The following is a 144,179-nucleotide window of genomic DNA, read 5'->3' on the forward strand; positions in this document are numbered from 1 at the left end:
CGTGAGATGTGAACATGGTTGCCAAAAAGCCTACCTTCACGTCTCTAGATATGGCTCAAGTCCTTTGTTCAATATAAGTGTATTTGATGTTTTTCAGCAGTTTTATCGTCCACCAGGCAAAAATAGTACTCATGTTAGCTTTGAAAAATAATACTACATCACCTCAAAAAAAACAAAAAAATGAATTGTCTTATAATTCATATCTGTGGCACAAATTTGCAAGTAAAGTTACTTGCCTACATTTAACACTTATAGTTAAGGGTTTGTTCAAATTTCTTATCTCAAGTATTAGAAATAATAATAGGCTTCAGAAGCACCTCTAATAATATACTGTAATTCAATTTTATTTTATTTATTTATTTTTGATAAAGGATTACAGAATCCCTCAAAACATTGAACTGGTGGGGTTTTGCATTCAAACAGAGCGACAACCTTTCTGGCTAATTTGAGTGCCCCCTGATGTCTCAAAAATGATGCTTTTCTAATGATTATGACTTCTTTTTTTTCTTCTTTTTTTTCTAAGAAATGCACCAGGTTCACAACGATAAGCTATAGGCTGATTACTACAGAAACAATTTAATTTCAGTTTGTAAAACAGAGCAAAAATTGTGCTTAATGTACAACACTTGTAATGGTAGTCAATGGGGAAAGACACTCCTGATGGTTTACAAGCAGAAATGTGCAGCTTTTATTTTTGTTAAACTGCTTTTATTAATTCTTTTGTACAAAAATGTGTTATTTGAGCTGCAAAGTTAGAAAAAAATCATCCAGTGGGATTACTTAGAAATTGAAGGTCTAAAACATGTAGTGGGACTACTTTTCTAGGCAGATGAAATTCTGATTATGCATTTCCAACATAGTTCCTGTGGGTGGATTTTTCTCTATGTAAACAAAACCTTACTAAGTGCATTATCAATAATTTACCAGGTTAAACGGCACTACATGGTCATGACAGGAATTCCATTGTGTTTTACTGTGAATAAAAATTTTGTTTGTTTTTTCAAACTGTGAAATTATTTTCTGTGGTAATCAACAGCATCTGTCCACATTTCTAACCAATTAAGACCATTCAAGTATATAAAATGAAAGAGTTTGTACAGTATAAAGGCCCAGTTTTTGGTTATAACATCCTCATTAATAAGTTGATTTCGACAAAGGTTTTTGGACAAAGAAAAATTCCTAAAGTGCTCAGTCAGATTGAACGGATATAATGAAACAGAAATACACAAGAGAACTCCTGTGGTCATTCCTCAAGAAGTGCTTTTACTGTATGGGTTGACGAGTCTGACAAAAACACTTACATTCACACACACCAATTTCCCTCCAACACATTGAGAGTACAACTTAAAAAAAACAAAAAAAATAACAAAAAAAAAACAAAACCACTGAAAACATTGAGAGGTACAGTGAAAGAGCCAAGGTATTTCTCCTATAAATATTGACGTTCCAACAGAAAGACATTTATATACAAGAATATTCTATAGATATAGAAAAGGAGAGTGCGAAACCATTTTGATGAGTCCTTAACACTCTCAACACGCATAAGAACAAATGTGTGTGTGTTTGTGGGAAGCTGACTAAACAGTGCAGAAAGTCAGAGAAGGTGAGGCAGTGAGAGAGAGAGAGAGAGAGAGAGAGAGAGAGAGAGAGAGAGAGAGAGGAAGAGGATGTGGCTAATCATCTGAGTGCTGTTTCCTGACTGGCATCTCTAGGTAATGCCATGTCAGAGTGCAGGCTCTTATAGGCCTGTATCATTGTAGGTTAGCGTGGCAACTTTCAGGATGCTCTGTGCATTTTCCTCCACCAGGGGGCGCCATTTGACTTCTCCTGTTAAAAGAAGGTCTTCTCCATCCAGAGCGTCAATGAACTGCATCTGTGTTGGGGAAAAGAAAATCTCTGTATAATTTGCAGGGGAGACTGAGGCAAATTGTCACAGGGGCATGTTGTCACAATGGCTACTGTATATCTCAGTAAGTATAAGGTTTTGATTTAAAAGTCCAACTGCATAAATGCTAGCAGTGGGTTTATATGATGGTTTCAAATACGTAGTTTAAAACTGTATTTAATTAGGATGTTTAATCCTATTATTGAGTTATTTCCCTTAAACTAAAATTCCAATTTCATACCATCATATTTTCATATAAACTGTTGGGTAAACAAGTGAACAAAACAAAAACACCACTCTTGATATTTTTAGATGGGGTAAACTATATAATGAAGGTTGCTTTTAAGTACGTCAGAAGTTTACAAACACCTTAGCCAAATACATTTAAACTCAGTTGTTCACAATTCCTGACATTTAATCGTAGAAAACATTCCCTGTCTTAGGTCAGTTAGGATAACTACTTTACTTTAAGAATGTGAAATGTCAGAATAATAGCAGAGAGAATGATTTATTTCAGCTTTTATATCTTTCATCACATTCCCAGGGGTCAGAAGTTTACATACACTTTGTTAGTATTTGGCAGCATTGCCTTTAAATTGTTTAAGTTGGGTCAAATGTTTTGGGTAGCCTTCCACAAGTTGCTGGAATTTTGGTCCATTCCTCCAGACAGAACCGATGTAACTGAGTCAGATTTGTAGGCCTCCTTGCTCGCACAAGCCTTTTCAGTTCTGTCCACAAATTCAGATTGAGGTCAGGGCTTTGTGATGGCCACTCCAATACCTTGACTTTGTTGTCCTTCAGCCATTTTGCCACAACTTTGGAGGTATGCTCGGGGTCATTGTCCATTTGGAAGACCCATTTGCGATCGAGCTTTAACTTTCTGGCTGATGTCTTGAGATGTTGCTTCAATATATCCAAATAATTTTCCTTCCTCATGATGCCATCTATTTGTGAAGTGCACCAGTCCCTCCTGCAGCAAAGCACCCCCACAACATGATGCTGCCACTCCCATGCTTCACGGTTGAGATGGTGTTCTTCAGCTTACAAGCCTCACCCTTTTTCCTCCAAACATAATGATGGTCATTATGGCCAAGCAGTTCATATTTTTGTTTCATTAGACCAGAGGACATTTCTCCAAAAACATCTTTGTCCCCATGTGCACTTGCAAACTGTAGTCTGGCTTTTTTATGGTGGTTTTGGAGCAGTGGCTTCTTTCTTGCTGAGCAGCCTTTCAGGTTATGTCGATATAGGACTCGTTTTACTGTGGATATAGATACTTGTCTACCTGTTTCCTCCAGCATCTTCACAAGGTCCTTTGCTGTTGTTCTGGGATTGATTTGCACTTTTCGCACCAAATTTCATGCATCTCTAGGAGACAGAATGTGTCTCCTCCCTGCGCGGTATGATGGCTGTGTAATCCCATGGTATATATACTTGCGTACTATTGTTTGTACAGATGAACATGGTACCTTCAGGTGTTTGAAAATTGCTTCCAAGGATGAACCAGACTTGTGGAGATCCACAAAAAAGTTTTCTTAGGCCTTGGCTGATTTCTTTTGATTTTCCCATGATGTCAAGCAAAGAGGCACTGAGTTTGAAGGTAGGCATTAAAATACATCCACAGGTACACCTCCAATTCAGTAAACCTCCTATTAGAAGCTAATTGGCTAATTGTCTAAAGGCTTGACATAATTTTCTGGAATTTTCCAAGCTGCTTAAAGGCACATTTAACTTAGTGTATGTAAACTTATGACCCACTGGAATTGTGATATAGTCAATTAAAAGTGAAACAATCTGTCTGTAAACAATTGTTGGAAAAATTACTCTTGTCATGCACAAAGTAGATGTCCTAAACGACTTGCCAAAACTATAGTTTGCTAATATTAAATCTGTGGAGTGGTTAAAAAAAATGTGTTTTAATGACTTCAACCTAAGCGTATGTACATCCCTTGTTGCAAAAATGAGTCCAACATTTTTGTGTTGTTTTTCCAAAGTTGGAGAGCCTATAACTCCAGAAACAATAAAGATATTTTAATAACCTTATAGATTTTGGTTAAGAACAAACTTTCCTTTCTTTATGTGAATTTTTAAGGCCATATCTGGTTAAATCCCAGAGATAATGGGCTCTCAATGTGGCTTCATGCACAAATTGTAAAATTTTACACATTTTTAATGGGTGAAAACTAAATGTGCATCACACAGTATGAAGCTAGTATGTCTTATCCAACAAAACAAAGGTTTTAACCACAAATGTAGCTTTCAAAGGTAATTTTTACTTGTAGTTTCGTTCCAAATCACAGATGAAAATTCTAATTTTGACCCCCTTAAAAATGTTGATCCAAGGCATTAAATATTTTGGAGTTTACATTATTTATGTGTGTCTGTCTCCAGTAAAAAAAGAAAATTAAAAAAACCCTGGGACCTCTGACTGAGTTCACATGGAATGAACCAGTCAATAAAAAGCAGGTTCCCATTATGACAACTTACCCCACAGAGCGTGACGAAATCCTCTGCTAAACGAGTGTGTTAAATGAACTGTATCTTTTTTCCTGAGCAATACCAGTGGAAATGCTTAATAGCTTTTTTTTTTTTTTTTTTTTTGCAAAGACTTCAATGTACAATACACAGAAACTGGCCTTCAAAAACATTGAAAAACATTCAATAAAGTAAAAAAGTGTGACAACTAGCCCCGGTCTTCCCAATAACAACGAATGTATCAAATACAAGAGTGATTACAAACTGAACCTCACGAGTTTGATCAAATCCAGCCTCCATTTACATAATTTCTATAACAGCGCAGTAAAAAAGACAGACCTCAATGAATTCACCTACTAGTGTTTAAAACATGCAAACTAATTAAAACTACACTACAGTGAAGACAGCTGTGCAAAAGGGTGCAGGACAACAGCAGTGTCTTGGGAACTGATGAAAGTTTAATGTCGACATTGAACAAGGAGCATGGCTGGGCGATATAGCTTAAAAAAATGATATCTAGATCTATGTATTTGCCCTGAAATTGGTCAAAAGATTAATCTTTTTTTCTTTTCTTTTCAATCACAGGAGCCATAATGGACACTTTTTACCTTTCTGTGTTTGGAATGTGTAAGTAAACTACACTGTAAACCCTAATATTGTCATTACTGGAAAAATCAAGTTGTCTTAATTTAACATTACTTGAAATGTCAAGTTTTGGGCTCATAAATCAAATATCTATGTTCCTTGCTGCCTGATCTCACAGTGAAATCGGAAAGAGTAGACCGACTCACTTTCGTCAAAATCGGCATATGTTGACTGAAATTTCGAAACACTGCCCCCAGTGGCCAGAGCGGTAAGTGTTCTAGGGCATATGGGCATGTGTGAGCTCCATTTATGTCCAGGTGAGGTCACCAAAAACTAGTAGTGAAGTAAGATATTTTCAGCTTTACAGGACGTTATACAATGAAGAGAAAAGCATACAGTGGTGTGAAAAAGTGTTTGCCCCCTTCCTGATTTCTTATTTTTTTGCATGTTTGTCACACTTAAATGTTTCAGATCATCAAACAAGTTTAAATATTAGTCAAAGATAACACAAGTAAACACAAAATGCAGTTTTTAAATGAAGGTTGTTATTATTAAGGGAAAACCTAATCCAAACCTACATGGCCCTGTGTGAAAAAGTGATTGCCCCCTAAACCTAATAACTGGTTGGGCCACCCTTAGCAGCAACAACTGCAATCAAGTGTTTGCGATAACTTGCAATGAGTCTTTTACAGCGCTGTGGAGGAATTTTGGCCCACTCATCTATGCAGAATTGTTGTAATTCAGCCACATTGGAGGGTTTTCGAGCATGAACTGCCTTTTTAAGGTCATGCCACAGCATCTCAATAGGATTCAGGTCAGGACTTTGACTAGGCCACTCCAAAGTCTTCATTTTGTTTTTCTTCAGCCATTCAGAGGTGGACTTGCTGGTGTGTTTTGGATCATTGTCCTGCTGCAGAACCCAAGTTCGCTTCAGCTTGAGGTCACGAACAGATGGCCGGACATTCTCCTTCAGGATTTTTTGGTAGACAGCAGAATTCATGGTTCCATTTATCACAGCAAGTCTTCCAGGTCCTGAAGCAGCAAAACAGCCCCAGACCATCACACTACCACCACCATATTTTACTGTTGGTATGATGTTCTTTTTCTGAAATGCGGTGTTACTTTTACACCAGATGTAATGGGACACACACCTTCCAAAAAGTTCATTTTTTGTCTCGTCAGTCCACAGAGTATTTTCCCAAAAGTCTTGGGGATCATCAAGATGTTTTCTGGCAAAAATGAGACGAGCCTTAATGTTCTTTTTGCTCAGCAGTGGTTTTCGTCTAGGAACTCTGCCATGCAGGCCGTTTTTGCCCAGTCTCTTTCTTATGGTGGAGTCATGAACACTGACCTTAACTGAGGCAAGTGAGGCCTGCAGTTCTTTGGATGTTGTTGTGGGGTCTTTTGTGACCTCTTGGATGAGTCGTCGCTGCGCTCTTGGGGAAATTTTGGTCGGCCGGCCACTCCTGGGAAGGTTCACCACTGTTCCATGTTTTCGCCATTTGTGGATAATGGCTCTCACTGTGGTTCTCTGGAGTCCCAAAGCTTTAGAAATGGCTTTATAACCTTTTCCAGACTGATAGATCTCAATTACTTTCTCATTTGTTCCTGAATTTCTTTGGATCTCGGCATGATGTCTAGCTTTTGAAGATCTTTTGGTCTACTTCACTTTGTCAGGCAGGTCCTATTTAAGTGATTTCTTGATTGAGAACAGGTGTGGCAGTAATCAGGCCTGGGTGTAGCTAGAGAAATTGAACTCAGGTGTGATAAACCACAGTTAAGTTATGTTTTAACAGGTGGGGCAAACACTTTTTCACACAGGGCCATGTAGGTTTGGATTTAGTTTTCCCTTAATAATAACAACCTTCATTTAAAAACTGCATTTTGTGTTTACTTGTGTTATCTTTGACTAATATTTAAACTTGTTTGATGATCTGAAACATTTAAGTGTGACAAACATGCAAAAAAATAAGAAATCAGGAAGGGGGCAAACACTTTTTCAGACCACTGTATATTTATAGATTCTATCCCCCAACCCTTACCTTAACCATTAGTGGAGTAAAAAAGTAATGTTAGCGAGAAAAGTGAAACCTCCTAATCATGCTTTTCATTGATTATTCAAATGTGGTTACTGCCTGGCTTTGAACCCTAGTCTCCCACGCAGCTGATGCGATGCGCTGCCAATCACGCCAGGTGGAAAGGTAAATACACTGAAACCACTGCAAACATGTCTGATGAGAATGCTGCATGTCAGGGCGTCAGCATATAGTCGCCGAACCTAGGGTACTGAAACTATCGGAAACATCATGCTGACTTCACGTGTGATCATGTTGGTTCCTTGAACTTGCTCTATAGACTTAAGATTTTAAGTATTAATAACTCAAACGATTCAGTAAAAAATTGAGGCTATGGGGAAAACCCATAATCCCATGAGTTTGAATTATTTCATTATGTTTCCTTGGTCAAAGGGAACATATGAGGGCATTTAATTCATAGAGGTTTTAGCTCTTTAGTATTATTTATGTTGTTTTGTTGCAAATAGTTGTTTCGTGTGATGACATCATTAGGGTGATCTGTGTCCCCTTTGGTCAAGTTGTACCCAGTTAACACTATCTTAATTCCCCTTGTGCATGCACAAATGAAGTGCAGGAATGTATGCATTTAAGTGGAGAATTAAGTTTATTTACTGATTGACCTAGAATCAGTTCTAATCTTCTTTATTTGAGCTTTGTTACTGTATGATCTTAATTTGAGTCAGTTCAACTAAAATGGTTAAGTAGAAACAACATTTAAACAGCAAATCTGAGTTTAGCCTACTTGCATCAAGTTACCTTAACTTAAATAGTTATTCATTCTATATGAACACCAAGTTAAATGAACCTACTTACACAAGTTTTGGAGATGCCATTACTCAAATAACTATATTACTTTCACACTATAAATCAATAAAAAAATAAAATAAAAAAAAACTATCGGTCGATTAATCGGTTATCAGTCTTAAGTTCAGTATCTGCAAAATCCACTATCGGTCAACCTCTATAAAACAGTAAAAATCAAGTGGAATATAATTAAGGCATGCATTCCACTGACTGTTTTCCACTAAATGAACACATTATAATTCATACTAAATACAAATACTTGTTTTTCAGAACACAACAACACATTCACGTGTGGAACACGTTAAGGGACGAACACGTTAAGGGACAAACCCATATGACTTTCTTCCATGGAACACAAAAGGAGATGTCACCATTCACTTTCATTGTATAGAAAAAGATGCAATGGAAATGAATGGCTAACATTCTGCCAAACATCTCCTTTTGTGTTTCATGGTAAATAATGTTTGTGTGAACTATCCCTGTAATTTAACACTTTTTGTCTCAAGCCGTATCCATATCTCAAGTTGCCACACTAATTTGGCTTGCCGATCATTCTTAATGTCAAGTCCATACTCAGTCACTAACTTAAACACATGATGATGTCAGAGCTCGCGGGTGTTTGTCGATAGTAATTAGCGTTGAATAACGATGCGGTCAGGCACCAGCGCACATAAGTGAACGAGCACACACGCCAGCATGTGACTTCATCAAAAGAGTCCCCCTGCGCTCTGCCATGGCTCATGTGCTGCACCTGTGACTGTTTTCTTTTCTTTTTAACTTTGCACTCACTCACTCCACCTCTCCTTCTCTTTCTCCCTCCATCCCGAACTAAGCAGGCCCCTGATACTTATGGCTTACGATGATGCTTATTTGTTTTTTTTTCTTTCTTTTACACAAAATGCCTACAGGCACCGACGCAGTCGCATATGACACACACCTTGCACAAACACTCTGCTTTGCAATAAATTCCTGCCAGCACCTGTAATGAGGTCATGGGCTCGGCACTGATGCAGAATGCTTATTGTGTACGTTGGGTCGGCTGTGTTTTGTTGGTTTCATGTCTCTGGTAGGTTAAATGATGACAGGTAGATGGGGTGAGAATCTGAAGCTGTAGCCCTCTGTTACAGATTTTCATGCATTAATGCACTAAAAAAGTATTTTAACATTTTTTTTTTTCATTTACGTATTTCAATTACATAAAACATTTCCATCAAATATCATTGTGGAATTTTTAACAAAATGAAATTAATAAAATTTTAAATATTTGTATTTTATTTTATTTTGATAACAATTACACATTTTTTTATGAAATTGAAATTATTAAATCTTAAAATATTTTTTTTCCGAGTGTACATAAACATGTCGGAAAAAGTTGAAAATGAATTAACGCCTTGATTAATTAAAGATGTGTAACATTCCGGTGACCATATTGGTATAGAGTGCAACAGAGCCTGCTCAATCAGTCATATTTTTCCCATTCATTTTTCAATAGGGATTTCTTAAATCCTTCATAAAAGAGTTCTACGCTACACTACAACATGACAACCTTTGATTTGAAGGAAAAAAGTGTTTGAAAATCAGATAAAAAGACAAAGGTACAAGACTGTGTTCTTAACGTATTTGTACGCAATCTATTTAGACATGTAATAAATGTGAGAATGAGCTACGATCCCACAAAGCATTGTGAATGACGTAATCGGATATAAAATGATAGAAATATAAAAAAAATATATATTGATTTTAAGTAGTGGTTGACCGATATATCGCAGAGGCCAATAAATTGGCCGATGCCGATTATTAAAAAATTCAGAATATCGCCGATATATCGGTCGACCACTACTTAAAATCAGTAGTATAGTCATTTTCCCATTTGGCCGATTTGTTTCTTGAGGGTGCTGAGAATTGCCTGCTTGCTTGTGAAGTGACTGAGACATGTAAACGACCAGTCACAGTTCGTTTTGTTGTTACGTGCCATTGTGTTACTACAATAAAGACCAGTGTGTCTCATTGAAACGGTCCATATATCAGAGCCGCGGTAGATGTGTTTGAGCTCATAATGTTAAAGTGCTTGCCTGTTTCCTTCTCCCTCTCTCTCCTCAACAGTTCCCTGTAACTTTTAACTGTCTTGTCTAATGATAAAAAGGCAAATATCAATAAAACTAATATCATATACCGTCTGCAAATATGTGCATATCTTGTTTAAACAGATGTAATAAACCAACCTCACACAACTTCAGCAGATCCAGATCGTTTATAAAATCTTCCTCTAAAGCACGTATTCTAACAGTCTCTCCTGAACAGTTCCCTGTTACTTTGAACTTTCTTTTCTAATGATAAAAGGCAAATTCCAATAAAACTTCTATTATACAGCATCTGCAAATATGCATATATCTTGTTTAAACAGATGTATTTCACAAACCTCATGAAAATCCAGCGTTTTCTTCCTGTCAAGCGCTCATCTACAGTAATATCTTCCTCTGAAGCGTGCATTCTATGTGCCAGAATCAAAACTTCAGTATCAGGATCAAAATTTCCCCTGATTCACAAATAATGACGGTCACTCCGTGACAATCCAAGCAGGTTATCCAGGCCGTTTAAACTGTCAGGAGATTGCTGCTCGTGCTGGATCCACACGAGCGCGTGTGTGCAACTTCAAAGTAAAAGCGCTTCACGTGTGCTATAAGTAAATGTCATATTCACTATGCACTGTATGTGCAATTTGTTTGATTCGGTATTTTTTGAGAAAATGCAATTGCTAATGTGGACATGCCATTCATGGTTTCTGGACTACTATGTGTACTGTTATTTCCTTCTTCCTAATATATTAACAATTTCTTCATGGGCAAATAAATTACTTAATACAATTTAAAATACAATACAATTTTTTTAGATTCTTTTTTACATAGTTAAAGTCTTGTGTGAATTTGAGTAAATATAGTGCTAAATAAGAGTTAAATAATTTTTTTGCAATTTTATGTTTATGTTATTTACTATATTAAATTGTGTGATATAATTGGCATTGTATCGGCCTATCAGCCACCCTGCACTCTGGATATCGGCACTAGCCATTAAAAAACCCAAAACGTTCGATCACTAATTTTAAGTTGTTGATTTTAAGTATACAGTCAATGAGAGGTAGACCGATATATCGGTTTAACCCATTAATCGGTGCCGATAGTTGCTTTTTGGAACTCTGTTATCGGCAAAAATCTATGCTATCTAAAAATCTAGTTGCCGATACTGTACTTAAATATAGAGCATTCTAGTCTCCACCATTGCATAATAAGAGTCCCAGGTGTGTTTCTGGCTTGTTAATAAGTAGAAGTCCTGCATTATGCACAAAGTCTTCATTTTTTATCTATTTATTATTGGGATTTTGGTTGACTTATAAACTGCATCAGAGATTTTATTCATTTAGGATTCTAGTAGCCTCTATTTCTGTACCCGTCACAGTATGGAAAAACTATCTGCCAATTAATCGGTTATTGACCATTTCCACCACCTTAGTTATCGGCATTGGCAAAATTTACTATCGGTTGACCTCTAGAATCAATATATTTTACACTTATTGCAAAATTTTCCGATGTATACAAATTTATAACTAGTATGAGAGTGTATGGAGACGGACTTGGCTGGAAGTGCACCATGGAAGTGGGCGGTCACTGCTGGGCTCTTGATGTGATTCTCTGATCGGAGAAACTTTCTCTGTTGGATCATAGGTGTAGTTTTTCACCAAAATTTTAAAAAGGAAGTTGAAATAATGCAGACTGAAGGCTTCAACAGAAGCATATAGCATCTATTAACAACCCTGGAGCACATGGTAGGTCATCTTTAAAAGTTTCTAAGCTATTTTTAAAAATGAATTTGTCTATGAAGAAAATGAATGGGATTTTTACTTATGAAACCCGACTGTTGTGCTATTAATAAATTAGTGTTTAAATGATCTGCATTGAACTGGAGTTGGCTGATATTAAAAGCAGATCAGTGCCTATTTTGTCCAATTCAAACTGTAAACTCTTTGACTGTGGTTTAAAAAGTTCTAAACTATTATAAAAATTTTAAGACTGACTTGAGGGATGTAAAAGTCCTGTGCTCCATTTCGTTTCAAAAGCTCGAGACTCAATGGAAAAGCTTGTTTTTACCGCAGCTCAAACTATTGACACATTGGCATGACAACACTGGTGGGTCAACACAGTTCCTGTTTGTGTTTACATCCGTGTTGTCATGCCACTCTTGCTGGAAGGTGAGGTGTGCACTCGTAGAAATGACCAAAGATTCACAGCAATGATTAAGCTTGGTTGATAATGTTACATAAAACTGGAAAACTTAATAAACCTTCGCAAATGACTGAACTATGAAAACGTAGTTTAAAGGAACTGGAACAGTATTTATGAGTTGTTTAGGGTGTGTGTTTCTAAATATTTAGCTCTGCTGCCAATGACAGAGTTCTTGAGTGCTCTTTAACAGAACCAAAATTTTAAAGAAATCTCAAAATCTCTTGGAGTTGACCCGAATATGACAAAGAACCCAGTTCTCTTTGCATTCACATTGTACCTCAACTCAAAAGCGGATCAAATTTAGTTGTGATCGGGTCTTAGTACTTTTAAGGGGGTGAAAAAATAATGAACATTTTTCATTTTTGTGTGAACTGTTCCTTTAAAACAGGCAAGCAGCTCATATTGGTTAGTTTGTGTGTGTGTGTGTGTGTGTTATTGGGGTGGAAGCCAATCTGAAAAGGGGCTCGAGCAGGGGTGACAGGGAGGGAAATCTCTCCGCTAACACAGTATATGGTGATTTCCGACCCAATGATTGTCGCATTATAGGGTGGAGGAAGGTGCCAGATGATGTGAGTGACGCGCAGCACTTGAATGTGTTTATGTGTGAGGAAGTGTAGGCTGCATGTGCACATTTCAATGTCTGCACAGGAGTACAAACCTGGACACTTTCCTTTGCTTAACCATACACACATTCACCTGTTTGCGGACGTATTCGACCATGAGCTCAAGTTGTCTGGGATCCTCACACTGTCTGTTGAACAGATTCCTCCAGAGAGCTGCAGCAAGAACGCAATCATCCGATAGAATTCCCTAAAACATACAGACACACAAACACACATAAGACTCCACAGCAAACTTTGTAAATTGTATGACAAGATGGAAAGAGCTTGTTAAACTAGCTACTGATACATTCAGAAACTGGTTTGTACTTCCACATATTTTCCTAAACAATGTTGGTAGGGTAGCCTCATCACTGAGTTTATAATAATTTTTGTGTTTATTCATTTTTCTTACCTCATCATATCCAAAAATAGCAGCGTAGAACGTTTCTGTCATCACCTTCATACTCTCTTTTCTCTGAATGGCATCAATCTGTGAAGGTAAAGCGCATCAATTCAGTTTTCAGTCCAAATTGACTTCGTGGTAGATCGACATACATCGGCCAGGATAATGAATTGGTCAATACATGTTTTCGTAATAAACTTTTTTGAATTTTCAGTATATATTGTGTAAAATTAGGGCTGTATATAGCTATATATTATGTATATGTATGTATATATGTGTGTGTGTGTCTGTGTGTGTGTATATATATGTACACTGATCATTCTGAGATGCTGTTATTCTCACCATAATTATACAGAGCAGTTATCTGAGTTACCGTAGACTTTGTCAGTTCGAACCAGTCTGGCCATTCTCTGTTGACCTCTCTCATCAACAAGGCGTTTCCGTCCACAGAACTGCCCCTAACTGGATGTTTTTTGTTTTTGGCACCATTCTGAGTAAATTCTAGAGACTGACATTTTTGCATCAATTCAGGTGTGAATATATTTCCTTCTAGTGCTACTGATTCTAGAGACTGTTATGCGTGAAAATCCCAGGAGATCAGCAGTTACAGAAATACTCAAACCAGCCCGTCTGGCACCAACAATCATGCCACAGTCCAAATCACTGAGATCACATTTTTTCCCCATTCTGATGGTTGATGTGAACATTAATTGAAGCTCCTGACCCGTATCCGCATGATTTTATGCACTGCACTACTGCCACACGATTGGCTGATTAGATAATCACATGGATGATTGTTGGTGCCAGATGGGCTGATCTGAGTATTTCTGTAACTGCTGATCTCCTGGGATTTTCATGCACAACAGTCTCCAAATAGTGCCAAAAAAACAAAAACAAATAGTGAGCGGCAGGTCTGCGGACAGAAACACCTTGTTGATGAGAGAGGTCAACAGAAAATGGCCGGACTGGTTCAAACTGACAAAGTCTACGGTAACTCAGATAACCAATGATAAACACAATACTAGACAGGTGGTTTTAATGTTGTGGCTGATTGGTGTGTATACGTGTGTGTGTGTGTGTGTGTGTATAATATATATATATATATATATATACACACACACACACACACACACACACACACGGTCAAAAGTTTTGAAACACTCATTCTTTATTATAATTTTTTCACATTTTAGAATAATAGTAAAGTCACTAAAACCATGGAATAACATAAATGGAACTATGGGATTTATGTTGTGACTAAACAAAATCCAAAATAAATCAAAACTGTGTTATATTTTAGCATCTTCAAAGTAGTCACTCTTTGCCTAGAATTTGCAGACATGTACTCTTGACATTTTCTCAACCAACTTCTTGAGGTATCACCCTGGGATGCTTTTTAAACAGTATTGAAGGAGTTCCCATCTATGTTGGGCACTTATTGGCTGCTTTTCTTTATTATTTGGTCCAAGTCATCAATTAAATTTTTTTATTTTTTAATTAAATTTTAGTTTTATAATAAAATAAATTAATATGGTGACACAATTATATTTTTGTCTACAAAACTAATTTCAAACATTTAAGCATACGCCTTCTGATCAAAAGATTTTTAAGATCATGAGAAACATTTCAGTCAAGTGTTTCAAAACTTTTGACCAGTAGTGTAGATACACACACACACTGGCGGCTAAAAGTTTGGAATAATGTACAGATTTTACTGTTTCGGAAGGAAATTGGTACTTTAATTCACCAAAGTGGCATTCAACTGATCAAAGTATAGTCAGGACATTACTGATGTAAAAAACAGCATCATCACTATTTGAAAAAAGTCATTTTTGATCAAATCTAGACAGGCCCCATTTCCAGCAGCCATCACTCCAACACCTTATCCTTGAGTAATCATGCTAAATTGCTAATTTGGTACTAGAAAATCACTTGCCATTATATCAAACACAGTTGAAAGCTATTTGATTCATTAAATGAAGCTTAACATTGTCTTTGTGTTTGTTTTTTTTGTTGCCACAGTATGCAATAGACTGGCATGTCTTAAGGTCAATATTAGGTCAAAAATGGCAAAAAAGAAACAGCTTTCTCTAGAAACTCGTCAGTCAATCATTGTTTTGAGGAATGAAGGCTATACAATGCTTGAAATTGCCAAAAAACTGAAGATTTCATACAAAGGTGTACACTACAGTCTTCAAAGACAAAGGACAACTGGCTCTAATAAGGACAGAAAGAGATGTGGAAGGCCAGATGTACAACTAAACAAGAGGATAAGTACATCAGAGTCTCTAGTTTGAGAAATAGACACCTCACATGTCCTCAGCTGACAGCTTCATTGAATTCTACCCGCTCAACACCAGTTTCATCTACAACAGTAAAGAGAAGACTCAGGGGTGCAGGCCTTATGGGAAGAATTGCAAAGAAAAAGCCACTTTTGAAACAGAAAATCAAAAAGAAAAGGTTTGAGTGGGCAAAGAAACACAGACATTGGACAACAGATAATTGGAAAAAGAGTGTTATGGATCTTAACCCCATTGAGCTTTTGTGGGATCAGCTAGACTGTAAGGTGTGTGAGAAGTGCCCGACAAGACAGTCACATCTATGGCAAGTGCTACAGGAAGTGTGGGGTGAAATGTCACCTGAGTATCTGGACAAACTGACAGCTAGAATGCCAAGGATCTGCAAAGCTGTCATTGCTGCACATGGAGGATTTTTTGATGAGAACTCTTTGAAGTAGTTTAAGAAGTTCTGAATTTTTTTTTTTTTTTCAAATTGTAAATGTAATTTTTCATGTTATTAGTGTCCTGACTACAGGATCTGTGATGATCTGGGGGTGCTTCAGCAAGGCTGGAATCAGGCAGATTCATCTTTGTGAAGGACACATGAATCAAGCCACATACTAGGTTATCCTGGAAGAAAACTTGCTTCCTTCTGCTCTCACAATGTTCCCCAACTCCGCGGATTGGTTTTTCCAGCAGGACAATGCTCCATGCCACACAGCCATGTCAATCAAGGTGTGGATGGTGGACCACCGGATCAAGACCCTGTCATGGCCAGCCCAATCTCCAGAGCTGAACCCCATTGGAAACCTCTGGAATGTGATCAAGAGGAAGATGGATGGCCACAAGCCATCAAACAAAGCCGAGCTGCTTGAATTTTTGCACCAGGAGTGGCATAAAGTCACCCAACAGCAATGTAACAGCATGAAAACTATGATTGAAAATCAGGGTTATTCCACCAAATATTGATTTCTAAGTTAAAACATTATTCGAGGTCTGAAAACACTGCATCTTTTTTGTAATTTGGACCAGTTGTCATTTTCTGCAAATAAATGCTCCAAATGACTATTTTTATTTGGAATTTGGGAGAAATGTTGTAAGTATGGAGTGGTGGTGACGTAGTGGACTACAACACTGAACTGGTAAGCAAAAGGTTGTTGGTTCAATTCCCACAGCCACCACCATTGTGTCCTTGAGCAAGGCACTTAACTCCAGGTTGCTCCAGGGGGATTGTCCCTGTAATAAGGGCACTGTAATTCACTTTGGATAAAAGCATCTGCCAAAATGCATAAAAAAAAAAAAAAAAAGAACTTTATAGAATCAAATCCAGAGAAACTGATAATTTTGTCCAGAGCTGTAAATAAACACACACACACACACACACATATATAAGCAATATCACAGGAGCAAGAGTGCGATATGGCCCTACATCAGCATTTGCAGTGCTGATTTAGGGCCATATAGCACAATTTCGAGTGTAATATTGCTAATATACAACAATTCAATGAACAAGTAAATTTTAAAAAAGTAGGAAAAACTGAGTACGGTCACAAAAAATGCATTTGTGCATGGAAATACTTTCTTACGTGATGGATCAGAATCTGCCATTGCTGGTTCAAACCAAATGATGTGTCAAAGCCTCTCAAAAACATAACTTAAGAACTACTAGTATCACAGCTTGGGCTGTTTCTAACATGTTATTGGAGAAACAAGGATGTGTGTGCGAGAGAGAGAGTGAGTGTGTGCGATCACCTATTGATGATGCTGTAGTCTGTTAGTCAGCTTTCTGAAGATAATGTCATTTTGGTGAAATGCATCCTATTTTCTGTGGAAAACAGCCGTCCAAGCAGGGGTATTCCTCTCTATTTCGCAGTAGCCGATGCGCAAGAGTCATTCACTATTTAAACCGCTATGTCCTCCACCATTTTGTCCTCTCCAATGTGGAAAGTCCAGCAAGAGGTAAGCATCTTGAGTTTGTGTAATTTATCAGTCTGTTGTGTCTCTCAGCTGTGATGAGCCTTAATGCTGAAGTTGTTAGTTTAAAGCCGTTTAAAGCAATTTCCTAGCTTTAGTAGTGTAGTAGTAATCTGAGCAATCACGTAGTGCTGATGAATGAAAATACTGACTGATGCTGACTCACTTCACGTCACCTAACTGGCTCATATTACACACAAAAATGGTCTTTTGCCTCCACCAGCTGGCTAAAATATGTAATGTCACAAAATTAAATGTAAAGAGACACATATAGCTCTTAACACATATGCACTGCTCTTACACTTTAGTTTAGAATGGCAAGAACACAAGCGGAGTGATTCAAACAGTGAAGCGTCAGAGTGCTGATGGTGTGAGACCATCAGAACTCATGGAACGTCTCTCGTTCAATCAGATTCGAGGACCGGAACTAACTGTTGTATATCTATATCTATATATCTATATCTATATCTATATACAGGTGCATCTCAATAAATTAGAATGTCATGGAAAAGTTCATTTATTTCAGTAATTCAACTCAAATTGTGAAACTCGTGTATTAAATAAATTCAGTGCACACAGACTGAAGTAGTTTAAGTCTTTGGTTCTTTTAATTGTGATGATTTTGGCTCACATTTAACAAAAACCCACCAATTCAATATCACAAAAAATTAGAATACATCATAAGACCAATAAAAAAAAACATTTTTAGTGGATTGTTGGCCTTCTGGAAAGTATGTTCATTTACTGTATATGTACTCAATACTTGGTAGGGGCTCCTTTTGCTTTAATTACTGCCTCAATTTGGCGTGGCATGGAGGTGATCAGTTTGTGGCACTGCCGAGGTGGTATGGAAGCCCAGGTTTCTTTGACAGTGGCCTTCAGCTCATCTGCATTTGTTGGTCTCTTGTTTCTCATTTTCCTCTTGACAATACCCCATAGATTCTCTATGGGGTTCAGGTCTGGTGAGTTTGCTGGCCAGTCAAGCACACCAACACCATGGTCATTTAACCAACTTTTGGTGCTTTTGTCAGTGTGGGCAGGTGCCAAATCCTGCTGGAAAATGAAATCAGCATCTTTAAAAAGCTGGTCAGCAGAAGGAAGCATGAAGTGCTCCAAAATTTCTTGGTAAACGGGTGCAGTGACTTTGGTTTTCAAAAAACACAATGGACCAACACCAGCAGATGACACTGCACCCCAAATCATCACAGACTGTGGAAACTTAACACTGGACTTCAAGCAACTTGGGCTATGAACTTCTCCACCCTTCCTCCAGACTCTAGGACCTTGGTTTCCAAATGAAATACAAAACTTGCTCTCATCTGAAAAGAGGATTTTGGACCACTGGGCAACAGGTAAGATGCCTCTGACGTTATCTGTGGTTCAGGAGTGGCTTAACAAGAGGAATACGACAACTGTAGCCAAATTCCTTGACACGTCTGTGTGTGGTGGCTCTTGATGCCTTGACCCCAGCCTCAGTCCATTCCTTGTGAAGTTCACCCAAATTCTTGAATCGATTTTGCTCGACAATCCTCATAAGGCTGCGGTTCTCTCGGATGGTTGTGCATCTTTTTCTTCCACACTTTTTCCTTCCACTCAACTTTCTGTTAACATGCTTGGATACAGCACTCTGTGAACAGCCAGCTTCTTTGGCAATGAATGTTTGTGGCTTACCCTCCTTGTGAAGGGTGTCAATGATTGTCTTCTGGACAACTGTCAGATCAGCAGTCTTCCCCATGATTGTGTAGCCTAGTGAACCAAACTGAGAGACCATTTTGAAGGCTCAGGAAACCTTTGCAGGTGTTTTGAGTTGATTAGCTGATTGGCATGTCACCATATTCTAATTTTTTGAGATAGTGAATTGGTGGGTTTTTGTTAAATGTGAGCCAAAATCATCACAATTAAAAGAACCAAAGACTTAAACTACTTCAGTCTGTGTGCATTGAATTTATTTAATACACGAGTTTCACAATTTGAGTTGAATTACTGAAATAAATGAACTTTTCCACGACATTCTAATTTATTGAGATGCACCTGTATATATATATATATATATATATATCTATATCTATATATCTATATCTATATATATATATATAGAACTACATTTAACTTGATACAGCGTCATAAAAACAAAGCACTTATGACTAGAGGCACTGAAACCTAGTGAGACACGATGCAACCAATGTGAGACACTCCAAAAGCATCTGTCTGATGCATGAGTACATAGACCAGATATAAAAATAGAGCAGATCTGAATTCTCAATTCTAATATTTATATGCCTAAATAATATGTTTATAACTATTTTAATCATTTAAAATTACCTATATTTGGGGGCCTTTCTCAGTAAATATTGGTATGCGATTCCTTTGATTAATTAATCACCACATCATGGAATTAATTAAATAAATAAAAATTAATCGATTGACAGCCCTAGTTTAAATTAGAGACGCTATTAAAACAGCTGTCTTAATGCTCTCATACTTGCAAGCCGTGAAACAAGGATCGAGGATCTAGTCTAATGACCTTTTAAAAACTTAATGGCCAAATAAAAGCGCATTAAAATCATTGTGATATTCTCCAAAAGGATCATGTTTGGTCACAGTACATCACACCTTTAATATTAATGAAATATGAGTGAAGTTTCTTCCCCATGAACTTTTATTTAATTTGAGAAGCATCATTTAGACCAGTAGTTCCCAACCCTGTTCCTGTAGGCCCTCCAACACTACACATTTTGTATATCTCCCTTTTCTGACACACCCAGTTCAGGTCTTGGAGTCTCCACTAACGAGCTGAAGAATTGAATCATGTGTGTTTGATTAGGGAGATATCCAAAATGTGTAGTGTTGGGGGGCCTCCAGGAACAGGGTAGGGAACCACTGATTTAGACGCTTACAGGTGATAAAGCAATTTGAAATTTGAATCTCTGCTTGACACAAATCATCAGTTATACAGTACGTTCAGTCAGAGCTGGAATTGTCTTCAGTGGTAAATATGCAACATGTGGACAATAATGCAATAATAATTAACCCAGAAAACAAAAGCAAGAGTCCAGGTGCTTCCTTCCATATGAATCTAAACACACATATGCACATAACGGCCACAGACACCAGCCCTTAGGAGGTTTTGGGTGGGGAGATTTTCAAACAAATGTGTTTATTCTGAAGTCTTGTATGTTGGATGTGTGTTCGTGTATGCACGGGGCTATAAAGCACCTGTGCATAATTACACAGACCTGCAAATAATCAATGTCATCTGGCTGTGTTTTAACTCTTCTACCATCCTCGTCTTCTCTGTACGCTCTCTCTACTTTTGTGTTGTTCCTTGCGGACCACAACATATTTTATGCAAGTACATGAATGCAAATACTAGGGCACCAACAGTCCAGAGCAGTGATTCTCAACTGGGACCCAGATTTTACATTGGACATCAAGTGGCGACCCACCATAGTAAAAACGTAACCTGTATTTAATGTATCCTGGGTCGTATTTTCTTTTATCTTGAATAGTTTTGTTCATGGTTTTCAAGTATAAGGGCATGAATCAAGTGACATTATTTTTGTTGTTGATGTCACCAACAAAAGATACAGGAAGTTTTCTCTTCCCCCTTTTAAAAATTGAAGAGCCTATTAATGTATATGAGCTCATTATATTTACTATACCGTTTATTTCCATTTCAAATATTCAAACAGAAAATATATTACTACACAGGAGGAAATCTTAATAATTTTCCCCAAGATTTGGAGGTCCAGACTTTAAAGCCCTTTATGTACTTGCCCTTATATTTACAGTGCAGTGATTTGTAAGCACAGGTAAGACCATGGATGAACCCTCATTACCATGGTTAGGTCAGTGTAGCTAGTCTTAAATAATAATAATAATAATAAATTATAGTATTTATGAAAAAATTGTAGCCGAAACACATTTAGACATTTTAACTACAACTGCCATTGTTAAACAAATGAGGTCTAATAGATTCTACCTAAAAGATTATTTAATATGAAACTATAACATTTTTATCAAAATATCACAGTTCATTTTACTACTGTAAAAAGTGAAACAATTTTGTAAAGTTGATGTGTAATGAAAAAAAAAAAAAAACTTTGCCGCATATCAGAGTGTTGCTCTTTTCCTCCTCAGTGCTGTTTGGCATGTCGGGGCTGCCCTGCGGAGGTATCATTTAAGCCTTTTCAAAAAAATCCCCTAGACTACATTACATTAACAGAAAGTTCAAATGAGTTAAGAGTCTGTTTTTGTTCGTGATTTCAAACTTCAGCTGTCAAAACTTACACACAAGCCCTTTAATCTGCTTTAAGATGCTCTCTTCTTTCTTTCATTCATTCTTTTCTTTCTTTCTTTCTTACTGTAAAACCTGTAAAAATTTCCAACTTAAAGCATTTCAAACTATTTTAAACTTTCAGACAATGTTTTGTCAGATCAACATTATAGTTTGTCTCAACAAACTTTACATATCTAGTTTAATCAGTACTTTTGAACCACATAAATAAAATATTAATATTTTCTTTTTTCCAACCACCTAGGGCAAGCATGCAGTTATAGCAATGAATAGTATATTAAACGTTTTAACCATATAAAGCCTAACATATGAAATAATAGTCAAAACATTATATATTTTTTAAACCTGTTTAAACCAGTTTTTCTTCAAAGTAATGAAATTTGAAGAACATGTTGCTTGAAATCAATAAATAATCATTTTGAAATATCAGAAACAAAATAAACGTTATTGCTAATTTTACTTTATCAAAATCGGCAAAGATTCGTTCATTTGTTTTACGTTTTTAAATAAAAAAAAACTACAAATTAATTATGCTTTGAATTTTGTTTTTTCATTTCAAAAGAAATAGAAAAAAAAACATTGTTTTTGGATTATTCGTTTTGTTAAAAAAATTAAAAAGCAATAAATTAGCTTATTGCTAATAGCTTATTGCTTAATTTAGTTTATTGCTCATGGATATAATATGAATGTACAGCTTGAATATTTGATTTGCACATGTGGGTGGGTCTGAAATGTGACTGGTCAACTGTCCTGCCTCAATCAAACCCCAGGGAAATTTGGGGATCTCTTGATACCAAGCCAAGGTCAGGTAGACCAAGAAAGATTTCAGCCACAACTGCCAGAAGAATTGTTCGGGATACAAAGAAAAACCCACAGGTAACCTCAGGAGAAATACAGGCTGCTCTGGAAAAAGACGGTGTGGTTGTTTCAAGGAGCACAATACGATGATACCTGAACAAAAATGAGCTGCATGGTCGAGTTGCCAGAAAGAAGCCTTTACTGTGCCAATGCCACAAAAAAGCCTGGTTACAATATGCCTGACAACACCTTGACACGCCTCACAGCTTCTGGCACACTGTAATTTGGAGTGACAAGACCAAAATAGAGCTTTATAGTCACAACCATAAACGCTATGTTTGGAGAGGGGTCAACAAGGCCTATAGTGAAAAGAATGCCATCCCCACTGTGAAGCATGGTGGTGGCTCACTGATGTTTTGGGGGTGTGTGAGCTCTAAAGGAGTGGTGGTGGCGTAGTGGGCTAAAGCACATAACTGGTAATCAGAAGGTTGCTGGTCCAATCCCCACAGCCATCACCATTGTGTCCTTGAGCAAGGCACTTAACTCCAGGTTGCTCCAGGTGGATTGTCCCTGTAATAAGTGCACTGTAAGTCGCTTTGGATAAAACGTCTGCCAAATGCATAAATGTAAATGTAAAGGCACAGGGAATCTTGTGAAAATTGATGGCAAGATGAATGCAGTATGTTATCAGAAAATACTGGCAGACAATCTGCATCCTTCTGCACAAAAGCTGCGCATGGGACGCACTTGGACTTTCCAGCACGACAATGACCCTAAGCACAAGACCAAGTTGACCCTCCAGTGGTTACAGCAGAAAAAGGTGAAGGTTCTGGAGTGGCCATCACAGTCTCCTGACCTTAATATCATCGAGCCACTCTGGGGAGATCTCAAACGTGCGGTTCATGCAAGACGACCAAAGACTTTGCATGACCTGGAGTCATTTTGCCAAGACGAATGGGCAGCTATACCACCTGCAAGAATTTGGGGCCTCATAGACAACTATTACAAAAGACTGCACACTGTCATTGATGCTGAAGGGGGCAATACACAGTATTAAGAACTAAGGGTATGCAGACTTTCGAACAGGGGTCATTTAATTTTTTTCATTGTTGCCATGTTTTGTTTTATGATTGTGCCATTCTGTTATAACCTACAGTTGAATATGAATCCCATAAGAAATAAATGTGTTTTGCCTGCTCACTCATGTTTTCTTTAAAAATGGTACATATTTTACCAATTCTCCAAGGATATACAAACTTTTGAGCACAACTGTAATCATCTTAAAACAAATGTTTTTGTGAAACATCTTATGTGCCTAAGACTTTTGCACAGTACCTTTATGTATATATTACACACACACATTGTACACCAAAATTATGAAAAACAAATGATACAATAAAATTGGTAAAATTTATATTTCAAAGTAGTACCAAATTAAATCACGTCCCCTGTAAAATTAATAGCATTAGTCTGTTCTAATCATGATCTTCACGACTCGTTTGACTCGGGTTTTGTTTTTGTTGTTGTTTGTGAATAAACGTCAAAACCGACAACTTCATCTTTTTTTATTTTGTACATTAGGAATATTACAAAATTAACTAAAATATTAAATGATATTTAGCCTTTGGTACACATTTTTGGTTTTATGTCAATGAAGTAGTACTTGAGCCTTACCGATGGTGCTCTGGTTATATATGGCAAAACATTAACATTCAGCAAGATTCTGAAGTGTGCATCCACTAGGCACTTCACTATCCCATAATGCCACGGGAGTGGAGGAGACATCTTTTTCAAAATGGTGAATTTAAGAGAACGTTCCGAATCCATTGTTGAAGGTGGAGATGGTGCATTGTAGGACAACGACGAAAAACATGAGAGTTTGCATAAGTAATGCCTATCGTCTTCTCATTCAAGTCAACTGTTGTCATGGTGGAGTAACAAAGAGAATCTCACTGAGCACGTTAGTTAAAGTTTGTTAAACTGCCCAACTTATCCCAGTTTAACTTGCAAAGACAACTACAAGTAAACCATTCATATGTTGATTCCCCCCAAGATTGTAAACACCATAACCTGTGGCGCTATCAAAACTTTGAGCATCCCGAACAACCTAACACGACAAGATTGGCTAAACCAATGGCATGCATTTGGGGTGGTGCAATCTGGTTTCTGACTAATGGAGGACGATGGGAGTATTCTGGAAACCTGTTTGAAAACAGCCATTATTTTGTACTAATATTAACTGTTAAATATGAACAACGGTCGCATTGCATCGGCCAAACATTTGTGACTTGCATAGCATATGTTTCTGGCCTAACTCTCCCTTTCTTCACCTGCTCCTCTTATGTTTTCTTCCCAACATCCACCCTGATCTTTCTCACTCATCCATCTTCATTATTCCATCGTCCTTTGCCGTGTTCTGCCGCAGGTCGGTAAAACCAGGCATGGATATTTAATCTCTGCACTAATCAGGCCAAGGGACCAAAACTGCTGGAGAGGCAAAATCTTGCCCCTTCCCCACAAAATTAGTGTCATATCTCACTTTACTGTTATTACTAAGGCTTAGAAAAACTACCAGAATCACACACACGCCCCGGCACAATTAAGAGTGTGAGTGTATAAGAAATTCCAAGGGGGGCTGGTCTAACATGACACAAATGACAAGTATTTTAGCACAATTAGGCAAAGTAACCTAATCCTGGCAAGGATTGAGCGAGCGGGGGTCCGCCCATTTCCAGTGCTGTAACAGTATCCCGATCCAACAGGACGGACCTGTTATGAACCTGCCAGATGCACTGATTACACTCAGTTTACACACAATATTTCACAGCTTAAAAAATAACGGCGAAGGGGGAAATACCTCCACAGTTCTGACCTGTGAAAACAGACTTCCACATCAGGTCAGTGTGTATGCATACAGAGTTGATGTTCTCAGTTTAATTTGCGAATACAAGCTGTTAACGTTTAGGGTTATTCCATTATCACTTTGTTATATAGTATTGGTGCTGTGACATAAATGTAAAGGGGTAATAATATTGTCACAAATCGAATGTATCTGAAGTGTCCAATTACGTTTTGGGACCACTATAAAATTAAAGAATCCGGGGCCTACGCTGTCTTTTTGCTAATGTACACAATGTTAGTGATTCTACTCTGCAGAAGAGAACGTGGGAAAGCGAGCCAATGAGAAAGAGCAGAGTGACAGTGATGGAAAATTATGCCACTTTTTTGCGGTACCACTCGGTGGCTGCTGCCAGGGCCGAGGGGTCAGATGAATTCAGTCCCAAACCTTCTCCGATCCAAAACGCATGCCACACCCTGACCCCACTTACATCTCATTCAAACTTACATCTCTCCAACATAGGTGCTCCTTAAGAATGGGGGCAACTTCATACACGTGACGGAAGAGAGTTGCTGGGCGCAGTGACAAGTCGAAAGTCAGACATCTTTTCCATTTTCACGCATGTTTAATTTCATATAATATGCAAACGAGTTCTGATTAGAAGAGTTAGACATGGCTGAGCATGTTTATTTAAGTACTTAAAAGTTTGTTTATGAGCCATTTACATCTTAGGCATATTACGGCATATTAAATGGTCACAAAAACATTTGTCTTAATATGGTTATTTTTAATCTTGTGCGTTAGTGTCAATAGGAAATATCAACTTCAGATTTCCAAACATTCCTTTTGCAAATACAGTAGAAAAGAATACACTGTAAACCCTAAAGCTCAAAGTAATTTATTGTATTCAGTAGGGACAAATGTAATCAAATTAGTTTAAATAAATTAACCTTGATGAGTATTTAGAACTTTCTTTTGAGTTCACGAAACTGACACCTTTTAAGTCAAATCAAGTTACCTTGAATTGTTTTATTGTTTTGAGTTTAATGAACCAGTCTCTTCAAATGTACAGAAAGTTAAACTGTCCAAAACTTAAAGATGTCCAGTAGCCTTAATCTACGCTACTATTGTTGCAATGAAAATGTAGATGCAGAGACTATACACACTACCGGTCAAAAGTTTTGAAACACTTGACTGAAATGTTTCTCATGATCTTAAAAATCTTTTGATCTGAAGGCGTATGCTTAAATGTTTGAAATTAGTTTTGTAGACAAAAATATAATTGTGCCAACATATTACTTTATTTCATTATAAATCTAAAATTTAATAATAATAATAAAAAAAAAGTTTCTGAAATGGATGACTTGGACCAAATAATAAAGAAAATCAGCCAATAAGTGCCCAACATAGATGGGAACTCCTTCAATACTGTTTAAAAAGCATCCCAGGGTGATACCTCAAGAAGTTGGTTGAGAAAATGTCAAGAGTACATGTCTGCAAATTCTAGGCAAAGGGTGACTACTTTGAAGATGCTAAAATATAACACAGTTATGATTTATTTTGGATTTTGTTTAGTCACAACACAATTCCCATAGTTCCATTTATGTTATTCCATAGTTTTGATGACTTTACTATTATTCTAAAATGTGAAAAAAAATTATAATAAAGAACGAGTAAGTGTTTCAAAACTTTTGACCGGTAGTGTATATGAACAGAGTTGGAGAAACGAAAAATTACTCTAAAAAGCTTTGGTTTGCCTTTAAAATGTTGTAGGCTATTGGCCATTCCTTGTTCATCTTTTCTTTTCTTTTCTTTTTTAAAGCTTACTTAATCTATTTGTGTTGGGACAACATGAATATTTTTAGTTTGGTTAGCTGAAACTAGGCAGGGAATAACTCATTCACAGCTTGCATTGCACGGAACTCGACAGGGAGAGTATACTGTATGTAAAAATTAAGTGTTATATAATGTGTCTTTGTGCAAGATAAATGAACGGAGGAGACTTGCTTGTGTTTAATTGTTGTGTTATTTAGAAGAGTTTCTGTTATGTTGGAGTTTTGGGGGTCACCATTATGGTGAATAGTGGAGCTTGAGCTTAGGTTGAGGACAGGTACAAGTTTAAGGAATATTCTGGGTTCAATACAAGTGAAGCTTAATCGACAGCATTTGTGGCATGTTGATTACCACAAAAATGTATTTTGACTCATCCCTCATTTTCTTAAAAAAAAAAAAAAATCTAGATTATAGTGATGTGGAAGTGACAATGGAAGTGAATGGGGCCCATTTTTTGGAGGGTTTAAAGGCAGAAATGTGAAGCTTATAATTTTATAAAAGCTCTTATATTAATACTTCTGTTAAAACTCATGTATTATTTGAGCTGCAAAGTTGTTTAAATCGTCATTTTTTTTTTTAAAAAAACCCAATATGGAATGCCCCACTGAGAGCGAGAACCACTAATTGCGACCACGGGGAGGTTACCCCATGTGACTCTACCCTCCCTAGCAACTGGGCCAATTTTGGTTGCTTAGCAGACCTGGCTGGATCACTCAGCACGCCCTGGATTCGAACTCGCGACTCCAGGGGTGGTAGTCAGCATCAAAACTTGCTGAGCTACCTAGGCCCCCATTATAACAGTCACTTTTGGGTTTGTTGACATTACATCGTCATGGCAACGAAGTTGTAAAATTGGCTTTAACTTTACACAAAAAAGTTCAGAACGTGATTTTATCACACTAAAATCATGTTTACGTGTACATTGTTTATGTCTTGAGGCTATATTTTTGAAAAAGTATTTTAACGTTCAGAAATTGGCCCCCGTTGCAAGCGACTCACTGTAACCCAGATTTTTGCTTTTTTTTTTTTTTTTTTTTTTTTTTAAAGAAAAGCAGGGGCAAGTCAAATAAATTTTCATGGTAATCAATACATTATGCCACAAATGATGCCGACTGAGCTTAACTTGCATTGAACCTGGAATGTTAATTTAACATGTCTAATTTAGTTCGGTTTACTTAATTCAACCAGGCTTACTTAATTCTACGTATTTAAATTGAGATTCCATGTTTATTTTATATTCAACCAAGGAGTTACATTTAGAATGTATAAGTTAGATTAATCAATATTTCAAGTTATAAGCAATTATCATCCATGTGTATTACAAAATCTAAAAGTTCTACTAACTAAAACTTCGAGTTTATTAACTTAAAAAAATATGATGTAACTATAGGGCTGTCGATTTCACGTGTTAATTAAGTGCGATTATTTATATAAAAAATGGATTGGCCCTGTTCACTTCCTTTCTAAGTGCCTTAATGTAATCGCAATTTTAACTTTTTTTTAATAAACAAGTGTTAAGTCCAATTATTATTTTGTGATAATCAGTATTATGCCAGAAATGCTGTCAATTTAGTTTTGAACCCAGAACATTCCTTTAAAAAGTGATCAACATTTGAACCCTTACACGTGCTCTCACGTTAAGCCATGGTGCTAATGCGGGACAATGGAGTTTGAATCTGGCTTTAAGACTTAAAAAACAGTTTAACAGAGCGACTACTTTAGGGGCCCAAATTTCATCTGACCTTATATTTTAGGCATTTTATTAATATAATGACTGCAATTCCAATCTTAAATTCCTATGCTTGTCAATTCTGACTGGCTGAGAAAAGACCTGAAAAATGAGAGGATTATGTTAAGAGCCCTCGTGAGAAAATTGAGATTTTTGATTTATGGGCTGTGAGAGAGGGGGAAAAGTGACATTATGGAAAAAGCCATGGCACAACGTGGCATAAGAGAGGTGCTGATTTCATTAAATGCACACACAAACTTTAGACATTAAAAGTTTAGTACTGTAGCACTTATTTTACCCAAATGCTTACCGTTCCATCAAAATGTAAAAAAATTGTTTGGCTACCTTAAAATATTCTGAATAGAAAATCTTTTCCTGACTGGTTCATGGATAAGTTCCACAGAGGCTTCCTGACAATACCACAGGGAGAAAAGTCATATTAAAAAGGTATTTTAAAATACACTTAACCCTAAGTTAAAGGTGCAGAGTGTAATTTCTAGCATTACCATCAATTAAACTGTAACAACAGTGACCGTTTTCAATCAGGTTTCCCAAACACTCCCCATATCTGCCACTGGTTGGTCAAACACAATCACAATGCCATCGGTTGATGCCAATGTTGCTATGACATGTAGGTAGGAATATGTTTGGTGATACTAGTGGCACAAGAATTACACACTTCTTCAAACTTTGTTGCTGTGTACTTGACAAATCTATGTTTTTTATGTTTAGATATTTTTCAGAACAAAGCTTACTCTATCCTCGAGTCTAACTCGTAAAACCCAAGAGCTGTTCCCTCGGATAAATAAACTACTCTACAACTCAAAACGGCTAACACACTAAGTGACTGTCAAATGAAATCTGTCAACGCTTGGCTCGGCTCCAGCTCTCTCATGCACTGGCATATCCATGAGCCCGCAGTGACTGATTAACTGTTGCTGGTTCGATCTGGTTCACGTGAACCAGTTCACAGGGTTATGGAATACAAGACCCAGGCCTCTTTATTAGGTCTTATATGTGAATATTGTACATGCATAACTTTGGATCAAGTTGAATTTTAAGGTCAAACTAATTCATTCCGGGGCTCGTCAATATTGTCAAACAAATTATATATCTCCATATTTTTCAACCTTGAGAAAATTCCATATATATTTAGATATATTAAAGTCTTTGCTCTGAAATGCCTCAAAAAGGTGATGATTTTCAATCAGAGAAGCCATCATTTCAACAAACAACCTTTAACAAGTAGACTCAAAATGTTTAATTTAAGCACTAATACATAGTAAAAATAATCAAGGCACATTTTCCACACTGTTTTACACTAAATACTGAAATATTTACCAACATATATTTCACTAAAACCTTTTAATACATGGAAACTGTCACATGGAGACTTCCATGAACATTAAGGGATGACGCCAAATTAATAATTTCGTTTTGAATCGATTTACTGGAATGGAATCAGTGTGAAATGACTCACAGAAATCAATCAAACTTAGACTAGATGCCATGTTTGCTACTTAAAGTCAGAGAAGTCATAACGCTCTCAGGTCTAATGATAATATTTTTCAGCCTTTTGACAAAATTGAATATATCTCTAAATATTAATGTATGTGCTCTGAAATGACATAAAAGGGTGATAATTGTCAACCAGAGGAACCATCCTTTCACCAAACAGCCATTGCTGCCAAGTAGATTCAAAATGTGTAATATAAGAACTAAAAAACCTAGTTAAAAACAATCAAGGCATATTTTCCCACACTGTTTTTCACTAAATACTAAAATAGCTGCCTACATGTACTTTACTATGTTTTACAAAAAAAATTTAATATGAGAAAAATGCCTTATGGTGACTTCTGTGAAAATGTTTAAGTTTTGAATCAATTTACTGAAATGGACAGTCTGAACCGATTCATGGAAATGAATTGAATTTAACGACTCAGATGCCGTTTTTGCTACTTAAGTAAAAGTCAGAGATGCTTGTAATACAGTTGAAGTCAGAAGCTTACATACACTTAGGTTGAAGTCATTAAAACTAATTTTTTAACCACTCCACAGACTTCATATTAGCATAGTTTTGGCAAAGTCGTTTAGGACATCTACTTTGTGCATGACACGAGTAATTTTTCCAACAATTGTTTACAGACAGATTGTTTCACTTTTAATTGACTATATCACAATTCCAGTGGGCAGTAGCGGATCCTGGCATAGGCGACATAGGCAGGCACCTAGGGTGGCAATGCTCTCTGGGGTGGCACGACAGTATACATGCCCAGCTGCCCCTGCACAGAGCTTGCAAGACTGCAATGGGAGAAAGGTGCCCCGAATTATGCCACCCCTGGCTCGCAAGATCGTGATGAGGGAAATGTGCTCTGACAGGATGCTCAGCCTTAAAGGTTCTATATGGTTAGGCTTACAGATGTTCATAATGTATTCTTACAACAAACATAAGATAACCATGATCAACAGTATAGGTAGGCTACACCATGACACAGGATCGCCTCAGTGGTCTTGCAATAAATTGTATCTCAACCATGTCATTGCTGGACAGAAATGACGAAGTCATGATGATTTTGCATCAATGAAAACTAGGAGGGGAGGGTTAAATTTTTAATTAGGGATTAGGTGTAATAGCACAGAGTAGCAGCAATCTGTAAGAATTCTGCTATTTTCTTTATTTATTGACTCTATTATATATATATATATATATATATATATATATATATATATATATATATATATATAAATTATTTCTATATTCTATTTCTATATTCACTGTCTTGATATTTTTATTTAAAGGGATAGTTCACCCAAAAATGAATATTCTCTCATCATTTACTCCCCCTCATGCCATCTCAGATGTGTATGACTTTCTTTCTTCTGCAGAACACAAATTAAGATTTTTAGAAGAATATTTCTGCTCTGTAGGTTCATACAATGCAAGTGAATGGTGGCCAGAACTTTGAATCTCCAAAAATCTTATGAGCAGAGTAAAAGTAATCCATACGACTCCAGTGGTTAAACTATGTCTTCAGAAGCGACATGATAGGTGTGGGTAAGAAACAGATCAATATTTAAGTCCATTTTGAAGACTTATGTATTACTTTTATGCTGCCTTTGTGTTTTTTGGAGTTTCAACATTCCGTCAGAAGTTTACATACACTAAGTTAACTGTGCATTTAAGCAGCTTGGAAAATTCCAGAAAATGATGTCAAGCCATTAGAAAATTAGACAATTAGCTTCTGATAGGCTATTTGGCTAATTGGAGTCAACTGGAGGTGCACCTGTGGATGTATTTTAAGGCCTACCTTCAAACTCAGTGCCTCTTTGCTTGATATCATGGGAAAATCAAAAGGAGACACATTCTGTCTCCTAGAGATGAATGTAGTTTGGTGCGAAAAGTGCAAATCAATTCCAGAACAACAGCAAAGAACCCTGTGAAGATGCTGGAGGAAACAGGTAGACAAGTATCTATATCCACAGTAAAACAAGTCCTACATTGACATAACCTGAAAGGCTGCTCAGCAAGGAAGAAGCCACTGCTCCAAAACTGCCATAAAAAAGCCAGACTACATTTCCAAGTGCACATGGGGTCAAAGTTCTTACTTTTTGGAGAAATGTCCTGTGGTCTGATGAAACAAAAAGGGTGAGGCTTGCAAGCCAAAGAACACCATCCCAACCATGAAACATGGGGGTGATAGCATCATGTTGTGGGGGTGCTTTGCTGCAGGAGGGGCTGGTGCACTTCACAAAATAGATGGCATCAAGAGGGAGGAAAATGATATGGATATATTGAAGCAACATCTCAAGACATCAACCAGGAAGTTAAAGCTCAGTCGCAAATGGGCCTTCCAAATGGACAATGACCCCAAGCATACCTCAAAATTTGTGGCAAAATGGCTTAAGGACAACAAAGTCAAGGTATTGGAGTGGCCATCACAAAGCCCTGAACTCAATCCGATAGATAATTTGTGGGCAGAACTGAAAAAGTGTGTGTGAGCAAGGAGGCCAACAAACCTGACTCAGTTACACCAGTTCTGTCTGGAGGAATGGGCCAAAATTCCAGCAACTTATGGTGAGAAGCTTGTGGAAGGCTACCCAAAAGGTTTGACCCAAGTTAAACAACTTAAAGGTGTATGTGTGGTGGTGGCGTAGTGGGCTAAAGCACATAGGTTGCTGGTTCAATCCCCACAGCCACCACCATTGTGTCCTTGAGCAAGGCACTTAACTCCAGGTTGCTCCAGGGGGATTGTCCCTGTAATAAGTGCACTGTAAGTCGCTTTGGATAAAAGCGTCTGCTAAATGCATAAATGTAATGTAAATGTATGTAAACTTCTGACCCACTGGGAATGTCATGAAATAAAAGCTGAAATAAATCATTCTCTCTGCTATTATCTGACATTTCACATTCTTAAAGGTGCAGTATGTAAGATTCAGAAACCCTTGTTATTAATGACACCTGTGGTTGTTAAGTGAACTGCAGCCTGTTGCTCGTGAGCGAACATGACCAAAACAAAGAGACTGAACGTGATTCACCGGTATCATGATGACAGATAAGGTAGCATAATTAAAATTACAGTTATGATTGTTTTACTACAAACTTTGAGACTGCATATTATATTTGTCTCTCCAGTGATGGAACAGGGCTAAAACAAAGTGTGGATATAGGTCTGACTATGCGAGACTGTAGTTTGAAGTAATCACTTTTCTTTGCATGATACATTGATTGCATTTATATGATAGCCTATGTCGGCGTTAGCTAGCTAGCCAGCTTTATCAATAGCTGTTAGCTAAATTTGGTGGATGATGTCAGCAGCTGTTTATAAAATAGACTGTACATTATAAATATATTGACAATTCAATATTGTCATTTTGATATATCGATGCGCTATTGTTTTATAATAATAGATTGTATATATTTTCTGTATAACCAAGTTACGTGGTTATACAGAATGAATGGGTCTTTCTGCATTATCACATTTCATGTGTTATTGTAGTTTACCTTTCTGAATAATTACTGATTAACATTATGTCAGTTACTGTGAATCAGCATACCTGACTTTTAGTATAAAGAGAAGATCGTTGAAATTATTTGAAAGTTACGAAGCAAGGTAGCTTGCAATTCGTCAGCGTTAGCAGGCAAGATCACGTTAGCTAAAATGACACAGATCAATCCTTATGGCACTATATTTGACATGCTTTGCAGTTATGTAAGCTTATCTGTCCAATAAGAAGAATGCCAATTCGGGGTCAGTTTTGAACCCCAACACCGTATGAAGGTCCCTCCTGGAATCAAATGTCCAGCCGATGTTCACTCTAGTTTCCGCTCGATCACGATCACGTTCCCGCTTAGCCAGACGAGATTCAGTAAATGTTTTTTTTGGGGGGGGGGGCTTACTCTGAGTTTGTGTAGGAGTCGGTGTTGTGCTGGGAGCCGGATGTTTGCTGGATTCCATCTCTAAGATAACGTTACCTAGTGTTGCAGTTTGTTGTCGCTGTTGAATAGCGGAAGAGAAGCGCTGAGGCAAGGCTCTCGGGAGCGCGCAAAATGTCACATCCTTTGGATTTTCCCGGCAAAAGCGACCCGTTCCCTTCGCATGAAAATCAGTCTACAGGCTTTAATAGGCAACCTAGGAAGTCCGGGAAGGGCTCATTTTTTAAGTTGCATTACAAGCTGTTCACACATTGGAAAAAAAAGGCGAATATCACATGAAAAAGTTACATATTGCACCTTTAATATAAAGTAGTGATCCTAACTGACCTAAGACAGGGAATGTTTTCTACGATTAAATGTCAGGAATTGTGAGTTTAAATGTATTTGGCTAAGGTGTATGTAAACTTTCAACTGTACATCTCACTGTAAATACTAATAGTTATCTAAAAAAAAATAAAAAGACTCAATTTAAGCTTAATTTTTTACTATTCTTACAAGTTTTAATTAAGTTACCATTACTCACAAGTTGTTATTAATAAAAACAATCAAGTGGACCTAATAAAACTGTATTTTTATTCACTTTTTGTAGGTCTACTGGCAAACTCATTTAAGAGATTACAGTACATACAGAATTCAGCTGCTCATGTTCTGACTCACACATCTTAACGTCAGCATATTACCCCTGTCCTTTCTCAATTACATTGGCTCCCAGTTCAATCTCGTATTGATTTTAAAGTTCTTATGTTAACTTTTAAAGCAATACATGGGCTGGCTCCAGTTTACATTGTGATCTGGTAACACCGTATACTTCCTGCCGTTCTCTTCGCTCTGCTGGTTCTATCACACTATATCAGCCTCTTTGTAAACTGAAAACTATGGGTGGTAGGGCCTTTTCTTGCATTGCTCCAAAGCTGTGGAACTCATTACCTGCTTCCATTAGGAGTGCTCCTTCGTATTAAATGTTTTAAAAACTGCTTAAAACTTACTTTTTTAATCAGGTTTTTTAAAGGTTTTTGTTGTTACTGTTATTGTATATTATGTTGTAAAATTATGATTGTAATGTACTGTAGCGCTTTGAGTACAAGAAAGGTGCATTACAAATAAAATTTATTATTATTAGTAGTAGTAGTAGTAGTATTTGAAATGCCACATTTTGAAATCATAACTCAAATACATGTGTTGGCTTCAAGTACTACTAACTCAAAATTACAAACTTTCAACTGTGTGAAATACCCATAAGCCCTTGCGCCTGATTAAATTATGTATGTTTGGTCAAGACGGGAACTTTTTTCTCTTTTTTTCCCCTCCAGTGATTTTTTTTTTTTTTGAAGATTTGTATTTTGTCTTTAGTAAAAATAAATAAATAAAAAAAGATGGGAAATTATGGAAAAATATAATTATAGTATTAAAAATTAGTATTTTTTTAAGATTATTTTTGTTGTTTTGTTGTAGCAGGTTGATAGTTATCAGTTGAAAGCGGAGAGATTAGAGGGACCTTGGGTGAATTTGGAGCCTTTTAAATTGAAGTCATTCAATTGTACTTTATGTGCGATTTATGTGCACTAATTAGTACTGAGGAGAATCCTATGTGCCATATGACTAACCTAGAGTCCAGTCATAATTTCCCTTATACGGTATAAGATGTGCTACAACAATTATACTTTAATTACAGATATGAGTTAAGTTTACTTGTAACTAGTTAACTTTACTTAAACAATTACATTCACTTTACTTGAGCCAAATATGTATGTTTACTTAGAAAAAGCATGCAAACCGATTGCCTTAATCTAAGTAAGGTCAACTAATTAGTTTTACAGTGCTGTTAAAAGACTTTCATAATGAAGCTTTGTGAAAGAAGTACTTAAGAAACTTTTAAAAAGTGCATTGAAATAATGACGATATTCACAATGTTGCTTAATTTTATATTAGGCAACCAACTCTAATTCAGTTCTTTAATTACGATTAAGATGGAGGGTAAAATAAATGGAGGGGTGTCAAGAAAGAGAAGTGCTGGGATATTGGGGAGAGAGAGAGAGATCAGTGTTTTCACAGCTGGGCTAAGGACTGTTCCCACCCTTTTTGACAGCAGTTCCCTTCAGGCGCCTTGTGCTGGCTTCCTCTCAATCAAACACAAACACACACACACACACACACACACACACACAAACACACACACATGAAGCATGTCATCTTTACTGACCTTATGGGGATTTAAACACATTTTGCTATTCCGCTCAGCTTCAAATGCCGCCACAGTCTATAGAGCGTAGTCATTACATCCTATACACTGAGGTGTGTGTGTGGCAGTATTTCACAGTATATCCTTATAATTTCCCTATTTCACATATCCAAATAACAGACTAGATCTTCATCCATGTAATATCATATGCAAACAGCCTTGCAAAACATCTGGCTGAGTAAATACATGTTGCAGGGTTTTCTTACAGAGTACTTAGTACTTTAAGACACTTGTGGATTAGTGTACATCAGATATGGGGGTTTTCACTGGTCGATGCCAGTATTTAGAGTGCAAGGTGGCTTAATGACAAATAAAATGACCCCATGTAATATTTAGACATAAAAATGTACATTAAAAATGTATGATTGTCATTGCATTAGACAACAAAACATCAAACTGAGTGGAATCTGCAAACAAATGCCGCTAGAGTTTTTCTCAAAACAAACTTCACTTTTCTGAGACATTTTGCATTACATTTAACCAGTTGGTGTCAAGGTGATTTTTACTGGAAGTCAGTTCCCCTCATGTTCACACAGGTGTCCTAGCAGAGTAACCACAGGTGTAGTTCAAATTTAACAACCAGAACATGTCCAAATTGTTTTGGTCTTCGCTTGAACAATATGTATATTGCTTTATAATCTAAAAACTAACAAGATTCCTTTTGTGAAATGTTTTGCTTGAAGTGTGTTTGCGCTATATTTCCTGAAATAAAATGCCACTTGCTTTGATATTTTGTTGTGTAACACAATGACATTCATACAAGTGTGGCTAAAGGAATGTTCCGGGTTCATTACAAGTTAAGCTCAGTCGACAGCATTTGTGGCGTAATGTTGATTACCACAAAAATTTATTTTTACTCGTTCCTCGTACCCTTTTCTTTAAAAAAAGCAAAAATGGAGGTTACAGTGAGGCACTTACAATGGAAGTGAATGGGGCCAGTTTTTGGAGGGTTTAAAGACAGAAAAGTGAAGCTTATAACTTTATAAAAGCACTTCTTCTGTTAAAACTCTTGTATTATTTGAGCTGTAAAGATGTTTAAATCGTCATTTTACAGTCAACAGTCGTTTTAGGGTTTGTTGACATTACATCATCATGGTAACGAAGTTGTAAAATTGGCTATAACTTTACACAGAAAAGGTTAGTAAGTGATTTTATCACACTAAAATCATGTTTACACGCATTTTGTTTATGTCTTGTGGCTTTATTTTAACGTTCAAAAATTGGCCCCAATTCACTTCCTTTATAAGTGTTTCACTGTAACCCAGATTTTTGCTTTTTTTAAAGAAAAGGATGGACGAGTTGAATTAACGGTTGTGGTAATCAACATTATGACACAAATGCTGTCGATTGAGCTTAACTTGTACGAAACATTCCTTTAAATGTTCAAATACATTTGATGGTCAATGCGTACACAAAAATGCTGAAATTAAATGCTATTTAAAAATGAAACACTTATTATACACAATATATATATAATCAAAATTCATTTAAAAACACTGTTAATTAGCCAAATGGGCATAGTTTTCAGCTGATGAAAATAATTTCAAAATGGCCAAATAACGGCCTGATTCATCAGACTGTCATGTGTTAATGTGAACTGCCACATTTAGCACATGACAGGCACCAGTGTGTGTAAAAACTAAGGCTGTCTATTTAACGTGTTAATTCAGTGCGATTAAAGTAGCTCAATTCAACATGCCCCCTGACCATTGTAAATTCTGTTATATGGAATTTTCCTACCAACGGAGCAATTCAAGCATGAAGACCTGCATGTTTTTGTGACTCACAGTCAACAGAAGGCAGTCAGCACAGGTCCAGCAGTACAGACAAACTGGAGGAAAGTGCAGGGACCTAAATTATATTTTTGTTTTTAAATATTATACATTATTTTAATTATTATATATTACATTGTTTATTTGGGGGCCTAAATGGGCACTTATTGATATATGTGATTAATTGTGAATTAAAGGGATAGTTCACCCTAAAATTTAAATTCTCTCATCATTTACTCACCCTCATGCCATCCCAGCTGTGTTTGACTTTCTTCTGCAGAACACAAATTAAGGTTTTTAGAAGAATATCTCAGCTCTGCAGGTCCAAACAATGCAAGTGAATGGTGACCAGAAATGTGAAGCTCCAAAATGCACATGAAGGCCCCATAAAAGTAATCCATAAAACTCCAGTGGTTTAATCGATGTCTTCTGAAGCAATCTAACCGGTTTTGGGTGAGAACAGACCGAAATGTGACTTGTTTTTCCACTATAAATTGTAACGTCAGCAGTCTCCTTGGCGATCATGATTTCAAGCTTGATTACACTTCCTAGCGCCACCTAGCACTCTGCGCATGCATCAAGCCTAGCGATCAAGCCTAGCGACTGCAATGGCATAATGTATAGTGAAAAACAAGTTACATTTTGTTCTATTCTCACCCAAAATCTATTTGATCGCTTCTGAAGACATTGATAAACCACTGGAGTCTTATGGATTACTTTTATGCTGTCTTTATGTGCTTTTTGGAGCTTCAAAGTTCTGGTCACCATTCACTTGCATTGTATGGACCTACAGAGCTGAGATATTCTTCTTCCTGTATATTCTTGTTCTGCAGAAGAAAGAAAGTCAAACACATCTGGGATGGCATGAGGGTGAGTAACTGATGAGAGAATTTTCATTTTGGGGTGAACTATTCCTTCAAACAGCATATCAAATAAAATAATTATATAAACAATTTTAATAAATTGAAGAATGCCAAGATCTTTAAAAAAAGTAAATAAATAAAAATAAAAAAACAGCTGAATTCAACACACACACACACACACACACACACACACACTTTCACTCGTACCCCCATAATCTTGCTCCTCTGCTCCACGTCTTCCCACATGGAGTGGACGATGTAACGGCACATGTACTTCCCTGCTCTGCCTTCCTGTCGCATCCGGACCAGACACATCCTACAAGAGAAGAGCAGAATGCTGACTCAACACAGAGCTATTGCTCTTCAAACTGAGGGTGAAAGGAGTGCTTGTGTAACGCTACTTTCTGCCAGGATCTGTTACCAGGAAACTTCAGAGATCCATACAAACTTACAGAGGCCCCAAAAAGTATTAGGAGACTAAAAGGGATAGTTCACCTCAAAAATTAAAATGTTGTTATTATTTACTCAGCTTCATGTTGTTCCAAACCCATGACTTTTCATGGGTGCAGAACACAATAGGAGATTGTGAACATCACGGTTTTGGAACATCGTGATGGTGATTAAATGAAGGCAGAATTTTCATTTTGGGGAGAACTATTCCTTTAAGTTGTATTAAACAGAATTTTCCTTATATGATTGCATAAATCAACAGTTCTTTGTAAACTAATGGTGTAGGTGATAAGAAAGTGCGAGTGTTATTGAGTTTGTGTTTGCAAGTGTGAGTCCAGAGTCCAGACTGAGTTTTCCCAGTCCATGTCAATCTGCACATACACGGTTAGTCATTGTGCACACGCACGGCTGCATGCGCAAACACAAAGCGCCTTTAACTGGTAGTGTACAGAGCGCTGGCGCCAAACTGCTACCATTAATCATCCACCTCTTTCTGATGACATCACACATTCCATCCTTTCATAAGCTTAGCCAATCCCAGTCACCTGTGCATTAGCATACATTACATTAGCAAATGCCATCAACGAGGACGGGTGAAAAAGACAAATGAAAAATTGACGATATTGAGCTATAACGGTCTAAAAATTATTCAAACTTTTCATCATATACATACATTTTCAGCATCAAAACAGCATTAGTCGTTTAAATTGTGTGAATCATTTTCGATTCAATGAATCGATACAAAACGTCATTATGAATGAACATCCTTATGAATGAACATCATTATTAATAAACGGCATTATTAATAAACGTCAATATGAATGAACATCATTATTAATAAACGTCATTATAAATGAACATCTTTATATTCAAAACGTCATTATTAATGGACGGCATTTTTTCAACATCATTACTGAACATCATTATTATTAAACGTCATTATATTCATAGATTCATTATTAAGCATCATTTTCAGAACGTCATTATTAATAAATGTCAAAATATCATTATTAATAAACATCATTGCATTCAAAACTTCATTATTATTATTATTATTATTTATTTATTTTTATCCCCTTTTCTCCCAATTTGGAATGCCCAATTCCCACTACTTAGTAGGTCCTCGTGGTGGCGCGATTACTCACCTCAATCCGGGTGGCAGAGGACAAGTCTCAGTTGCCTCCGCTTCACGCATCTTATCACATGGCTCGTTGTGCATGACACCGCGGAGTCTCACAACATGTGGAGGCTCATGCTACTCTCTGCGATCCACGCACAATTTATCACACGCCCCATTGACAGCGAGAACCCCTAATCGCGACCACGAGGAAGTTACCCCATGTGACTCTACCCTCCCTAGCAACCGGGCCAATTTAGTTGCTTAGGAGACCTGGCTGGACAAAACTTCATAATTAATGAAAGCCATTATATTCAAACATCATTAATGGTCATCATTATGAATAAACATCATATTCATAACTTCATTATTTTTTTGGATTTTTCCCCTTTTTCACCCAATTTGGAATGCCCAATTCCCAGTGTGCTTTTTAAGTCCTCGTGGCCACCTAGTGATTTGCCTCAATACGGGTGGCGGAGGACGAATCTCAGTTGCCTCCACTTCTGACACTATCAACCCGAGCATCTTATCACGTGGCTTGTTAAGCGCATTGCCACGGAGATGTGGAGGCTTCACACCATCCACCGCGGCATCCGCGCTCAACTCACCACACACCCCACTGAGAACGAACCACATTATAGCGACCACGAGGAGGTTACCCCATGTGACTCTACCCTCCCTAGCAACTGGGCCAATTTGGTTGCTTAGGAGGCCAGGCTGGAGTCACTCAACATGCCCTGGGATTCGTGATTTCTGCGCCACTAGCGACACCAAATGGAATTACAAAAATAAACTTTGTTTTCAAAACAGCTTTCTGAATACGCCCCGTCTGCCGTTGGTCAGACAAAGAGATAGTCCCGCCCGAACTCACGCCATTGGTCGAGTCAATGTACTTGTGTTTGTATAGATGGGTCGCTTAAAACAAAACAACGGATTTTCATACAGCTACAAAAACACAGTGCTTACAGTTTTCGAGAAAATTAACCTATGAATGGCTTACTTATAGTTGTCTCTGCATATTAAGCTGGGATAGGAGAAAGTATTTTAACACAGAAAAAGTTAGGTACATACTTCAGCTTTAAACGTCAAGGTGTGTCCTGTGATGCTCTTGACAATGAACAGGTCTTGTGAAGTGCCATTTAGAATCCATCAGAGCAAATGGATTTTAATCACCTCAATCCTTTAAATGAATAACCCATCAAGGATTTAGAGATCTAGAGCCTGGCAAGCGGTACTTCCCAAAAGGGTTGGCATGGCATGGTACTGCATCACCTTTCTAACAGAAATGATGCCCAAAAACTCACCAGACATGGAGCTGTGCCACCAAGAACCACGAGTTGAGCGTGTCGGGGAGAGAGCATTCTGGGAGAAAGAGAGAGAGAGCAGAAAACATCATTTGAGCGAAGGAGAAAACACAACATCTCGCCAAACCAATGCAAACTTGGGCTCCGATTCCAAAACCGCTATTGGGTTTACACCTGTTTTTTTCTCAGCTTAAGAAAACAACATAACACAGCTGTAAAGTGTCGCATAAATCTTTCAGGTGCTGCTGAAAAGGTCCCTTTACACTAATTTCAACGATACAGCTGAAGTGAGGGGTGTTTAGGAGTTTTTTTATTTTATTTAAATGAGCATGATATAAGACTCATAAGGCCATACTGCTATAATGCAGTCTGGATGTAAAAAACGATATTGTTTTTAAAGTGCTTGCAAGGCAGCACATTATTGATATTACTCAAACATAATCTGGTTAAAGATTAGTTCTAAACTACTAACCCTAATTTTTAAACGTATGCAATTCGTTCATTCATGGGTATCGATTCAGATTTCCTGATTCGATTTGATTCTGATTCATTCTGTTATATTTCAGTTTTAATGTCCATTTTGAAAGCAATTTGATGATTCTCAATACAAATGTCAAAATACTACATGTTTCTCAAGTAATTATTCAAGACAAGTAAACATTCAGTAATAAAGAACAAAGAAACAAATTACAAGCAATGGAACAAATAACAGCAATAGAACAAAGTAGCATAAAACTACTTAATTCACTAATCTTCACTGTGTAATTATAACTTATAATTTTTAAAGCTAATAACGTTATCCAGCCAATAGCAGTGAGTGTTTTTCTTGTTATTATTGTTTGATTGATATTAACTAACTAGACAGCGGCAGGTCTATTAGGCTGCATTTACACTTTAAGTGCAATATTCTGATACAAACCAGACTCTATTTACACTTAGTTTTGTAGAGGAATTCAAATTTAAAGAACCCCTTTTTTTGCTTAAAAAGTGAATTTTTTTCCCCCTTGGTTGACGCATTTCCTAATTGTCATTAGGACATTTCAAAGACCTTGTCCCTTTATTTTTAAATTGCCAATAGACTTTAGTTTATGTACAGCCATGAATCAGAACTTAGCTGGTGGTAATATTCTTATCCTAGAGAGCATTTGGTTGGACATAAAACGGTGTAGTGTAAGATGAATCATCAGTATATTTGGTTCATATTTTCCAGAACAGAAAGACTGTAAATTTCAAGTCTGCTAAAATGTAATTTTGTACTCTAGCATATACACTCAGTGACCAGTTTATTAGGTACACCTACTTATTCATGCGATTATCTAATCAGCCAATCGTGTGACAGTAGTGCAATGTATAAAATCGTGCAATGTATAAAATCATGCATATACGGGTCAGGAGCTTCAGTTAATGTTCACATCAACCATCAGAATGGGGAAAAAATGTGATCTCAGTGATTTCGACTGTGGCATGACTGTTGGTGCCAGATGGGCTGGTTTGAGTATTTCTGTAACTGCTGATCTCCTGGGATTTTCACGTACAACAGTCTCTAAAATTTACTCAGAATGGTGCCAAAAACAAAAACATCCAGTGAGTGGCAGTTCTGCGGACGGAAACGCCTTGTTGATGGGAGAGGTCAACGGAGAATGGCCAGACTGGTTCAAGCTGACAGAAAGGATACGGTAACTCATAACCGCTCTGTACAATTGTAGTGAGCAGAATAGCATCTAAGAATGCACAACACGTCGAACCTTGAGGCGGATGGGCTACAACAGTAGAAGACCACTTCGGATTCCACTTCTGTCAGCCAAGAAGCGTGAAAATCCCAGGAGATCAGCAGATACAGAAATACACAAACCAGCCCATCTGGCACCAAAAATCATGCCACGGTCCAAATCACTGAGATCACATTTTTTCCCCATTCTGATGGTTGATGTGAACATTAACTGAAGCTCCTGACCCGTATCTGATGATTTCATGTATTGCACTGCTGCCACAAGATTGGCTGATTAGATAATCACATGAATAAGTAGGTGTACAGGTGTACCTAATAAAGTGGTCAATGAGTATAGATGGCTTCAAAGCTAACAAACATGGACTAAATGCCACAAAACAATCCTTGATTTCATGGAGACTGGGTAGCTCAGTGGTAAAATACGCTGGCTACCATCCCTAGAGTTCGCTAGCTCGCTAGTTCAAATCCCAGGGCATGCTGAGCGACTCCAGCCAGGTCTCCTAAGCAACCAAATTGGCCCGGTTGCTAGGGAGGGTAGAGTCACATGGTGTAAACTCCTCGTGGTTGCTATAATGTGGGGCGTTCTCGGTGGGGCGTGTGGTGAGTTAAGCATGGTTGCTGCAGTGGATGGCGTGAAGCCTCCACACGTGCTATGTCTCCGTGGCAACGCGCTCAATATGCCACGTGATAAGATGCGCGGGTTGACGGTCTCAGACGCGGAGGCAACTGGGATTCCTCCTCCACCACCCAGACTGAGGTGAATCACTACGTGACCACGAGGACTTAAAAGCACATTGGGAATTGGGCATTCCAAATTGGGAAAAAAGGGGAAGAAAAAAAAAAGAAAAGAAAATCTCCTACTGACTTACATTAACAGAATGTTCAGCATCACAGCAACAACGTGATCATAATATTTGCATACCGAATTGCGATTGGTGTTCTCACCTTTATTTGCATATCTAGTTGTTGTTGAGATTTTCTTTCTTGAATTTAATTAAATCATATAGTTGCCTTTAGATGGCCAAAGATGGTGATGGTTGTGTTGATTCTCATACAAAGTTGAGTGAAAACAAGTGTGCGGAGTGTCATAACAAATGGCTCTGATGTGGCATTTCGCCAAAGCCTAAAACTTCAACCCTATTCTTTTGCTAACTTGCAAAGACTACACATTTTCGTCAGGAAATGCAAATCTACAGTAGTTTGTTTTCCCCCTCTTTGTCCACTGTGAAAGAGACCCACAATTTTAGCATTCACAAAAAAATACCTACTTTCAAAGAATTCGTCATAGTTGATTCTTTCTACACAGCATGTGTACATGCGCAAAGCGGCTATCTTAATTTTCTGCAAAAGAAGAGAGAGACATTTATGACACACATGATCAAAAAGCCACTCCATCCGGTGTGATCAAAAGTAGCAACTGATAAAATTAGTCAAGACACCGCTGTTGTTTTCAGTCCAGTCTGACATGCCAAACATGTGCCACATAATAAAGCAGACATGCTCGAGCTTTACAAAGCCACACTGCAGCTCCAGTATGAAAGGTCAGCTCAGATTATAAAATGTTTGGCCCTGGTAGATGTTTTATGAGAAGTATGAGCTGAAGTCATCTTCCCAGCAAAGTGTGTTTGTTTGTGATTTAAAGCCATGCCAGCTTCCACTGCCATTTTTTAAGGCAAAAACCAAATGTAGTAAGAGGTATTGTGATTAAAAACCTATGTAGGTTTTTAAAATCTATTTTTGATTAAAACTTGTCAAAAAATATTTTTAAAAGTGTCAACTGAGTAATTCAACTCAAATAATTCAAGGGATTAAAACCACCATGTATTGTGTGTTGTTCTACAGGTAAAGAGTCACAGGAAATAAAACAAAGGATGGTGTCAGTAACTACATGTAGAGACATAATATCTGGTCAATGGTATGTGCCTATAGTATTAGATAACAGATATTGATTGAAAATAAAGTACTAGCCCTCATGTCGTCAAATGTTTTGATACAGTGGAAATATAGGCTAGTAACAAGAGGCTGGCAAGCACCTAAAAAGGACAAAAAAGAACTAAGAAAGCAGTCCATACGACTGATGCACTACACGGCAAGTATGAAACTGTTCTGTTCTGCCGTAGCTCTGAAATCTCATTCGCATCAGACGACCGGTTAAGAAAAACACAAGAACCATAATTACATGTAGGGACTGACATCAAACCTGGCCCAATGCTTTTTCTACTTTGCATGTTGTGAGTCTGAATATGCAGAAGCACCTATAAGATTTAAGAGCTACAGCAGAATGGAAGATTTTCAATGAATAGTGACTTCAATTGATGTCTTTTCCTCACACCAGGCTATAAAACAGCTCTAGAAGCCATGGAATATAGTGCTTTCATTCTACTTATATGGTCCTTTTAAATCCATCACTCTTTTGTTGTTTGAAAAAGAGCAGTGTGAACATTCTTCAGAATATTTGTTTTTTCAGAATATTCATACAGGTTTGGAAAGACATGAGGGTGAGTAAATGATGACAGAATTTGCCTTTAAAATAACTGTGGATGACTTGATGTTTACCCATTTGTTGTATTTGAGGGGTCCGGTGAAGCCCATGGCCTCGATCAGTTTGGTGAAGGCCCCCACCTCTTCTTCTGTGGCCTGTGGGGTCTCTTTAATCATACAGAGCTGGAAGAAGAATACACATATAGCTCTAATGGCAAAGTAAAGGTATACACAGACACATAGCACACATAAACAACATATTGACAAATGCAAGTCACAGAGTCACTGGTACACTACTACAAAGTAAAATGTAACACCTCATTTCACTACAGCACTATAAGATCTCTTATAGGTTTTTGGTTTGTAGAATTATCAAACAATAATACTGTACATTCCTTTCTATAATAATAGCTCAGAAATATTAATTGTGACTGACTATATGTATTTCTTAAAAAACCCTTTCAAAACAACAACAACTGGTATTGAGGTCAGATCAGGCATTCTGCTCTGAAAAAGTTATAAGGCAAAGTTTTACAATGTCAAAAGTAGTGTTGTCACAATACCAAAATTTCAGTAGTCAGTAACGATACCAGTGAAATTTCAGGGTTCTCGGTACCAATTTCGATACCACAGCAAAAATATGCTAATATGGTAATGTGCTATTAAACACTCCTTTAGCCTTTTTAAAGTTACATTTCAATGTAAATAATAAGATGTGCTTGTTTTCTTCAAGTGTTTCTCAATTAAGCATGCATTGCTGAAGTGTTTTAAGCAGGGCCCTACTAAATTCAGTTTTATTTTTTCCCCAAATCCTTTTTTCTTTTTATTTAAAATTATTTTTCCAGAATTCCATGTTTTAAATTTTAATTACATTTCATCATCAAAATGGTGTCTAATCAAATTAATTCTTAAAACTTTAAAAACTTAGGACAATAAAAATTAGAACAATTACTTTTTAATATACCATTGCATTTTTTAACAAACTTTTATTCAGTACAACAATACTGTTGCTTTTGATATATTGCTTAATGTTTATTATTATTATTTATTAATCATTATTATTATTAATAACAATATAACTACAGTGAATAATACATTTTACTATACAGTTGAAATATGTTCCTGTTGCAATTTATTCAATTTCAGGTGCCAAGCTTTTATTTTAAATCATGCTTTTATTTTGACGTGTGGTTTTGACGGAAGCTTCACTTCTTACGAGTAAACAGTGTGCTACATGACCCAGTGTGATCACTAAAGAGCAAATGCTGTGATTTAATTATATAAATATATAGTCTGCATGTAATATGTGCTTCACAGTAGTTTAGTGCTCTGCTCTGTCATCTCATACAACGTGAATGATCTTAGTGTCTGTGGAGTTCCCAGTCTTCTTCACAGATTAAAAGGAGATGTTAGAAGGAATGTTAGCCTCAGTCACCATTCACTTTCATTGTATGGAAAAGAGATGCAATGAAAGAATTTTATTTGATTGAGGCAATCATTCCTACATCTCCTTTTGTGTTCCATAGAAAGAAAGTTGCTAGAATCCTTAGCCTGAGAATAGGACCGGATAAAAATATTTATTTTCTGATGCATCACGACGATCTTCATTTGAACGATCTTGATATCAATTGTTAAGTCCCAAGATCGATCTTTTACTCTATGCACAACCCTCCACTACAATGACAGAAAATCACTCGCATTTGCAACCCAATTTTGTGACTAAAAATGTCTATGATTAGCCACTGGCTGGTAAATTTTCACATTTCACTCAGCAGCAAGATTCTTTTACTGTGTTAAGAGTAAAAATTGTATTTGGCTCGTTCCGTGTCCAAAGACGAGATCCACGCAATCCCTTGTCATTGAATAATGTCTATTTTAGTACCCTTTCTGTTCTTTACAGCCTGTTTATTTTTAACAGAAAATAAATATTCAATTCTAATCACGCATAGCATATATAAGGTAAATCCATTCCAGTCCTCTCTTGTTAGCATGCACTCATTTTAGGGCTGAAACGTTTAGTCGACGTTATCGATAACATCGACAATATAAATTTGTCGACAAAAATTTTAATTGCCGAATAGTCGTTTGATCTCATTTAACGTATCATGAGATCACAATAAATTCTAATGATGATGCGCGAGAGCAGCACTGCAGCTCGCGCCTGACTAAGGAGAGAAAGAATTACACAGATCACAGTCCAGATGCACTCTAAACTTTCCAAACAGCTTCAGGTGATGTAGATCGCAAAGTATAAAGGAACTATAATTCAAAAACACAAAATAAGTAAATACAGAAGCACTCTCGTTGTGGAATAAGCAGAGCCGGAGCTCTTTAAAGGAAGCACATCTTAAATGCAGCTATATTTAATGTGTTATAGCTTTATTAAAGTTCAAATAATACAGAAGCAGATCATGTAAATAACTACAAACTCCGAAACTGACATATCTCTGTGAGTTCAGTGCCTCTTCTATGAGTTGTGCGAATGTCCCGATCTAAGTGGGAGAGATTGAAACTGCACCTGGCTGATGCACACTCTGTCACGGGGACGCTCGTCCCTCGAGCATGCACGCTTGCTGCAGCTAGATTATAACATGATGGCTCGCGACTTAGTGAATCATAATATATGTGTCACTGTGTGTTTCTTATTGTGAAGAAAATTGGCAATACGCAGCTTTATTAATAAGAGAGAGTTTGTTTTTTTGTGAGTTAAAGATGGATTGAAGTGAACAGAAAGGTGAGAGAGGGTAGTCTTCGCTCCATTATACACTGCAACAAAATACATTTTTGATTTGTTTTTATTTTGTCTTGTTTTCCAATATAAATATCTAAAACTCCTTTAAAACAATGTACATTTACTTTAGCAGCTATACTTCAGAATTAAAAATTGTTATCTGAGAATGTTGAATATAATATTAAAAATACAAATACAGGTGCATCTCAATAAATTAGAATGTCATGGAAAAGTTCATTTATTTAAGTAATTCAACTCAAATTGTGAAACTCGTGTATTAAATAAATTCAATGCACACAGACTGAAGTAGTTTAAGTCTTTGGTTCTTTTAATTGTGATGATTTTGGCTCACATTTAACAAAAACCCACCAATTCACTATCTCAAAAAATTAGAATACATCATAAGACCAATAAAAAAAACATTTTTAGTGAATTGTTGGCCTTCTGGAAAGTATGTTCATTTACTGTATATGTACTCAATACTTGGTAGGGGCTCCTTTTGCTTTAATTACTGCCTCAATTCGGCGTGGCATGGAGGTGATCAGTTTGTGGCACTACCGAGGCGGTATGGAAGCCCAGGTTTCTTTGACAGTGGCCTTCAGCTCATCTGCATTTTTTGGTCTCTTGTTTCTCATTTTCCTCTTGACAATACCCCATAGATTCTCTATGGGGTTCAGGTCTGGTGAGTTTGCTGGCCAGTCAAGCACACCAACACCATGGTCATTTAACCAACTTTTGGTGCTTTCTCCAGCAGGATTTGGCACCTGCCCACACTGCCAAATGAAATCAGCATCTTTAAAAAGCTGGTCAGCAGAAGGAAGCATGAAGTGCTCCAAAATTTCTTGGTAAATGGGTGCAGTGACTTTGGTTTTCAAAAAACACAATGGACCAACACCAGCAGATGACATTGCACCCCAAATCATCACAGACTGTGGAAACTTAACACTGGACTTCAAGCAACTTGGGCTATGAGCTTCTCCACCCTTCCTCCAGACTCTAGGACCTTGGTTTCCAAATGAAATACAAAACTTGCTCTCATCTGAAAAGAGGACTTTGGACCACTGGGCAACAGTCCAGTTCTTCTTCTCCTTAGCCCAGGTAAGATGCCTCTGACGTTGTCTGTGGTTCAGGAGTGGCTTAACAAGAGGAATACGACAACTGTAGCCAAATTCCTTGACACGTCTGTGTGTGGTAGCTCTTGATGCCTTGACCCCAGCCTCAGTCCATTCCTTGTGAAGTTCACCCAAATTCTTGAATCGATTTTGCTTGACAATCATAAGGCTGCGGTTCTCTCGGTTGGTTGTGCATCTTTTTCTTCAACACTTTTTCCTTCCACTCAACTTTCTGTTAACATGCTTGGATACAGCACTCTGTGAACAGCCAGCTTCTTTGGCAATTAATGTTTGTGGCTTACCCTCCTTGTGAAGGGTGTCAATGATTGTCTTCTGGACAACTGTCAGATCTGCAGTCTTCCCCATGATTGTGTAGCCTAGTGAACCAAACTGAGAGACCATTTTGAAGGCTCAGGAAACCTTTGCAGGTGTTTTGAGTTGATTAGCTGATTGGCATGTCACCATATTCTAATTTTTTGAGATAGTGAATTGGTGGGTTTTTGTTAAATGTGAGCCAAAATCATCACAATTAAAAGAACCAAAGACTTAAACTACTTCAGTCTGTGTGCACTGAATTTATTTAATACACGAATTTCACAATTTGAGTTGAATTACTGAAATAAATGAACTTTTCCACGACATTCTAATTTATTGAGATGCACCTGTATTTTAAAATATCTAAAAATCCTTTAAAACAAGATGAATTCACCTGAGAAGCTTTTAGAGATTAAATCTTGATTTATTTTGTCTTTACTGCACTCGCAGAAGTATAAACAAGTGAAAAAATACACTTATATTCAAAATACACTTATATTTAAGATACATTCTTTTAAAGCAAGTCTAAATATCTATATGTTGCTTCTCAAGTAAATGTATCTTGTTTTAAGGATTTTTAGACAATTTTAAATGGGAAACAAGACAAAAACACTTGATAACAATAGGATTTTTTGCAGTGAATTTCTTTACTGAATTAACCTTAATAAAAAGTATTTTTTCCCGTTTAATTCAGTGAATGTCATTTAGAGGTATTTTTAAAAGATGATTTTGTCCTCTTTATTGTTAGTAAGCACATTTAATACAACCTTTTAAGTCGGGGCACAAGCTGAATAATCGGTTAAGAGCTAATGATTAATTATTGCAATAATCGCTGAATAACCGTTCTAAAAATCGTTAGATTAATCGATTATCAAAATAATAATTAGTTGCAGCACTAGCTCTAAAAATGCTGGCTTTCTTAAAGAGACAGAACTGGGTTTTAGCATATGTTCAACAAATTAATGTTTGCTAAACACTTGTAAATAGTACAAATTATGTAATAAAACAATAACCATGTAAAAACAATATAATCTTTGCAATGTAATATCATATTTATTGATGGAATACATGGATTTGTTCATTTTTAAAAAGCTAAAATGAGACCAAAATTTTGACAATTAATAATATATAATTAGTCAAATTAATATTTTCATAATGTACCCAGTCAGAAGGTCCCCTGAATAATTAACAACATTAGCTGGAAGATAATTTCTTTCATATGTAAGCAAAATGAACATTATAACTGAAATGCATTCATATGAATCGATATCAAATTGAATCGAGAGCTTGTGAATCAGAACCAGATCGAATCGGGACCTATGTATCAATACCCAGCCCTACCTGAGACACAAACGGGAACTTATGTAGGGGAAAAAAAAAAAAAGGAAAAAAAAATAAAGTACACACCTCTCTTGTGCTGTGAAGAGCTCGACATTGTGAGTGATTGGGGACATTTGCAGTCATCCGGCAAGCCACTGAAACCCTGATATGACAAGCATCTTGTTCAATAGCCTGGAAAACAAAAATATACAACATGAAAAGTGCTTTCCAATCTAGTTTGTTCCCAGTTAAATTAAATGAATGGAAGTTTGGACTCCTATGTATCCCTAAATTGACATATAAATATGACTAATAATAAACTAACTGAGATGCACTTAAATAACTTGTAGTATAAACTTAATGTGTTCATCAATCATATAAGATAGATGCTGAGAGTGATATGACAATTCTAACAGTCAAGGTGCACTCAAGAAAAATTATAATGTAAACTCAAACATCATCCACAGCAACCATATGAAATCTAAAGTTTAATTAACAGTACACACACACACATATATATATTATATATATATATATATATATATATATATATATACACACACACACACACTGGTGGCCACAAGTTTGTAATAATGTACAGATTTTGATCTTATGGAAAGAAATTGGTACTTTTATTCACCAAAGTGGCATTCAGCTGATCACAATGTATAGTCAGGACATTAACAATGTGAAAAATTACTATTACAATTTGAAAAAAAAAATGTTCAGAACTTCTTAAACTATTTCAAAGAGTTCTCATCAAAAAATCCTCCATGTGCAGCAATGACAGCTTTGCAGATCCTTGTTATTCTAGCTGTCAGTTTGTCCAGATACTCAGGTGACATTTCACCCCACACTTCCTGTAGCACTTGCCATAGATGTGGCTGTCTTGTCGGGCACTTCTCACGCACCTTATAGTCTAGCTGATCCCACGAAAGCTCAATGGGGTTAAGATCCATAACACTCTTTTCCAATTATCTGTTGTCCAATGTCTGTGTTTCTTTGCCCACTCTAACCTTTTCTTTTTGTTTTTCTGTTTCAAAAGTGGCTTTTTCTTTGCAATTCTTCCCATAAGGCCTGCACCCCTGAGTCTTCTCTTTACTGTTGTACATGAAACTGGTGTTGAGCGGGTAGAATTCAATGAAGCTGTCAGCTGAGGACATGTGAGGTGTCTATTTCTCAACTAGAGACTCTGATGTACTTATCCTCTTGTTTAGTTGTACATCTGGTCTTCCACATCTCTTTCTGTGCTTGTTAGAGCCAGTTGTCCTTTGTCTTTGAAGACTGTAGTGTGCACTTTTGTATGAAATCTTCAGTATTTTGGAAATTTCAAGCATTGTTTAGCCTTCATTCCTCAAAACAATGATTGACTGACGAGTTTCTAGAGAAAGCTGTTTCTTTTTTTCCAGTTTTGACCTAATATTGACCTTAAGATATGCCAGTCTATTGCATACTGTGGCAACTCAAAAACAAACACAAAGACAATGTTAAGCTTCATTTAACGAAGCCTAGATTTGATCATAAATGACTTTTTTCAAATAGTGATGGTGCTGTTTTTTACATCAGTAATGTCCAGACTATTTGTGATCAGTTGAATGCCACTTTGGTGAATTAAAGTACCAATTTCCTTCCGAAACAGCGAAATCTGTACATTATTCCAAACTTTTGGCCGCCAGTGTGAGTGTGTGAGTGTGTGAGTGTGTGTGTGTGTGTGTGTGTGTGTGTGTGTGTGTGTGTTATGCAACATTGCCTAATGATGGACAACAGTCTGACTTATACATAACAGAGAACAATCTGTTCTCTATTATGTATAAGTCAGACTGTTGTCCATCATTAAGCAATATTGCATAATTTCAACAACAGGGCATTTATGATGTAAACAATCCATCTAAACAAACATAAAGTCAGTTCTGATTTAATTAAATTAAGATAAACTTAAAATAACCTCAATAAAAGTCACTTATTTAATATTATTAGCTTTAAGTGTGTAGAACTTACCTTTCCGAGGACAGCTCTCGATGCTGACGCGTTTAGTACCTGTCTGACGACGGACTGCAGCGGTCGCCGATACATGATTCCGCTAAAAGTCACAATAATACAGTATTGTGACTGTAAAGCGAAAATCTGCAATACTTACTTTCTAACACGTTGTGTAACTGTTTATTTCGTCCCTCCCCCTTCACAGCAATGTCAAAAGAATCTGTCCCGCCATTAAAACCGTCCGTGTGGAAAGCAGAGGTGTGGAATATAGTTCCGCTGCTGGAGGCCCCTTCATTATAAAGGTAAATAAATTAATAATACAAATACAAATAAACACAGTAAAGACATTAATAGTGTTACAAATGACTACTTTTGTTTCAAATAATTGCTGTATTCTTCAAATGTACAGTTGAAATCCACATGCAAACCTTGTGAATTCTAGTGGTCGTTTTATTAAAGGGATAGTTCACCCAAAATGAAAATTATTTCTTCATTTACTCACACTCGTGTTGTTTCAAACCCGTATTACTTTATTTCTTCTGTTTAAAACAAAAGGCAGAACGACAGCCTCAACCACCATTCATTTTCATCAGATTTGAATGGTGACTGAGACCTTTTGTGTTCAACAGAAGGAAGTAATGGCCAAAGTGTACTTTGGTTGTCTGTATTATGTCACTTTTCCACTGCACATTATGGTTCGACTCGACTCGACTCTGCTCACTTTACTTTTCTGAGCTTACTTTTCCACTGCAGTTTAGTGCAGCCTCAACATGGGTGGGATTATAGGCTGATCGTCATAGTTGCGTCACACCATCCAGCTCTCGTTGGATCCTCTCCTCGACTACTAACGAGAAGAACGTCTGCACCTAATTTATTGACCACAGCGTGGTTTTGCGCACAGCCATTTCTTTTTACAATTCGAAAGTCGCGTGAACAAATGATACTGCTATCGCTGTTGCTAACTTTAAAACTAGCGGGTTGATGTCCAGTGTCGCAAATCCAGTGACATTGGTAGTGACGATTCTCTCTGACCAATCAGTGATCTGCAGGGTTTTGACGTCACATATAGTATCAGCTCGGCTCGCTTGGAACCTCGACCGAGGTGGTACTAAAAAAAGTATCAGGTACCAGGTACTATCCACAGTGGAAAACCCCCAAAAAGCGAGCAGAGTTGAGTCGAGGCGAGCCGTACCATGTAGTGGAAAAGCCCCATAACTGATCGCTCCGCACACAGCATGCGTGACGCAAACAAGGCTTTGGGTGTGCCAAGGAGAAACTTGGTGTGCAAGAGATGAAGCATATTAATTTCTTTTCAGCTCTAAATTCTTTTTAACACTGTGTTAATGTTATGACTTAACTAAACAAATGAATGGCAATTTTATCAATGGAGTAGGTAAGCCTGTTACTGTATCTAAACATTAGGCTTTATATTTAGTCTTAAAATTAGATTTAATTATTTTGTAACGGTTCAGAATTATTTTCCAAAATAATTTTAGGGAGTGCTGGGAGGTTTGGTACATGTAAATAACCACAAAATTATACTAATGTTACATTAATTACTGAACCAATATGAAAAGGATGATAACATCATGTCTGACTTGATGCAAACTAACAAAAACATGGTAATTAGAACGCTGAATATGCTTAATACATAATATAATCTCAGAGGAACTGTATTTAACCAATAACTGAAATATAAATAAAAAAATATTTTTACATCAAGCAGGGTCACAGAATTAACTTAATTGCGCAAGCCTATAACATGTTATGAACAAACATCACAAGTAACCTATACGCCTTACTGTAACTTTTACAGTACCTTTTGTGTTACTGGTGCACTACTGTACATTTTCATGTGTATTCTCCAAATATTGCATAAAATACATACTGTAATATATCATAATTGGGGACGGAAAGAACCACAGTTAACTTATTTTGCTCATATGGGGGTACGCAATTATGAATAATGATGCAGAAATTCAAACTCAGTAGCATAAACTTTCTTAATTTAAAGTGCACACTTTTTTCCTCAGTCTCACGCTCCGTGTCTGTTGCGAAAGCACACATGTAATCTGAGAAGCCCTCTGTTACACACTGGGTATTATTATAGTCATTACAATCGATTATTAAATTCCGTAATTGATACATCGAAGATTCCGAATTATATCAATGGATTTTTACAACACTGCATACTATTATTAATCATCAAAACGGTATTTCATTTGGGTGTGCAAGCTGACGTTTTGGGTGGCATATGCACATCCGTGGCTACGCCACTGGCGCATTATATGCGCCTGCTTTTGACTGTGTTAACAAAGCAGTCGTAGTGCCCATGCATCAAACGAGTTCATATTCACTTGCAAAAGGAGTCAACTTTGAAAAGGCAAGGCGTGGACTGGGCACGATCCGATCCGGACCGCAGAAAAATTAAGTATACCTGGGCCTTAAGTCATGTGGGTTTGGAATGACGTAAAGGTGTCTAAATGATTACAGAATTTTCATTTTTGGATGAACTATCCCTTTAATAAATGGATGAATGTCCTTTTAAGTTGCATGTAGTAATGGCTGATGGAAATGGGGCTTTACCTTTACAATTTTAAAATATACAATACTGTGCAAAAGTGTTAGGCACATATGTTTCACAAAAACATTTGTCCTAAGATGGTTATTTATATCTTCAGTTTTAGTGTGTCAATAGGAAATATACATTTTAGACTCCCAAACATTACTTTTGCAAATATAATAGAACAGAAAAGAAGAACAGGGAACCCTGCAACAGATGGCATGACCCCAACAGAGCCCCCCACTGAACATTGAGTCAGTCTGAGATTACATGAAGAGATGGAAGAAATGGAGACAGCCAAAATAGAACTGTGGTGAATTCTCCAAGAAGCTTGGAACATCCTATCTGCCAACAACCAAGAAAAACTGTGTCCAGGTGTACCTTGGAGAATTGGTGCTGTTTTGAAGGCAAAGGTGGTCACACCAAATATTGATTTAGCTTTTTTATGTTTATTGCACCTTGTATGACATTAATTGATAAATGAAAACTATTTTTGACATTATTTTTGAAGACATCCACACTATGCAACAGTTTTCACAAGTGCCTAAAACTTTTGTACAGTACTCTATATACATTTCTCAGTTATTTCAAACAGTAATAATAATTTAAAACATTTCTGTTTTAACTGTAATTTTTGATCATTTAAATGCCACATTAGTAAACAGAGGCATTGTCTATATATACAGTATATATATATATATATATATATATATATATATATATATATATGTGTGTGTGTGTGTGTGTGTGTGTGTGTGTGTCTGTGTGTGTGTGTGTGTGTGTGTGTGTGTGTGTGTTAGTTGTACATCTCATTTGTCATTTTTAAGTTGTATTATGTATATTTTGACAGTATATAGGCCAAAGATGATCCTGCTCTCTAGATATTGGCATCAGTATCGCCCATTAAAAAGCCCATTATGATTGACCCCCACAAAAAAGCAGCATTACCATTAGCTTTTGTTAGTGTTTTTCTTTTTATCAAAATTAAATAATCTGTGCAAAAATTTGGGCCCATTCTTGTACCTTTAATTTCACAACAAAGCTTCATTACAAACTTAAGTATGAACTACAGAGATGTTTAGTATAGCCTCACAATGACAGGTAAACAGCTTGCCAATGTCAGACAGTAGCATTCAGCTGACAAACTGCTAAACAGAGAAATCAAATCACCCGAGATGACGAATGGCTTGCCCAAGTCTGCTCTGAAGATTAATGTTGAATAAGTACCTGGCTTTACAGTTCCCCGGCCACAAAGTAAGCAAGGCTATGCATTGCTGCGTAAACAAATTGTTCAAAGCCATCCGGGCATCGAGGCGACTTCCTGCCTGGCCATATCCAAAAATCACAAAAATATGTAATGCCCCTTCTGCATGAATGATTAAGAAAAATAATACATGGAGCCCCCCTCTGCATGGCACACATGAAAATGTACCAAAAACACTGGGGCACTTTGAACTAGAGATGTTTTCACAGCGGGGTGTAGGTGAGGTAATGTTTTAGTTGTCTTTGCGTAGCTTTCCGAATGATTGTTTATGCTAGGTGAGAGGTTCTTCCTCATAGCTGTAGAGTTTTAACTTTAATGTCACCAGTCTCCCCGTTTCTACACCCCAAACTCAGGAAGGAAAATGTCACTGTTTTTACCAGTGAAATATTTGTGTAGCATGTTTACGCCTTCAGGAAATGGCGAGAGAGGAGGCGACGGGTGCTGTACATCGTGGTATTATAGCTAACCTCTTGAGGAATTGTCTAAATGTTGTTCATCCTTATGTCATCCATACCTGAGAAAACAAACAAGCAGTTAGCTGAATTCATTTCGGGAGAGGTGATGCTGAGCAGAATGTTTTTGGGTCTGATTTGATTTCTCTGTTTAGCAGTCTGCCAGCTGAATGTCGCTGTCCGACTTTGGTCTATACAATGAATGCAAGTGAATAGTGACCAAAAATTGTAAGCTCCTAAAAGCACATAAAGGCAGCATAAAAGTATTCCATATGACTCCAGTGGTTTAATCCATGTCTTCTGAAGAAATCTAATTGGGTTTGGGTGTTTTTGTTTTTGCATTGTGTGGACCTACAGAGCTGAGATATTCTTCTAAAAATCTTTGTTTGTGTTCTGCAGAAGAAAGAATGTCATATACATCAGGAATTTCATGAGGATGAGTAAATAATGAGAGAATTTAAATTTTTGGGTGAACGATAACTTTAAAGGTGTTGTGCCATTTTTGGTGGTTTAACAAAAATAAAATTTCACCTATTACTGCTTAAATTGCAGAGATAGCTATAAGTAAAATAACGTGGCAATTTTAAAACATTGCTCTGTTTGATTGTGTATCCCGACTACTGCAACACAGCAACATCGGCTTGCGGTCTAAGTTTGGGGTGACCAATGAAAAAATGGGGGTAATGTGTGGGAAATCTGTTAAACAGCCATTATTGTTACAGTTCCATTTGGTGATGTTGCCCAGAAATTACACACCTTTAAGTTTCACCTTTAAATGAAAACACATCAAAGGTTGACCAAATTTATTATTATTTTTTTGGTGAGTGGTCATTGCAGAACATGCCGAGGAGATGTGGCTTGATGTCAGAGCTTACTATGTGATTGCTAAAGTTTTCTGGATGGTTTGTAGCGTGTTGGGTGGTTGCTATAAAATTGCTAGGGTGTTTTTGGTGGTTGCTTATCGTCCCAAGTCAAATGAGCAAACCTTAAATTCTCTATAGGGTCATTTCATGTCAACTCAACTCAAAATTATTTACCTATTCACCTGTGATTTTGGAGCAAAAAAAAAGAAAAAAAAGAAAGAAAGAAAGAAAAAACATTTAGACCTCATTATTTTATTTACACAGAGATGGTAGTCTATTACTAAAATCAGTTGACTCGCCTCTTGTTGCATTATATGCCAATGGTGCAAGTCCCCCCCCAAAAAAGAAAAACACTTTTATGGCAAGCCTATAACTCCAGAAATATTAAAGACAACCTACAATCCTTTTCAATCCTGGTTCAAAACAAACTTTTCTTTTGTATGGTTAAATCCCAGAGATATAGGGTTTTTACCCATTTTCAATGATTGAAAACCAAATGTGGGTCACATGGTAAGAGGCTATTAAAAAACACTTTGCCCATTTTATCAGAAAAATCTATTTGAGGTTTCAATCAGGTGCATTGGACAAGCAGTGAGGGACAAGCTACACACAAAGTTTAATACTTCACAGTTGTGGGTTTTAAAAAAAAAAAACCTAACCCTAATTTTGAGCAATATTAGGCCTAATAATGATGCTTGCCTTTGCAAGCACCACTGACTAGTCATTTTTTCCCATGTCATTAGTTTCATTTTGGTAATTTTATCTATGAATTGCTCACCTGGTTTCATATTTCCCTTATATACAGTATACCTCCACCTCTCCTAACCCAGCTATTGCTTGAGAGAGGTCATTTCAATCCCAGCTTGACTCAGTGAGAAAAAATTTTCTTTCAAAAAACAAAATGGGCCTTTTACCTCGAGTGAAGCGAGGGCTGCTTTCTTCAGCGTGTTTGGATTAATAAGGAGTGATTGATGAAGACAGGAGAGGAAACATTCGATTCCTGCTCCGCTCCCGTTCCTGTGAGAAAAACCTTGGGAAAGAGAGCTATAAATAAGGGGTGTCGGTCCATGTGCGGCAACCATCATGCTCAAGCATTCCATGGGTGTGTGTGAGCAAGAAAGAGAGAGTCGGAGTGTGACAAGTGTGTGTTGTATGAGTATACGATTCTGTCAGAATGTTAATTTGGCATGAAGGAATGACTGGTGACAAGGTTTGGAAACAAGGCAAGGAAAATACTGACTAATCATGCACAACAAATGTCAATACTTAAGACTGAAGTGAGCTGGTTCCAGCAGAATTAGTCCATTTATACACTCGGCCATTAAAAGTATTTTTAGTTCTACTAGCGTCACCAAACGGAATTGCAATAATAATGACTGTTCTCAAACAGGTTTGCTCAACCGCTGTGGAATCAAGCTACAAATAGCTTACTTATAGTTGTCTCTGCATATTAAGCTGGGATAGGAGAAAGTTTTTAACACTGAAAAAAAATAAAAATAAAAAAATAAAAATACACACTTTTAAGTGATATCATGTGGCACTTCTATTAATGCTAAAACGTTCTTTGTACAACCATAACACAATAATGCATTCAACAAGTTCAATGAATTGAAAAATACGTTAAAAAAAGCATCCTCTCTATATGAGTTTATTCTAACTCCAGTATTTTAGTCATGAATTGCCCAGAAACGCATCATTTGTGCTATAATGTTTGCAGACCACACAGGAACTGCAAAATATGTAAATATATGGTGTCCACAGTCAGTTACGAGTCATAAAAGCATGAAGAGGCTGTTGCTTCAGCTTGGTCCTCTTTAAAAGAACACCATGTTTTTATAAATGTTGACTTTTGAGTAAATGAGCACTTGAATTTTTGATGGAAGTTTTTTGACATAAAATTTGGCTTTTAATTCAGTTGCAATTATCTTGAAACTATAAATATATTATATATAAAATATAATTAATTTTATTGGCCAAAATATATTTGAAACATATTGGATACCTGTATGTTGTAAACAGTACGACTAAAATAAATATATTTCCTTAATTGAAAATGTATTTTGTTTAAACATTCAAATGTAAAAATATATTACAAAACATACTCCAGGGACACCAAGGCCATTGGTTCAATTTCAAAGGAACCCAAATGCTGATAAAATTTATTAAATGTACTGGAAGTTGCTTAAGCAACTTGCAAATGAATAAATATGTAAATATAGTGATAATTTACCAACAAAACTGTCAACAATAAAAATCAACAATAAGGTTGTATTCATAAACATTTCTTAACAGAATAGTTTACACATTAACTACAGCATTTATTAATGTTGGTTGATGTTAATTTTATATATATACTAATATATCTGTACATTTGTTACAAGTTGTATATGTTCATATTAGACAATGCAATATGTACTAACATGAACAAGCAACGAACAGTATTTTGATAACAGTTAACAGTAACCAAGATTAATAAATGCTGTAAAAAATCTTTTTTTCATTGTTAGTTTAAGACACCTAATGCATTAACTAATGTTAATAAATAAAACCTTATCGTAAAGTGTTACATATTTTGGACAATATTTACAGTTTTCCTGATGACTATCAGGGAACATACACTAAAAGATATGCAGAATTTACATATTTTAAACATTACCAATATATTTCCATGATATATTTTTGGATGTTATTTTTTTTCTTCTATATTTTGAAATGCAATGAAAAAACATATCCAAAAAAAAAAAAAAAAAAAAAAAAAAAGATATTTGTACCGTAAGGGAAATAGTAAACCTCTCCGTAAATAGTTGTCCATATCATAAAAAGAAAGTACTCAGCACATGTGACGTTGAAGGGTCAGCACATATCATTATATTTCACTCAAGTGACACAGACATAGGTGAAACAACAAACCCGGGCCTAATTAGCTGCCCTGTGTGTAAAGTTTAGCCTTAGAAAAATAAACCCCCACCATAAAGTGGCTCTAGAGTTGAGAGTTACAGCCGAGCGAGGTAGTGTGGCTGTGTACCCACAAGCAAAGATTTCCTGAGTTCAGAGGGATTGCAGATTTCATGCTAAAATGCTTTCAAATGGACTCTTTTTTGTCACCGCTGATGTTAACAATCAAACAAGTGTTGCTGCCGAACATCTTGTTCTTGACAGCTGTGCTAACAAATTAGCATAACAAACTACAGCTGGGTAAACTTGTTCCAAAGCTGTTATAACACCAATTTAAATGTGCAGGCGCAAATGTGATATTCACAAATTATGAAATGGATCACATATGTCAGTGTTGCTTAATGATATTGTTCTCAACATCAATGAATAAAAGGGCTAGAAAAGCCTTATTGGGTAATTTAATGATATTCTTATTTTTATACACTGCTTAAAGTTAGCATTGGTTAAAAGACATTTGGTCTCTCTTTTTGATCAAGACTACATATAAAGGGAACACCCAAAAATGAAAATTCTCTCATCATTTACTCACCCTCATACAATGCTAAATGTGTATGACTTTCTTTCTTCTGCAGAACACAAATGTAGATTTTTAGAAGAATATCTCAGCTCTGCAGGTCCATACAATGCAAGTGAATGGTGACCAAAAATTTGAAGTTCCAAAAAGCACATAAAGGCAGCATAAAAGTTTGACTCCAGTGGTTAAATCCATGTCTTCCGAAGCGATATGATAGGCGTGTGTGGAAAAACAGATCAATACTTAAGTTCTTTTTTTACTATAAAACTTTTTCTGTTTTTCGGCAATTCACATTCTTTGCGCATAACGCCACCTACTGGGCAGGGAGGAGAATTTATAGTAAAAAAGATATTAAATATTGATCTGTTTCTCACCCACACTTATCGTATTGCTTTTAGAGTCGTATGGGTTACTTTTATGCTGCCTTTATGTGCTGTTTGGAGCTTCAAAGTTCTGGCCACCATTCACTTACATTGTTTGGACCTACAGAGCTGAGATATTCTTCTAAAAATCTTAGTTTGTGTTCTGCAGAAGAAAGAAAGTCATACACATCTAGGATGACATGAGGGTGAGTAAATGATGAGAGAATTTTAATTTTCACCCAAACGCGAACATTCTGTCATTTTGGGTTCCCTCACAATAATTCTTTTTAATTTTTTTATTTATTTATTTGTTTTTGTTTAAGTAAAACCATAGTAACCACATAATTTACAGTGGTTTTACAGAAGTAACTATAGATCAACTATAGTATTTGTAGTAAAACCATAGTAATAATGCAGGAAAATAGAAATGATGCTAGTAAAATTTATAATATTGTAGTTACTGTGGTTTTACTGCAAATACCATAGTTCAGCTATGGTTACAGCAGTAAAACCATGGTTAACCCTTACTAAAATTAACCATGGTTTTACTACAGTAACCATAGTATAACCATGCATACTAAAGTAATGCTTACTACAATATTACTATAGTAAAACCATGGTTACGGTATAGATTCTAAAACCGTGGTTACTGTATAGATCCTACAGTGTTACTGTAATAAAACCATGGTTAATTGTATCCAAACCATGGTTTCTGAAAAAAAAAAAAAAAAAGACATGCTTACTACAGTCATGGTTATTGCAATATTACTATAGTAAACCATGGTTTATTGTATCCAAACCCTGGTTTCCACCAAAAAAAAAAAAAAAAAAACTTGTTGACGCTGCTCTATTTTCCATATAATAGAAATGAATGTGGAGGCTGTTAGTTCCTAACATACTGCATAACATCTCCTTTTGTGCTCGAGAGAACAAAGAAAGTCACATGGGTTTGGAACAATATGAGGGTGAGTAAATGATGACAACATTTTTATTTTTGGGTGAACAATCTCTTCAACATTTTGTTACATTTTTATGTAAAATTATGACGAGAAACACCTGTTATCTCAAATGCATCGCACTATAAAGGACACTTGGAAAGAAAGAGAAATGGCAAGAATCTCTCCAGCTGTTGGTGCGAGCTGAAGAAAATTTAGCACAGGCCCTAACACTCCTTTAATTGGTTGACTTAAAATTACATTTGCATTATTTTATAGCTTTTGAAGCGCATCGTAAACAGCAAAACACTAGCAAACAATCCCAACGCTCTCTCGCAAGTCAAATCTCAGAACTCAGCATGTTGTGTAAGGTTGGCCAAAGTTATGGTGAGGATGTTTGGCAGGGGCAGTATTGACACTAGACTAGATCTACTCACAACATGCCTTGTTGAATCTTGGAGTGCTATGGGTTTCAGATCACTGCAAAAGGTAATTCAGGTCCACCCAGTTTCCCAAGTGAGTGTATAAGGGCACCTAAGTATTTTTAGATGTGGTACAAACGCAACGTCTTGCCTCTTATCAACCTGTGAACTGGATCAAGATTAAATTTGGCCAAGTGACTTGATTCAGATTAGGATCTGGGAATACTTCTGGAAATAGATTTCAATTAGACAGAGAAGGCAGTTCATTCACAAAAACTGTGTGAAATTCGAGGACCAACAACCGTTGTAGATCTCTGTACTACCGATGTCATGTGTGTCGTGACCTATGCCTTTTTTGCTGTAATTGCTCAGCATGTTGTTTGACTGAGATGTAATTAGATTAGATAATCTAAAAGGTTACATAACTGATTACATTTTTGTAATTTGTCATCATCATTACCAGATTACATTTCAGAAGCAGGGCTCCAGACTAAAAAAATGACTAAGGAGCCATTGGCTCCTAAACTGAAACATTTAGGAGCCAAATAGCTGTTTTAGTTGCCACATCATAGAATTGCTCGATTTAGATTGTTGTTCAAAACAGGCACGAGGCCACATAAGGGCCAGAGTGGCACTAATCCACCCAGATTGACGGCCGGTCCACACAATCAAAACTGCAGGATTTTCTACAAAGTTACAACATTTATTGTTACTACAATAAAACAGTAGTAACTTGGCATTATCCACTACTGAAGATTCAGAATGCCATATTCATTTACTGTAGTGGATTTTTCTAAGACATTTTTCTCTGCAATAGCTTTTGTAAGGGCTTCTCTTATTAGTGCTGTCAATCGATTACATTTTTAAAATTGTGATTAATCGCATAATGTTTCATAGTTAATTGCAATTAATCGCAGATTTTGAAAAGTACTAAAATTTTACTGTATTTACTTCTTTTCTAGTCAAAATGCACTTATTTCCTTCTTAAAAAAGAAAAGAAAACAAAATGTAACAATGATGTTTTATTAACATTTTTACAACAACGCCTTCCACAGTATAAAGATAGAAGTACACTTGCACTGCATTTCCCCCTTAGATTTTCCTTGTGATCCCCCCAGTCGAATGGCGAAAAAACCAAGGGGGACCCACCTGGTCAGACGCACACAAAAATCTGTATCCTAGTTCCGGCCCTGGTAACTATTATTGTTTTGTACAATAAATCTGGTAACTTGTTATAAATCTGAAAATGGAGGTTATGTGCATGATCAGAACAGGTTACAGTTCATAGTAAAAAAGGAGAACAGCACACTGCTACATATGCTCCCATGCAATTTAATTGATTAAACAGACAACGTTTCGACCACTAAGGTCTTCGACGGAGAGGACTAAGGACTCGTTTTCTGTTTAATCTATCAAATTGCACGAGAGCTTAAGTAGCAGTGTGCCAGTCTCCTTTTAATTATAACTTGTAAATCAGCACTCAAGATAATACATTTTGGAAAAGCTTACTCTGAAAAACTGATTCTCCAGGAAACTGATTCTGAAAGCTTACATACAGTAGCTTGAAGGTGATCGCATATTCATTTATTATGGTTTAACAGTAGTAAAAAATATAGTAACAATGGTATTTTAGCAGAAACTGTTGTTCCCATGGTAAGTTTTTGTAAGGGATTTTTACTGCAGTGCAATTTTACAAAAAATTACAGTGGTGACCAAATTTTTTGCCAAAATATCAGTTACTACAATTATTGTTTCTACATTAAAACTGTGGTAACTTGTTACTAGTCATCACTGTCATCACTATAAGTTACAAGCAGATTCTGATTGCATTTTATACTGTTTGAAGAACAGATCCTATTATAATTTATTACGGTTTTACAGTAACAATAACTCTTATTGTTACTCTACAATAACTATTGTATTTGAACAGAAGCCATGTTTCCATTATAAGGGATATTTCACTACAATGTCATAGCTTTAAAAATAATGTACTACGGGAAGCAGTGTTTCCACCAACATACCATAGTTACCTCAGTTATTGTTACAATAATAAAACTGTGGTAATTTGGGATTAGTCACCACTGTCATCAAAACATAAATTAAACAGAATGACTCAATGATTCTGAAAATGTCTCACACTGTTTGAAGGATGTGACACATGTACATTTATTTAGGTATATTTAGGTTTTACAGTAGGCTAGTAACAATAACTGTCCTATGATATTTTTGCAAAACTGTGGCTAACCATGTACCATTGTTACCATAGTTTCAGCCAAAATACCATTCAGTTATAGGTACTGCAGTAAAACCACACTGATGACTACTGTCGTAAAAATAAAGAAATTAAATGAAGTAAAAGAAACATTCTGAGTTCTTACACTTTTGCTGGAGATTTTCTTTTAAAGGAAAATTCCGGGTTCAATGCAAGTTAAGCTCAATCGATAGCATTTGTGGCATAATGTTGATTAGCATAAAAATTAATGTTGACTTGCCCCTCATTTTCTTTTTTTTTCTTTTTTGGATTTTTCCCCTTTTTCTCCCAATTTGGAATGCCCAATTCCCAATGCGCTCTAAGTCCTCGTGGTCACGTAGTGATTCGCCTCAATCCGGGTGGCGGAGGATGAATCCCAGTTGCCTCTGCGTCTGAGACCGTCTACCCACACATCTTATCACGTGGCTTGTTGAGCGCGTTGCCACGGAGACATAGCGTGTGTGGAGGCTTCACACCATCCACCGCGGCAACCACGCTCAACTCACCACACACCCCACCGAGAACGAACCACATTATAGCAACCACGAGGAGGTTACCCCATGTGACTCTTTCCTCCCTAGCAACCAGGCCAATTTGGTTGCTTAGGAGACCTGGTGCCCCTCATTTTCTTAAAAAAAAAAAATTGTTACAGTGAGACACTTACAATGGAAGTGAATGGGGGCCAATTTTGGAAGTTAAAATACTCACTTTTTCAAAAGTATAGCCACATGACATAAACAGTATGCATGTAAACATGATTTTAGTGTGATAAAATTACTTACCTCTTTGTGTTAAGTTATATCAAATTTTACAACTTCGTTGCCATGAAGATGTAATGTCAACAAACCCTAAAACCCTAAAATGACTGTAAAAAGGACAATTTAAGCAACTTTAGAGCTCAAATTATACATGAGTTTTAACAGAAGAATTAATGTAAGTGCTTTTATAAAATTATAAGCTTCACATTTCTGCCTTTAAACCCTCCAAAAATTGGCCACATTCACTTCCATTGTAAGTGCCTCACTGCAACCCAAATTTTTGCTTCTTTTTTTTAAAGAAAAGGAGGAACGAGTCAAAATACATTTTTGTGGTAATCAACATTATGCCACATATGCTGTCAATTGAGCTTAATGTGTATTGAACCTGGAATATTCCTTTAATTTATTATGGTTTTATTATGGATCCAGTAGCAATTGTGGTAGGTAACTATGGTATTTTATTGGAAATTGTAGTTACCATTGTAAATGTTTTCAGGGGTATTTCACTGCAAAACAAGGGCGAGCGGTGGTTGTGTTTTATTTATTTATTTTTTACATACTCTTAAATTTGCGTTTGTCATTGGTGTTAGTTGTTTATTACATATAACCACATTATCCTATTTCTAGAAACATTTACATTTATTCATTAAGCAAAAGCTATTATCCAAAGCGACTTACAAATAATACAAGCATAAGCAATTTATCCAAGGAAGAAAACAATACCGTGCCACATTATCTCAATATTGTTGCCATTTTTTAAAATAAACAATCCCAAATCAATGCCCGCTCTCAACCACTTTAAACACAATATGCATTTCCCCGCATCTGTTTACAGTTTGTAGACATGCTCTGGTTTGGCTGTGGGCATCTGAGTTGCACTTTGCTCCCTGTAGCGCTGTAGGAGGCCTACGCTACTCACTGGCTCCTTGTTTAGTTGCTGTTTTATGACCGCTGCCTGTTTTTCATTGCGCGTCCCATTTGACTCTTTACAGTGACAGTAAACAGCTCCCAAATGCAGCGCTAATGTTACGCTAACGTGGGACAATGCAGTTCCAGGGGAGGACATCAAGCAGGCCAGTTTAGGAGCTATTTGATACCCCCCTTTAAGTACCAGATCCCCGTTTCATACCCTGAATGGTCATTTAAACTCCAAAACAAGTGCACACCCCCTCTAAATAGGCTACTAACAATATGGAGAGTTATTTAATAGCTCACGTAAACCTTCAGGCAACTCACACTTAAACTGCTCAATCTGTTCTTTCTTGTGTTTAAATTTCTCCCGTAGTTATATAACAAATCCCCATATTTTTGTTCGACCAGCTTCTAAAACTTCACCCCATTCCCTATAAAGCCCATGGAGAATTCACTCTCATCTAATAGAGCTTCTGCTAATAAAATGGCAACTTGAGTAAATGACGCATTGGTACAGTAAAGCTCAACTAGTAAGTGATGTCAGACAGAGTTTGGGGAGGGGGGCAAAGAGCTCGTAAAGAAACATTACAGTAACACAATTGGCTACTCACTAGACGAGAGAGAGATACCTTACTATCCTGCCATCCAAAACCAAAAATCAAGAGAAAACTCTGGGATATGACTGGTGAGAACAGAGGAAGCCTTTTAAATGGCAGCGGCAATAAATTCTGGTCTTGACATTTGGTTTTCTTTGCTTCGTTTGTTAAAAAATTATGACGGGGAACCGGCTCCAGAAAGCTAAAAAGAGTCTTTCTAAAGAAAAATTCTTACTAGTCAGAATGTTTGCCCACTACTAAGCACAGAACAACCAACGTCTCTTAACTAGACTTGTACTTTTTCTAATAAAAATATGAGAGGTGCCAATTAGGGCTGTGCCAATACAATCATATATCGATGTATCACGATACTTATTCTCACGGTAATGAATCAATACTTTAGATCACTACATCGTTATTTTTATTAATGTATTTGTGTATTGATATTATGTCCAACAGTTCAATAATGAAGCAGGTTGTCTAAATAAGCACAAACTTTGAGACCAGTGTTTCGCAGTGCAGTCAGAGCCGCTTCTGTCGCTGGGTTTCCATATAGCTATTTTGTTTTCCGACTTTTTGCGAATGGAACCGCTTGATGTGCATAAACTCTCAAATTTGCTTAAAAATGTATGCACTATATATATACTTTTGGAGTACACTAGCATTTGCTAACACAAAGCACTTGTTTAAAAGGTGCTATATAAATAAACCTTTACTTACTTAAATGAATGTTCTGGGTTCAATACAAGTTAAGCTCAGTTGACAGCATTTGTGGCATAATGTTGATTACCAGAAAAATTAATTTCGACACGTCCCTCCTGTTCTCAAAAAAAAAAAATAAATAAATAAATAAAAAGTAAAAAGAAGCAAAAATTGAGGTTACATTGAGGCACTTACAATGGAAGTGAATGTAGCCAATTTATGGAGGGTTTAAACATTTAAAGCTTATAACAGCACTTACTTTAATTCTTCTGTTAAAACTCATGTATTATTTGAGCTGTAAAGTTTTTTAAATCGTCATTTTTACAGTCATTTTAGGGTTTTAGGGTTTGTTGACATTACATCGTCATGGTAACCAAGCTGTAAAATTGTATATAACTTTACACAGAAAAGGTTAGTAAGTGATTTTATCACACTAAAATCATGTTTACACGCATATCCTTTATGTCTTGTGGCTAAACTTTTTTTTTTCTCTCCCCTTTTACTCCCGAATTTGGAATGCCCAATTCCCAATGCGCTCTAAGTCTTCGTGGTGGCGTAGTGACTCAAATGGGTGGCGGAGGATGAATCACAGTTACTTCCGCGTCTGAGACCGTCAACCCGCGCATCTTATCGTTACCGCGGCGACATAGCGTGTGTGGAGCCTTAACGCTATTCTCTGCGGCATCCACGCACAACTCACCACACATTATAGTGACCACGAGGAGGTTACCCCATGTGACTCTACCCTCCCTAGCAACTGGGCCAATTTGGTTGCTTAGGAGACCTGGCTGGAGTCACTCAGCACGCCCTGGATTCGAACTTGCGACTCCAGGGTGGTGGTGTGGCTAAACTTTTGAAAAAGTGAGTATTTTAACATTCAAAAATTGGCCCCCATTCACTTCCTTTCTAAGTGTTTCACTGTAACTCAGATTTTTGCTTTTTTCTTCAAGAAAAGGAGGAACGAGTCAAATTAATTTCTGTGGTAATCAACATTATGACACAAATGCTGTCGATTGAAAACTGATTTTGATTTCATGGGGTCTTTAGTAGATGATGATGCCATATGAAGGAACACGTCTCTTGTATTTTCTTTCTTACATTTTTTCTCTCTTTCTTCACTATTAGGTTTATTCTAAGTTCACCACTGTTTTAAAGTTTGCGGTCAGATGTGTTCAGAGGTGCATGACCTTCCCGAGCCCGACATGGTGGTTCTTGCAGCGAGGTACTCTGAAAAGTAAAAAAGGAAGGAAAGCGATCAAAAAAGGCAATCAAAATACCTCTAAAATCCTCTGCTTGAATTTATTGGCTCAAGGCAAGCGTGCTCAGCCTCAGCTGAGTCAGTAAAACTAGAGCTGATAAGTTAAAATGAGTAGTGGGTTTATGACATCAGACAAGGCTAAATGGTGTTTTATAGCGTTTCGTTTTCGCTTTGGCGAGAATCGTCAAGTTCGGATGGAGGCTGCCTGAAGGTTTGGGTGGAAAGGTGTATTGTGGGTCGAGTTGTGTGTCAGAGTGGAGTGGAACACGTGACAAGTGGCAACATGTTCATGAATAGGGATGGGAATTGTAAGGAATACAACATTCATTAATGATTCTATTATTAATTTTGAGGAATAATTAATTGTAAATAATTAATGCAGTTCTTATTGCATTGAAGGCATGTTTACACAGACTTTTTAGAGGCACAAATGCAATCTAATAATTGATCCTAACTATATATTAGATTAGAAAAAAAAAAAAGTGATAATATTTGATAAACAACCAGTCAGTTGAAGTTTGTAAATGTACAACAAGATATGGGTAGTTGGCATGCTGTTTCCGAGAGTTCCGGTACCCAAGGATCGGTCATATTCTGCCGACTCACCAAAAAAGCGGCATTTCCTAACAGACATTTTTGCATAGGCTCCAGTGTGTTTACCTTTCCTTGTGCCACGACTGGAAGCACCAGGAAGTAATCGTGTTTGTATAATCAGTGACGAGGTTGATTTGGAGGTTGCTTTTTCCGTCTAACATTACATTTGTACCTCACCGATGGTTAAGTTTAGGTTTGGGTTTTGGGTTGGAGGTACAGTTTTATAAAACATGCATTCCTCTTTACTGAATTACAGCCTGTACAGCTGAAAACTACTCATTTCACAACTCACTTTTGGCACCCCTCTGTGGACATTAAACCCTGAAAATGAAGCATGCACATGCCCATATGCCCAACAACACTTACCGCTTTGGCCACTGGTGGTAGTGTTTCGCATTTCAGTAAGCACTGACTGATTTTAGCTATAGAAAAGTCAACCTACTGCTTCTGATTTCACAGTGAGATCAGTCTGAAATGTAACAGTTCTTATTTAATTTCGAGAAGAAAGTCATGCTTGCACATGAATAAGTTTATTTCAGTGACCACTCTGACTGATGTAGGCCTATATTTAAGTGTTTTTGATTCAATAAAAAGAACTGGCTCATAAGAATAACTTTTTTTGGAAACCACACTACACTGGTCACACTGTATGTTTTTGATTCACTAAAAAGAACAGGCTCAAAGGAGTCATTTGTTCAAGAATCAGACTACACTGGTCGTTCTGTATATGAGCACTGTAGATTTAAAAGAACCAGCTCATAAGAGTCATCTGTTTGGGAATCAGACTACACTGGTCGCACTGTATGTTGTGAGCTGTAGATTCAAAAGAACCGGCTCATAAGAGTCATTTGTTTGAGAATCAGACTACACTGGTCGTTCTGTATATGAGCACTGTAGATTTAAAAGAACCAGCTCATAAGAGTCATTTGTTCGAGAATCAGACTACACTGGTCACGCTCTGTGTTTCGTGCTTCAAAAGAACCAGCTTATTAGAATAATTTGTTCGGGAATTGGATCTGAACATATTTTATTAATTCAAAAATACTATAAATGTATTTCTGTTTAAAAGTTTAGCAATTAGCAAAATAAATAAATAAACACTGAGTGCACCTTTAATCCGAAAATGATGTGCATGTAAACATGATAATAGTCTCTTAAAGGAATATTTCACCCAAAAATGAAAATTCTCTCATAATTTACTCAGCCGCATGACATCCCAGATGTGTATGACTTTCTTTCTTCTGCAGAACACAAATGAAGTTTTCCATACAATCCATACAATGCAAGTGAATGCTGACCAAAACTTTGAAGCTCCAAAAAGCACATAAAGGCAGCAAAAACTAATTATAATAATACAAATAATAGTAATAATAATAATAACTTTATTTTTATAGGACCTTTTAGCTATTTAGCACAAAGTGCGTCACAAAACATAAAATCAAAATTATAAAAAACAAAATAAAACAAAATTAAACCAAATTTCACAAAGTAATACAAGCAACAACAACAAAAATCACAAAGTAATAAAAGCAAGTCTATAAAAATGAGTTTTTAAACTAGATTTAAAAACAGACATAGATTCAGCAGACCTAATATCCCAGGGCAGGCTGGGGCCTTCACTATAAAGGCTCTATCACCTTTAGTTTTGCATCTGAATCTTGGAACAGCCAACAGTTCATGACAAGAAGACCTAAGAGATCTAACTGTTTAGTAATCCACAAGACTCCAGTGGTTTATTCAATGTCTTTTGAAAAGATCAAATCGGTTTTGGGTGAGAACAGACCAAAATATAATCTTTTCCACTGCACATGTTGCCATTGCAGTCTCTAGGCACAATCATGTGTAGTCTTGAATTAATTATGGGATCTTTTGCAAGAAACCTGGTTCGTTTATCTTGTATTGTCTGCCGAATTTTAAATTGTGTTTGACAACAGAATAAGATTAAAATAAAAAGGTTTCCTTTAAGACCATCAAAAAAACATATGTTACAGCGTGTGGCGGGGTTTAAGCACGTTTCCTTGCAAAGCTGTTGTATTGCTGTTGTTTTGAGAGTAATGGCTTTCTCAAAATTTTCTAAGAGACATTCCAATACTTCCTTTTCAGTATTGGCTTTCCGATGGTTGAGTCAAAACCAACTCTTTTGCAACAGACAACAGTTCTTTATTATGCATCTTTTATGCATTCCTTATAATTGCTTATATTAAATTGTGATATTGTGATGAAAGAAAACTAACTAATATGATTCCATCTTCAAAAGGTAAAGTGTGTAATTTCTGTGTCACTAGTGTCACCAACTTAATCCAGAAATCAACCTTTGATTGGCTTACTTACATGTCCTCTGCATATTAAGCTAGGATTAGGAGAAAGTATTTTAACATTGAAAAAGCACACATCACCAGTAAAAAAGTGTGAGTTTAATATTTATATCCAATATATTAAGACATATGAAGGGGACATGGAAATGTATTGCATAGTAGGAATGATCCGCCAACAGTTGTTCTCAGAATAGAAGTGTAGGTGTACAAGTACTGGGTGTTTTTTTTTGCATTAAAAAAACCCCATACTGCATCAAGTATTTCTTTGCAGAAGGGATTTAGGGTTCAGCTTCGGTGCTGGCATCACACTAGCTTTCCTTTCCTTAAAGTAGGCTATTTCTTGTCGCTTTTGAACTGTAGAAACATACTGTCTCCAAAGTCATCCTTTGAGTTTTTTGTAGAGCGTTTCTTGTAAAATATTGGTAATTGTTAAGAAAGATGAGAATTGGAACATAGTGGGTAATCCACATCATTTAACTCAGATGGAATGCCAAGTGCTGTTAATCCTTTCTAACTTTACTGCCAGTCCCAATACAGTGATTCTAACCTAAGCTATATAAATACTCTAAAAGACAAGTGAAAACCAATGCTAAGATAGTTTATTTTACTGTTTCAACTCCACATTCCTCTGTGCAGGATGACAGTTGTAGAATCTGCAATGGATTACAGGACGACAGAGGACATACGGTTTGTGTTATCTTTTTTCCATATTTGTCATCACCGTTATCCTCAAAAACACTGATTATATTATCATACCCAACATTACAGTAACAACTTTGCTTTCTCATCTCCACAAGCATTATATCTAAATAAACACTAACTGAAACAATGACTTAATTTGTACAAGATGATAAAATTGTAAGATATCATAAGACTTGGCTCGTACAAAAGTACAAGCTCGTACAAAAAGTACGTTTTAATAGAATAATATATAATATATATATTTTCTAAATAAAGGAAAACAATGGTTCACAAAAAAAAATATTTTAAGTCTTATTAATTTAATTTAGTTAAAGATTATGCAATTCAATTTGATGACATTTTATTATGATTAATTATTAATGAATTGCGTAAATCTTAAAAATAGATTAAAATATTTTTATTAGTGCATAGAGACCAACCAATCAGCAAACAGAATTTCAAATCGAAACAATACAGTTATCAAATTTTAGCCTCCTATTCAACACTTTATTTTAAGAAAGGAAATGTTGGTGAACAACTTGTTCACACATTACATAGTTATTTGTGCAATAAAAATTTAAATAATTTACTATTAAAATCATATTGTTCATCATAGTGCCATCTCGTACTATTATTAAAGGGTTAGAATATGTGGTTAGGTTATAGGGGTTAAACTTCATAAAAATCATAATAACATCATTCACTGGTTTATTTATTTATTTTTTTATCCCCTTTTCTCCCAATGTTGGAATGCACAATTCCCACTACTTAGTAGTCCTCATGGTGGCACAGTTACTTATCTCAATCCAGGTGGCAGAGGATGAATCTCAGTTGCCTCCGCTTCTGAGACTGTCAATCCGTGCATACCACGTGGCTTGCTGTGCATGACACTGCAGAGGTTCTGCATGTGGAGGCTCATGCTAATCCATGCACAACTTACCACACACCCCATTGAGAACGAGAACCACATTATAGTGACCACGAGCTGGAGGTTACCCCATGTGACTCTACCCGCCAATTTGGTTGCTTAGGAGACCTGGCTGGAGTCACTCAGCACACCCTAGATTCGAACTCACGACTACAGGGGTGGTAGTCAGCGTCAGTAACTCGCTGAGCTACCCAGGCCCCCCTACCATTCACTGGTTTATTAATGTTTCACGGGAGTAAAAGTGTTACGTTTTTGTACAAGCCAACTTGTATGATGATTTCACCATCTTGTACTTTTAAAATGACTTGTCATGAGACTGGGCTGGAATTCACTTAACAGTTGCACCACTTTGTGTGGAATTTCAGTGCACCAGGCTGTTATAAGTCACTGTATTTCTTTGTTGTGTAAAAAAGCCCTTTTCTATGTAAATTAGGCTTATTATTGATTGTGCTCTATTAACAAAACACTGTACTATTTGCCTGTTGCAATTAACAGAAAGCAGGAGGTAAACAGAATTTTATTAACATTTTACTAACATTGATCTTGGCAGCAGTGATTCGTCAAATGATGAAGAAGAGCATTAAACTCTGTCATATACCCAGATTTGTAGTGCAAACTTTTGGCAAATTTAAGAACCGATTTAAGTGTCTGGATCACAGTAGTGAAGCGATGCTGTACAGTCTCAGTAAAGGATGCCAGATTGCATTACTCTGCTGCATCCTACACAAACTAACACTAAGAATCGACCCATAAGAGCAGGAATTGTGGCGTGCAAACTGTGTTCAGTGCTGATTTTGAGGCCGCATCTGCGCTGTTACCTGATTTTAAAAATTCCTTAAAGCACCAAAACAACGCAGCATGGGCAAAGAAACAGTGCTTTGAGAGGGCACAATTTATTCTTAGTGGATTCCCCCATGATTTTGAAGAAAGGATGGGAGGAAGCTTGTAGATTTTTATGGTTTGCACTGGGTGGGGGGCAGGTGACTCTAGCCCTTCTTTCAGCCTACAAGCCATGATCTGACTTTTAAGTGATTTGAATGGCGTTACAAAATGACCCTTACAAAAAATTATTGTGACAGTTTCTTTTTTTAATTATTCCATGGTGCTGAATGATTACCTGTTCTTGTAACATGGTATTTACATACAGTAATACTCCAAGGAACTTCAGAGAACACTATGGTACTTATACGTTCAACTTCGCCATATTGTGCCGTTCGCTTGAACTACGATGTGGCTCACTGAAATGACACATTTCAAAATGAGCTTTTTCTCAGACCTACATCTGTACTTCTCTTGAATCCAAATTCCTGTCAGCTCTTTTCAAAGCTCTTAAAAGGTGTGCTTTTATTAAAAGGAAATGGACACATGTTGCTCCTTGCCTCATTAGGTATTAAAGGGATTTGCACAAATAAAATCTGAGAATTATGCAGTCTGCATTCATTTTATTTGGAGCTTGTTTTTGGACTACATTGTTGGATACTAAGTGTTGGCAAAATGTTGAAAGCTAAATTTTTTCCCCATCACGTCATCTCATAATTCTTACAAAATAAAATGAATTTAGACTGAATAATTCTCATGTTTTATTTGTGCAAATCCCTTTAATATACTGTACATGCAATTGAAATGGAACCTGATAAGTAGCTGATTTGAAATGCTCTAATTAGGCAGCAATACTTTTGACGTGAAGTGCACAGGAGATTCGACTCAAATTAACTCTAAAAGAGTTTGGCGTTAGCATGTGGCTAAGCTATATAAGAAAATACACAGCAAACACAGAAACACTTGGTAAAATAGTCATTTTTATCAATGTTTTTCATTATTAAATAAATAAAGGCAACTTTTCTCTTCATTTTCATAATGAGACATGGAACAGCTTTCATATTTGAGCAATTACGATGCCTTAAAACGCCTTTAGAAAACACCTTTTTTGCATCAATTCAAACCTTAAAAAAAAAAAAAAAACAGACTTTTTTTTTTAATCTAGTGCTAATCACAGCGTGAATTGCAATCAACCTCCGAGACAGGTTCTGGTTCATATTAAATATGATTTGGAGGTCGCATTTTCCCTCTAAGATTACATTTTTACTCCACTGACGGTTAGGTTTAGGGTTGGGGTTTGGAATAGGAGGTATAAGAACTGATCTGTATCTACACAGTGGACCAAACTTTATGCTCAAAAATCTGGTTTACCAGATTAGACTGTCCCTAATTCAGTGTTTGAAAATTTTAGGTTGTCGAGTTGTGCATTTGTGAGGCCAAAATGGACACTTGTCAGCTTGTAAAAGGGAAAGAGAGTGTTTCGGGGTTAAGGTGAGTTCAGAAGACTGATCTTTGGTCAGTGTTGTGTATTTCAGGTGTTTTCAGTCAGCACCACAGCTCTGTTCTGTCTTTACTACTTAGTGGTCAAACTCTGTGTGAAAGGGCTCCTTTCTTTCAGGCTGCTACTCCATCAACCCCCTGCTTACTGCCTCCCTCTCTCGCTCTCTCTCTCACACACACAGCACTGTTTTACACTGCAAGGATTCTTATAGTCTCTAAGACCAGTCCAGCAAAACAAAGACATCAATTATGTTGCAGTGACACTTCAGGTTTTACATCAACAACACCCCTAAGCACACATCTCTCACATCTCTGCCACCTGCATACAGGACAAAAGAACCAAAAAGGACAAAAAGCACTATAAAAGTAGTCCATTCGTGATATATGTGCTGTAGATTCTAAGTCTTCTGAAGCCATTTAATAGCGAAGTCGTTATAAATGTAATTCGCATAATTGTGCTTCTACATATTTAAACTTTGAGTAACCAATTTAAAAAAGCCACAATACTAACTTGACTACATTTTTCAGTAGCATGAAATAGTTCAGCTGTTTTTCACATTTTTTTTTTTTTTCTTAGTAAGTAGCTACAAGAAACTAGCTTGGTAAATGCTGATGTTCATCATGTTTTGACTTAAATAAATAAGGCTCAGGTGCTGTCACCCTAATTTAGATAGTTAATTTATTCAAAACCACTCACTGAACATGTTTGCACGATCTTACACCGATTATGCTTAATAAGCTGGCATCATGTTGTAAGGTCATGTAAACGCTTGTAACAGTTTAAGAAAACAAAGACTGGCACACTGGATAAGGCAATACGAACAGCGGTAAAGGTGTTTAGAGTGTAATAGAATTTTGCCCAATACCTTGATTTCGCATTGCATGAAAACACCTTTACTGCCGTTTTTTTTTTTTTTTTGTGCCATAACCAATAAGCACAATGTTTGCGTTTTGATATCATAAGCAGAGAATAACCAGATGATTTCAAGTCTCATGTAAACGCTAATATACATGCTAAACATGCTAGCAATGCCTAGCTACATGCTTTAACATGCTAGCAATGCCTAGCCACATGCTAGAAAATGCTAGCAACATAATAAAAATGCAGAGCAACATGTTAGCAACTCCTAGCTACATGCTAAACATGCTAGCAATGCCTAGCTACATGCTAAGCTTTATTGTGTCTAATTCAGTGTCTCATCAGTCATGTGTTGTGAACTGACAGCAGTCTTCACTCTTTTTAAGAGGATACACTCTGACTGAAGCATGAGGAGATAGCTGAACAGTAGCTGAACAGTAGTTGTTTCAAAATAGCTTCACCAACACTGGGGATCAGTTACGAGAAATGTGAGAACCACTGGCGTTTGGAGTCTTTGATCTCAAACCTTCAATGCGCCATATTTGAATGCACACATGTGCAAATGAGATTTGAGAACTATGAGGGAGGGCAATATTTTTAGGAAATAACAACCTACATTTATGTCTATTCCTCACACAAAGCTGTTGACTGGCTTCAGAAAAATTGGAATGTAGCACCTTTTCTTAAACTGATCCTCAACACTTGTCTCGTCTCTCTTTTCTCTCTCTCGTGTGCTGGCTACAGCATTGTTGTACTAGTCTCTATCTGGTTTCTACTGGCAAAGTTGAGACGTTCAGGACAGATTTATTGGCCATTGGCTAGTAGATCTCATTGTGGGAGACTGATAACTGTGCTCTCTAAACTCGAGGAGTCTGGAGCAGAGAAACAGATCACAATCTTGTTCTAGGACTGCTACCACTGCATCCACAACCCTCCCTATGATACGTCAGGATTGACACTTAGATCCTTCGCCAACAATCCAAATCATACCAAACTACATAACATAGATCATGTATAATCACGTGTTTTTAAGACAAATAACCATGTAATATTTTCCACCTGGTGGATGATAAAACATGTACAAAAAATCCCCATAGACTTACATTGAAGGAAGGCCCCAAGTCATATGAAGCAGAATATCAAAAGGCTTGTAATCATAATACTGAGTGCAAAAAGAAAGAAGCTAGTGAAAGTTGTGACCAATTATGAATAGCTTGTCTTGTGATTTGATTTGTTGTCTACTAATAATAACAAATAAAGCTCGACAAGACAGACAGGTTGATTCATTCACTGCATTACAAAATTGCTTTACCCGTTCTTAATAGGACTCAGATATTATGGAATAAGTTTTCAATCACATTTGCTGTTTTACTAATTTCTAATAATGTACAAACTTTCAATACTTGCTGATTGGGAATGGGAACTTTCTGTGGGTTAGGAAAGCGTTAAATTGTTTTTTCCATAAAGTGATGAACAGACACAAGAATTTGCTTTACGAGCAGATGTCCAGCAACGATTTATGCTGGTTAAACAGGAAACCTGTATTCTAAACTATTGCTTCATCTGTTTGATCCATAAAACTCAATGCAGATTGAAAATAAACGTGGTTTGTGCATCTGTAGGATTTACATTATGATAGAAATTATTCTATTGTTGTTAAATTCAAGAATACCCCTCAAATATTACAAATACTGTAAATGACCATTAGTATGGTCTGTGCACCATATCTATGTAAATACATACTTAAATGTCTCACAAACATGCGGAAGAAGGAGCTCAGGAGACTTCAAGCAGTTCTCATAGGCTATTTTTCTTCTAAAATTCCTTAGGAAAGATATAAATAGAAAAAAATGAGACATTTGTTAACAAAGTAAGAGTACAGAGCTACAGCACAAAATGAATGTGGATAGCATAGCTAATTTGGTCTGGAAGAATAAGATAAGAAATGTTTGAGTTTGTGACTTTTGATTGCAGACTTTAGCATCTTAGCAAATTTGAGGAAAGCTAGAGACACAGTTGAGAGCTTTCATGAAACTTTAGAGGAGACACATATGAGGTTCTCTGCACAAACATTCGAGAAACAGAAGACTTCAGCAAAAGCGAAAAGTCTCTAACCAATCTCCATTTCCTGCCTGATCTCACTGTGAATTCGGCTACAGCTGGTCGAAATTTCTTCAGCTAAAATTGGTTTGTGCTTACCGAAATTCAAATCACTGCCCCCAGTGGCTGAAGCTGGAAGTGTTGTTGAATGCATGTACACGTGTGAGTTCCAGTATCCAGGAGAAATGTCCACAGAGTGGCGCCAAACGCGAGTTTAATTTTTAGTTGTGAATTATGTAATATAGTCAATAGCAATGCATATATTATTAACTCTACCATCAGTGGTTGCCAACCGTCCCATATAATACGGAATCGTCCTGTATTAAAGCAAACAAAATTGTGTTCTGTATTGAATCCATACAGGATGCCGCTTGCCCCATATTTTGGTGTCTCACACCCAAACTGCTGGGAACATTTCACACATCGAGAGAAATGGACCTGAAATAGACATATTTGTTGCTTTACATGGATGTTACACTTGACAGAAGCTACCAGGGGAAAGATCAAGTAAGAACAATGACAATCAGCACTTGTCTTGTGTCGTTTTTCCCTTTAAAAGCTGGAGAATTTGGTCAAAAATATAGCATTCGTGTGCATGATAATTGTTTCCCACCATTGAGATTCCAAAATACCACACACCTATTCATGACATTACATTACATTGCATTGCATATGTCAGTGCTTGTTCTAGAAGAGACAACCCTACCTCTAACCCAAACCCCAACCCTGAGCCTAACCATCAAATTGCGCTCACCATTGTATATGTCAACGCAATTACTTCCAGGTTCAAACGGGACCACCATAACCTGTGTCTCGGAGTTGCAATAGAGGAAAAGGTCTGACCACATCTAAAATGATGCAAAAATGTCTCTTGGGGGATGCTACTTGTCAGTAATTCATCTGAATGGGATTGATTTCAGGGTACATAAACTTTCGGAAGCCATATATTGATTTGTGATCATGTTGTCATTTCATCTCACTGGTGTCTTGGTGAAACAGAGATATTCGAGACCTAATTTAGATTTTTTCTTTCTACATGGACCTCTACTGTCAAAGGAAGATGCAGATGGTCCAGCTGTTATCATGCACACTACCCTCTAAATCATCCTTCAGGAATACACTACTGTTGTTGTTTTTCATACTCAGCGTCTTGGAGAATGGATACCATGCTGTGTATTGTGTGGCTGTATACTGAGAATGTGTTAATGTGATGTGCATATGGTGATGGAAAGATCAGGTTTGAGTCATTTAGCTTGAACATGAGTCAACTAATTAGAGGAAACTTCTCCTGTGATCATTTTTGAAGACACCTCCCGCTTGCCTTTGATAGTGTGAGAGAACGTCAAGACAGCTCAACATCCCTAATTGACTTAATCTTAAAATGAAACCTGTTGGAACTGTGTTAGCACACCCATCAGATTTCTCTAAAGACATCTGTCAAACACAAAGTTGCTCTGCAGTGTTCACGCGCAGAGATGCGCTCCAGTAGTCACACAGTAGTCTTTTGCGCATATCTTTTGAATCGTTTGTCCTAGAAACAACATTCTATTTTTCTCTGATTACTCTCCTCCTGATGATTAAAATGGACCCCTTACAGTAAAACTTTACCCATTACAGTGGTTGCCATCTTGGACTAGGTCATTTACACTTGAAACTTTTCACATCCTTTAAACTTTGTCCATTCTCCCCAAGCAAAGGCTCAGAATAATCTTCAGACTGAGCTGCACAGAAATGATAAAACAGATGTTTGAATTTCGCCTTAGTTTAAAAGTAACGGCATCGCAAAGTTAACAAGGTCGATGTGAAACATGATGTGAGGCTGTATTTCAGCAATGCTTTGTCCTATCAAAACCAAAATTAGAAAGCATCACCAAGACCATGATCTGAGGGTTCATGCAAAGTTTGGTGATAGTGCCACCTATGGTTGAAGAAATATGTATAATGCCTATTTTTGCCTCTAACTTTTAAACCGTATGTCCTAAAATCCTGAGGGTGTCTATGGATTGCTTGGGTCATGAGGATTCCAATGAATCCAATCTTTAAATACCAGCCATACTGCCTCTCCACCTTATTTATTTTTCTTAAAAAATTATATATCTTTTAAATACATTGTCGGATTCCAAAGAAAATTGTTATGCATCATTGACATGATTTCCTGATGATACTTGAGCAGTTTGGAGACAGCGCCACCTATAATTCAAAAGATAACCTACACTTATGTGCTGACTCTAACCTCAGGAATTCTCTTTGCCACTCCATAGACATATCAACTGAGTGGCTCAGTGTGTTAAAATGTTGATTTATAGTATAAAGGGTCATGGGTCAAATCCCATGTGGACCAGTGTTGAAGTTGATGTTATATTGTACTGGAGGTCTTTGTATTGTATTTACTAAATAGTTGCAGGGCATTTCACAGTTAATTTCTGCTTGCAGGTATACTTCTTGTTCTTTGTCTTTGTGTTGTTCTTCTGATATAGATGGGTGTGATATCTTTTGAAAGGATGGAGAAGTTTGGAGACAGCATCACCTGTAGTTCAAAAGAACATGGTCTGTTTAGCATGGTTTCATGCTACTTGCTATGCTATGTTGACCTTTGAGTCTTCAGGTTTTGCTTACTCTAATGCAGGGTTGCCAAATTCCTGCTTCAATTCAAACCACTTTGATGTATCAAAAGCATTATCTCAGCAACAATTTTCTACTCTTAATTTTGAATGCAAATACAACTCTGGAAATTGTGGTTGTGCCAATTCTTAGCCTGGTATGTCCCATTGGTGACTGACAGTGTTGTTCCTCTGTAGTACAGTGGATTGTCAATTGGATTGTTGAATAAAAAGTTTCAGGTTCAAACCCACCATTAGATGTCTTAAAATATTATGTTTTTTTCTTCTTCTTTATGTCATTTGATCTCTATTAATTTTTTGGATTGTGCTTAGTGTTTTGCAGTGGTTGCCATGCTGGTGCTTGGCCCCCGTAATTGCTGCTTGCAGCTTTATTTATTTATTATTATTATTATTATTATTATATTTATATTTAAAAAAATACAAAAATATTTTTTTTTAATTCATATTTTTGTCCTGTTTTCAAACAAAAATATTTAAACATCCTTAAAACAAGATAAATTTACTTGAGAAGCAAAATGAAATAAGATGTTAAGTCTTGTTTTCACAGTAATTGAACATTTTGTGAGGCTTATGCTTAAAACAAGAAAAGGCTGTTTGCTGATGTGGTAAGAAATGTATTTTCCTTTTAATTAAGTTTATTTTTCTTACCCCATTGGAATAAAAAAATAAACAAAAAAACATTTCAATAGAAATAAGACACAAATAATAAGAAAATTAGGTAACTTAAAATAAAATAAGGTTTAATTTGTTTATATTATTTAACTCCATTTGTGAACATGAACTACCAATAAACAGTATACTTTTACAGCATTTATGGTATCACTTTATAATAAGGTTACATTTGTTAACATTAATAAATGCATTAGGTATCATGAACTAACATAAGCAATCTATTTTACAGTTGTTTTTAATCTTTGTTAATGTTAGTTCATAACAAATTTTCATTGTTAGTATATATTGCATTAACTAATGTTAACATATACAACTTTTAAAAATGTATTAGTATATGATGAAATTAGCATTAACAAAGTGGTTTTATTTTCATTGTTAGTTCATGTTAATTAATGTTAACAAATGTAACTTTATTTTAAAGTGTTACCGCATTTATTAATCTTGGTTAAAGTTCATTTTAACGTATACTAATACATTTTAAAAATTAAACTAACATGAACTAATAATGAACAATTATATTACTGTAAACTATCATTAACCAAGAATAATAAATGCTTGTTACTAATGTTAACAAATGGAACCTTATTGTTAAGTGTTACCAAAAAAATATATTTTGTGAATAATTTGGTTTTGGAAAAGTTTGATGAGAAATGTTTGAGTTCATATTGAAATCTCTGCACAAATCTGGCAAATCTGAGCACATTTTGTGATATTGTTGAAATCTCTTCTGAAACGTGAGAGGAGACACATGCAAGATTATTGAGGCCTTTTTCCCCAGGTGATATACTGTATCTGAGAAGCAGGAGACTTAAGCAAAAGTGCTCTCCATTTCATCTCATTGCTGTCTAGGAGAAACAATTGAGAACTTGAGATAATAAGTTCTTATTTGTGATATTTCTCTCTTACAGGATGAAACAACACTCTTTCTAAAAAGTGAAGTTCTTCCTTTCTTACAAATACCATCTGTCTCCCCTTAGACTCCCTAATGTCTCTCTTTCTTTCTCTATCTCTCTTTAGTCCAAAGCTGTGTTGAAGGAAATTGCTTTGGAGAGTACCAATATTTTCATATTTCAGGCCCGGCATGTTTGCCTAGCACCTTGCAGAGAGAGAGAGAGAGAGCACTGTTTTCTTAATGACGGGTAATGGGTAAGAATGTCAGCAGAATCTTGTAGAGTGTGTGTGTGTGTGTGTGCAGCCTGGGGCCCAGCTCCACCATGAGTGAAGTTCACATTCGATGCCAGATGCAGAAACTGTCAGCATGTTAGTCGAAGCCACGTTGCACAAAACCACGATGAACAAAAGCCGGTTTCTTACATGATTTGTTCCCCCAGGAAGCGGCAGTTCAAGGCCGGGTTCAGATGAAGTAGATAAAAACACACTTAACAAGATCCCTCACTCAACTCATTCATCGGGGGCCGCTGGACTGGCCCTGAAGTATGGCACCTGTTTCTGATACAGCATAAAGAAAGCAGGAAAATGCAGAAATACCCAGAAACGTCAAGAATGCGAGGGAGTCGATCTGTGACACTGAACACACTCGGTTTGTATATAAAAGTATACATTCTGTGATGAGCTATATAGTCCAGTTCTGTGGGGTCACGAAACACACTAAAAATGGCCAGGTCACATTTCATGCCAATATTAAAAGAAAAACAAATAAGAATTTGATCATGCATAAGGAAAATTAAGTCTATTTTTAGAATAATTAAAGCAATGGTACTTCCAAATATTTCGTGTGTATACCATATACCATATATTTTTATTTGTTTTGCAGCGACAAATACTACAATACTACTACTTGTAATACAATGATCAGTCTTGGGTAAGTTACTCAGAAAAGTAATCCACTACAAATGACTAATTGTCCCTCTAGAACTGAAATCAGATTACTTTACTAATTACTTCACAGAAAAAAGTAAACACATTACTAATTACTTTACTTTGAAATTACTTTCAAAAACACTTTTCACAGAAAAGCGTTTCCTTCTCAACGAATTCAAAAAATGTCTATACTACCTCCTCGTTCATTGCAAAAAGATGTACATATTGGCATCACTTTTTTAAAATGCACTTTACATTATTAATGTTATTTTAGAAATATGTGTAACCCAAGTAATGTACTAAAATAGTTAACTGACAGTCAATAACTGTAGTCTGATTACAGGAGTTTAAAATGAAATGCTTAACACCACTTTTGATTAAAAAGTAATGAGATGACAGTAACTAATTATTTGTAATCAGATTACACCCAACACTGTTTTTGTATTTATTTATTTAAATTTACAGCAGTTAAACATAAACTACCATGATATACAGTACAAATGCTGTCCAATTAAATCACATTTCTTAACAACAACAATATTATCATTATTGTATTGAATAATACATTTTTTTCCACGTAAAAAAAGCTTTACTCCAAATGAAATGAATAGTAATTTTGAAACATGTATAAAATCATGACAAATCACAAAAGATGAACACTTCAGTCATATCAGTTACCTTGTAAAACCTGTTTTATTGTACATGAAGACGGTCCCCTCATGGGGGCTGCCACATTAGGATCACATGACCTGCTGAATACTAATCTCTGTGATAGTTCACCAAAAAAAATATTTTCTCTCATTATTTACTCACCCTCATGCCATCCTAGATGTGTATGACTTTCTTTCTTTTGCTGAACATAACAAATATTTTTATAAGAACATCTCAGCTCTGTAGGTCCATACAATGCAAGTGAATGGTGACCAAAACTTTGAAGCTTCAAAAAAAGCACATAAAGGCATCATAAAAGTAATCCAAAGACTCCAATGGTAAATCCATGTCTTCTGAAGTGATGTGATAGGTGTGGGTGAGAAACAGATCAATATTTTTACTACAAGTTCTCCGCCTTGAGATATACATGAAGGTGGTGATATACACAAAGAATGTAAATCGCCAAAAACACAAGAAGAAGAATGTGAAAGTAAAAGTGGAGATTTATAGTAAAAAAGGACTTAAATATTGTTCTGTTTCTCACCCACACTTATCACCAGTGGTGTCGTCCTACCAAAAAAAGTGGTTTACTATTGCCCAATCCCTGGGGTGGGGGTGGGGTTGGGGGTTGGGGGTGTCTGTTACTATAGATTGTACTTTACTGTTACTGTAGACTGCATAATCTGCGTATAGACAGTGGCGGAACTGCAACTCTGTACATGTCGTAAATGGGTCATTCCTACAATTTAGTGACATTCCGGCTTTGGAACTTTTGAAAAATAAAACATACTTTTACAAGTTTCTTCATGTTTCATCATTACAGGTCAGGCTAAATTAATAAAAAATTCAGATGTCCATCCAGTTAAATGGGTAGCATGAGGGTGGACATTCAGTGGATAAATTAGCATTAGCATTGATATCTAGGAAACCTATTTGTAAACTAATATTTATGATTTTATTTCTGTTAACCTAAATACTGTTTATTGAAATTTTAAATTATATTAATTTCCCATATATCTTCCCATAACAAGGTGGACATGTTATGCTTGACCACATATGACTGACACTACAAAATAAAGGAAAACATAAATAAAACAACAGAGTTATAAACTCCAAATAACTGTAATGTCATTTCCAAACATACAGTATATCTTCAATGAAAGGTCGTAGTATCATGACATAACAGGGTGTGCAATAAATCAAGGGGCACACAAAAAACCTCCACTATCAGTGTTAAAATGATACATTTACACAAATGAATACATGTTAGTGAGAGACACTAACACTACACTCTTAACTGTATGTCGGGGAAAAAATAGAAATCCAACGATTTAGCATTTATTTTTGTCAAAGATGTTTGACGTGCAGATTTTGAGACATGAGAAAATGAAACAGCACAATAGAAAAGGATTTCAGAACTTTTAAGCCCACAGAAGTGTGTAACAATTTTTTAAATTCTTTTTAACAAGCCTATCAAAATTGTAATATAATGTAACAATATAAATACCACACACACTTAAATGACACAGAATTGTAGGAATGACCCATATTTACAGGCGTTTCTTTGCGAGACGCTGCTTTACATTGAAAAACAGCTCGGACAGGCACAAAACGCGTTCAGTGCGAACGTCCCTACTAAACTTTAACTGAAAAATGCTTTAATAATTCCTTACATTTATATAGTGCTTTTGGCACTCAAAGCACTTTACATAGTATAGGGGGAATCTCCTCAACCACCACCAGTGTGCAGCATCCACCTGGATGATGTGACGGCAGCCATAGTGTGCCAGTACGCTCACCACACACCAGCTATTGGTGGAGAGGAGAAAGTAGAGTTATAGAGCCAATTAATGGATGGGGATTAATAGGAGGCCATGATAAATAATGGCCAATGGTTGGAATTTGGCCAGGACACTGGGGTTACACCCCTACTCTTTACGAGAAGAGTCCTGGGATTTTTAATGACCACAGAGAGTCAGGACCTCGGTTTAATATCTCATCCAAAAGACAGTGCCTTTTTACAGTATAGTGTTCCCATCACTGTACTGGGGAATTAGGACCACACAGACCACAGGGTGAGCACCCCCTGCTGGCCTCCCTAATACCTCTTCCAGCAGCAACCTTAGTTTTCCCCACTAAGTCTCTCATCCAGGTACTGGCCAGACTCAACCCTACTTAGCTATAGTGGCCAACCAGGCAAGAGCTGCAGGATGATATGGCTGCTGGCTGTTAATACAACAACCAGGAAGAAGAAAGAAAGGGAGAGAAAAGGCTTAACATGAAAATAGTGTATTTCTCCTTAGATTAGTGTCATTGTTTTGGCAGTAAATCGTGTTTATCATAAGGGAAATGTAAGAAAATCATGTTAAGTGTTTTAACTAAACCTGTACTACTGTAATTTTATTTTGAATCAATGCAGTAATGCAATTTTTCTTACCTCTCTCTCTCTTCCAGAACGAGATCTGACATATGCAATTAAATGTAATGGCATGTCATGAACTGGTGTTCATGACATTTACTGGTGTTTTAAAATCCCAATAGTGGGAAAAAATTAACATGCACTCGAATGCTATATGATTTTGACAAAATTATCTTGCTTCTGACAGAAATCACATGCTGATTGTCACTGATCGTCCGTGTAAAGCAACAGCCAATATCTCACACAACTCAGGCGAAAGGTGTGTGTGTTTCAGGTCAATTTCTCTTGATTTGTGAAACATTCTCAGCAGTTTGGGTGTGTGACGCTAAAATACGGGTCAAATGGCATCGCGTATGGATTTCATACGGAACGCGATTTTTTCCATTAATTACGGGACGATTCCTAATTATACAGGATGTTTGGCATATTTTGTTAATTCATTTTACCTGATACCGCTTCAATGTGAGGGTGACTCTTTCTTTCTCCACTCATTGTCATAAAATCCCTCAGGCGATGATGGCGGCGACAACGGTTGTCAGGTGCGGAAAATGGCAGAATTCAAGTGATAATGCACCAGTTACAACAAAGAATCTCCAGTTTCACAAAACAGCATCCGATACAGTTAAAGGGAAACTAACAACAGTAGATTATGGACTTCTGAAGCAGCAAAACAAGTGGGTATACTGAGGGTATTGATTCTTAAAATTCGTTATATGCAAACAGCCCTAGGACAAAAGTAAGCATACGGCGTATACGTGTGTATAGCACCGACTACACCACTGCTTATCACATCACTTCTGAAGACATGGATTAAACCACTGAAGTCTTATGGATTACTTTTATGCTGCCTTCATGTGCTTTTGGAGCTTCAACATTTTGGTACTCATTCACTTGCATTGTATGGACCTGCAGAGCAGAAATATTCTTCTAAAAATCTTTGTTTGTGTTCAGAAGAGGAAAGAAAGTCATACACATCTTGAAAGGCATGAGGGTGAGTAAATGATGAGAAATGTCATCACAGTAACCGCCCTTTTATTGGACACTTGGGTTACATTAATCATGGCTCACTGTGAATAGTGAATTCCTACAATGGTACCTGTGACAGGAAACTATTGCGTTTGAATGATGCTCCATCCACGCCCCTAGGTGTTTGTGTAAATCTAAGACGGCTACCATACTGACCAGCACAACATCACAAAACAAATCACTAAGTGTACCTTTAAGGGCTTCAAGAGTGCTCATCTGAAGATCATCAAGCCCTGATGAAAGCTCTTTTTGTCAGGCATTATGATGACAGCAAACCAATGCATGTACTGTAGGTGTGTGTATGCCGGTACTGAGCTTGTGCGTCACAAACTCGCACGCGTGTGTGCATATGCAGTGCCCGTATACCTGTGTGTGACCAGTTGGAATATGATGGCCAATCATAACAGGAGAAGTTAAGGACATGTTTGTGTAAGCACTGGAAAATTCTCGGTGGGAATTGCCTGTGCTTTCCGAAGCTCTGATTACGGGTGTTTAAACAGATGCAGGGCAGGAAAGGAAAAGAGAGATGCCCAGGTATAAAGACACGTTCTGTGGAGGCACACTTACCGTCGAGACCCTGCAAATATTATTTTTCAACACCTGAGCATTTTCTGAAGACCTAAATAATGACCTCTGCCTGATGCCAAATCAAAATTGTGCGTAGGCATCATTATAATCCATCAATCTCTGTTGAATCTGCTGAACAGAAGCACCTCTATGTTTTTGCTAGACATTTGTTCGAGCTGCCTCACTATTCTGTATCCATCCATTAGTTAATCCATAAATTTAAGACTGGAAAGCTTCCAAAGCACTTAAAAGATCTAGAGTTTTGCGCCTGTGCTCTATACAATTTTGAAATATTAATTTGACTTGTTTCACTACACTCTAATGACAGTCTTAAATCACATAGAGGTGTGCAGTGCATACACGATTTGGTAAACAAATGTAGTTAAAGGAATAGTTAATAATGAAAATTCTGTCATCAGTTACTTGCCCTGACATCATTCTAAACCTTTGTTTCTTTCATGGAACACAAAAAGAGATGTTAGAAACTGTTTTTTCCAGACAAGAAAGTGAATGGGGACTGGGCCTGTCGAGCTGCAGAAATCTTGGAATATAGTCATCCATATGGACTTCTTTTATGGTACTTTTATAGTGTTTTTTTTTTTTTTTTTGGTAATTTTTGGAGCTCATTTTATATATATATATACCTTTCAAATTTCATTTAAGCTTGAGTACATTCAATTATTGTACATGCACCAATTATGTTTAAGCTGATGACGTGTGTGTTCACGTACAGCTTTCTTTTATCGGGTTAAAATCATAAATGGTTTAAGCACATTTTTGCCCATTTTCCCGATTCCCCTTGCATGTAAATGCATGCACTAAAATATATATACATATATATATATATATATAAGCCTAGTTTTAAGATTTACACATTTCAATTGCAGAACAAAATTCGATCAAAATTGATTGTGTATTTTATTTTATTTTTTACAAATTAAGAAAACTTCAGATATTTCGTTTTTTTTTTTTTTTTTTTTTTTTTTTTTTTTTATAGATTACTCAGTTTAATTGTATTTAAATTTTGTTATGAAATTGAAATGCGTAAATCTTAAAATTATTGAGTGCACAGAATAATCTTTATTTCAAATCTCATGTAAACGTGGGTTTCTTACGATGTAGTTTTTTGAAAAAGCTGATTTTTGATCAGTATAAGAGTATCGCTGACCATGTACACACTGACAGCAAACAGCATCTCGTCACCTATGGCAACATGCCAGCACTGCAAATTATATTTCTTAATGAGTATTTTAAGAAGAAAAAAACTTACTTGCCTATAACAAAAACAATTTGCAAATGGGGTAAGAAAAAAAAGAAATCATTTTAAGATTTACGCAAGTTTATGACAAATTTCTATCAAAATGAATTAAGTAATTTTTTAATATAAAAAAATACATATTTTGAGTTAATTTAGTTAGACATTACACCATTTAATTTTATGCAATTTTGTTCTAAAAATGGAAATATGTGGATCTTAAAAATAGGCTAAAATATTTTTTGAGTGTTGATTCAAAGGGAAAAACAAGTAAATTTTTCTTAACCCATTGGCAAATAGCTTTTTTTTAGCTTTAAGCAGTAACCCCAACCAAATGTTGTTAGATTTCTCTGAAAACATGTCTCTCATACCATTCTGCTTCTTAAATAATTTTAAGGATGTTTACATATTTCTACCAGAAAATAAGAAAAAAAGTTCTCAGTAAGAAAATTATTTGTTGCAGTGACGTTTGAATATGCCAAAGTGTAAACTGTGATTTAAAAGCTACAGGACTTAACTTTCAGTCTGTTCCTATATACAAAGTTATTGTATGGCTTCAGAAGACTATATAGCGCAGAAGTCATATGGACTAATTTTATGGTACTTCTATGATTCTCATTTGGAGTTTAACAGCCCCCTTCTACATTCACTTTCATTGACAAAATGAGTAAATGATGACAGAATGTTCCTTTTTAGGAGAACAATGCCTGACAAAGGCAGCTTGAGTGATTGACCTATTTGCTGGCAGCATTTTAAAGCAGGAATTTACAATATTTCAAACTCGTACGCTGCGTGGGGTGCACACACATTTTATACACAGAAAATGACATCACTGTGTACGCAAGCGTCAGGTGGTTTAATGTCTAAAAACGGTGCTGCATTGTTTTACATGGCATAATTGTGTGTTTACCCACCAGGCTTAGGTTTCATTCTTTGGCCAAATGCAATAAGAATTGTAACAAAACATATCTGTATTCTCTTGAAATCCCAATACAAGCATTACTCTGTTTCATTTGACAGTTGATACTGAGCCATGTAATTCCCAGCGGAGCCTGTTTTCGCATTGGAAATCGAATTCCCTTCTATTTTTGGGCCCCTCAAGGCAACAATTAAACAATAATAAATAAAGTTTATTACACCAAGCATGACTTGCGTGATTTGCCTCTCCATCAACCAAATAACCAGTTCTGGGCCTGAAAGTTTCTCGCCTGTGCCCTTACAATGTGCTATACATCAGTGCTCTGGGACATAGTACTCATCTTTCAACAAGCTATAAGCTCTAACGTAAATTCCGCCTCCTCAGCTCCCATTTTAGTCGAGAGTGAGGAGCGAGCACGCCTGGCATACTACAATAAACACAATAAAACACAATGTAAAGGACAAAATAAATATTCCCACAGGGTGGCCTGCCAATGTTATGAGAGAATCACATTGGAAAGAAACTGAAACATCAACGTTAAAGTTGAGGAAAATAAAGGCGTTCTGCAGTGCACCATGTTTAAACCAGGGCTGTGTATTGTCACGATTCAATATATCGTGATGAATCAAGATATCACAATTGGATCGCGACTGAAACTGTGACGAGGGAGTGAGAGAGACCCAACATGTCAGAGTGGAAAATAATGAATCTGCAGGATCAGCTTCAGTCTCTCTCGCATTTCATAAATGTGATTCTGACCGCACTGAGAAATGCCAGTCTGAGAGTTTGCGTTTATTTAGACCAGGGCTGTTTCTAGCTATAAGTGGTATAAGCGGCCACTTAGGGCCCCGAGCCACCAGGGGGCCCCACAAATCAAGGACGTTTTGTATTTGTATTTTTTATTTGTAAATATACTAAAAGCTGCAAGTACGACTCGGACAGCTGTTATGGCTCAAGTAGACAGTTATAGGGGGCCCCCTTGTGGCATGAGAGGGAAGGGTGAATGTAACTGCAAGGAAAGAGTTGTAGCTGGATGTGACAGTGGTGGGCCTCAAATTAGGATCAAATACACAGCAACTTTAATGTCTGGTAAAAACTATGATTTTAAAGGAATATTCCAGGTTCAAAACAAGTTAAGCTCAATCGACAGCATTTGTGGCAAAATATTGATTACCACAAAAATTAATTCTCCTTTTCTTTTAAAAAAAAGCAAAAATAGATCACCATTCACTTGCATTGTATGGACCTACAGAGCTGAAATATTCTTCTAAAAATCTTCATTTGTGTTCTGCCGAAGAAAGAAAGTCATACACATCCGGGATGGCAAGAGGGTGAGTAAATGATGAGAGAATTTTCATTTTTGGGTGAACTATTCCTTTAAAGTTGTACAAATTCTGAATTCACCCCTGTGTGTGTTCACTCAGGTTGTGTAAAGCAAGTATTTCCTCTTAGAAACACGGTAGGATGTCAGGAATTAATTTGGGTCATGAACTTGCTGAGAAAATGAAAACGTTTTGTGCTATTGAAATCAGTAATAACCTATACTGAACTCAAATATAATATTCTTGAGAATGTGCAGTTCACAAGCTCTAGAACTCGAGTATTTGGGTTTTAACATTTCTCTCGAGCTTTATACCCTTGTTAAATATCCTTTTTCTCTATCTAAAACAAATTCTTCCTAAAATCATTGTTTTTCTTTGATCACTGCTTTAATTTCTTTTTCCAATACATATTAGCCATAGCCAGCCATGTAATAGAATTGTAAAGACATCTGTCAAGGTAATGTAAGATTGCATTTGGTCAAGGTCTCCTTGCCAGAGTTGATAACAAGCCAACAAAAATGTTAAACTTGAAAGAAAGAGGGAAAAAGGAGAGATTACGGTTTAGGAAACACACTCTTCACACCAAGCTGCAGGAACTCTATAAAAGTGAGAGAGTGTGAAAGAAGTAGTAAGTGTCTAGTGGCCAAAGGAAATACAGACATGTTTTTATCAGCTTTCCCAAAGCATCTTTGTGAAATCTGCACAGGGTAATGGGTGGGTAATTAAAGTTGTATTCAATTAGCTCCACAGGTTAAAACTACCCTGGAATCCAAGCGAGCAGGTGGTTCTACTTACATGTGAAAACACAACACGTCTCTGTAAGACTATGTGATCCTGTACAATCTGAACAAGTTTGACACTTTGCCACAATCCAGGGCCATGTACAGTGACAACCGAAACCTAATTCTACAAACAATTAATGTTTCTGCTTAGACAGATGTTTTAATGTTATGTTTAATGTAATGTTATGCTTTAAGCAATAAGGTACAATAGGCTGTGCTATAATGGGAATATCATCATAGTTAATGAACAGTGTTAGGCAGGACACACAATGGACCCCTCCAGCCGTAAAAAAATTCACAAACCTTCAATGCCTTATTGCTTTCTTTTAAGTTACTACATAATAATAATATTAGACTTACAATTTCAATAAAACATTATAAATTTTTTAAGCATCCTTACGCTATAGTAAATAGTATACAACACACATACGTATGGTTGCCTAGTACATTGAACATACATTTTAATGCACTTCATTGATATTCGTTGTTTTTACCATAAACGTTATTTGGACGTTATATGTCAAATTTAAAACTCATTTTTTCAATTAATAATAGAATTTGGAGAAATATGAATTATATTTCAATCACCTTTGTGTACTCAAGTTTAATAAAGAAATTTACAATAAAATATACATTTGAAGTTAAATGTTACAATCTGCGCTCACAGACAATAAAATCAAAGCTTGTGTTCTGAATTCACAATTCAGACAATTAGTCACAAATGTGTAAAATGACATTCACATAAATACAACTACAGACACAAACTTGTATTACACATTAACTTTTGTATTTTAATTCATTTTCGCAGTACAACCACAAATCGGCACTTACAACCTCTGAAATCTGGCACTGCAACTTTAAATCTCCACGCCTTGACTTTTGCAAATATTTTTGCGAAAAACCCCTAGCAAAACTCACTTGTGCACTCGTAAAATCCTGGTGTGAGAGAGCAAGACCAGTGTTCACGGGGGAGGGGGCAATGAAGTCATTTTATTGGTTGATGTCTAGCCAATGAATTAAAGCACAAAAGTTAATGTGTAATACAAGTTTGTCTGTGGTTGTATTTATGTGATGTCATTTTACACATTTGCGACTAATTGTCTGCAATTTTCACAAAACACAAGCTTTGAATTAATGTCTGTGAGTGCGGATTGCAACATTCAACTTCAAATTTTTATCTTACAAGTTTTCACATTGGTGCTGTGAGTGTAAATTTCAACATACGAGTACACATATTTATTGTACAAGTTCTCAAATCCAAATATGCAAGCTTTCGAGTTTTGCCAGCTTGGGTTCAACAAATACTCTTTTTGCAGTGAGGAGGAAGTTTTGAGTTCTGAAACTTACAGAAACATCCTTCTATGTTAAAAGATGAAGGAAAATTTGATTCCTCATGTCATGGCCCCTTTAAAAAGCTAAAATGAACTTTTAAAAAATGCATCTCGAGACACCTGCACTCTGTTCTACTCGTTGTAATGCATCTACCTTCTTTTAGCACAATAACACATTCGGTCTGAACGGCTGCTTAGAATTCTAACTGATGAAATCCACTAATCATCATCATTTCTTATAATCTCACGCTAATCGCGGGCCATGGCACATTAATGCCAATCGTGTGTTCGGACACCGTTCATTCTAAAACAACTAAAGCATAAACCTGAAATATATACATTCATAAATCACCAATATTTTGATAAATCAACACAAAACTCAACTGGGATTGTGCGATGTGTATTTGAAGCTTTAATGCCTCAAAAATCACACATATCAGACATATAACTCCCACATGAACTCCCATAGCTGAACAATAAATTATAATATCAACATATTAATTTGTAAATAAATAAATAAATAAAACACACACACACACACACACACACACACACACACACAAAACACATAAACATTTTTTTTCTGTGTTTCTATCAATTTGTGAAATCTGTAAATACTTTTTAAATGCAAAGAAAATTATTATATTAATTGTAAACGTTCATAAAGTGCATAGTGATATTCACAATATTTTAGCACATCTGGAACGCTGTATTTACAAATTAGCATCCAGGACAGAATCTATTTTAATATAGTCTGATTGAGTTTAGATGTGGTGAAAATGTATGCATGTGCGATATCAAAGTCGCTTAGTTTATTTGTGGCTTCGTGCTGGGTAGCTCCGCCCACAGTTTAATGTCATTTGTCCCAAAATTGCACTCCACATACCTATAACAAACATCAAAGAAGTTCTGATTGGCTGTGATTTTGGCTGTGATCTCACGGCATTTTTGCTGTCAAATACTTGATGCTGGAAACTTGATTAGAACACTGTTTACACTTCATTAGACAGCATCTTTCTTTACACTGTAATTTATCATCACAAAAGCTCCATAATATGAGCATAGCCTGAATTTCATTAATTTATTTTAATTTCCACTTAAAATCGCTTTTCTGGGACCTTTTGTTTATTGTGAATGTTGACTGCCATTAACAAATACTGCACAGGTTCTCGGTTTGAAGCTTATTTTATTTACATGTAAACTACCTTTGAAAGTGCTGACATTTGTGCACCATTTAAATGCCAAGAAATTGCAGTTTACATTTCTGTTAACTTAAGTTACATACTCTTTACTTATGGAACCTAAGAGGAGTAACCATGAACTGGATCATCACAGAAAATACAGACGCTTGCTAGCCATAATTCCTACAGTTAAATTCAATATGAAAAACCACTCACAATCCTGGACTTGATTTTATCCATCTGGAAATGATTGGATGGTGAAAAAATGGGCTTTGGAGAAAATTAAACCAGAACTGAGTGCAATCGAAACACCAATGCGATCCATATTTGAGGAGGCTTATTGACCATACATGGAGGCTACAGGTCAAGTTCACCATCGAGAGCATCTTGACTTGTACCAATGGTTACACTTCTTCACATCTTTTTTCAATAGCTATCATTCCACTTACAATTAATATAAGTAAATTCAAAGATTCAAGAGTTATTATATTTTGATAAAAGATTATGAAGAGAAACAGCTGTTTTTCTTTGGCATATTGTGCACAGAAAAATCATGCACAATAAGACCAGGACCATGCTTTAATAAAGTAAATATGGTCAATTTTGATTCCATGTTGACTATAAAGCACTAAAAGTAGTGTTTGGCTTCATTGAATGATCAAGTTGAATGCCGATCAACCAATAGCAATATTTAAAACAAAAAGGAATCAGCTGTCAGTGAATTCACAACTGGGAGCGCAGACATTTCAAAATAAGAGTCCCATGTGTATTTCAGGCTTCTTTATAATCAAAAGTCCCGTTTTGTGTACCACTTTTTTTCTTCTGGTTATTATTAATTGGGACTGAAGTAACACAATAAACTGCATCTGGGATTTCATTCAATTTGCACTCTTGTAGTCTCTGTGTCTGTGGCCATCTGGTAACAGTAAAGAAAGACTAAAGCAATATTTTAAAACAATTAAAATCATATATAATCAAGCTTTTGACACTTAGGATAATTGAGGGACAACTATTACACAAGGTGCAAACATATATTGATGCTCAAGAAGACAACACACTACTATATGCATGCTATACTTCATGTAAATATCTGTAATGTAGATTCTGAAGAGCAGTACTAAATAAAAACAAATCATTTATCTCTTATATTTGTATAAATTATGAAAGGGGTGTGGACATTTATGAGACAAAAGGGAATGCAAAAGGGAAACTTATCTTCTCAACTAAATATACTGTTTATTAAACCTTCGATGAATGGGTTACCAGCTGACTTCCTTTTCTTTGGCTTTCTATCTTGTTTCTGAACAGCAATCTAAATCGAGAAAATCTGTGATTTGGCTACTAAAAACAGCCATTTGGCTCCTTAATGTTTCAGTTTAGGAGCCAATGGCTCTTAAGTCATTTTTTTAGTCTGGAGCCCTGTACAGGAGCTGCGAACTAATCTGTTGTTTACATGAATGTATTATTTGAAGAACAAGACATCTACATTTGCGTTGGCACATCGACACAGGTTTGTGTAAACAGAGGTAAAAATGCCTAAGCAACAGTGTCTGTTCATTTGCTCAGAATCCTTTTATGAACCTACAGAAGTTAATGAGAAATCAGCATGGCTTCTCCAAGCTGTTTGGCGGTTCATAGACATCTTTTTTCAACAAATGGACCAACAAACAGGGAGACATACTCTTGAGTTTTTCCATTGTCTCTCTCCAGCTCGTTGAATGTCCTTTTGGAATTTTTGAGAGCTCCTGTGGAAAGTCAGAAACATCAAGGGTTTCTATTTCAACTTTGTCTTAGCATTTATGCTTGCTTTTTAAAGGTCTGCAGAACTTTTCCTTCAGTTTGGAAACTCCAATGATTTTCCTTTACCGTTCGAGTAGCTCAACTGGTAGACTAGCAACACCAATGGGTTTGATTCCCAAGGGGATGCACACATACGAATAAAATGTTTCCCTTCAATGCAATGTAAGTTGCTTTGGTTAAAAGCCTTTAGCAAGTTCTCGCTACCTGCAACCACAACTCTCAACCACCATGTCCTCATACTGTTTGTAGACCACATTATTGGCTGAGTCAATGTACAGGATACTGATTGGACTAAGTCTGGTTGGGACACAGCAGGTAGGAGGTATGGACCTGGAATCCATGGAGTTCATGAGGGTCTGGATGATGGCATGATTCGTAGGCTCCAAATGGGAACGAATTGGAAAGTCGCAGATGCCGTCGCAGTGGAAGGCCTCGTACTCCAGAGGAGCAATGATCCAGTCATCCCAGCCCATTTCCTTGAAGTTGACGTGTAGCTGCTTGCGATTGCACCGCTGTTTGGGGTTCTTGGGCAGTTTTTTGCCACGTGGCAAAGGTGCTCGCCGCATCCTCCGTTGGGTGAAGAGGTACTCGTAGACCGTCTTGTTGTCATGCCCTGAACGTGCTTTGATCTCATTGTAGAAGAGCCCACGCTTTTTCGTACGTCCAAACACCACAAAGAAGGCCTTCTCTTTAGTATTTCTTCCCAACCGACTCAGGCCAAGCAATCTCAAGTCAAGCGGTCGGCCTTTATCGACAGCGTCAAGCTCAAAGCAAAGCTGAGGGTTGTTTCTAAAGTTCTTGAACAGTTTCCAGATGTCAAACACTTCCCAGTACGGGGCGCTGTGTTGATCAATAGGCCGAGAATGGAGCATCATGGATCTGTGCTTACTTGTGGCACAAGTGTATAGTCTCAAAGAAGCCGTGCCCTTTGCAAATGTGGCTTTACGAGAGTCCACATGTTTTTTTCTAAGGATGCGCAGTTCTGCACCCAACAGACCCTCCTTCTCCATTGAACTGATGTTGAAGAGGTACCTCTGACGACGCATGGTCACACGGTCATCTGCAAAAGTCAAGGTCAAATTTCAATAAGAGTAGTTTTTACATTGAGAACTGATGACAGTAGATAAAATTCATTTTTGGTGCTTTAATGTTGTACAAATTTGAATTGAATGAGTTGAAAATTACTGTATTACCATGATTTTTTTTTGTATATGAGATGATGGTTTTTACAGGGTACTATGGTAATACCTTTTTTTAAGGACATGTGCCATGGTAATACCATGTTTTTGGGCAGATACTATGGTAGTACCATGATTTTTGGACATGGTGATACCATGTTTTTTTTTGTGTGTTTTTTTTTTGTACATAGTACTATAGTAATACCATTGTTTTTTAGTTTTTTTACATGTACTATGATAATGCCATGCTTTTTGGACATGGTACCATGGTATTACCATGTTTTTAGACGTGCACCATGATAATAACATGATGTTTGGACAGTAAACCTTTGTAATACCTTGGTTTTTTGGACGTTTAACCATGTTAAAAACCATGGTAGACTTTGAAGTACCTTGGATTACCATGTAAACACCATTGTATATAAATAAGGTGCTCTTTCAATACCATAATGTATATCAAAAGTACTATGGTAATACCATCTGATGCTTTACTGTACCATGATACTATCACAGTGCTTTTCTGTAAGGGAAGACGTTTGTCATTTTTTAAATGAGTAGAATAAAAATATATCAGTCACTCTGATCTCATCTAAAAACACCACTTCTAAGCTTTTCCTTCAGGATTTACAAGCAAAGATGACACATTTTGTGTGTTTGTGTGTGTGTATGTGCTTACTTTCAGTGTGCAATGCAATATGAAAGCAGTGCATTGAAAAAATTAAAGGTTTCATTTTATCCAAGAACAGTTTGCTTTCAAAAGTCTATCAAAACCAGACAACCTCAACATACCGTAAACACAGCATTATTATCAACCTGCAGCTATTTACCAGTGGGCCTACCACTGTGACATATGGCTTTCGCTAACACAGGCTGAAAAAGACCATCTGAACTGCATGGAGAGGGGCAGAAAGAGTGCAATTGATTAGCTGTGTGTTTGTGTGTGTGGACATGATGCGCAGTAGAATTTTAAACTTAGTCTACCCAAAACTGAAAAATGCAGTCATCATTTACTCACCCTTGTCAGTTCCAAACCTGAATTACTTTCTTTTTCCATGGAACACAAAAAGAGTTATTTTGAATGTCCAGGTCTATACAGTGAAGGTGAATGGCTACAGTGGCTGTCAAGCTCCAAAAAAGATAGAAAGCACCATTGAAGAAGTTCACGTCACTCTCATCTCACTTGTGCCTCTGCATATTCAAATATAATGCCTCTCGATACACTACCCCAGGTAAAAAATCATTGATTCTTAGGTGTCTTGTAACAGATCATTTTGAATATGCAAATTAGATTTTAGAGCTACTGCAGAGGATAAGATTATTTCCGGCTTAGTCTTCACACAAAGTTATCGTATGGCCTCAGAAGAATTGGAATAATGTGCATGAGACACACAGACTACTTTCCTAGTAATTTTATGGTGCTTGTTTGTCATTTTTGCAGCATGACAGCCACAGTAACCATTCACTTTAATTATATAGAAAAGAGCAGCATGGACATTCTGCTAAACTTCTCCTTTTGTGTTCACATGGAATAAAGAATATAATACAGGTTTGGAATTAAATGAGAGTGAGTAAATGGGTTAACTGAGTATATTTTTGGGTGAACTATTCATTTAAGTGAGCAAAACAGATACATGCATTTCATATAGTGGTCTAAAGAGGAAGAGGTAACTACATATCTGCAAAGAGAATTTTACATATAAAGTACAAATGATAAAGAGAAGTCAACCTGCAGCTACAAATGTTAAACTAAGCTTGTTTAAGTGATTTTTTAAATAGGTTTACTCAAGTAAGGTGGGTTCATATTTAACATGAAGCATGTTGGGGCCACCTACTTGTATCCCGCCCAGGAGTTTATTTACTTTTTGAGTAGAGGTCCATCAAACGTCTTATGCTAGATTCAGATTGACACAGTTGGTTTGGACACACCTACTCATTCCTTGTTATTAATATTTTCCACATTATAGAATAATAGTCAATTCATCAACTATGAAATAACACACATGGAAGTATGGGAACTATGTAGTGACTAAAAATATTAAATAAAAATCAAAACTATCTTAAATTTGAGCTTCTTCAAAGTAGCCACCCTTTGATTACAGCTCTGCACACTCAATTCATTCTCTCACGCAACTTCATGAGTTGCATCCTGAGATGCTTTTTCAACAGCATTGAAGGAGTTCCCATGTATGAGGGACACTTGTTGGCTGCTTTTCTTCCAACTCATCCATATAAAGAAAAAAAAAAAAAAAAAAGGAAATTTAAATGTAGAAAATGTAAATAAATCCATATATAGGCACACATTTTTTTATCTGCAAAAATACTTATTACTTATTTCAAGCACTTAAAGGGATAGTTCACCAAAAAATGAAAACTCTCTCATCATTTACTCACCCTCATGCCAGCCCAGGTGTGTATGAGTTTCTTTCTCATACACACCAGAAATATTTATCATAATCTATAACTCTGCAATAAATTGAATGGCATCTACGATAAAATTGTTCTATTTGTTTCCCTGTCTCAACCTCAGAATTCTTATCCCGAGGTTACCAAAGCCGGCCAGATCCAGCTCCGTTCCTGCTTGGTGTCAGACTCCACTGCTACGTGTCTCTGAGTGATGATGACTAAATGCAGCCGGTGCCAGCCAGACATCACTTCAGTCTATTACGATGGACTTCAGAGAATAAACTGATGCCAACTCAAACCATAAGACATGGGATAATTCATATGCCACTGCCTGAACCTTGGATTTAGGATAGACCTCACCGAAATAACCTGCCGGTTGAACTGCGATGCACGTCACTGATCTCTGCCTGCATCACCTTTGTGATTGATGGACTATACTCTTGAAATGGAATACACAGACTATCAATTAATTGCCAACAAAAGCCTTCATCAGCCAACTAACAAAGGACAATGCATCTATGTGAACTTCTGCAGTTAATCAAGGATGAACTTCAAAGACATTAGTCATAAATCTTACAGTTCTTACAAAATCTTTGTTTAAACACTGACCCTTAACACTTATTTAGTTTACTAATTTTAAACCATGACCTGCAGTGCACACAAATAATTGGCATTATATTCATGCTGTTTAGCCAGAGGGGAACTGGCCACCACAGTGAGTCTGGTTTCTCCCAAGGTCATTTTTCTCCATTAAACAACATCTTATGGAGTTTTGTGTTCCTTGCCACAGTCGCCTTCGGCTTGCTCACTGGGGTTATAAATACAATTATTATTTAATTAGTTATTTTTATACACAATTTACAATCATATTTAATCAAACTACACAATGATCACTCTAAGACTTAATAGATATTACAGTTTCATTTTCTGTTAATGCATGATTTTCTGTAAAGCTGCTTTGAAACTATGTGTTGTGAAAAGCGCTATACAAATAAAAATGACTTTCATTCTTCTCCAGAACACAAACGTAGATTTTTAGAAGAATATCTTAGTTCTGTAGGTCCATACAATGCCAGGGAATGGTATACAGAACTTTGGAGCTCCAAAAAGCACATAAAGGAAGCATAAAAGTGCAAATTAAATCCATGTCTTCAGAAGCAATATGATAGATGTGGGTGGGAAACAGCCCTTTTTTTTTTCTTTTTTTTTTTTTTTTGCTATAAATCTCTACTTTCACTTTTTCTTTTGGTGATTCACATTCTTTGTGCATATCGCAACCTACTGCGAAGGGAAGAGAAGTTATAGTAAAAAATAACTTAAATATTGATCTGTTTCTCACACATAATTATCACATCGCTTCTGAAGACATAGATTAAACCACTGGAGTCATGTGGCTTACTTTTATGCTTCCTTTATGTGCTTTTTGGACCGTCAAAGTTCTGGCCACCATTCACTTGAATTGTATAGACCTACAGAGCTGAGTTATTGTTCTAAAAATATTTTTTTCTGAGTTCTGCAGAAGAAAAAAATCATACACAATTGGGATGGCATGAGGATGAGTAAATGATGAGAGAATTTTCATTTTTGAGTGTCCCTTAAAGCAAAAGCCTTTAGATCAATACGGTTTTTAAGATAATGAGAAAAATTAATTCAATCAAGTGTGTTCAAAAGTAGCGTTTTTGCCTAAAAAACTCCAGTCTTTTGAGTTGGTTGACTTCAAAATGACTTCTAAACTATGCAAAATAGATCTGACAGTGATTATTGACTCATGACAAACATTTATACCATACCTTGTCCTCTGTCTACAAAACTAGTGATGGTGTTGGCCATCCCAGCCTCGTGAAGGACACTAGTATTGACCTCTCCACTGGTCAGTGACCAGTACAGGGACAGCATGTAGTCATGCGGCGTCACTAAGGGGTGTTTGGGTGCCTCGCTGTCCTCAAGCCTCACTGGAGTTTTCGCTCTCAGCTGCGCCGGAGCCGGTGCGATACTTTTCATCACCCCTGTTTTGGGCTGTCCTGCTTTAATCGTGGAAGACGCAGGGGATTTTTGCATGGAAACCCCATTTCCTTTATTGTGTCCTGGTTGGGGTTTGATGCTGAAAGAGGATGCCGTGCCGGGTGCAACCCGCACCGCATCCTTGGGTATCCAAGAGCGCACGGCCTCCCTGCGCCCAAAACTGACAGGTACTGTGGCGCGGCCGCTTTGCGCGTTTGTCGCCGGGTTTGCCTCGACCTTTATCGGAGGTGGCCCAGCCCTGATTCGAGAAATCTTCGCGTTGTCAAAGGGCTTTCCGGGCGTGGTGCCGTTGTGCGCCACCGTTAACCGTGAAGCGCTTAGATTGAGTTTGTCCGCACCGGTGTTTCGGTGTCCGCCGGAGCGCTGCGCCGCCACTCCGGTGAGGGAGAGCGCTTGCGGTAAAAAGTCCAGATATAACAGAGTCCAGCAGCCGAGTAAAATAGGGAGACTAGTCAAAACTTTCATCCTCTGATCCTTGGAGTTTTTGTGATGGAGAAATGACCAACAGCTCTACCATGAACAGGTTTGTAGAGGTCAAAATTGAGATTGGGAAATGCCTGATCAATTAGTCTGTGCAAACCATTACTATGAGCCGCGTTCGTCAGAATCATAGTGATCAAGCTTTGTCCGGTGCGCAGGTCCAAGAGTGCATTCACAAAACCTCCGTGGCTCTCCTTGAAGTCCAGCGGTTCTGCTTGATGTCTTGTAAGAGACTTATTTAAATCCCACTTTTTCCAAGAGGGAAGGATGGCGTAATGCTCTCACTCTCTCTCCTTCTCTCTCAGAGCTTGAACGTCGTCCAGTGAAAACACGCACACACAGAAATGTGCAGGTGCTTGAATTGTGCGCAAACCTGAGCGCAGGAATTGGAAGAGGAATTCCAGCGCAAAGCAGCTTAATTACTCTCTGATGTCATGCTGTCCAGATTTATTGAAGTGCAATATTTCTTCTAAAAGCATGACTCACTGAATACATAAAACCAGAAAACTTTTGCATGAGGTCACCTGAATGAAGCGTTGGTTTAGGGTCCTCAATGTATAAGCCATGGCTCAGATTTCATATGCAAATGTTATTTGTTACGCAAATCATCTAATATGCAAATTAGATTGCTGTTTAAAATGGTTTTATAAAATACTGATGCTCCCTTATCAAGAAACAACTTAAACATATAGGAATAGTTCACCCAAAAATTATAATTCATCATTTACTTACCCTTATGTAATCTCAAACTCTCATGACTTTCTTTCTTCTGTGGAACAAAACAAAGATAATTTGATGGATGTAAAATGTGCTTTGTCCATGCAAGCTCTAAAGGCAGCATATAAGTAATCCACACGATTTGAGTGGTTTAATCCATGTCTTCTAAAGCAATATGATCACTCTGGGCGAGAAAAATACCAAACTTTAAGGCCTTATTCACTATAACTCTTGACTTATACTTAAAATATATTAGTTTCATTGCATTATATAACAAAATATCAAAGCAAGTGGAATTTATTTGACAAAAAAGAAAGCACAAGTGTAACGGGAGCCAGCTGGTACGTGATGCGGGAGCCAGTTGGTTAGTGATAGCTGTGCAGTGAGTGTAAACCTCACTCCCCTGGCCTCAAGAGGTGCACTAGTGACTGACGCTCATTAGCATGCCCGTCTCCATGCCGGCTGACACCAGTTTGAATCCCGCTTGCAGTGGGTCGAGCAGGACCGGTTACACAAGCACACTTTTCAAGCAAAACATTTCAGATAAAAATACATTTGTTAGGTTTTAAACGATAAACATGTCCATAGTTAATGTGATGAACTACACCTGTGGTTACTCTGCTAGGACACCTGTGTGAAAAGGTATAGAATCATTTGTTTGCAGATGTAAGTTGGTTTGATATTTTGTTGTATTTGCAATGAAATTGCTTAAAGGAATAGTTCACCCAATGAATGAATTTATTTCTTCTGCAGAGCACAAACAAATACTTTTGAGGAATATTTAAGCTCTAAATGCAAGTGAATGGTGACCAAAACTTTGAAGCTCCAAAAAGCACATAAAGGCAGCATAAAAGTAATCCATACGACTCCATTGGTTTAATCCATGTCTTCAGAAGCTATGTGATAAATGTGGTGAGAAACATCAATATTTAAGTCCTTTTTTTTACTGTAAATCTCCATTTTCACTTTCACTCCCACGTTTTAATTTTTCGTTTTTTGCGATAAGCATTCTTTGTGCATATCGCCACCTAGTAGTCGGGGCTGGTCAAAGGTGGAGATTTATAGTAAAAAAGGGCTTAAATATTGATCAGTTTCTCACCCACACCTATCAAATTGCTTCTGAAGACATGGATTTAACCACTGGAGTCTTATGGATTACTTTTATGCTGCCTTTATGTGCTTTTTGGAGTTTCAAATTTCTGTTCACCATTCACTTTTAACAACCTACAGAGCTGAAATATTCTTCAAAAATCCACCTCCGTAGACAAACAGAAAAAGAACGCCGAGCGTTTGTGTGATAGAGAGATGGTTTCTAAGCAGCACTGAGAAAGGAGTGCTCACATTTTGGACTGCACAGGTGAAATTCACGATGCACACATAAACATGCTCATCCAGGGGTGAAAACCTCAGTTTTGGCCAGCAAGCTGGCACAAGTTACAGTGAATGCAGCACATTTGAGATGTGTTCTTGTCCCAGGATGTTTTCAGAAGGATGAAGGAAGCATGACCTGTGGTTTACCCCACACCCCAGTTGTATGGATCCCAACTAACAGAGAATGTTCCAACAACTTTGGCTAACTTTATCCAAAGGTTAGGATCAACAGTGTAAAAAAAAAAAAAAAACGTTAATAAAACATCCTTATAACATTATACTGTAAGTACAGCATTTGCTCAACATCATTGCCGGGTCTAGATTTGCCTCGAGCCCTCCCAGAAACTTCTGATGCCCCCTGCACTGACTGATGACGAAACGATCAATGTTTCCTAGCATAAATTTGTTACATTTGTGTGTATAAACACGTGTTTGAATTCCTCTATCCCCAGTCCTCCAAATCGCCATGCTATGCTGGTATCTTTGTGTGGAGAAATGTGCTGTCGAGGTGTTAGCCATTGCAAAACCACAGACATTTCTCAGGTGCAGTCGTGGACAAACTAAATAAAAGGGCTCTTGTTCTTACAGAGAAGCCACAGTTTTGACGTATATACATGCCTAATGGTCAGTGCTCCAATATCTATTATTTCTAGTAAAAACTGACATAAAACCAATGACTTAGGATTTGTGAAAATATCACTAACAGTTAGTTATTATGTAATGACATTGTTGTCGCCATTAACTTACAAACAGAAATGAGTTATTATCTGTTTTCTAATTTGAACAAAACACAACAAATAAAGAATTATTACTTATAAATACCTACAGAAGAAACATGAAATTAACAGGGTTCGTACAACTTCTGACCAATGAATTGTCCTGACTTTTCTAGTTGTACGTAACAGATAATTTGATATCCACAATAGAAATTTCCACAACTTTTCCATGACTTCTTAAGATTTCATGAATTTCCGTGACTTTTCCTGGCCTGGAAATCATAATTGCAAGTTTTACTAATATTTCCAAGCATTCCATGCCCGTGGGAACCCTGTATTAATATTTTTATTGCTCGTACATCCATATTTTCAACTGCAGCTTGCCCTCATCAGTGAGCATAGTATAAATACAGACTAGAGACTAGAAAGAGTTTTTACAGTAGCAGAACTGAAGTGTGAAATGCAACACTGTCCTCTTTAGGACAATTCTATTTACTACAGAAATAACAAGAAGAAAAGAAGCAAGAAAGAAAGCAAAAAAAATAAATAAAAAGAAAGAAAGAAAGAAGGAAGGAAAGAAAGAAAAATGAAAAAGAAAGAAATAAAAAAGAAAGAAGGAAAAAAGAAATAAAGAAGGAAATAAAAAGAAAAGAAGCAACGAAGGAAGAAAGGAAGAAGAAAGAAAGAAAGAAAGAAAGAAAGAAGGGATGATGGAAGGAAAAAAGAAAAAGAAAGAAAAAGAAGAAAGAAAAGACAGAAAGAGAAAGAAAGGAAGGAAAGAAAAAAGAAAAAGAAAGAAGGAAAGAAAGAAAGAAAGAAAAAAGAAAGAAAGAAGGAAAAAATAAAAATAAAGAAAAGAAGAAATAGAAAGAAGGAAATAAAAAGGAAAGGAAGAAGAATGAAAGAGAAAGAAAGAAAGAAAGGAGGGAGGAAAGAAGGAAGGAAAGAAAGAAAGAAAGAAAGAAAGAAAGAAAGAAAGAAAGAAAGAAGGAAAGAAAGAAAGAAAGAAAGAAAGAGAAAGAAAGGAAGAAAGAAAGAGAAAGAAAGGAAGAAAAAAGAAAGAAGGAAAGAAAGAAAAAAGAGAGAATTAAAAATATACGTTTCAAAATGTCACTATAGCTTTCACCAAGATGATATCATAATTTTAAAAGTTCATTTTCCCCTAATGCCTTGCACAGAACAGCTATTGATCTTGATCTCCCAGAATGCAACATTTTTAACAGCAAACTACTGTATTTAAGAATCACAGTATATTGCTGTAAGAATTTGGCCATAAATTTACAGCAATTTTTTACAGTGTTTAAGGAAGAAAGAAAGAAAGAAAGAAAGAAGGGAGGGAGGAAGGAAAGAAAAAAAGAAAAAGAAAGCAAGAAAGAAAGGAAAAAGAAAAGAAGAAAGAAAGAAAAAAGAAAAAAGAAAGAAAAGAAAAAGTAGGAAGGAAAAGAAAGAAAATAAGAAAGAAAAGATAAAAAGAATGAAAGAAAGAAGGAAAAGAAAGAAAAGAAGAAATGAGAAGAAAGAAAAAGAAAAAGCAAGAAAGAAAGAGATTCATTTTAATATCAGTTTAACAGCTTTTACGAACTGAGAGTCTTTAAATAAGCATGACATGGAAATGACTCAGCTCCAACTATACACAAACAAAACATCTGGAATATGTGGAAAAGGTCTGCAGTGGAGGGTAATTGACATTGGATTAATTTTATGTTGAGCAAACATACAACCATCTGGGAGAAAGCCGGGAACTAACCTGAAAGAACGTCACTATTATATGGACTTTTGACTTCAACTCTATAAGATTTAGTCCTTTTGACATCTTTCCAGTGTGACAACAGTCTGTAAGTAACCTACTATAGTGTAACAACTAGCCCGGTCTCTCCTGAGACTAGCCCGTATCTACTAGCTCTATATGGAGCAAGCTGTAACAATGGAACCTGTGATAAAACAGCCTTTTATAGGCTTTTCAGCAAAATTTATACAGTAAAAAAAAATTAAAAAAAATGAAACCCAAAACAATACAGGAAACAGCAAAAATGGAAAAGTTAACATGAAAATATTTCAATCCAAATTTTGCAATTAATAAATGCTACCCTTTAATGCATACAGTGCCTTGAGTATTTAGTGACCCAGGACTTCATTCCACCCCCAGTACCACATCCAAAATACACCTCTTTAATATTCCTCAACCTTTCTCTTCTGAATATGGTAAAAAAAACTGCTTCATTACCAAAAGAATCATTAAAGACCCGAGATATGTAATAGTGTTATTTTCTTTCTTTCTATCTTTTCTTTTCTTTTCTTTTTTTTTTTTTTTGCTTCCATAAATCAATTTTTCTGATTTTTTTTTCATATTTAAACAAGTTTACTGTGATAAGTTAAATATTTATTTGTTTATTACAAGACAAATGAGTAATATATTCAAACAAATTACAACTATATCACGTTGATTTTCTGTGTGACAATGATGAATTATCAATATCTCATATGCATGTACACATACATAATATACATTCTATTTGTTACGCAAGGTGGCGCTGATGTTTCAGTAATTGACTTGGTTTACATTTTACATTGCTATTTGTCGATAAAGCAACGTGGAAGTAAACTATAGCAAGTGTAACACCTGTATGTTATGATTATTGTCATTTGGGTGTATAACTAAAATTATGTAAGTTGTGCATCTATATATGTACCGGGTCACTAAAGACCCAAGGTGTGTAATAATGTTTGGTGAAACACCCAGGGTTAAACATTTAAACATACGACAACTTTTACCAAACAAAATGTGACAATTTGCCCCAATATGACATTTATTAAAAGACCCTTGTCCTGGGCACATAGTTCAGTCTTTGGGCTAAAATCTACTTTCATTAATAGTTGACCTTTGTCTCAATGTAGGCTAGTGTGGTTTTATTATGTGCCACCCCCCCCCCCCCCCCCCCTTTTTTTTTTTTTTTTTACCCAAGATCTATTACAAAAATATGATGATATTGACCTTTTAGTTTAGAAAATAGAATTTACAAAATCTTTCTAATTTAAGAGGGCTTTGAACTATGTGTTTGAAACCATCATCCAAAACTGCTGGAGAAACTGGAATTTTGACCCAAAATCTTTGTTACTGAGAAATAGCCTTTATAATAACTTTCTCGTGTGTCAACTAGCCCCGATCTCCCCTATATATACTTTTGCTACTTTTGTACAGTTGATACAGTAAAATATACATTCAGTAAACACAACTTCACCATTTATTTTCATAAACCATTCTCGAATGCTGTGACAATATTTTGCTGGCAACAGCAGGTTTCAAACATTTTCTGAATGTTTTTGTGGTACTGTAAGTTTAGTAACAGCAACTGTATCAGCTATGGTATATGGTAAAATATGGTTCCCATGGTAAATCTTTGCAGTGGTAAAGTGGTATTAATAATATGTTTTAATCCAGAGAAAATGACAAAAAACCAACTAGATTAGGTTTTTTTGTAGTTGCTTTTTTAATCAGGCTACTTGACAAAAATACAGTTTATACATATTATTTTTATTTATTTACAAACAAATGGTTATCTTTTATAACTGATGTAATCTGAAAAAAAAAAAAAAAAAAAAAAAAAGCATTAAAAGATCTGAGATGACCTAATTATTTCTGTAATATCCTTTAAAAGGCAGCAGGTGGCAGTATGGAGTAACTCTCAAATGCCCATTTTACAAAGGTGACTGGGTTTGTTTCTGGCAGACTGCAGATGCTCTTATCTGATGCCATAGCATAGCTATGTGTGAGGAACACACCTAAATTTCCTTATTCACTGAAAAGCTTGCTCTCCACTGCATTTAAATTTCGGACAACTTGAGGGCGAGTAAATGATGATGGAGTTTTCATTTTTGGTTGACCTGTTCCTTTAAAGGAATGGTTCACCCAAAAATGAAAATTCTCTTATAATTTAGTCACCCCCATGCCATCCCAGATGTGTGACTTGCTTTCTTCTGCAGAACACAAACAAAATGTTTTATATGGAAATCTCAGCTCTGTAGGTCCATACCATGCAAGTGAATGGTGACCAAAATGTTGAAGCTCCAAAAAGCACATAAAGGCAGCATAAAAGTAATCCATACGACTCCAGTTGTTTTTTTCCATGTCTTCTGAAGTGATCCAATGTCACCTTGTCAGGATCGAAGCCCCAAATGTTTTTGTTCGGAACTGCCCGGGTGTTGAGTGGAACTGAAGCGGGAGTTATTAAGTAAATGTTAATTATTATAGAGTTTGTTCACAGTAACAGCATCTTTGATTTTTGACGTGAATTCTGATTCACAAATCCCAGAATGCGCTAGGAATTTTAATCAAGCTTAGAAATCATGATCGCTAAGGAGACTGCAGATGTCAAGATTTATAGTGAAAAGGTGGTATATTTTGGTCTGTTCTCACCCAAAACTGATTCGATCGCTTCAGAAGACATGGATTAAATCACAATTATTTTTATGCTGCATTTATGTGCTTTTTGGAGCTTCAAAGATTTGGTCATCATTCACTTGAATTATATGGATCTACAGAGCTGAGATATTCTGCTATAAATCTTTGTTTGTGTTTTGCAGAAGAAAGAAAGTCATACACATCTGGGATGGCAGAGAATTTTTCCTTTTTGGGTGAACTATTCCTCTAAAATCAGTGGAATGATCTAGTGTTTTCTCTGTAAGGATTCAGGCCTACTGATGAGTATTGTCTAATCACACAATTATCATAGCGCTGTATTTATACAGCTCATTTTAGCTCTTGACCATATTTGATCGTTCATGGTTTTGTTTGACCAAGCAACAATACTGGTAATCTGCAACTTCATCTGTTGAACTGATTCTGAAATAACAGTGCGAGTGCTGATTAAACTAGAACAGAACTGATATGATTCACTATTACCTTTTGTGTCTTATCAGGGACCTTATGTTTCAGTGTGTGGAAAAGGATGACAGATTTTTAGGACAGTAAACAAATACATACTAATTGATGATGAATAAATTTTACCTTCTCAAGACTGTGGTGATATTTTGCCAACAGTACTTTTAAAGGGATAGTTCACGCAAAAACGATGCCATGAAAGTGAATGGTGACTGAGGCTAACATTCTGCCTAACATCTCCTTTTGTGTTCCAAGAAATGAAGAGAGTCATACATGGAACAACATGCAAGTAGGTAAATGATGAAAAATTTTCATTTTCAGGTGAACTATACCTTAAGGATCATGAAGCCATCCTTGTATGATGAAACTGGGCAATCTTTTCTTTATTTGCCTTGCTTGTTTGCCTGTTCCTCATATAGACATCAAAAATAGAAGGAATAGTTCACCCAAAAATAAAAATTCTCTCACAATTCATTCCCTCTCATGCCATCCCAGTGAAAATGAATTTTCATTTGACTTACTTTCTTCAGCAGACCTCAGATGAAGATGTTTAGAAGAACATTTCAGCTCTGTAGCTCCATAAAGAGCAAATGAAGGGTGACCATAACTTTGAAGCTCCAAAAAGCATATAAAGGCAGCATAAAAGTAATCCATATGATTTCAGTGGTTTAATCCATGTCTTCCTAGTGCTTGACGCATGTGAAAAGCGCTAGAAGGCGCTAGGAAGTGTAATCGAGCTTGAAATCATGATAGCCAAGGAGACCATTTCTGATGTCACCATTTACAGTGAAAAAGGAGTTATATTTTGCTCTGTTCTCTCCCAAAGTCGATTGGATCGCTTCAGAAGATATGGATTAAACCACTGGAGTCGTATGGATTACTTTTATCAGGGGTGTCATCACATGTGTCAAAGTGGTTTTGCCAGATTTTCATGCCAAGGGACATAACGTTAAGTGGGTATACCTGCTATAAATTCATGTTTTTCCAATTTTTTGTTAATTTACGTAAGCATATTATCACTGGATACTTAAATATAAGTATTTTTGTATGAATTTTATAACTGTAGGGAATTGTTCTCTGGGTATGCAGAGACACCTGACCAAAAAAAGGAGTGTACCCTTATTATCTAGGGGGGTCCACGGGCATGCACCCCCAGAAGGGTGTTTTTGCAAAAACAACACTAAAGTGTTCAGTTTTGCTAACTGAGAGAAGCATTTGTATATTTTCTTCAGTATGTGTACTAACATTTATGTAACGATTTGCTACAAGGCATTTCTAAAAGACTTGTTCATGTGACACAGCACTAGCTGAAGTTTCTCAGTTACCTCTCAAAAATCAGCCTTTTGTTTCAATTGATTGTAGATAAATATCCATTTTATCCAGCACTCTATTTGTTCTTCTAAATCATCCCAAAACTGTTTAACTGTGTGAGAAACAATCTCACGTAAATCTCACAGAGGCTACATTTCTCAACTGTTACCTCTAGTTTTATTCAGATTAAATTATTTTTTAAGTATACAGCCTACATTACGGCCCTTCTCTTTGGTCACTTGTTTCCCAGCAAGATGTAATGCCATTGTGCTGACTTCCATTTATATTGTTGTTCTACCCCCCCCCATACAATCAAAGTGAATACTTAGATTAACATTCTGCCTAACATCTCTGGGAGGCGGCGCTTTACCAGAGCTAAATATGCAGGTTCATGCAGCTGTACGAACGGATAAAAGTAGTATTGCCATGGCAATACTGGCGACGGCGGCTATGACTTTTATGCTGCCTTTATGTGTTTTTTGGAGCTTCAAAGTTTTGGCAACCTTTCACTTGCATTGTATGGACCTGCAGAGCTGAGATATTCTTCTAAAAATCTTTGTTTGTGTTCTGCAGAAGAAAGTCATGATGTAAATGATGAGAGAATTTTCATTTTTGGGTGAAGTATTCCTTAAAGTATTATGAATCATGTCTCTCTCTGCTTTATACAGTATTAGGTGTTCATTAATTAAAATGTACACGTGGTATTACATTTTAAGCAGATGTTGATATATTGAAATGCATGCAAGTATAACTTGTAGATTTAAAAAAAAACATTTGTCAAAAAACTAATAATTAATTCAAAGCAACGGCATACCATTTTCTTGGATGTTTCTTTGTGCATTCTGTAGAGTTTACTGTAAACAAATATTTTTTATATAAATGAAAAAGCTGTAAATAGAAATGGCAGTTTATTTACTAAGAGTTATGTGGTCACATTTTAGGTGGCTCTCACTAGTAAAAAAGGCCCATAAATTGGCATAAATCTACTGATATTCACAGGTTTCTGTGAGGGTTAGGTTTAGGGGTAGGGTTAGGGGATAGAACCTGTAGTATAAAAATCATATTGTCTGTGGAGAGTCCTCATAAGGATAGCCGCACCAACATGTGTGTGTGTGTGCATGTGTTAATAATGAACACACTATGAGGAAAAGCTCACTTCCTTATGGAATATTCCATTCAGACTCAACCATGACAGTAACCCTGAGGCATACCTTTTTTCCCAACAGATAAAACCGAATGGTAAATTTGCAGCTTATGTTCACTCACTGTATTTACATGTATTTACCACTACGTCACTGGATATTAACAAGCATTTTGGAATTTCCACATACAGATGACATTTAATCATTGCATAACCTGAGTAATAAACATAGTGCTGACTTTTCAATTAGTTTTCCCAAATGTCTCATATTAGGGAAGTCTTCTACATAAACATCAGTTTGTGCTAAACTTCCCTCATTTCGCACTCACAGGGCTGTTTCAAGTCTACACACTGAAACTGTGAGTTTACAAAGGGCATGTGTTCAGCATACCCTGTCATTAACCAATAAACCTTTATACCATCATATACTGTTGCATAAGCAAAATATGTTCCCCCGGCAAACAATTTGGACAAACAGGCAGAGAGAATATGTACATTTTGGAGGATTTGTTTTGTTTTACACACACGATAAAATCTTGGTTTCAAGTTTGTAATTATGTCTCATCTGCAGTCAAACAAATATGCATGACATTCTTTCCCAGAACACAAATGCAGATATTATAATGGAGATATGATGTCTGTTTGTACATACAATAGACCTTATTCACGCTTCATCTTTGATTTTTTATGGAAATGACAACGAGCCTGTGAAGGATAGACTTACCATCTCTTCAATGGCACGAATGGTATAAAGCTGTATAAAGTTCCTAGATCACATCTGATTTTCCACAACTCATGTTGTCTGGAGTTCTTTGTATACTGAATGTTCTTGGACAGACATTTTATCAATGTTTTGACCGTAGAACGATCCTAAAACACTTTAAACTGCAGTACAGCCCATTGAACAGATTGTAAGTCTATCCCTCACAGCCCCATTGTCATTCCCATTAAAAATCAAAGATGGCACTAGCGTGAATAAGGTCTATGGAAGTGAATGGTGACCAAAACTTTTAAGCTCCAAAAAGCACATAAAGCAAGCATAAAAGTAATCCACATGACTCCAGTGGTTTAATCCATGTCTTCTGAAGAGATCCAATTGATTTTGGGTAAGAACAGACCAAAATATAGCTCCTTTTTCACTATAAATCTTGATATCTGCAGTCTCCTTGGCGATCATGATTTCAAGGTCGATTACACTTCCTAGCGCCATCTAGTGCTCTGCGAATTGGAACGTGGCTTGTAAATCTATCCCTCACAGCCTTGTTGTCATTCCCATTAAAAATCAAAGATGGCACTAGCGTGAATAAGGTCTATGGAAGTGAATGGTGACCAAAACTTTTAAGCTCCAAAAAGCACATAAAGCAAGCATAAAAGTAATCCACATGACTCCAGTGGTTTAATCCATGTCTTCTGAAGAGATCTAATTGATTTTGGGTAAGAACAGACCAAAATATAGCTCCTTTTTCACTATAAATCTTGATATCTGCAGTCTCATCGGCAATCATGGTTTCAAGGTCGATTACACTTCCTAGCACCATCTAGTGCTCTGCGAATCGTAATGTGGCTTGTAAATCTATCCCTCACAGCCTTGTTGTCATTCATGTCCAAAATCAAAGATATCGTTACTGTGAATAAGCTCTATAATAATTAACATTTACTTCATACCTCCCACTTCAGTTCCACTTCGACCCTGATGAGGTGACATTTATGCCTTAGAAACTGGCCCTTAACATTTCATTTGATCAAAATATGTTCTATTTTAACCTTCAATCCTAAAAGAAAACAGCCATTTGTTTTGGTAGCAGAGTGGGCAGGCAACAGCATGCTAGATAATACACACAGCTGGCTAAAAAGTCATTTCTCTAGGGGTGGAATTTCCCAGAGTAACACAAAGCCAATTCGATTACATAATAAAGACATCCCTAATGTTTGAAATGAACCATTCACAAGAGCAAATATTGATCTATAAAAGCAAGTATTTTAAACATCCTCCTATGCAACCCACTACCTCCAGTCTCTCTACCGTCCAGATCTTAAATACGCTAATGTGTGCCCTTAAAGGAATAGTTCACCCAAAAATTTCTCATCATTTACTCACCTTATGCCATACCAGATGTGTATGACTTTCTTTCATCTGCAGAACACAAATTAAGATTTTTAGAAGAATCTTTCAGCAATTTTGGTCCACACAATGCAAGCGAATGGGTGCCAAAATTTTGAAGCTCCAAAAATCACACAAGTCAGCATAAAAGTAATCCATAAAACTCCAGTGGATAAATCAATATCTTCAGAAGCGATCTTCAGTCAATCTCACATTCTTCTTCTTCGGTGATTCACATGCTTCATGCATAACGCCCCCTAATGGGCAGGAAAAATAATTTATCTGTTTCTCTCCCACACCTATCATATCACTTCTGAAGATATGGATTAAAACACTGGAGTTGTATGGATATATTTTACGATGCCTTATTGTGCTTTTTGCAGCATCAACATTTTGGCACCCATTCACTTGCATTGTATGGACCTAAAGAGCTGAAATATTCTTATAAAAATCATAATTTGTGTACTGCTGAAGAAAGAAAGTCATACACATCTGTGATGGCATGAGGGTGAGTAAATGATGAGAGAATTTTCATTTTTGGGTGAACTATTTCTTTAAGCCGAGTTGATTCAGATGTGCTTTCGGTCAAGAGAGAGGAAAACATTAAAGGGACAGTTCAAATTCTATCATCATTTACTCACCCTCATTTGTTCCAAACGCACATGACTTTTTTTTGGTGAAACACAAAAGAGATGTTAGGCACAATGTTAGCTTTGGTCACCATTCACTTTCATAGCACCTTTTCCATACAATGAAAGTGAAAAGTGAACGTGTGACTTTTATTCTGCCTTACATTTCCTGACCTTTTGGGTTCTACAGAAGGAAGTCATAAGAGTTTGGAAACAACTCGAACTTAATGTTCAGAAATGTAAAAATTTTGGGTGAACAGCCCCTTTTAGAATTGACTCTACTGCTAAAACTTTCAATCATCTTTTATCTGCCTTTTTAATGAGGGAGGATCCCTAAAGGCCAATATTTCTAAGGATTTTTAGTCCTAAAAAAACACTCAAGACACCTCTTCAGATGGTTATGTTCATAAAATAGCTTTATTTTCAACAGATCAGAGCCTGCATGTAGAAATCAATGATTCATTGACTTCATTACATCAGTGATTTTTATCTGGATATGACCAAACAAAGCAGCAGATTTGTATTATTTTTCACCATGGAAGTATCACATGGCTTATTCACATCCCCATTAACTAATCCAGAACATCCTTCTACAAAACATAAATAGATTCAGTTTAAAAAAAGGTCTAAAAGGAAATAGAAACTCTCTTTAAAAAAAATCTCTTGAAACACTAACAGCCTTTGAATTTTTGCACTACTGTGTATAAAACAAAATCTAAAAACCATAAAAAATAATCACATGTACAACAGCTGAGAGGGGGAGAAAGCCCCAACCTGAAGGCAGGCAATAAAATATGATAGTTAAATAATAAAAAATAATAAAAAACAAATAATAATAATAATAATACCAGTAAAAGAATGAACATCTACAAAAACAGTGAAGAGAGACAAAAAGTTAGTATAAGCATTGGTCATTGTTCTCGAATAGATACAGATGCAACTGAGTTTCACGTACATGTTTTACATCAAAAAGCGAATATCTGGATGAAATAAGAATGAAACGTTTGGATTTTGGCATTTAAATATTTGGTAAATAAAAAAAGGCTGTCAAGAAATGGCTAAGTACCAAAGTTTTACATTTTATTCAAATGGCTATTTACACTGATCCCTGGATGTTCAATATCTGTTTGCGGCAAGCAGATTTTCAATCAACAGCAAAATCTGTACCAGATAAAGTAGCTTAGCTGACAGTCAAGCAGCACTGTAGTGGATCTAGTCTCTGAATTCACTTTTATAAAACCACCACAGCTATCACATACGGATATGTGGAATGTACATTATCTTCCGACACGTTGATCGAAATAGGTATACATTAGTATAGCACACTGATTTCAAATGTTGCTCTCCGTAGCAAAACACAATTTCATTTCAAAGATATACTGCATGCCCTCAATTTGGTTTCATCTCTATTTAATAAGATCAACAGCACACATTTAAAAACAAAAGACATTTTAAAAAGGCTACTGTAACCACCCCTCTGTAGCACCAATTGGTGATCCAAAGCCTTTAACCTATGAAAGCTCCATTGCATCTTGTAGTGTTCTAAAAATAAATGGGCGCAATGGGCCACATGACACAGGCAATAAATTGAGATGGAGCAAAAACAAAAAGACAACATCATCTTTTGAATTGAGCGGTTTGGCAACAGACGCTATCCTCTGAGTCACTTTTCAATGCAGATTTCATCGAGATTTCAATGCAAATGTCCAGTCAGTAATTATTCCTGTGAGGTCCTTCTGTGTTTGTCATGGTTCGTGAGAGGTTGACTGCGGCCCGTTGGGCTGAGGCACTGTGTGAGCTTATAGTTCAAAGGATAGAAAGAGAGAGAAAATGTGTTTGTATGTATGCTCATGCATAGATTTCTGTGGTGGGCGCTTTCTTGTAGATGGGTGTCTTGCCGAGGTCGTAACTTCCTTCGTCCTTTTTCTTGATGCGGAGAACAAAGTAGACGAGGAGGATGATGAGAAATATGGCGAAGATGAGACCAACTGCTGCGCCAGCAATAACCGCTATAGCACAGAAACAGAAATGTGAGGGAGGCATAACCAATAAACAACCTGCTTCTTGCTTTGATTTTTAATATACAGTGGACCTCAAAAAGCATTGAAATTTAAGCCACACACCTTAAAAATGTATGAATGTCATCGCATTTGATAACGAAACATCAAAACCAAGTGGTATTTACAGTGCTGTGTCCTGATTTCTTCTGTTTTTGTTTGTCACATACTAAATTGTTTAAAAAATTCAAACAAAATCTAACATAAAACAAAGGCAACCTGAGTAAACAGAAAATACAGTTTTTAAATGCTAAATGTTATTTATTGAAGCAAAAAAGTTATCCAATACCAACTGGGCCTGTGTGAAAAAGTATTTGACCCCTTACTAACTGAATCCCCAAATCTATGAAACCGCATTCATAATGGGGTTCAGCTGGACTAGACACACCCAGGCCTGATTACTGCCAACCCTGCTTAAAATCAAATCAACAACTAAACAGAACTTAAGCAGCATGAGTTGGCTAAAAGGTCTCACCCAGTAGCACACTATGCCAAGGTCAAAAGAAATTCCAGAAATGACATCAGTCTGGGAAGGGTTACAAATCTATTTCAAAGGCTCTGGGACTCCAAAGAACCACAGTGAGAGCCATTATCTCCAAATGGAGAAAACTTGGCACAGTAGTGAACCTTCCCAGAAGTGGCTGACCTTCCAAAATTCATCCAAGAGCACAGCGACGACTCATCCAGAAAGTCACAAAAAAGCCAAGGACAACATTCAAGGAACTGCAGGCCTCTCCTGCATCAATAAAGGTCACTGTGCATGACTCCACTATCAGAAAGACACTGGCCGAAAATGCCATCCATGGAAGAGTGGTGAGGTGAAAACAACTGCTAACCCAGAAGAACATTAAGGCTTGTCTGAATTTTTGCCAAAACACACCTTGATGATCCTCAAACCTTTTGGGAGAATGTTCTGTGGACTGATGAGTCGAAAGTGGAACTGTTTGGAAGACAGGTGTCCCGTTACATCTGGCGTAAATCAAACACAGAATTCCACAAAAAGAACTTCATACCGACGGTCAAGCATGGTGGTGGTAGTGTGATGTTGTGGGGATGCTTTGCTGCTTCAGGGCGACTTGCAATAATTGAGGGAAACATAAATTCTGCTCATTACCAGAAAATCCTAAAGGAGAACGTCCGGCCATCAGACTGTGAGTTGAAACTTAAGCGAAACTGGATAATGCAGCAAGACAATGATCCAAACTACAGGAGTAAGTCCACCTCTAAATGGCTCAAAAGAAGCTAAATTAAAGTTTTGGAGTGGCCCAGTCAAAGTCCTGACTTGAACCCGATTGAGATGCTGTGGCAGGACCTTAAATGGGCAGTTCATGCTCGAAAACTCTCCAATCTGGCTGAACTAAAGTAGTTCTGCAAAGAAGAGTGGGCCAAAATTCCACCATAGCGATGAGAAAGACTGATCTCAGTTATCGGAAGCGATTGATTGCAGTTGTTGGGTGGCACAACAAGCTATTAAGTTTAAGGGGGCAGTTAGTTTTTCACATGTGTGATACACACATGTTGGATAACTTTTTTTGCTTCAAAAAATAAATACAATTAATAAATAATAAATATTATATATATAAATATATATTTGAAAACTGTATTTTGTGTTTACTCAGATTGCCTTTGTTTTACAGTATATCTCAAAATAAATACACAAAAATAGAAGAAATCAGGAAGGGGGCAAACACTTTTTCACAGTACTCTATTTTATACAGAGATAGCATAAGGACCAGTTGGTTAAAGGTATTTATCCAGGTAATTACCAAAATGGCTCAGAAAAGTTAATTCTGAGAAAAGGCATTAATTCAGTGTCCAAATACTTTTGAGGCCACTGTAATACTGCATATTTGTAAATAAAATAATACAATTGAAATATATTTAGCTGTATGTAAACTTTAAATTGTGTCCTTACCCACAAGCACCTCTGTATTATTGAAGAAGCTCTCGTCTCCAGCGTGAGACATGTGCACATTACTGGTTTGAGAATCGTCTTGGTTTGGTAGTTTACCCAGTGCAACCTCATTGTTCTTGATCAGCACCTCATCGTTAATAGTGGGCTTTGGGGGAACTGGACGCTCACGATCAGGGATCATGTTATCGATGACCTCATTCTGAGAAAAGGAGGATATGATCAGGACAAAGTTGGATGTACAGGTTACAGTCAACCTTTTAAATTGTATACCATTTCAAAAGGCAATATTTTGGCACTGCCTTTAAAACAGCCAATGGGTGATGCTCACAAATCATATTTAACCCCAAATCAGTACAAAAACATCTTAATTTATAGTTTGCATACAGAAAATTAAGCCAGCATTCACAACCATTAAGATTTTTTGCATTGTGACATTATTTCAGGGCACTTCAGCACATTTTACTCCCCAATTTTCATTGCTGTAACACGTCGGAACGTTTTACTTTTACTACTCCCATTGTTTTCATTGATGATTCTCTTTGCTGTTACATGATTATTTTTGGCTGTATTATAGTAGAAAAAAAGATGCTGTTGTACAATGATTTATTTTATTAAAATTGGCAAAAAAGGAAAGGCAGTACCAATGAAATACTATTATGTGTAAATGCGTCAATTTAAATAAGAATCTTTTTTTTTTTCATTGCAGTAATGAGAACAGGTGGGTGAAATGTGCGCAACTGTCAAAAAAAAAAAAAAAAGTAGCAATGTTAGCTTAATGGCCCTAAAAATAGGCTTTATTTTCTATATGATATATATATTTCTTTTTATTTTTTATTTTGCAGTAAAACAGGACCAGGACATTTTCTTGACAGTTTTCGCAAGAGTCACCCCAAAGTTACCACTGTAACCATTCTGTAGATCCACTACAAAACACTACTTTTACTCAGTATCTTTGCTAGTAAAAATATCTTAACATCCATAAAACAAGACAAATTTTAAGCAAAACAAGATAAGATATTAAGACTCATTTTGATAATGTGTTGTGGATACAAGTGTATTTTGTCTTGCTCACTTTCTATTCCCCCCCCACTCGTTTTAAGCATAAATCACAATCAATATTATTGCATTACTATTTTCATATTTTCTAACAGCCCATTTTTACTGTATCCGAATGATAGTTTTCCCAATTTGTAGATGAAATTTGACATTAGAGAAGATGGCTAAGAGAGTTGAGGGTTAATTACCTCTTTATCTGGGGTGAACGCTGTATCTCCAGAGCCTGACATGTCATCATAATCGTCGCTGTCGTCTTCGTCAAAGCCATCCTCATCGTCAGTTGTTGGGTTTATGTCAGTGAACTCAAAATCTCTGTTTGTAGAATCACCGGAGGACTCGAGATCCTCAAAGGACAACTTATTTTCCAGAGGTACCCATGTTTCCATTTCTCGTACCTGCAAGGAGATGGACAAAACCTTTTTTATTTACATCAGGTATATGCTTAACTGCACTTATTTCAGGGCAAACTATCAAATAAAAAAAAATTACAAATTCACTCCTGGGAAATGTAACGGTGTGCAGACATCAGAAACAAAGAATTATCATGCTATGATAAAACTACCATTTCTATTAGCTTCAAAATCATCTATATGCTAGGTTACTCCTAAAAGATGTCAAAATAAAATTGTATTAGATTTTTGATAACAGCCTCTTATAGTTAGAGTTTTCTAAAGACCTTACGTGCAAAGTCTTTTTGATGCCTCTTTAATATTAAGGAGGTTACAGTCCAAACCTTTATCTATGGCATCTGAGAGGGCACTTAATGTAATTGAGAGACATCAACACTGCTTTAATCACGTTACAGACCCATTTGGCCAAGCACGGAGAATGGGGCTTAAACTGAAAACCCATTTAATGGTATAAGCCTATTAATATAATAGGAGGAAGAACACCACAAATCTTGATTTATGTTCCATCTATTTGTCTCTTTCTCACTGTATCTTTGTGGGTGTGTCGCTCAAGAGCCATTAAGGGAGGGTTCGAGCCAAGTCTGGGACAGGTGGCAATTTTTATTTTCACTGTTGCTATGGTTGCAAGAGTTCCAAATGTAAAAAAAAAAAAAAAAAAGTATCCAAGAATAACAAACATGAAGCAGCTATGCGGCATTTTGGCACCATGTTCAAAGAAACAATCAATTTTCACACACTAACATGACTCGCCTTGCCTACACGTTTGGGCCTGTGGACTAAATTCACACCAGGGTTGGGCAAAATTCAGAATCTAGGAACTGGCTCCTTTTCAATTGATGAATAGAATTTCCCGAATTGCTATTCAAAGAAATCCTACACTAACACAAAATAAGGTTCTTGTAAACCTGCTTAATGTTGTTTGGCTCTATGTTCAAGAGTTTGGGGGCAAATTAGACCATCTACTAAAAGCAATTTTTTTTTATATAATAGGGAAAATACATTTTTATAGGTAAAATTTCAACACTCTCAAATTCAGGAATTGGAATTTAAAAGACATTCTGAATTTAGTTATGAATTAGGGCTAAAATGATTAGTCGACAACGTCGAAAAGTATAAGAAGTATAACCAAGTGAAAAAATACACTTGTATACAAAATACACTTATATTTAAGATACATTCTCTTAAAGCAAGTCTAATATCTATATGTTGCTTCTCAAGTAAATGTATCTTGTTTTAAGGATTTTTAGACAATTTTAAAATGGAAAACAAGACAAAAACACTTGATAACAGTAGGATTTTTTGCAGTGAATTTCTTTACTGAATTAACCTTATTAAAAAGTGTTTTTTCCCCCTTTAATTCTGTGAATGTCATTTAGAGGTATTTTTAAAAGATTATTTTGTCCTCTATTGTTAGTATGCACGTTTAATACAACCTTTTAAGTCGGGGCACAAGCTGAATAATTGGTTAAGAGCTAATGATTAATCGTTGCAATAATCGCCCGAATAGTCGACTAATCGTTCTAATAATCATTAGATTAATCGATTATGAAAATAATCGTTAGTTGCAGCCCTATTATGAATCTCTCACAACCCTGATTCACACACTTTGTACTGTGTAATTTTGTACTGCAATCACTCTACCCATCACCTTCCAGCGAGTCAGAGGGGTTAGCAAGTTACTGCAGGTTTGCGAGTATTGTGTAAAAACAATGAAAGGATTCATCGGACAGGGGCTGAGGGTCTTTATCTGTCTCGCTCTCATGCTTGCTGTCAAAAACAGATTTATCGAACATGACTCACTGAACAGTTGCACATACCAAAAAAAATAAAAAAATAATAAAAATCACAAACATCCTTAACGCACAGGTGCATACTCTTGCCAGCTAACACGGAGTAACCACACTTGACAAATCTCACACATTACACACAACCATAAGTCAGCCCACATGCAAACACACCTTACTGACGATTCTAAAACATATGCGCTCAAATAGAACAACAAAATCTATTTTAAATACAAACACATTAGCATGGTTCGCCCAGAGACAAACTTGATACATTAAACAGCTCTAGTCCCTCTAGGGAGGGTTTTTAAAATGGAGACCAGAAAAAAAAAAAAGACCAGAGGGGCGGACTCATTTTCCAGGAAAACCAGGATCATGCAAACAGCACATGAAACTGCAAGTTAGCTCTAGCCTGCTCTGTTGTTCAAAGATAATAAAAGAAAAAGGGAGCGAGAAAGACAGAAACCACAAGAGGGTGTGGGGGAGAGACCGGCATAGTTTATGGTTTTCAGCCTTACAGCGCCGTGAAACCCCACTCCAAAATCTCCCTACATAAAAAACACTCAGCTCGGAGAAAAAAAAAAAAAAAAAAGCACAGCGGATGCCCTCTGCCTAAAACCGTGGTTTAAACTGATGGTTAAATGATTAAATTCTCATAAGCAACCCACTGACTACAACACACTTGAAAAGAATTAAAAAAAAATAAAATAAAATAAAAAATAAAAAATATCACACCAACCGAACTGAAGACTATAGACTGATCTGGACTGTTATAGAAAGTCCCCCACAATTCTTACTCACAAGGCAGGAAATAAATGCTAATTTCTCAGCAATAATCACAAAAACCCCCACCAGCGTTTAAAAACATCAGTATTTACATGCACACCAATACGCTGATTACTACCAGAAATCAGCTTTTCCATAAAATCCGACAAGAAAATTGTTGAGATTAGAAATAAATTATTATTCTTTGCTTTTGATGTCAAAACTTAAATAGTAGGGATGGAACAAAATATCAAGATTCGTTTCTATATACAATGAGGTTCACTATTCGATATAATCTTGACTGAATTACATTTCTTTTTTGAGAAAGGTTTGATCAAAATGAATGTTCTCATCAGAATATAGTTCTCCAATACACAATATAAATTCTCAAAAGTTCAAATAATAAGAGTTTCACATTTAAATAATTGTCTACATTCATGAGGGATTGCAATCAAAACATGTAAGGGACAGCCGTGTATGATTTTATGGTTTTAAATAACTTTCAGATAGTCTGCGTCTTGTCAACGACCAGTGTGTTCACAGGCTGTGGGTGAACGAACCGCAGGGTAAAGCTAGGCCTATATGAAATTGAAACAGAACTGCTTTTACCTCACATACAGCATAATCATACCTTTTTGCTGCACATAGGGCTGGACGATAAAAGATATCGATATTTATATATACTGTATTATATATAAAAAATCTATATTGATGATAAACATTTGAGTCATTTTGATATTTAGCTGATGTTCTACATCTAGACGAACGGATCACGTATTTGTCGCTAAAAACACAAGCAGTTCGGCAAAGTTATGCACAACTTTCTAACGGATTCACAGTCCTGAATTCAACCGGTTAGGAAGTATTAGACCTTGGATATATCCTTTAGATATACAGGTATCTACTTAACATTTATAATCAAACATTTATTTTCTGTATTATCGCATTTATTCTCAGCATTCATTATTTCATTTTTATTAATTTATACATTTTTACAAATGAAAAGTCATTCCTTCTAAAAATCATCTGATTTATTGAAGTCTTTTCCATCTGCTGGATCTCACTGCATCAAAAATATATCACACGAATTGTATGGTACTTCTCTGGTGCTCTGTAGCCCCTGATTGCTATATACTTCCATTGTTCGGAAAAGAGCAGCCTGAACATTATATCTACTTTTGTGGTCCATGGAAGACATTGAGAATAAGTAAACAGTGACAGAACTTTCATTTTGGGGTGAACTATCCCTTTAAGGACCGCTTATAATATTTGTTTAGTAAGATGGAATGATGACACATGCATGTACATGTCCTACAGGTATGAATACGCTCTAGTGATCACTGAAATCTCCAGACACTTCTCTGTATATCTAAGAAATGACTAAAGCTAAGCCTATGTAAATTACCCAGCTTACTTAAGATAGATTTCAGTCAAGACTAGAAAAGCTGGGAGTAAATCCGACCATCTGCTGACAAATGGTCTGGTATCTGTTCCAGTGAGTCCCAATGGCAGAGGTAAAGAGAAACACTAGCAATCAGTGACTCATACATTACTATGGTGAACAGCACATAGCTTGCCTATGGTGATCAGCTGATTAGAGATTGTATGAGTTTAAAGGCCAATATTTAAATAACTATGACCATTACAAATCTTAGTTTTAGCTTCTTTGTTATTCTGTGTGATAAAGACATCGGTGATCCTTAAGTTTGTATTACAGTGAGGCTAGCGATATTACCTGCTCTCATCTCCTTGCTATCCTTTCAGGTCACAACCAATTACAGCCTTAGTCCTCAACACAAAGGCATCTGTCAGTCCCACCAATCGGATTTACACGTGCATTGTGTCATCTGATCTCCTCGTGAGATACACATTTTTCAGCCAGTACAGGACAGAGGGAACGTCCTGCTTCGCAATCACAAACACACACTCACATGGCTGCAAAATTCAAGATTCCTTCCACCTTCATGTGAACTATTTATAGCACATTATTTCCCCACACGCCCAGTTGAATCTTAACAGTGGGGTAGAAAAGACGAGACGTCATTGTCCAAACAAATTCCAATTTCTCAATCTAACACCTGTTCACAGACCTGAAGCATTAGGGCATCTGAAGGAAACAAGATTGGTCTCTTCCTTCAAAATCTTCAACCAACCAAACCAAACAAAAAGGACTATTCAGCCACATCGTCAACATCAGCCTCTTTTATCTCCCACAGGAAGTATGATCATCCTTTCCTGCTATCTGTTAATGGCTTATTAATGAACACACTATTAAGCCTTTTTGAGACACAATGAGCCATTCTGAATGGACCAAACAATCAGTATTGTGTGGTCTGGGCCTTTGTGACAACATGAAGCAGCCCTTCAAAAGCATAGTTTGCTTTTTAGTGCTTCCTTGGCTGGTTACAACTTGCGCTTAATACTTAAAGACATTAAATTAAGCCATTTTGAATTGATTAGGATTGATGAAAGCACAAGGGTAAAACAAAATGCTGTAAATATGCATAGACTGGACATTTCAGAGTATGTACTCAAAGTACAATGTATCCCAAAAACAGAGATGATCTCTAATGGTGAATCTAATGAAAACATGTCACCAAGATTTTCTGCATTGTGACATTATTTTCATGACAAATTAAGCATATTTTAATGGTCCTAGCAATATACATTTATTACAGAAAAAAGAATATATATATTATATATGAGAACTCTTACTAAAAATCTTTAAAAAAAAAAAAAGAAAATTATACCTAGATATAGATATTATCTTAACTGTCCTAAATCTAGGCTTCATTGTCTTTATGCATTAATATCATTCAATATTTTTTTTAATTGATTGTGGGTTGTATATAAATATTGACAAGTTTCTTGAGAATCACCCTATATATATATATATATATATATATATATATATATATATATATATATATATACACACACACACACACACACACACACACACACACTGTGTGTGTTACACACATTTCTTTCACCTTTGATCCTGAGATGAAGTATGTCCTTGATTAACAAAAGGACTGAACAATTAATCGAAATAAAATCTAAATCGCGATATGACAGTGTGATTATCAAACCGCAAGTGCTGTGATTTAAATATAGTCTGAACGTGCTGAATGCTGCACTTTGTGTGCAGCTCTGTTCTCTGTAGTGAGCTAATGAGCTGAGATTCACTAATTACACATTTTCTGTAGTTCTAAATATCCTGGGCTGCTAAAAGTTAGCCGCTAAATAGCTTGTATGGCTACATTCATTGCCAGAGCCAGTTTAGTTATTCAAGAGCAAAACTAAAAAAGCTGTTTAAGATTCATTTTTTTTAAAAACCTTAAAACTACATTTGGATTTACTTAGTTAAAACCTTTTCAAAAGTGTCAACAGAATAATACAGGTTCCTCAAATGTGTAGAAGCGTTACAGTCCAGTAAGACATGTTTAATGGATAGTGGGTTCTGACAGGATGGGCACTTTGGTGTATTTTCTCCAGGTAGTAAAAATTGGTGTGTGAGCCTTGCGTGTCCTATGCGGCATCGAGTGCAAATGACTTGATCCCAACGATTATTAAAAGGGAATACGTGTCTTGTCCCAACAACAGGATTTATTTCCCGTAATTTGTTCTTTAAACACTGATCCCATTCCGAATGCCATTTGTTTTTAGTGTACATGTTTAATGTTGGTTTTAGGTCTGTGAACAGAATAGAGCATTTTACTGATTCTGAGGATAATGCTTCTTTGGCAGCTCTAATCTGTGTGTTCATTACCAGAGAGGCCAGGTACCCAGCAGAAAATAATACTAAAATTATTTGATTCCAGAGATGACAATGTTTAAATAGACTATAATGCTTCCAGACAGGATTTGGAATCAGTTATCATTAAAAAGGACTTCTGTGGAACGGTCTCAATGAACTTCAGTGCTAGTAATAAAGCAATTGCCTCTGCAGTAAAAACTGAACTTTGGTCAGGGATGTGTATGCCTTGACACAGTTGACTTGTTGCAAAGGCTGCTGCCACTTGATTTCCAGATTTGGATCCATCGGTGTATATTAGGATATGTTGTGGGAACACTGCTCTTATATCCAGAAATTGTTGGTAATACTCATTCGGATGAGTTTTTGATTTCTCGTTAAATCCAGATGGATTTTAAAACATTTTTAAAATCAAAAGTTGTATTAGTTGCACTATGTTTATCGTTAATGCACTATGAACTAACAATGAACAATTTGATGTGAAAGAGGAACATGTGCTGTGTTTGCAGGGACAGCAATGGCGTGTTTAGACTCACTTTGGTTTGGAGACCTGAAAAACACCCAGCCGGGTGTTTATTTGAAGAATGGGTATTTTCAGGAGTACAAACATTGACACTCCAGGAAAAAACAAAAGGTATGATGGAAATGTCAATGTGTAGGGGAGGGTGTAGTACACACAGAAAATGTGCTCAGAAAAGAATAAAGACAATTTAGATATCAGACAAACCCAAACGCAAAGGCTTGTGTTATGTAAAGTCCACAATCAATCAATTCCTCAGCAATTACTAGAACACCCCAACTATTACAGGACTACCACAAGTGTAACGTCTGATTTCTCACTCTCCACACTAATAAGTAGAACATTTTAATATTTACAAAATCAAGAATAGAGGAAGTCGTTATGAAGGACAGCTGGTGACTGGCTATCAATAATTCCAAATAAACCTGGCTAGCATATGGTTAATGACACCACAAGCAACACAAGAGGAACTGCGATGGATGTGGTCTGTTAAAATACTCTAGAAAACACAGGATTCCCTTTATGTGGCCTTAAGCTATTTCTTTGGAACCACAAAAATTATCTTTGTGGCACAAGCCATTTTATCCTTGAAATAAACGCAGTGAAAGATGTATTCAACCAGCAGAGTTGCGGTCACTAAGAATAACTAAGAATAGTTATAAAAGAATGAATACATTCTTAACTTCTTTCAGAGCAGCAAATAAAACCTTTTTGCAGTGCCAACATTCCAGCCTCAAAAGCAATTTAATAGGCCAGTGGACAGCGATGCAGAAATCATTATTACAAAGTATTTAGCATGTTCAGTCTTTCAGCTGCCATTCAGGTTAGCCTTGCACTCCAAAAATAATTAAATGAATAAATACATAAAAGCAAAACCTGTGTGTGCAAATGTCCTCACACCTAATTCATAACACAGCCATTAGCAGGCCTGCTTGCATAGTCATTTGATGACCAATGCACAAGCAATACTTACAAGAACTTATTTACAGAAGGAGGGATCTCATATGGAAAAAGTGTGTTAGAAAGACAGAGATGGAATTAGAGAAATGTAATCTTATCTACAATTTGACAGAATGTCTTTTGCTTTATAGGGGCACTGAGTTACTACTGTGACAGTGTATCATTACATAAATATATACCAAATAGGGTGACATTTACTCAAAAAAATAAAAAAATAAAAATAGTAATACAATGTTAAAAGCGCTATTCTAATATAACTAGAATCAAGGCCAAAAAGTGAATTCAAACTCCAACTTCACTCATTACTGGAGGTTTTAAAGAAATATTCAGGGTTCAATACAAGTTAGGCTCAATCGACAGCATTTGTGACATAATGTTGATTACCACACCTTGTCTCTCCTTTTCTTTAAAAAAAAAAAAAAAAAGCTAAAATCGTGTGCTGCAGCCAGGTCTCCTAAGCAACCAAGTTGGCCCGGTTGCTAGGGAGGGTAGAGTCACATGGGGTAAGCTCCTCATGGTCGCTCTAATGTGGTTCTCGCTCTCGGTGAGGCACATGGCGAGTTGTGCGTGGATGCCACGGAGAATAGCGAAGCCTCCACATGTTTTATGTCTCCGCGGTAACGCGCACAAGCCACAGGATAAGATGGACGGATTGACGGTCTCAGATGTGAAGGCAACTGAGATTCGTCCTCCACCACCCGGATTGAGGCGAGTCACTACGCCACCATGAGGACCTAGGGCGCATTGAGAATTGGGCATTCCAAATTGGGGAGAAAAGGGGAGAGAAAAAAAGAAGCTCAAATCGAGGTTACAGTGAGGCACTTACAATGGAGGTAAATGGGGCCAATTTTCGAAGGGTGTAAGGCAGAAATGTGAAGCTTTTAATTTTATAAAAGCACTTGTATAATTGTTCTTTTAAGAAAAGGAGGACAAATCCAAATGAACTTTTGTGGTAATCAACATTATCCCACAAATGCTGTCGACTGAGTTACTTGTTTTGAACCCGAATATTCCTGTGATATGAGTCATGTTGAGTTTAAGCAACACTCTTGACCAGTGGTTGAAGAGAAGGGACTCGGATGAAAGATCTGGACCATTTAAATCCGCCTAAGTGTGTGAAATCCCAAAAGGCGGCTGGTCAAGGTCAGGACGGGTCACATTCCTTAGGAAAATGCAAAAGAATGGAGAGAAAGGGGGATGAAATTAACACAGACACTTCTGCATGATTCCGAGGAATGTTCTCTGCCTCGAAGCACAACGCACTTGGTGTGTGCAACCTTGTTCCCACAATCCCTCCTGAGATTAATATGATCCAATCACACCATCCAGTGTACTAAGAGGCCAGCTATTTCTCAACTGCGTCGCTGAACACGTTTTCGTGTTCCATGACTTTATTTCCATGTAAATTGCATAACAACATAGTATTACACATTCAAACCCTCAACCGACAAGGACAAGGACAATTCTCGAAGTCTGCTACATATGTTTGTGTTGAGATGTAGATAAAGATCTGTGATGTGTCTGACAACACCTTTCCAAAGGTCTGTACAGTGTTTTGGCCCAGAGCATTTGCATTTTGACTTCAGATATGTGTGTGTGTCTGACTGACCATGGGTACTCACTGGGTGGCATTTGTCTTCTATTGCAGCCCTGCTCCCTACTCGCACCCAGCTATTCTTTTGATTTATGAAAGAACTGCCCAGCACAAAGCTGTGCCATCCCATTCACAGGTGCTTCACTGGGTGATTGCATATAGTGGATCGTTGGAAAAGTAAACCTCATAGACAAAACCATAACAGTGGAATGGACCCCATCTAAATCAAAGAGGTAGTTATCCCTGCAGGATAAAAAGTGTCACATGAAAGCCAATGCAACTCATTAAGTTACTCAACACACAAGAATGAGCAAGACTAGCTGCGTGCAAAGGCCACGAAACTCGCTCTTTAAAACGTATAAATAAATAACATGAAACCCCAGAATTGTGTATCCATGTGATTGATTGCTTGTTGTCTATTCTTATCAACAATTTAAAGACACCTTTTCCCTTTATGAAAACTGATAGAGTGCGCGCGCCTCAGAAAACATGACATAATAACCACTAAGATTTGTTTGGGCGCTTGACAAGTAAACTAAAGGTAAAAAAGTACAAACCTTTATTTAAAACGCTAATTATATTGAAAACATAACTTGAAAAGTCTTCCTGTTGTTTCATCAGGCATGTTGTCAAAGTGCTAAAGCATTAGCTACCACAAACATCTCATCTTCCCTTGACTGAACTTTACCCATGAAGAGTTGACAAAACTACTTTTTTCTTTAACTGTGGTTATAAAAACAGATCAGCACAACTTTGAACTCTTTATTTCTTCATTTTACTTGGCTATTATACAATTATGGTCGTTAACTCACCGATTCTGCGAAGACAGCCACCGCTGACAAAACCAACATGAGGTAAACTTTCAACATCTTTTTCTCCAACTAAAACCCCCAGCTGACGAAAGCTAACCGTTTCCAAAGTGAATCACTCAAGAAAAGCAGGATATATTTTTTTTAATTATTATTAATCCTCGTTTAATTAGTCCTCTCTTACGATAATATGAAGAGGTTTGTTTTAACACGTAACTCCTACTACTATCAACAGCACTGGTACACAAAGTATTCCTGTGTAATGATTAATCCCCGAGGTTATATATGCCAACCAAAACTCCGCCCACTTTATGTTTGCAGCCAATCAGAGTCACGGTGGTCGTGACGTAGTTTTTAAGGAAACTCCACTGGACGCGACAGGCTGCGTTGTGCGTTCAAAAAATAAAACTTTCGAGTCTACAGATATTGAGTGGGATCAAAACAAACATGAAAACAATCAGATTACTTTGTGATTAGAGTAGTTTTACGGTGGTTTTAAGTTTAGGTGGTTTAAACAACTCTTTCATGCTTAATCCTAAAATAATAATGAGTTATCTGATATGTTCACATGGTTTATGTTCTTACTTTGTATCTGTAAGTACTTAAAATAAATTATATTAATTGTATTATATATAAAGAATTTATCGCTGACTTAATAGTTTGGAAACGTTCGGGGAAAGTTTCAATGACGTAAACTTCCGGGATTTTTCTGTGATGTGGAAAGCATTTTCAGGGAAGCGTAGATGATAAATAAATCAAAGGGGAGGGTAAATGGAGTTTTATAATTATATAATTTCTATATGATAAATTACATAATAAATAATTCATGAAGGAATGTAGAAATGAGATGTGAGGAATCTGTTGTGCACATTTTTTTTTTTTTTTAATTGAAAAAAAAAATCAAAACAAACAATAGAAATACAATACAACATTTCAAATGCTAGGGGGAGGTATAAACAATATTATAAGAATACTTTAAAGAGTGTACATGCTTGTAAAATTCGAATAGCTTTTTGTTTCTTCGAGGTCAATATTGACTCAATATAATGCTTCACTTCATTTTTAAATACTATAAAACATGTTTTTTCCCCTGAAAATTATCTGTTGTGTACATTAACGATTTAACGATGACCGGAAGTGCGTTCGCTTCTGTAACATGGCGCGATTTTATGACGTGGTAGTGTGTCCCAAACCTTGCACACTTTCAGAATCAGAATGAGCTTTATTACCAAGTGTTGTCATGTACACAAGGATTTATTTATTTATTTATTTATTTTTTGGTGATAGGAGAAACAAGTGTACACAGAACATTACAGTGAGACACCGAATATAAAACAAGGTACATAAATGGACATACAAATAATAGGACATATAATAGAATGGTGGATGTAGATGTGCAGGTGGTAATGTATGTGAAAGGTAGGGGTATGTACAGTTATTAAATTAACTATGTGAATTTACATATGTACATGAGATATTTATTTACATTATTGCACTATGGGGGAGTCCTGAGGCAGTTTAATTGTTCATGTGGAAAATGGCCTGCGGGCAAAAACTGTTCTTGTGCCTGGATGTCTTGGTGCTCAGTGCTCTGTAGCGCCGGCCAGAGGGCAACAACTTTTTTGCTACATACTTAAAAGTGTGTAGCGTTCCATTACAAAAACAGTACACACTTTTAGGGCATAGTATAAGTAGGCGAATTGGGACAAAGGATGATGGACTACTTGCACTGAGCCTCACGACGTACTTCCACTTTGAAATAGTGTGGCCCACAAGTCTACGGTTAAACGTGTTCACATGCGCCATGTTCCACGTAACTACATTGCCTAGTTCCTGAAATGCCACTTAAAATGAGTGTTCGAAAGGTGAAGAAATATTCTGAAAATTACCGTGTATAGCTTTTTCAAAATTTAGTGGAAGAACAGTTTTCAGACCTTTAATTCAGCCCGAGTCGATCTGAGAAAGCAATGGCTAGTATATATTACAATCCAAGTGCATTTCACAGTTTCTCACACAGAGGTCTGTAGCAGACATTTAACCACAGATCAGCTCGAAACGGAAATGACAAAAGGTGGAAGGAGACAAAGGGTGTCAGCACCAGCGGCGCTCTTTGAATTAAACAACTACGTGCTTCAGTCACTGATGCTCAATGTGTGAGGGAGGAGAGTGACGCGATGAACGCGTGCATCAACCTGTTTTTATTAAATGTATGTTTTAATCTTTGTATCACTGTTTCACTGAAAAGTACTGTATATCAATAAATGTTGAAATGCAAATGCATAAGTAAGAGCTGCTAAAGAAAATGAGTTATAACGTTTTAAATAGATTAAATATACGTAGTGTGGTTAAATAAAAAAAGTCTGGGACATATATCCAAAGAAAGTCATTTGCAATCGTTGTATGGTGGAATTTATCATTGAATCTCAACTGGTATGAAATATCATCAATTAATGAAATGTGTGTTATTAATTATTATTCAGGAGCTGAGTTTAGCTGCAGTTGGAAATGAAACAATATATTTTTAGTGGCAAATTTGAACAAATAATACAATTGAGACATCCGTTAGTGCCAGAAATATGATTTATTGATTTAATCAACTGACAGCCCTAAATAAAAAAGAAATAATCTGCCTCCCCATGAATAAATCTCTGCTCGCAGGCACTGTGAACGCTGTAACCGGAAACGCCTGAGCCGCTCTACTTAGAAAACGGAAGCAGTTGTGCAAGTAGTCAATTAAACGCCTCCACAAATTCATGTTCCGCATTTCTTTTCATTTCCTTTTTTTTTCTTTGTGTTACTATGAAACTTTCAAAATCATAATCACTCATGTCAAGCACATCCAGGTTTAGCTTGCATTGCATTATGGATTTAACGGTTTGCGTTTCCACAAAAAGCACGTCAGTTTGATGCTTATCCAGTCATAGTAACAGGAAAATGTCTGAATAACACTCTTATCATCAACATTTCTATTCTAGTATGACTTTGAACTTGAAACCACTTTTGCATGCCACAACTTGATCCTGACAGTAGCTGTAGTCCCAAATACACTTTATTCAACCAAACCATCTGTAGAAACACAATACAGTATGTTAGCCTACTCTATGGTTAGATTTAAGCATCTTTAGTGGGTTTATCAACTGATTCTGTGTGCCTTATTGGTTATAATTCACTATTAGTAACGAGAGTGTGGCTTAAAGCAAAGCAAATCATACAATGTTCGTCATCAGGATTTTAGAGCTAACAAGCTTTCTCACTTTTGAATGTTTCCACATGAGGATTGCATGCACAAAAAACAAACAAACAAAAAAGATTTTGTGATGAAGTAAATATAGCAGAAATTATGAATTACTTTCTACATTGAATAAGTTATTTTAAGCTTGAACTTGAAAATATTAAGTCAATTCTACATTTGTACTCAATTAAAAAATGAATACTCTTAAAATGAATGTTCTTGCTTATAAGTAATTATAATTTATGATTGTTTGTTATCTTTACAATGTACTGTATCATCATGTATCAGTCCTAAAGTAGAATAAAGTTGAGTACATTTCACAGGTATATAAAATGAGTACATTTTACTTCACAATTCAAAGCTGGTGTTCCCAAATTGCCCAGGGTTTGAATAATTTAGTTTTGCTGTTTGCAAGTTGATTTCGTTTTTATTTTTGATTTTGTTGTTACATTTTGTGAAGTCTATTCAATGTGATCAAAAAACATTCTGTTGATTGTTAACGTCATTGTGTTTTGTGCACCAAGTGATGAGGTCTGCATAAAGTGGATAAATCCAACAACTCTTGTTAAAGGGAGAGAGTTTATTTAAACACAACTGGCACGTTTTGGCACACAGGCCTTCATCAGGGTTAGCAAGGTCTGCATGCGCAGCTGTGAGTCTTTAATTGCCAGTAATGCAAAGTGAAGTTCCCAGAGTTTGGAATTGCATACTACCATGCTACTCTTAATATTTCTGCCATAGACAGATATGAAAAAAGAACTTGATTCTGATTCAAATTTCATCAGATGAGGAATAATTATTGGATAAGTATGGCATTGCATTGGCACCACCTAAATGGTTATAATGTGTTCTGGTCCTGAACACCACTTCAAAAAGATATATAATCCCAAAACTATGCACCTATCATTACTATTAAATGGTTCTGCAACACTATCTTTATACAACATAAATAGCAACATTAATGGACTTCTACAGTTTTGAATCCAGAAATGTTCCTTTCACATCTATTCATAATGCAAATAATACAACAGCCACTGCAGGTGACATGCACAGACCTTAGCAGGTCTGTGCATTTTTTTTTTTTTTTTAAATGAGTAATTATAAATACTTCACTAATTTCTTTGCTTTTTGAGTATTTAACCATTTACTTGTATATAGATACTGTTCATAATTTTTTCCATTTTTCCTTTATCACAAATAATAGCCTATTCTGTTATATTTTTCACAAAAAGCACCATGGTAATACACTTGTTTATTTATTATGGTCTGTGATAACCCCATGTTTTTGACATGTGTCATAGTAAAACCATAGTATTTTTTAAAGTACCTTGGAATATTATGACAGTATCATGAAATATGAACATGATCAATCATTCAGTACCATAGCATTACCCTGGTAACATGGTGCATGATTTGATGGTGCAATGAGAAAGTGCGAGCACAAGGACTCGAGTTCGACTGTGTTCCGTAAATGCTTCAGGGTCCTTGAATAACGTATAACAGGCGAGTAAGGGCAGCCGGTGGAGTTTCAGGTGCCCCCTAGGGTATGATGGCGCCCCCCTAGGGAGTTGGTGCCCTACGCAGACTGTGTAAAATGCGTATAGGGAGCGGCGGTACTGTGGAAGAGTAACTGTATTTTTCTGAAAGTGATTAGTCTAATGGCTTATTAGTTTCAACAAAACCAAACTGGCTTTGGCTGAACCTGACAGCTCCTTCAGTTTATGTCAATATTCTATAAAAAAATCTATTTTAATTTTTGTCACTGAAAGCAACACGACTGCTCCCATTATAAATAAATCTGTCTACACTAGTGGTACGTGATGTTGGAAATGTGGTAGCAATTGAGTATTATTCTTTTGATGAACTTAAAAAACAATACATGGAGTGGACTTTTTATCTGACCTGTTACTCGTCTGAGGTAACGGCACTTTGATGTCTGGGGCGAATTCAAAACTGCATTTTTTGGAGGGGGTGCCACTCATTCAAAAAGCTGTGAGAAAAGCTCGTTCAAAATGAATCTTTTCTTGGAGGGCCCTTACACAACACTGTTAGCGAAGGGTACATTCATAGAGTAATGCCATGTTTCCTTCAGAGTACCCACTTCAAGGGCTCTGCAGTTTGGAGTGAGTATAGGGCATAAGGAGGATCACTTGCGATTGGAATCTGCCCCCGATCGCGTGCTCTTAAAGGCACCTCCGCTTAATTTTGTTTAATACGGTCGCAGTTTACAAAGAAATCTCAAAGTAACACATTATTACTGTTACTGTGATATTATAATGATATTTTATTTTGTTTTATTTAACTATTTAACTTTTTCTGGACGACCAAAAGGGCACCTTTAGATTTGTGAATGAAAGGGGCAGGGCTTGCGGCCCTGCTGCCCCCGTTCTGTGCACGTCAGTGAGATGGCATATAAAATAGTGGAACAGTCTTCAATGCTCAAAGTTGTAAAACTTTACAGCTGTGTAACTGACCTGAAGCTCCTCCTGAGGTCTCAAACTGTCCCATATTATGAAGTGAGAGAAGAGTTTGAGCTAATTTCAGCCTTGATTTGTTTAGTCTGACTCTGGGGTACATTTTAAACAACATGATGGAAGGGTTCTGCTCTAAGAATGCTGGAGTCTTCAAACACCTGTTGACTTCATGATGAAGAGGGCAAGAGATGACCAAGTTTTTGAAAGTTACTCTTTGCCTTAAATTTGTCTTAACCTGTTGGGGAAAAAACAACAAATATAGTGCGAACTACAATACATTAATAACTCTGTTAGTCGTAATGAGGACATAGATGTGGAAACAGGGCATTCATATTCATATTTAACAACAAAAATAGCCATTGATCATACCTAACATCTAACTTAGAACTTAGGATACTGAAGTAGTACCTAGTAGGCTATACTTAGAAACAGTATTATGTAGTTATTATTGTAGTATTATGCAAAAACAAAAGCTCTGTATTGTTACAGCTCAGTCACATGACAACTCATACAAGCTGGCAAAATCATAAGATACAAAAAGTCTGAACACACAGAATTTCAAATCGACACAATACAGGCATCCAATTTTAGCCTCCAATTCAACTCTTTATTTTAAGAAAGGAAACATTTGTGAAAAAGTATATTTGTATTGCAAATGTATTTATGCAATACAAATGACTGATGAATATCGATAACCTGTTACTCGTCTCGTCCAAAACTCAGATGTTTTCTTTCTTCCATGGTACATAACATTTACTTTCTCATTTAAATCATGGTTTAGGTTTAGGGTTTGGGTAAGGGGTTAGACTTCATGGTTAGGTTTAGGTTTGAGTAAGCAGTAGGAAAAATCGTAATAAAATCGTCTGTTGGCTCATTTATTTTTATTTATGGAAGTAAAAGTTGAGCCAACTAATTTCTTACCATTTCAATCTCATGCTATTATTACGACTTGTCATGAGCTGAAAGCCTGCAGGAAGTGTTAATTTTCAGACATTTCATAACACCATCACTTTCAGTAACGATGTGTTTTGCTTTGTTTTCCAAGCAGATCAGATTATTACACCACCATCCATCCATCCTGTCCTTTATCTTTACAATATAACCTAATGCAAGTTTGAGTGAGGCATATTTAACTGTATGTGTCCTTCTTCATTGTCAGCATTGCTATTATGCATGCATTGATAAAAAAAAATAAAAAAATTCTATAGTAGCCACCTTTTGATCCAAAACAACCATGGAAAAGTTTAGGCAGAGGCCATAAACACTGTAGCTTGGGTCAGCTTCTTCAATGCATTTGCAGCAATCAAATCACATGGTGTATATTAGAGAGAGCTGGCTGGCTCAGTGCTGCTGTACGCTGGCCTTCTCTTCATCCCGCCTCGACTTTCACTCAGTCATAGTCCGCCTTTTGTCTCATGTAAAAATCAAATTCCACCCAACCTCTGACATAGTCTGACACAAATTCCAATTCCAGCATAACAAAGGAGGCCTTCGTGCCTGTGCCCTGAATGTGTGTGTGTGTGTTTGCTTTTTTTGGATGGGCTGGAAAATGTAATAATTTTCTCTAACCATATTTTCTGCCGTTTGCGTGTTCTCACAAACTGTGTTTTTAGTTTAAATCAACCCCTGTCCTATATGAAAAACAAAACAAAACAAAAAACAGGCAGCTTTAGAGACATATATTTACTGTTTAGGATGGAGGAAAAAAGGAGTATGGAGGTTAGTGTGGTCCCTTTTCCTTTTTTGTGATACCTGCAATATATTTCTCTTTCTTTGCTAACTTTTCAAATTTTGTTACTTACAGTGGGGCGCTTCTAACACATTTCAGATATGATGTCCTTGCGAGACATCTGATTTGCAGGCTGTCGACACAGGTGTGTGTTGGTGTGACATTCTTATAAACGTATTCAGTGATATCTTTGGAGTGGTTAGTGTTCGCAATCCCATCTAAGCCCTTTCACCTGAGGGGGTGTTAGACACCAGATGATGTTTGTTCTTCATGGATGATCTTCTTTTTTAAACACTGTAGTTACAACAGAAGGCAACATGATGACAAAGTTCATCAAGTGTGTTCCTTCAGGAGCAATAATTTAATTAATAAGCATGTAGAGACAGTGCACAGTGTCACTCACACAAAACACACAAAACATCATCAGGGTAACACATTTGACACTAAAATAATGTAATAAACATTAATCAAACTACATAAAATACAACACAGATCACCACAATGTACATAACTGATATAAAAAAAGAGGAAGAAGTATATTTATTTCCACAAAATATAATGAAATGTGATGGCTCATTACATGCACCGTAATTTTAACAATAGTTGACCGCAAAATTACATACATTCTCTTATTAGACATAATGTTATTTTTTACTGTTAATTATATTGTACTTTAACATTTAAAAACATTTTGTTTTACAATAAGTGAAAAAGTAACATTTACTTACTGTATATGTTAAGGTTATCCAATTAAGTTTTTTTACTGTAGCATTTTTACATTCTTTTTCTGTTTAACTACAGACATTTTTACAGTTATAGAAATCCCAAAACAAATGGATTAAGTAAACTTACATTTACAATTTCTACGGTACTTATATTTCACAAATTTAAATTGGGTTGCTTTCATTTTAATGAAGTAAACTGAATGAGCAGAAAAAACACATTTTACTTTGGAGTGTACTAAACTTCAGATTAATTTTGACACTTAAAATTCTTTGTTGAGTTTCTTCATTATTCTGAGTTCAGCATGAATATCTTGTGTTGGTATCAAATAAAGTTCAATATATAACTTCATAAGCAAAATAATTTTTTCAATGAGCAATATTTGCTGGAAATGTACATTTGGTGTGAATAAGTGTATGTTTAGGGGAATTTAACACTGTTATTAAAAATTTGAAATGAATGTTAAATTACACTGTGTTTTCTCTGTAAATATAAGTGTTTTTACACTTGAAGAAATCTTTTTCTTACATAAATATTTTTTTACAGGCATCTCATGTTAAAATTACATTTTCACATCTGAAAAACATGACGTTTACCTTAATTTAAAGGAGAAAGCCTGTTTTTTTTTTTGTTTTGTTTTTTTTCAATAATGCATATAATCAGTTAAGTAACAGGAGAATGTAAATTTGGTGTGAAAACATTTATTTTAGGGGAATTTAACACATTTATTGAACAAAATGGGGAATGAATGTTAAATTACACTGTATTTTCTCTGTAAAAATAAATTTATTTTTTACAGTGCTTCCCATGTGATCACGTTGTACTGGACCCAGGTGAAATCTGCAGAAATTATTATTATTATTATTATTATTATTATTATTATTATATTGCATTTTCTGTGCTCATTTTGATCTTATTCTGCAGACTTCTGTAGAATGTGGATTTAAAGGTAAAGTGTGTAATTTTTTCGATGTTATACTTATATATCTTATTAATATGCAGAGACAACTATAAGTAAGCCATTCATAGGTTAATTTTTCTAAAAATTGTAAATCCATAGACTGTGACGAGGAGGAGGGCGTGGTTGGGCCGTGTGCTGAATCAGCTGATCAGCGGGAGTGAGATAAAGGGGAGCCGGAGATATCAGTTCGGGAGAGAGAGAGAGAGAGACGCACATGGCCGCGTTGTGTGTGTCTGATTGTCTTATGTTTTATGTTGTTTTAAGTTGAGTTTTACATTAAATCTTATGTTTACTGTTCAGCTGGTTCCCGCCTCCTCCTTGCCCGTCCTTTACCTGTTACAGTGGTGCTGAAACCCGAGAAGGAGAAGAGATGAGCTGTCGTGGAGTCCTTACCGCTGCCGTCCGCCAAAGGAGCAACAACGGCCGTCTGCCTGTGTATGACGGGGGCACTACCAGCCGGCGAGAGCCGGAGGAACTGCTGCTGTCCGCTGAAAAAGGGGAGGAGCGGTTCCGTCCGCCAGGGGCCGAAGGACTCGTTGCCGTCCGCCGGGGGAGGAGTAAGCTGTCATCCGCCAGAGGGCAGAGGAGTGGTTGAGGACTGGGCAAGTTTTTCTCTCTCTCACCTCTCTCTCTCTGTGTGTCTCCGCTCGTCCTTTCCCTCTCCCCACGCCTCCCCTCATCTCTCCCCCAGGTTCACAGGAGGCGGGGTGGACCACCGGCTGATGGAACGGCCGGAAGGGCAGCATCTCCCCTCCAGAGGTGGGGGGGAGTTAGTCAGTCCATTGGTGCCCTGGCCTGAATCGGGCGGGGGAGGAGTGTGACGAGGAGGAGGGTGTGGCCGGGCAGTGATGGTGCACAGCCGGCGCTGGATCAGCTGATCAGCGGGAGAGCAAGATAAAGGGGAGCCGGAGATGCCAGTTCAGGAGAGAGAGAGAGACGTTTTATGTTGTTTAAGTTGTTTAAGTTGAGTTTTACATTAAACCTGATGTTTACTGTTCAGCCGGTTCCCGCCTCCTCCTTGCCCATCCTATACCTGTTACAGTGACACTGTCAAAAAATTGCTCTGTTTGTTTGAGTATCCATTGTCTCAACCAATGGCAAGAGGTACGAGCGAGACAATCTGTTTGTCCGACCAATGATACGTAAATGAGGTGAGTGTTTGGAAAACCTGTTTGAAAACAGTAATTATCTTTGCAGTTCTGTTTGGTGACACTAGTATTGGCACAGAAACTGCACTCTTCCCTTATTAAATGCACTGAAATTTTTTTAACCTACAATATGTGCTTCAGCCTTGCAGAATTGCAACATTTGTTTACAGCAATTCAACAATACATAACAGTAGCTGACACTCTGACCTGTATTACAACAAAAATTGCGTAATGTTTTACCAAAATTAAATTAATAAGACTTACAGTATTAAGGTTTTAATAATTTTATTTTATTAAAGATTACTCAATTCAATTTGATGGAATTTTGTTATGAAATTGAAATTTATTTTGTGTTTGTGTGTGTATTGAATGTCACAGCTTGCTAAAGTCACACAATAGTCACTTTAAAGCAAAATGTACTTAAAAATCTAAATTTTCTCAAAGACTGCCATTGCTATATGAAGTCCTACACAATTCACCCCAAAACAACATATGCTTAAAATCAAGAATGAGTTTCATTTTTCCCCTTAAACATTTCTAAAATATGAGTTTGACATATCATTTGCTTTCCCCTTTCAATTCTCTTCTTTGGAATTGCACGCACAAAGAAACACACCCTCTTCTTTTACCATCATGTCACTAAGCACCACATTTTGCACTGAACT

The 144,179-nt window shown here is 36.6% G+C and overlaps 3 protein-coding genes across 3 annotated transcripts; all 3 read right to left on the minus strand.

The window, feature by feature from the left end:
• Positions 1-382: 382 nt before the first annotated feature.
• LOC127449492 (ubiquinol-cytochrome-c reductase complex assembly factor 1-like) lies at positions 383-53,926 on the minus strand. The gene is made up of 9 exons (XM_051712964.1): positions 53,721-53,926; positions 51,810-51,914; positions 46,320-46,427; positions 45,032-45,104; positions 42,035-42,092; positions 39,371-39,479; positions 13,116-13,193; positions 12,798-12,911; positions 383-1,873 (listed from the first exon to the last, which is right to left on the minus strand). Exons 1-9 carry the CDS (start codon positions 53,793-53,795, stop codon positions 1,739-1,741), a joined length of 855 nt encoding a protein of 284 aa, XP_051568924.1. The 5' UTR covers positions 53,796-53,926; the 3' UTR covers positions 383-1,738.
• A 43,952-nt stretch (positions 53,927-97,878) lies between these two features.
• On the minus strand, positions 97,879-104,740 carry LOC127449482 (growth/differentiation factor 5-like). The gene is made up of 2 exons (XM_051712946.1): positions 104,044-104,740; positions 97,879-99,732 (listed from the first exon to the last, which is right to left on the minus strand). The coding sequence occupies exons 1-2, from the start codon at positions 104,738-104,740 to the stop codon at positions 98,873-98,875; spliced, it is 1,557 nt and encodes a 518-aa protein (XP_051568906.1). The 3' UTR covers positions 97,879-98,872.
• A 13,278-nt stretch (positions 104,741-118,018) lies between these two features.
• Positions 118,019-133,491, minus strand: LOC127449496 (syndecan-4-like). The gene is made up of 4 exons (XM_051712971.1): positions 133,251-133,491; positions 122,837-123,043; positions 121,593-121,791; positions 118,019-119,629 (listed from the first exon to the last, which is right to left on the minus strand). The coding sequence occupies exons 1-4, from the start codon at positions 133,305-133,307 to the stop codon at positions 119,469-119,471; spliced, it is 624 nt and encodes a 207-aa protein (XP_051568931.1). The 5' UTR covers positions 133,308-133,491; the 3' UTR covers positions 118,019-119,468.
• Between the last annotated feature and the right edge of the window lie 10,688 nt (positions 133,492-144,179).

Source organism: Myxocyprinus asiaticus, chromosome 12, assembly GCF_019703515.2.
Source record: "Myxocyprinus asiaticus isolate MX2 ecotype Aquarium Trade chromosome 12, UBuf_Myxa_2, whole genome shotgun sequence".
NCBI lineage: Eukaryota > Metazoa > Chordata > Actinopteri > Cypriniformes > Catostomidae > Myxocyprinus > Myxocyprinus asiaticus.

Coding starts and splice junctions, on each gene's coding strand:
- LOC127449482 (XM_051712946.1), bottom strand. CDS start 104,740: ATGAAAGTTTTGACTAGTCTCCCTATTTTACTCGGCTGCTGGACTCTG. Junction 99,733..104,043: donor TTTTGTAGACAGAGGACAAG/GTATGGTATAAA, acceptor TGACTTTTGCAG/ATGACCGTGTGACCATGCGT.
- LOC127449492 (XM_051712964.1), bottom strand. CDS start 53,795: ATGTATCGGCGACCGCTGCAGTCCGTCGTCAGACAGGTACTAAACGCG. Junction 46,428..51,809: donor CTCTTCACAGCACAAGAGAG/GTGTGTACTTTA, acceptor TTCTTCTTCCAG/CTCTGTATGATTAAAGAGAC. Junction 12,912..13,115: donor CTATTTTTGGATATGATGAG/GTAAGAAAAATG, acceptor TGTATGTTTTAG/GGAATTCTATCGGATGATTG.
- LOC127449496 (XM_051712971.1), bottom strand. CDS start 133,307: ATGTTGAAAGTTTACCTCATGTTGGTTTTGTCAGCGGTGGCTGTCTTC. Junction 123,044..133,250: donor TGGCTGTCTTCGCAGAATCG/GTGAGTTAACGA, acceptor ATCTCCTTGCAG/GTACGAGAAATGGAAACATG. Junction 121,792..122,836: donor CGTTCACCCCAGATAAAGAG/GTAATTAACCCT, acceptor TCCTTTTCTCAG/AATGAGGTCATCGATAACAT.